At 45.8% G+C, this 142,799-nt stretch overlaps 4 protein-coding genes and 2 long non-coding RNA genes across 8 annotated transcripts; 2 read left to right on the top strand and 4 right to left on the bottom strand.

Moving 5' to 3' along the window:
* Window positions 1-3,753: 3,753 nt before the first annotated feature.
* Window positions 3,754-11,666, top strand: VSIG8 (V-set and immunoglobulin domain containing 8). Its single transcript, XM_084797048.1, has 7 exons — window positions 3,754-3,944; window positions 7,542-7,717; window positions 8,150-8,351; window positions 8,480-8,701; window positions 9,464-9,583; window positions 9,858-10,056; window positions 10,935-11,666. Exons 1-7 carry the CDS (start codon window positions 3,896-3,898, stop codon window positions 11,218-11,220), a joined length of 1,254 nt encoding a protein of 417 aa, XP_084653174.1. The 5' UTR covers window positions 3,754-3,895; the 3' UTR covers window positions 11,221-11,666.
* Window positions 11,667-26,308: 14,642 nt separating this feature from the next.
* Window positions 26,309-37,601, bottom strand: SLAMF8 (SLAM family member 8). 2 transcript variants are annotated; one of them, XM_084792483.1, is made up of 5 exons: window positions 37,038-37,601; window positions 33,807-34,133; window positions 30,425-30,735; window positions 30,233-30,340; window positions 26,309-28,469 (listed from the first exon to the last, which is right to left on the bottom strand). In XM_084792483.1, exons 1-5 carry the CDS (start codon window positions 37,069-37,071, stop codon window positions 28,365-28,367), a joined length of 885 nt encoding a protein of 294 aa, XP_084648609.1. In that variant the 5' UTR covers window positions 37,072-37,601; the 3' UTR covers window positions 26,309-28,364. The 2 variants fall into 2 exon arrangements, with proteins under 2 accessions (XP_084648609.1, XP_084648610.1); XM_084792484.1 differs by having other exon boundaries at window positions 30,421-30,735; window positions 37,038-37,598.
* Window positions 37,602-47,875: 10,274 nt separating this feature from the next.
* On the bottom strand, window positions 47,876-52,617 carry LOC311591887. Its single transcript, XR_014777244.1, has 3 exons — window positions 52,116-52,617; window positions 51,614-51,744; window positions 47,876-48,245 (listed from the first exon to the last, which is right to left on the bottom strand). It is a non-coding gene; the product is annotated as an uncharacterized lncRNA (long non-coding RNA).
* A 27,721-nt stretch (window positions 52,618-80,338) lies between these two features.
* On the bottom strand, window positions 80,339-81,734 carry DUSP23 (dual specificity phosphatase 23). The gene is made up of 2 exons (XM_084787975.1): window positions 81,364-81,734; window positions 80,339-80,550 (listed from the first exon to the last, which is right to left on the bottom strand). Exons 1-2 carry the CDS (start codon window positions 81,628-81,630, stop codon window positions 80,365-80,367), a joined length of 453 nt encoding a protein of 150 aa, XP_084644101.1. The 5' UTR covers window positions 81,631-81,734; the 3' UTR covers window positions 80,339-80,364.
* A 17,374-nt stretch (window positions 81,735-99,108) lies between these two features.
* Window positions 99,109-141,141, top strand: LOC311597270. Of its 2 annotated transcripts, XR_014779161.1 has the most exons (4): window positions 99,109-99,168; window positions 135,163-135,428; window positions 137,049-137,334; window positions 140,180-141,141. It is a non-coding gene; the product is annotated as an uncharacterized lncRNA (long non-coding RNA). The 2 variants fall into 2 exon arrangements; XR_014779162.1 differs by lacking the exon at window positions 140,180-141,141 and having other exon boundaries at window positions 137,049-138,735.
* Window positions 128,454-128,934, bottom strand: LOC311593227 (large ribosomal subunit protein P1-like). Its single transcript, XM_084774422.1, has one exon. The coding sequence runs from the start codon at window positions 128,861-128,863 to the stop codon at window positions 128,501-128,503; it is 363 nt and encodes a 120-aa protein (XP_084630548.1). The 5' UTR covers window positions 128,864-128,934; the 3' UTR covers window positions 128,454-128,500.
* Window positions 141,142-142,799: the final 1,658 nt, after the last annotated feature.

The following is a 142,799-nucleotide window of genomic DNA, read 5'->3' as shown; positions in this document are numbered from 1 at the left end:
TGGAGAATCATAGGGTCACCTGTGTTTCAAGCTATTGCTTGCAGCCCTGATTTGAGTTTCAATACCCAGCCGCATGCACCGCACCCCCGCCTCCACCCCCCCCCCCGCACCCCTCCCCCCCCGCACCCCCCCCCCCCCCCCCGTCCTCCCCGCCGCCATCTTCAAACTTAAGCACTCACAAAGCTCTCGCTGCTTTTCTGGCATTTGCCTCTAATTCTTCCTGTCAGAACTTAGAGTGGTCCCCTCATGGCACCGTCACATGTTCTGAGCTTCTGTCCCTGGCCTCACTGGCAGCCTCCATCCTATTACCTTCACTGAGATCCGCAGGAAATCAGCCGCTGCATTAACATCCAGAATCCAGCTTCTCGGCGACCATCTTGTTTTGAAACCTGCGGCCTTCTCTACTGGTAGTTGCTCACTCCTGCTCTCCAATTCCTCTGAGACTTTTCTCTGCCTGGTAACTCTTCCCTGGATGTTCTGCGGGATAAGCTCTAGGTCTACACTGGGATGAGGAAGAGGGGGCAGAGGGGCTGGCTGGGAGAGAAGGAGGTCTAAAGGAGGGGGGGGGAATCAAGCTGTAATGCTGAGTCAGTCTTGAGCCTGTAGGGAGCCGGTGAGGGGGCGGGTCAAGTCGGGTAGCAAGAGTAGAGCTGGGGGTTTGTGTATAACTTCTGAAAAGGTGCTTTGAAGGATGGGGAGGCTGCCTGTCCTCCACAGGGGCTGGACCACATCTCCGAAGCTGGCTCTGGCTTCTCTGAGTCCTGTCTTGCCTCCTCCATTCCTCATGGTCTTTGTTCATTCTCTTCTAGGTCTTTGATTATTTATTTGTTTGTTTGTTTGTTTGTTTATTTCCTGTCCTGGAAGAGAAGCAAGTGTTATTACCCTTCTCTCCTGGACCAAAAGTCCAAGATTTTCTGAGAGCAGCCTGGACCTTTATGGGATCTGAAAGGGAAGTGTGTGTGTGTGTGTGTGTGTGTGTGTGTGTGTGTGTGTGTGTGTAGGAGGAGGAGGAGGAGGAAGAGGAGGAGGTTGGGAAGTTTAGGGTGGAAGCAGATGGTGAGGAAGGGCAAGGGAGGAATTAGGGTGCCTCTCAGGAGTGGGGGACCCTCTTCCTTGCTTGAAGATGAGGCCCAGAAAACCACTGGGCTGCAGGCTAGCCTCAGAAGGTGGGAACACAAGGCTGGAACTATGCCTGGCACCCTCACCCCACCACCCTTCCCCCAGGCCCCTGTGGCATAGGGTAGGGAAGGCGGACAGCTTCTTTTATAGGCTCCAAATTGCAAGCAGGTGACAATTAGCCTTCAGTAGGTCAAGGGGCACCAGAGATGATGCTCTGCCTTTTCTAGCTTTGAGAAACCCTTCATGACCCCCTCAAAAGTGTTTATCTAATGAATAGGTCCTTCTTTGTCAATTCTTCAAGCTCTGAAACTCCACAGTCGGGTCCCTTCTCCAGTAAAGCCCCCCCCCCCCCATGGGCCTCATGTTTTGGTGACAGAACCCCATGGGTTAGTCACAGCTTCCTGCATCTGTGAGCAGGACTTCAGAAGTTACATGTGTCATGGGATTAAGTTGCTCCATCCCCCTTTCATATGGGCTCCTGCACTTCTGAGTACCTCGCTCAGACACTGGGCACATCAGTATGTACCACCGGCATGCTTCCGGAGCTGAGCCAAGCCTGGATTTAGCAGGTGGGCGCTGGTATCTTTCTAAATCATAAAAAGTCAGCGTAGATTACTTTGAACCTGTTTGATCATATGTTTCCACTTGTGTTTTAACTTTCCTGACTTAAACCCTGAACTTAATTCAAGCCCATTTGTAACAAACCCTTGATTTACCCCAACCTGTGTTCCTAAGCATATCTGCAAATGACACTGCAAATGGATTAAAAAAAAAAAAATCATAGCACAAAGCCCAGCCTTAACTCCTAGCTGCACTTCTAGCTCCAACTCTTACCTTAATAGTGATCTTAAATTTAATTCCAACATCAAATCTGACCGCAACCTAATTCATAATTTCAGCTAACCTCAAATTTAACCCCAGGGGCAGCCATCACAGCACAGTAGCCCAAATCCAGAGCACAGATGAATCCCTCCAAGTCGGCTCTATCCCTTTCTATCCAGTCTCCCTCATGCTGGTCCTGCCTGCTTTCCCCTCCGTACCCCACTGACCTTCCACGCTTTCCTCTGATATGTAGTAGTCCATATGGCTACCAAGCCCTCTTATGTCCGGCTCTCCCAGCCAGTAGCTGCGACAGAACTGGGTCTTGTTTCTCTGTCTCCCAAACCTGTAGAATGGGGATAATGACCTCTGTTTTCCTGAAGGCTCAGGACAACTCCATAAACCTCAAAATACATAAGGAAATAAGGATAGGCACTGTGTACATCTGGTGGGCCCGAAGCAACCTATCATTGTTGGTAGCTTGTGTAAAGGATTTGTAACACAGAGCCGCTTGGACTCTTCTGCTTCCTTATTGTTCTGTCTTATTCTTCCAAGAGGGTGAGTCCTGGCAGCATTCCTGAGCCCCATAACTCTCCTCAAGGCTCTTCCCCCTCTGCCCTTCCTGAGCCCCAGGTCCTAGTGGAATCCAGAGAAGGTTAAGGAACTGTTCTGAACCCACTGGGCCAACCAACGGTGTGGCTGGCCCTCCCGCTCCTGCTGGATAAGACTCTCCCACCCCAGCTTCAATACACCTGCCCAGAGCCGTGCTGGCTTAGTCACTGTGATGACTGGCTGCCCAGCGGACAGTCCAGGCTTCCAGGGTCTTTGTTCTTAGGGGATTCAAAGCCCTGTTAACACCAGGCCTGCATCAAAACTTCCAGGGCCTGGCTAGGATACCAAGAAATCCCCGAAGAAGGCATACAGAGGGGCTCAGCCCTTCTCCTACCTGCATACCTGTGAGAGGTGGACACACTCACATGCCCTCTTGCCCTGCCCACCTCAAGCATCCACTCACGCTGCACAGTCCCTCACTCTCTCCCTTCCTCAGGCCTCAGTGGAGTGATTTAGATTTGTGTGGGAGGTAGGGATCTCGGCCCATCATAGTACCTCCTGATCTCTAAGATCCTGGAACTTGGGGGTGACCTTTTGTGCCAGCAAGGATGGAGAGACAGTAGCAGTGGAAGACCCACCCCTTCTCGTTTCCCTCTTCATCCCAGGAGGCCCCGTTCTCTTTGAAGGGTCAGAGAGAAGCTCCATTCCTTTATCTCACATTCCCTGGGATTTCCTTCCCTTCCCACGTCCCTGCATGGCACAAGGGTTCCTTCTCTGGTGCACTGCCTTTTAGACATGACCTGGACGGCAAGGGTTGCTGGAAAGGCTTGGGATCTGGGAATCTGGGTCTGCAATGGGAGGGTGGGTCAGATTCCAGGATATCTTTGGCCAGTGTTAACTCTTCAGATGCTGGCCGTCCTTCCTCCCCAAATCCGGCTTCTCCTTCCTCTTTACCACTTCCCCCAGGGAAGGAGGCAACAAATGAGTGGTGAGGGGAGCTCTGTGGACGCTGTAAAAAAATGGGGCAACTGTTGTCACCCCGAGGACTTGGCCAGGAGGAAGTGGAGGTTTTAACAGGTGCCTAATTACAAGTCCCCGCTGGTCACCCTGCACCACTCTTGGGACAGGGAAGAGCTTGGGTGAGGGCTGGGTAATGCCTGGGTAGGCCATCCTGTCACCCTGCTAATTAGGGCTACTTGGGCTCCTCCCCAAGGCGGGGACCAGGCCCCCTCCCTCCTATAGAAATAACTCCGGCTGCTCCTCAGCCTGGCACTTATTGCACCTTCCTGCCACCCCGGGCAGTGTCTGGGCCCTCTGCTCCCCCTCCCTTCACCTGCCCCTTCCACCCACCACCACCAGCCCACTGGAGCCTGGCTGAGGCAGAGGAAAGACCAAGCCTAGAGACATGGGAGTTCGAGGAGCATTCCATCTACTACTCGTGTGCCTGAGCCCAGGTATGGGGCTGGGCAGGGGCAGGGATGCCCAGTATCGTGACAGAAGGTCAGGGATGAGTGAGGGCTCACAGAGGAGCCTCACAGATGGTCCAAGAGGCCCTGGTGGGACTGTCTACCTTCACTTCGCTGATACCTATTTGGATGGTGCCAAGGGGGCTCCTCCCCAGGAGAGCCCCTACCCACACAGGCTTGTGGCATTGCCTGTGTACAAAGGCTTTGGAATAGCTCTTCATGGTAATTGATAGCCCGTGTAGCCGACATATGTGTGCAGGTTCCCTCTGTGCTTTTTCTCACTCTGGGAGCTGGAGCTGGGGCTTGCTTGGAGATCTGGAGTTAGTTGTGGGAACCGCAGGTGGGGTAGGAGTCAGGTGAGCAACAGCTCTGGGTGGGGGCTGAGGAGGAGCCTGTCAATGATCCGTTTCCTTTAGACAGGCCCTGTGCTCTTCCTTGTGGAAGGGCCAGCTCTCCCAAGTGAGAACATTGGGCAGGAAAGCTGTTTGTTGTGAAATGGCTCCACATGGGGGTGGGGGTTTGCTTCCATCAGAGCCAGTAAGAACCGAGGATTGGGAGCTCTGTCTGGGCCCCATATATTACAAGAGTCCACAGGTGATGCCACAGGTGATGCTGAGAGGACATGTACAGGTTGGACGGCAAACTCACAGAGCCCCTTAACCTTTCTGGGGGGCACTGCAGGGCTCAGGTTTGGAGAGTATGGCTGCCTGCCCAGGAGTGGGCAAGTCCCAGCAAGAGACATTCTGTTGAGTATTGCTGAAAATAGCGCGGAGCCCCTGCTGGGGTCTAGATGTAGGATAAAGGATATGAAGAAGGGGACTGGGAGGGAGACTGATTCATCCTGTTTCTGTGTATGTGAAGATGTGTGATTTTGTGTGTGTGCGCGCGCGAGCACACCTGCGTATGTGTGATGGCTACGTTTCTGGCAAGATGCCTGCTGGGCCATTCATCTGCTGAGAGTCTCCCAGGCAGTGCCCACTTAGGAAGCCCTGACTGTGCCAGGAGAACTGGGGCACCTCCGTGGGTGCTGTGCTGTGTGCGTGAGGGTGTGTGGGCCAGAGGCTTGCTGTGTAGAGAGCCATGAGCCAAAACTTTCTCCGAGCTGCCTCTTTCCTTCTCTTTTTTTCCCCATCTAGTCTGAAATTAGCTGGCAAATTCAGAATAGATTTCTTAACTGAGACCAGACATTCCCCACAGAGGCTTAGCCAGCCCTGCTGATTTTACAAGGGACAAATCATCAGTTCCTTGGAGAAGCTCTTTGACTTCCCAGTTCCCTCTCTCTCTCTCTCTCCATGTCTTCTTACATAGGACTGTTTTCTATACGGGCTTTCACCCCACTCTTCCCTCCACACACGCCTCCTTCTTTTACATTCCCTGGAAATCCTTCCCCAGTGTCACAGCAAGATAAACCAGAGAGATATGCCAATAGTTTCCCAAGGGGTGGGAGGAGGTACGAAAAGGCTGGGAGCCTTGGGAGGAGGCTGAGGAGCCAGGGTGAGGCTCCTTGGCCAGAGACAATTGAAGCAATACAGGCAAGTACAGGGTGGAGGCATTCTTCTCCAGCTTGTCCCTGGAAAGTCCCCCAAGCCCCTTTCCCTGAATACTTACCCTCTGCCTGGTTGGCCTCCTTGGTGTGGGGAAAGGGAATCCTCTCTGTTGTCAGCTGTTTCCAGCGGCTCATCCTCAGGGTGGAGCCTCTGCTCTCAGCAGAATACTGGCTCATCCCTGGCTCACCTCTTGACGCCCCAGGATCTGGCAGATGGCATCAGGATCCTTATCTTAGGGATGAGCTGGTATTCTCTTGGCCTAAGGCTGAAGGAGGCATCTCCAGGTCCCGTTAGAGTCCCAGAAGCTAGGCTGCCTGTTCCAGGTCAAGTCGGAGTCTATCAGGTTATGGCATTTGTGTGGGCAAGCAATGGTTTCCGAAGGGCAGGTCCGGTGACGCTTGGGATGTTGGGGGGAAATGTGAGGCCCTTGCTAGCTTCTTCAGAGCCAGGCTGCACCTGGAACTCAAAGGCTTCTGCAGATATGTCTGGTCTTGAATGGACGCGCAGGAAGCCACAAGAGCGTGCAAGGGGTGTGTCTTGGATTAATGTGTATTCTGTCTGTAAATGTGTCTGTGTATAGATCTGATAGTGTTTGTGTGTAAGAAAGAGGAGACTGCATGGGCATATAGTCACATTTTGAGGGCTTGAAAGAACATGCCTGTCTCTATTTGTTTCACCCAGGACAGTGTGTACCTCTGAGTGTGTGTGTGTGTGTGTGTGTGTGTGTGTGTGTGTGTGTGTGGCGGAGGAGTGGGGAGAGGTTCCCTGAGATTTGGGCCTGGGACCCCAAAGAGCATGTTTACCCAAAAAGGCCACCATAGAGAAGCTTGGTGAGGGGTTTGTAGAAAGAGTGTTGCAGAGACTGGGAGCTAGGGAGCTGGGTGTGTAGGGCGGAGCTCTGGGTTCACGCTCCCCCCCTTATTCTTCTTTAGGTCTAACCGGTTGGGGCCAGAGCTTGCCCTAGGCTTCAGGGGAGGGAGGGAGAGGAGCTCAGTCCTAAGCTTCCTGATCCTAGCTCCAAACCCTAGGCTCCTGCTCTGACTCAGTGGCAGGAGGGGCCTCAAAGGGAACAAGCAAACGGGAGAGCTACACTGGAGTCACACAAGGAGGATGACACACATGTAGCCCTGCAAGGCTCATTCTACATATGTAAGCTGCCATAGACAAACACGTGCACATGACCATGGCCAGGCTCTAGGCTATAGCCGCCCAGTGTCAGGCAAAGACACATATTGTCACGTAGAACACTTATAAAGTCAGCATACATTATCATACAGCACACACACACACACACACACACACACACACACACCCCACACCACGCCAATATGCACAGATATACTTAGCCTTATGCTTTTCAGGATGCAAAGGGACCTCAGCAGTCACTGTATTCACTTTCCTGTTTCTGGCTGAGTGCTTCACCTGACTCAGGTAGGGCCCAAACCCAGCCCATACAGGTGGCTTTTAAACAGCCTGTTTCTTCTAATAGAACATCTAACAATGCTGGGTGTTTCATGCACACACACACACACACACACACACACACACACACACACACAAATGCCCACCTACACCATCATGTAAATATGAAGGTAGACATTCTATATGGTCATATGCAAGAACATCTTTGCAGCTACAAAGACTCATAAACATATAATTCACATTTGTGTGTATATATACACATATATATTTGTACATGCAAATGCATAGTTATGTATACACATAAATATAACACAAGAGCTCCCTGTATGTAAACAATGTTCAAATGCACATCTACACAAGTCTAGAATATATATACAAGTTCACAAGGATACCTAGAGACTGCCATATGAATAAACAAACAATATAAATGTTGCTTATGCCAGCGCTCCTGCGCAACACACACACATGCAGACGCGCACGCGTGAAGACACATACACAGCCCCTCATGCCAATGGAAGCCCCCTGAGGTCTCATTGACAGGCAGCAGTGTGGTGGTGACTGACTATTCAAGCATTGTCTCTGTTCTCTCCTTCTCACCTGCTTTACCTTTCACCAGCACTGTTGTCTGCTGTAAGGATCAACGGGGATGGCCAGGAGGTCATGTACCTGGCAGAAGGTGACAATGTGAGGCTAGGCTGCCCCTATCTCCTGGATCCTGAAGACCTTGGCTCCAATGGTCTAGACATTGAGTGGATGCAAGTCAACTCAGAACCCTCGCATAGGGAGAATGTGGTAAGTGCTCGGCACAGGGTTCCCCGTACTCTGTGATGTCAGCCTGAAGGGAAGCCAACATCCTGAGGGATAAGGAAGGCAAATGAAGAAACCAAGGCCTTGAACTTCCTCCAAGAGCTCCGCAGATGCCACAGGGATACTGGGAATCAAGCCAGCCAGTCATTCTGCGTCCTCCTGCCCCATATCAAGGCAGTGGCGGCAGCGGGTGCGGTGGGTGGGTGGGTGGGGATTGTGGCCCCTGCCTTTAGAAATTCCAAGCCTGACCTTATATATTTTTTCCAGAATATCTAATCTCATTCTGTAAGGGGTCAGGGGGCCTGACACCATCATTCCCATTTTTCAGTTGACAAAACCGAGTCTTAGAGAAGGTCAGTGAAACGACCCTCCCCCTCTCAACTTGTCTCAGCAGCTGTTTTCATCTCTACTTCACAGTTTCTTACTTACCAAGACAAGAGGATAAGTCACGGTAACCTCCCTCATCTGCAGCAGAGGGTCCGCTTTGCAGCCTCAGACCCCAGCCAGTACGATGCCTCCATCAACCTCATGAACCTGCAGGTATCAGATACAGCCACCTATGAGTGCCGGGTGAAGAAGACCACCATGGCCACCAGGAGGGTCATTGTCACTGTCCAAGGTATGACCAGATTCTTCTGGGCTCCCCTTCCCCAGGCGTCAGAGCCGAGGGCGGATTGGCTACCGTGAGCCTGGCTCCGTCTGGCTTTTTGGCTGGATCTGGGCTTAGAATTGTCTGCTTTGTTACAGCACGCCCTGCGGTGCCCATGTGCTGGGCTGAAGGCCACATGTCAAAGGGCAATGACTTGGTACTGAAGTGCTTTGCCAACGGAGGCTCTCAGCCCCTTTCCTACAAGTGGGCCAGGATCAGTGGGCACAGTCACCCCTACCGAGCTGGGTCCTACCACTCTCAGCACAGCTTCCACTCCGAGCTTTCTTACCAAGAGTCGTTCCACAGCTCCATCAATCAAGGTGAGGGAGCCCAGACAAGGGAGAGTGTAGACAAGTAGGGCACTGGGAACTGGGGGGGGGGGGGCTTGCTGGGACTTCCAGGGTTTGTCAGTGGTATCCCTGTGAGACTGGTCCTTTGGGCATGTCCCGGCAGCTGGTATTGAGGGAAGGGGAGAGGGTGTGGCAAGGAGATGTCAGTCAAAAGCAGTATGATGAATTTGGAGAGAACATGGTCCGAGGAAGAGCTGGGCTTGAACCCTGGCTAGGATGCCGATTGGAGGTAAGCCTCAGGCAAGTGGCTTTAACACCTCTGTGACAGATGAAACCCAGGAATACTTCACTGGCATGTGGGGACTCGATGGGAGGGGCTTAGAGAAGCTGAATAATTTCCACAGTCAAAGAATAACAGAGCTAGGGGGTACCCCAGAGTTGCTCTGGTCTAACCTGGTCTTCCTTGTTCAAATGAGGAGACCAGTGTTGAGTCGCAATGTATTTCCCTAAGGTCACAGAGAACTAATGGCGACTCTTGTCTTCCTTCTGAGAGAGGCGCTCTTCCTTGTGTTTCTGTCTCAGCAAGGGGAGTATAGGACAGCTTTAGGGTGCAGTGGACCTGTGAATGCTTGGATACACCGTTCCTTGTTTTTTGTTTTTTTGTTTTTGTTTTTGTTTTTTTTTTTAAGTGTGGCATTCCATCCTCCATCCACAGGGGCTGGGGCAGGGTAGGCGCTCTCAGAGACCAGTTCTCTCTGTCTCAGTATCCCTCTGATGCTCCTCCGCTTTCAGGCCTGGGCAACGGAGACCTGCTGTTGAAAAGTATCAACGCAAATGACGATGGGCTCTATCAGTGCACAGTGGCCAACCACGTGGGCTACAGCGTCTGTGTGGTAGAGGTAAAAGTCTCAGGTAGGTACAACAGCCCTGAGGCTCCCCTGTTTGCTGTGGGATCGGGGTGGGGGGTTGGATTGGAGGTACCTATTTTGGAGCCTCAGCTGGTGGTCTCTCCACTATCAGGCTAGGCCTACGTCTGAAGCAGCTGAAGCCACCTGCAGATTCGCTTAACCTTCACCCTACACATCTTACTGGGCTTCCTGGGGGCCCTGTTTCCCCCACCCCCACCCCCAGACATCTGCCCTGGCGTGTCAGAAGCTTGACTTGCTGCTTCTTTTTCTCTCCACAGACTCCCAACGTGTGGGCATGATCGTCGGCTCAGTGCTGGGCTCTTTGCTCATGCTGGCCTGCCTGGCAATAGGCATCTGGGGGCTCATCTGCTGCTGCTGCGGAGGCGGCGGGGCTGGTGGCTCCCGCGGTGCCTTCGGCTACGGGGTCGGCGGCGGGGTCGGCGGAGGGGCCTGCGGCGACTTGGCTAGTGAGATCAGGTAAAACCTGATGCATGCTGCATGCTGCTGCACGGCGGGGGACCGGCGCCCTGTCCTCTTCACCCCTACCTGCCATCGGCCGGCTGGGAACCCCATTCCAAACCTGCCCGCCATCGCCATGGAGTGCTGGGACTTCAGCATGTCGACCTGCCCACTTGCCGCATGGCTTTTCTGTCTTTCCCCTTCCCGCTTCCAGTCTTCACCTCTGCTCCTTGCTTTCCCTTTCCTTCTTGTGGTCTATGCATGCCCCGGCCAGTCTGGCCTAGACTGTAAGCTCCTGGAGGGCAGGGACCGTGTGTTTCACCTCTCCTTTGTATTGCGCCGGCAGGAACCTCAACATGCTTATTTAAGAACAGTTAACACCAGTAGCGCTAACAACTTACATTAGAAGCAAACTAGAAATAAAAATAGAACAAGACTAGCAGTGCTAATGATTGCAATGCCTTGGGGACAGAGGGAAAGAAAGAAGAGTGAGGGACGGGAGGTGAGGAGAGCTTGCCAGAGCACAGGGTGAGGGGCTAGTCAAGAAAAGGAGGGACACAGTTTCCAGATCACTAAGGCTTCCTTCCAGGCAAACACTAGAAAGAGACCTAGGGCGCCTGACTGGGACTGCCCGCCGTGAGCTGGGACACTCGAGGACAAATCAATTCTGAAGGATGGGGATGGTGGCATTGAAGGCGCGGCAGGGTTGCTGGCCCAGGAATGTGCAGAGAAGATAGTAGATTGAGGTCCAGAGAAGGAGAGAAAGGGAAAGGTGAGGGGCAGATGGAGGGGGGCGCGGGAGATGATAGGTTGCCAAGAGCCCCCAGCTCTGCCAAGGCCGTGCCAACGCCGCGCCGTGGAGGAGCCAGCTCACGCGCCCGCCTGTTGTTTTCCAGAGTGGACGCCGAGGCGCCCGGGTGCAAGGCCAGCGGGCGCGGCAGCCGCGTCACCCACCTCCTGGGGTACCCGACGCAGAACGTCAGCCGCTCCCTGCGCCGCAAGTACGCGCCTCCGCCCTGCGGCAGCCCGGAGGACGTGGCCCTAGTGCCCCGCACCGCCTCCGCCGCCTGCGAAGCGGGCCCTTCCCCCGTCTACGTCAAGGTCAAGAGCGCGGAGTCGGCCAAGGGCGCTGACTGTGCGCAGGTCGAGCAGCGGTCGTGCAAGGACGGCCTTTTAGTGTGAGCGCGCAGCACCCGGCTGCGCCCCGGCTGGGAGGCGGTTCGGGGCTCTCCGCCCGCAGCTGGGGGACAGATTCAGGCTGGCAGACCTGGCTCTCACCGGCCGCCTAGCGGCGGAGAGTTCAGGGGCAATTTCCCTCAGAGATGCCTAGGAGGGCAATGCCTCCTCATCTGAAGTGGGAGCCAGGCTTGGGGGTGGGGATGGCGGGGGACAGAGGAAGACAGTTCACAACCCCACCCCACCCCACCCCACCCTGGCCCGGGGCTTCAGGGAGAGGAAGGGAGGAAAGCAGTCGTATCCCAGAAACGCAGAGGTACAAGCCAGGTGTCCCCAGCCAAGGCAGAGGGCCCCTAGCCGTGGGTAGGTGGGGGTCAGGTCTGTATTGTTCTCTGTGTGAGATCTGAGCTCCGAGGCAACAGTGTTAGCACAATAAAGAAGCTTAAAGACGACACTGAGGTGGCTGTCCGGTTCCGTGGCGGGCTGGCCATGGGATGGCCTGACAGGTTGCTCCTTGCCTCCTAGTCGAATCCTCTGCTTCCCCTTCCTATAGGGAAAGAGCCACAGCTGGAAGGCATGGATCATCTAGCCCTATTCCTTCACAGTACGAATGAGGAAGCTGAGGTCCTTCAGAACGGACTTTAAAATTCCCAACTCATCTTTCCCTTTTTAGTCTAGAAGAAGATACAAGCGGGAGTGGGTGGGCGTTAGAGCTGACACCTACATGATCCCTTACCATCTCGGCATCCTGTTTTCTCCTCCCATCTACTTAATCCGAACTTCTTCATCTCTCCCAGGTCTATGCCTCCCTTTCTAGCAGCCAGGAAGGGATCTAAACTCATTCAGACTCCGGAGTAGGAAGATCCGAGGACACTAGCTCAGTCCTCTCTTTGATGGAGAGATTTATTAGACACTTGCCAAGTGCCAGGTGCTTTCAAATATTTTATTTTACTCATCTCTTAACGTGAGTCCTGTGAGGTTGTGCGTCGTTCACATTTTACACAAAAGAAACTGAGTTTCAGGGGGTGAAGTATCTCAATAAAGGCGGGGGGGCGAGGGGAGTCAGTAATATGGGATTTGGTCTGGGGGACAGTTGACTCCAGGACACCAGGCTGTTCTCCGAAAGCTGAACTCCATCTACAACATTGCCAACGAGGGCTATCTCAGCCTCCTGCTGGCAGCTCGCTGCCTCCCAAAGCAGGAGACTTTGGTTGTCAGGATCTCATGGAATATTTCTTCAACCGACAGTATGCACCTTTTATTCCTTAGTCCAAGGACTACTTGTGTGGAGCGCAGAGCGCCGTATTTCAACTTAGCTGTCTCTAGTGGACCAATGGTTGTATTTCACACAGGATGCCTGTCTGCTGTTAGTGGGTTAAGGGATCTTCAGAAGTTCATAGTACTTTAAGGTCACTTACTTCTGCCTGCCTTTCTGCAGCTACCTGCTTGTTGAGAGTCTGGACTCTACATTTGTTTCTCTTCTTCTCGAAGGAAACTGATCACCCTAATCTTCCTTCTCCTGTCCTAGGGCAACATAAAGTAGGTATGCATAAGGCTTAGAGTATCCTGTCTGGTGGGAAATAGCCTGGAAACCTCTGAGATGGCGTAGGGTTTGCCAAGGGGTGGTTAAGAGAGTTGTTTTTTTTTTTTTTAATTTTATTTTTCCTATTCTGCCTTGACAGTGCTTGGCAAGATAGATGAGAGAAAAGGAATGCTGGGGCAAAGGAGATCAAAGACTGCTTACCTAGGAGTTGGGGGATGGGAGTTGGGGGTGACTTGGGAGGAGGAAGAGAGCTAAGTAGGGAGGGAGTAGAGACTCCACTGGTTCGCCTGCTCATGTTTGTGGGTGCCTTTCAAATGACTTATTCATAGATAGACTTAGCTCTTTAGCAGGGCACTGTGCCCCGCACACTTTTGCCCTAAGGCAGGTGACTGATGTAGCTGACATGAGGAAAAGGTGTTCCCACTCTGAGGAACTGGCAGCCCAGCCTCCTGCCAGGTGGTGAGGGGCTGAGGCAGCCATGTAGTTTACAGGGCGGTGTTGAACGAGGAGTCCATCTCTCCATTCTGAGAGTGGAGGAGTCATGCTGACTGGGACTCTGCTTTCATCTGCGTGGTGGAGATTGTGAGGCTCTGGCAAGAAAAGCCCCTTAAGAAGTCGCAAGGAGGTGTTTCATTCAGTGAGGCTGACTCTGGCAACAACTTCTGTTAGGGGAGAGCCACCTGGAAAGTGAGGGAAGTTTCTAAGTGTGCAGGAAAGGAAGCTTACTTTTCCAGCCACTAAGTTTACTTCAAGAACACCTGGGACTTTCCCCTCATTTCTTCTGCGTGCAAGCTCTTTGGTGTGGGAAGATGACAGGTATAAACACGTTGAACAATGGATTTGAGAGTGGGCTGTGGGGAAGGGGTGTCACAGAGGATTTGATTTGTAGCATTCATCTTCTGTGACAGAAATACTCCCACAGTCCAATACCCAAGCTGCCAACGTGATGTTAGTGGCCTGGGGTTGGGAGAAGTGTTCCAGATGGTACACGATTGTACCATTCCACAACTTACAAACAGTAGTAGAAAAATTTAAAACAAACAAACAAAAAAGACTGATGGTTTTAGTACTTAGTATCCTTATTTTTGATATAACTCATTTAATTGTACATTTCTGGGACTGACTTTCAATCAGTGACCCTACTGGACAACTGGCTTGCAAAATTTAGGTGGGCCATATCACCGTGTGTCTTAGTCAGCTTTGATTCAGTATGACAAAGCTCTTGAGATAATGACTTTTGAAAGAGGAAATGCTGATTTTTGACTCCCAGTTTTAAAGATTTCAGTCCATGGCTGCTAGGCTTCCTTGCCTGTAAGCCTTCGATGAGACAGCACAGAGTTGTGAAAACACAGTAGAGGGAGAGACACTCACTCCTCAGAGCTGGAAAACAAAGAGAAAAAACAAGAGGAAGAAGACTTGGGCATGGCCCAGATGTCTTAACTTCCTTCCACTAGCCTCACCCAATAGTAGCAGGGACTGAAATCAAGCTCGTGACACCCACGACTTCAGTGGTCACTAGTCCAATCAGCAGAGCCAGGTAAACAGCTGGCTAGGCGCAGACACCTCCTCTGAGGGGCGATCCTAAGACAGTTCTGACTTACTGCTGTCTGTCCAGAGACACAAACAGCACAAAGTCGCCTATTTCCGTTCCTCCTTCCAGTTCTATCTTTTGTACCCCCTCCTAGTCTTGCCCGGATCAAATTCTAGTTCTTCGAGTCACTGAAGAGTTATGTAGATGACTGACATCTCCTTGGTAACACACACCACTCTCCTGATAGCCACTGGAAACTCAATTTGGCATCCACAAGAGTTTCATGAATTTTGCCTTCCAGTACATCTAATGCATCTGATGGTCAGGCATCTCTGCTAGAAATGAGTCAGGGTCTTCACTCACCCAACCCCTCTGATTTCCTCCCCTAGCTCTTAGAAAGGCATAGAGTCAATTCTCAACCCGTGGGTGGGTGGGATCCTCCAATCCATTCCTCCAAGAGTAGCAGGCTAACCATTGCTTTTTTTTTTTTTTTTTTGAGACAGGGTTTCTCTGTGTGTAGCCCTGCCTGTCCTGGACTTGCTTTGTAGACTAGGCTTGCCAAGAAACTCATAGTGATCTGCCTGCCTCTGCCTCCCAAGTGCTGGGATAAAAGGCATGCACCACCAAGCCCAGCGACCATTGCATTTTTATTGCCCTAGGTCAAGTCTAGGTCTAAGCCAAATTCTCTCTCTTTCTCCCTCTTTCTCCTCCTCTCTCTTTCCCCTTTCCCCTCTCCCCGTTCCCTCTTCCTCTCTCCCCCTCCCCCCATCTCTCTGTGTGTCCCCCCTTCCCCACTTACTTAACTATTACGGGATTAGGTTGTGGCCTGTCAGGAAGCAGATGAAGATCAATACTTTAGATCTGTCTCCTAAGCTTCCTGGGCCTTCCTCCTGACTTGATGGGAGCCTAGGAAAACCTGCTGTCTGTTTCCCCATCTGAAACAATAATTTCATTCATTCCTGGTATGATGAAACTAAATTAATTCTATTCAGTTCCTTGTTCTTATTTGTTAAGTTAACTTGTGTACAATTGTCTCTGTTTATGTAAAGCTGTTTAAGTCAAACAGAAAAGGATTACAGGGTATCTCAGGTCACCAGTTTTTATAATGTGACCCAAATCTCAGGGTTGGCAAGTACACTTTGAGGGTCAAATGGGGCCCATGACCTGATTTTATATATAAATCCTCATCAGCATCTTCTTGTTCCTAGTAAGAATGCGCTGAAGGCAGTGAGGTGGTGGCAACTTTGGGAAAGCTGGCAAGCTTTGGATTTGGTCACACCTGCTGGTGAGCAGAAGACAGGATGGCTTGCTGGGCCTCTGTGTCCTTAGCGGCCTTTTTGTCTGGGACACTGAGCAGTAGGGACACTGACAGGAATGTTGGACGAAGGCAAGAAATTGAGCAAAGGAGGTCTGGGGTCAAATTTTTGTAAAGGCTGAGTAGGGTGATGACGGCTCCTGTGTGGGCTCGGGGCGGGGTAGGAGAGAAAGAGGCGGTTGTAACAGAGATTTGTGACTTTTCCATGTTCGCATATGCAAAAGGAGCCGGTGGCATTTTCAGCCAGACAGAACTTGATCCACAGCTGTTGACTAGGTTCTCAAAGTGTCAGCTCCTTCATTTGTGAAACGGAACAGGGAGAAGGTTATCTTGATGTAATGTGCATATGACGCACACAGCTACGTAGTAGGGACGCAGCAAGCGCTTGCTCGCTCCGTATCTAGTCTGTAATCTCATCTTCCACAAAAGGGCAGGCCTGGAAGCCTGGGCCTAAGCTCACAGGGGTTGGGATGGAGGCTGAGGTGGTGGGAGGGCTGTAGAACCCGGCACGTTTGGGAATGGATTTAGAGACGCCCTAAATCCCACTATCTGGAGGGACAGGACAAGGAGTTCCGGATGCAGCCAGAGCAGAGGAAGTAGGCCTAGGCTTAGCCTGTGAGGCTTCAGTCCCCCGCGCAGGCACTAATATCGACTGGCAATCCTCGTTAGTAACAGCGACACTAATAATTACAGGAAGCACCTGAAACACAAGCTCAGCAGGGGCCTGGACCAGCTTCTGGGGACCAGGGTGTGTCTTCCTGGCATTCAGGCCCACACCTGCTGCCCTCTGAGGGTGCTCACTGTAGCTCTGAGCATGACAGCCTTACCCAGGTGGCCCTTTCCTCTTGAGGGTCCTTCACACACACAGGGTGGAGGCAGATTAGCCGCTGCTGCTTAACGTCTCTCGTCCTTTCCCCCCTCCCCGCCTCCCCATGCCCACATGCCCATCCCCGCCCCCGCCCCCGCCCCCTTCGACCTCCCCTCCCCAGAAATTCAAGTCAGTTCAGCACCTGGGCTCCTCTGGTCACCACTCAGCAGCTCACCCTGCCCTCCTTCTCGGCTCGGTTCTCTCAGTGTTGTCTGGCTTGCCCCTGCCTTTCTCCTTCCAAGATGTCTACTGTCTTAGACCCTCATCTCCAAAAGGTTCCCGTGCCTCCTCTCTAGCCCCAACCCCGAGCTTGCCTCAGCCCTTGGGGCAAGGCAGTTTTCCTTGCTTGTAAAATTTCCAGGCCTTTTTTTCCCCTGACCCTTCTCAGCCGGCTTCACAGGAAGCCGACTGGACTAGCCCCGCCCCCTTCACACAGCCTCTCTTTTGCCGCTGGACCAGCAGAAAGGGTGTTTACTCAATTATCTTTTTTTTTTTTTCTCTTCTGTTTGGGGAGTGTCCGGAGGGTGGTGGCTGGTCTCCTCTTTCTCAACATTTACTCCCTTGGGAGCTCAGGAGCTCTGCTAATGGGTGAAAATTAGTGATGGATAGTTTGTTCTAGCAACTCCTCTCCCGATTTGGCAACGACAATAGTCAAGATTATTTCAGAGAGGCTGGGGTAGAAGAGGCGGCATATGTCTTCGCAAATCCTACTTGAGATACCTGTGGAACTTAACCCTCCCCCGAGAGACGGGGGATGAACAGAGTAGGGCATCAGTGGGCAAACTGTTGCCAGTGCTATGGGTTTCCAAGGCAAGGACCAAGGGCTGTATCTATCTACCAGCTCGGTCATGGTGCCCTTGTTGCTCTAACCAGCAGACCGTCAAAGCTGTTCCTTGTGCAACATGGAGGCTTCTCATTTACAGCTTGTGAAGGACTTGAGGAAATGTCATGTCTGTGATTACTGCTATAAAAAAAATTGAGCAATGGATCCTTGTCCAGCGCCTAACCTGCTATTATAACGTTGCTCCTGTGGGAAATCTGATTCCTTTCCTCAGTAAGCATTAAGCCTTTCCAGGAATGGAGCATACAGTCTGTAAAGGGACGTAAAGAAAGCAGTTGTTCTCTCCTTCGGTGTCTTCCACCTCCCTACTCAGTCACAGAAGATCTGCATACCAACAAGGCATATGTTTATGCACCAGGCCAGACTTCTTTCCTAAATTCCACAGTCCTCTCTGTATGTTTAAGACAGTTCAGTGTTAGCATGCCCCCAAAGGCTGCCTACAATCATCCTGAAAGCTGTCCTGCTCCCTTCCTCTTCCAGCAGATGACAACTCCGTCTGTCAATTTCTTTCTTTTCTTATCTGTCTCCCCGCCCCCCCCATCCCCCACTCCCCCCAGGGTCAGGAAATCCTGGTTCTGGCTTCAGCGTGAGTCTAGAAGTAGGTCATTCTTTCCTGTTGCCCTGTAGACCTTGGACGCTCTCATGTCTTGCCTGGCTTATGTCAGTGGGACTCTTGGGTGGTCACCCTGCTGCCTTCCTGTTCACCGCAGCTTCATATCTACAGAGGAGCCAGACTGATACAGTTCGAGCGTTCTTCTGCTCCAACTTCTGAACTGGCTTTGCAGAGTCAGAGGTCTTAGCAGGTCCCACGCCTTTGCTGGACCGGCTGCGACGTCAGCCTTACTCCCCCACCTCTCTCCACTCCAGCCAGCCACACTGAATCCCCTTAGGGTTTTTACCCTGCCTCTTCCAGATTACCCAAAGCAAGTTTTCACTTCTTCCAATCTCTCTCAACAGTGTCCTCTTGAGGGAAATCCACCATGGCTACCTTGTTAAGGAGTGTGCCTTCTGCCTATGCTGATCATCCTTAATGTTCACCTGTTTCTTTAATCTGCAGACTGTTGGCAGTCTTTGTGGCATGCTGCCTCACCATACCGTTTTATTCACTGGTGATTGTTCATAATTGTCTTACCCCGTGTTGTCCCCCTATGAGGAGGAAGTGCAAGACAGGGCCTCTTATCCACTTTATTCACGAATGTGCTTAAACTCTAAAACCAGCCAGGGTTGGACTCAGCCAGTAAAGGTGCCCGCTGAACAAGCCTAATGACCCGAGTTCAAGCCCCAGGACCCACATACGGATGGAAGGAGAGAACCAACTCCACAAAGTTGTCCTCTAACCTGTATACCTGTGCCTCAGCACACGTACATCTCCATCGTGCATACATATGCATAAACACACAATAATAAACAAATAAATAAATGCCAGGCGTATAGAGGATACTCAATAAATATTGTTCCTAGGGAAAAAAAAAAGAGACAAGGGTACCGGACAGATTGCTTGCAGCCAGAGGAGTTGACCCTTGGTCTCAGCTCCTGGAGGAGGTGGGCAGTTAGGGAAGAAACAGTCTTCTCCAGACTGTAGACTCTCCTCAGGACTTTGAGAGGATTGAGCCCAGACTATTGGCTGTGCTGTCTGGGGGGGAGGGAGCATGGGAGAGACAGAGTAGTAGCCTTTCCCGACCTGAGACTCTTAGGGGAGAGATTATACGGCGATGGCCATGTATTGTCTACCTGTCTGCCGCTGGCTCCTCACATTAACCTCTTACGCTGAGGGGGCGTGAGCATGGATGAGCTTAGTGTGTGCGCGCGCGACAGGACTGGAATACGAGACCTGATCCTTCCAGGAGCAGCCAGCCTCCCGAGGGAGCCTATTAAGCTCATTTGGAAAAATTATAGGATAATGCCTGTAGCTGTTGATTCAGCTTCCTGTGAGCTGAGACAGTGGAAGCTGTGAGATCACTTGAGGAAAGACTTCTACAAGCAGGAGTGCCCCGGGCTGGGCCTTTGAATCACTTGCTTGGAAGGCAAGATGGATAAAGGAGTTCGTGTCAGGCTGGGAGTTAGGAAGGAGTGCCTGGATTAAGGGATAGAGTGCGTGAATGTGTCAGAATTCTCGCACAGATAAGGGCCGTCCTTGGGCTGGAGGTGTGATTGGCCGCTTCCCCCTCCCCGTCCCCTCTAGGGCTGGGGAAGGTTTGTCCATGTCAGCTGCTATACATCCTCCAAGCTGGGCACCTTTCTTCCTTTTACTGCAAATTGTTCATTGCAGCCATGTCCCTCTAGGGTAAAGGGATTCTGGCTTCCTCTGCATTTTCTTTAGATTTTTCCGAACACAGACAGTATAAGGGGAGCTGGCTTTAGTGTTTAAACCCAGCTGACTCAGGAATGAGACCTATCTCTGATGACAGTACCTAGGCTGTGCTGGCACTCAGAGGTGAGGGGACAAGTTGGTCATGGGATGTTGTGTGTGCCTCCAAAAGGAAGCTGTGTGGTGAGGGGGTAAGCTAGCCACTGGTCTAGTGATGGCTGAACGGCTGTCGGGTCAAGGAACAGGATGCAGTAGACCGCAGTATCCTCCACCGTCCCAAGGTCCAGACTGGGGATGCTCTTGAATCTCTGCCTTTCCCCAGACAGAATTTTCTAGGACACCTCCAGCCCAGAGTGACTGAGCCTCTAGTGACCTTCCTACTTTGACCTTGCTGTATGCAGCCAGCTGCTGGCCAGCTGCCAGCCATCAGCCATCAGCAGGCAGGCACTGGGCACTAGCCGGCAGTGAGCTCTCAACTCTCCTGCAAGGACATTTTGAATCCTTCCTTCCCAGTTTCCTGGCCCGAATTCTTGATGTCTTCCCCACAAAAGGATGCTGTAGTGCCTTTGTCCTGGCCCGTGTGACACCTCTGAGGGACAAACACAGCAGGTAACTGACACCCATCCCTCCTTTCTGGGTCTGACTTTGCTTGACCATGTATGTCACTACCGTCACTTAGAAAAGCTTCTCTCAGAAAAGGGGCACCAGCGGTACTCAGAGGAAGGATAGCAAGTTACCAAGAAGAGACTCGATATTCTAAGAGCATATATAGGGGGAGGAGGTCTCCCTCAATCACAGACATAGGGGAGGGGAGAAGGGGGGAAGTGGGAGGGAGGGAGGAATGGGAGGAAACAGGGGAAGGGCTAACAATTGAGATGTAATATGAATAAATTAATAAAAAAATTTAAAAAATAAATAAATAAAGAAAGAAAGAAAGAAAGAAAGAAAAGAAAAGAAAAGCTTCTCTCAGGGACTCCATCTAGATGTTCCATGTGGGATCCCAAATGCTGAAGGAGTCTCTGTGGGTAGTCAGGAGTCACAGGAAGTTGGGGTCCAGGATGGTTCCTCATGGTTTCTGAGGCAGCTCTGGTCATCTCCATCATTAAGAGCTCAGGTCCCTGATTGTTCTTGGTTGTTCTGAGAATGCAAAGGCCAGATCCGGGCCAGGAGAAAGGATACTGCATGAGTTTGTGACTAAAGGCTCTCTGGGAGATGCTTTTGTATTAAAGTTATCTTATAAACCTCAGTTCTCAAGTTCACATTCAAGGAACCTGGCAGAGCTGCAGTGTAAAAATGTACCTGATTATAGGCATATCCCTATGATCCTGGGTGGGTGTAGAAGCAGAGGAAAGGAGAGGTTTATCTCCCTTAGGCAGACTTACATTCAAATTACTAGGTTGAATTCTATGAAACCATCTGTATTGCTTGTGCCTATGACAATTTTTATGTGATCCAATCCAATATATTTTTCATCCTTCTCGTATCTTTTTTTTTTAAATTTTTTTGTTAGATCCTGTCCCCTGATAATTAAGGGTGAGTGAATTCTCCTACAACGTGCTCGGCTCTCAGTATTAGCAGTTTTGATGAATGACATCTCTATCTACCCATCATGCCTACTCAGGCCAGATACCCCTGTGGTGTCTTTGGCCTTCCTTCAACCAAGGACACAATGCCCTGTCTATTCTAGGTCCTGGGTGGTTATTGGATGCACTTGCTTTTCTCACCGCTGCTCCACCTCCACTGCAGGCTGCAGTCACTTTCTGACTAGATCACTGCGACCGCTTCTTCTTAACCTCCCCCTTCCCCGCCCCCCCCCCCCCCCCCGTTCCCTCCCCTTGCTCCATTCTTCTTACAGTGCCAGCCAGGTTTTTTAAAAAATGTAAGCCCGATCTTGTCATTTCCTCCCTTAAAGCTCTCCAGTGTCCTTCTGTTAGGTTTATCATTAAACTTTAAATCTGACCATGTCTTACCAGACCCGGCCTGACCTGACCTCTGCAACTGGATCCTTCCGAGGCCCCCTCTTGCTCACTGCCCGCTGGCTGCAGGGCCCTTCCTTTAGAGTCTAAAGTTGAGATGTTCACACACATCAAAATCTTTCCAGAAGGCTTCCCATACTTACCAATGTTTGAACTCGCAGGCCCTCGTGTCTCTGCGTTGTTACACTCCTCTCTTTCTGCTGGCTGCGGCTTAAACATCCCTTCCTCAGAGAGGCACTTTGCTCCTTGCCTTCTGCAAGTTATATTTTGCTCCCCCACTTTTTTTTCCTTGGCGTTCTCAGTTCTTTGCTTCTGAAGAATCTTAGTACACCATTTTAATTACCCATTAGCGCTTATTCGTCCTGGGTCTGTCTCGGCTTGGTAGACTGTTTCCTAGGTGCAGTGAGAGGCGGAGGCAGGGGCAGGTTTGTCTCCTCGGCAGAGGCCTTCCTAGCGTCCCTTGCTTGTAGTAGGCACTTCTTAAAAGCGTGCTGAGAGAATGAGTCCCGAAGATAGACAGCCCTAGGTGGCTGGAGCTGTTGTGCCAGCTTCAAATTCGTACCCTTCTGTTGTGTATCTTTTAGGGGCTCTAGACCAAGCTGCAGGTTTGCCTTTAGGTACGGAGAGTGTCTAAGAATTATGACAGGGAAAAGGCCCAAGAGGAGTTGCCCCCGTATTTAAGCTCATTCTTAACATTTGTAACTGTAAATCATCATGAAGGGGGATCAGGAAGATTGTAAGAGCCAGAGGTAGGGGGTGTCTACAGTGAAATAGTGCTTGCTGGACAAGACAGCACCATTGCACATGAACTCACAGTGGCTGTGTCTGCACGTACAGTTCCCGCGCAGATCAAGGAGGGCCTGTCAAGCCCTATTCCCGGCTGAGGAGCTATTGGCAGTTGGTAGCTGGGAAGGAGAGTCAGTTTTCTACAGAGAGGTGGCCTCTGAGAGAGTATGTATCCTCCAATAGATGGTCCTCCACTCACACACGCATGGGCAGCCCTAAATGGACTCAGGGGACTTTTAACAAAACAAGCACATGAAATTGGGAGGAAAAAGTGGTAGGGAGGACGTGGGAGGATTTGAGGAGAAGGGAATGTGGGCAAGTCTAATCAAAACATATTATGTGCATGTGAAAAATTCTTAGACAATAAAAAAAATTTACTTGAATTTGTTATGTTTTTCTTTCAGGATGACCCAGGAGGTCACGTTTGGACTGAGCAGCTTTGGGGTTTCATATCAAAGCATCGTAGTAAAGAAAAAAACAAAAACAAAAACAAAAAAACTTGTTCCTTGATCTGGGCCTGAGGCTGGACCCTTTATTTTCTTACCTGTAACGACATCCTACACTGCAGAGGACCTAGCGCAGCCCTTACAAGGAAGTGCAATAAGGCCACGTGATGGGCTGGTGGGCGTTAAGACAGGCCAGAGTGTGACAGCATCTTAGTGCAAGAATCCCAGGTCACAAGAACTGTTGTGCTTGGAGGGGAAGCCAGAGGTCACTGATCAGCTTGGGATATCTCCGTGTTCTGGAACACAGCTAGCTGCTGAACAGAACCCCTTGCTTTGGAAAGACCTGCCCAGGAAATGGCTATGCTATCCAGTCTTCCATGCCCTGTTGTCCTTTCTTCCAGGGACTGGACTGGCCCTCACAGAGGCCTCACAGATCAGGAGGTGGCTTTGAACTCACTGTAGTGGCTGTGAGGCTATTACTGGTAGCTCTGTTGATGAGGATGAGATCAGGAGCCCTTTGAGGGCAGAGCTGTGGTGTGCTTTACAAACTGATGAATCTCTACAGCTTTGCTGTGAGACAGATGCCCAGGAAAGCTTAGTGAATGAACAGATGGATGCACTTCCTGCTATACAGATCCTGTTCAAGCTTAAAAACACAAACAAAAAACTCTTTATTAAATTAACTATTGCTTCTGACAAGATGTCTTGTACTCTTCCGTGTCCCAGAAGGAAAGTCCTTGGATTTAGCTAAGTTGATTTAACACCACTGACTTTGATTTTTTTTTTTTTAGTGAGCAAATGGGGTACAGAAAGTATGACAGAATAATTCCACAGAAAATTCAAGTGTGGTCAGCAATTTTTGGGGGGAGTCGGGGTGGGGGTTAGGGAGAAAGCTCTGAGAAACCCATAGCTTTAGGATAAATTCCTCATTTGCTTTAGTTAAAGCCAGAGAGGTTTGTTTTTGTTTTTGTGTTTCTGCTGTTGTTGCTGTTGCTTTTGCTTTTGCATAGGCCCAAAGGACCTTGATTGATGCCAGTGTTTCTCTCTTATTCTTAGACATTCTAAAAACACGGCGGTTTCAATGACCGTGCGTTATTCACTTGTTTGTATGACTGCTGGTTTGTGTTTCCTGGTAATGGTCTAACTACTTCCCATCACTTTCCCCTTCACAGTGCTGATATTTCCCCCAAGCAACGTGCTGAGAAAAAAAATGGCAGAAGAAGGAAAGCTAGATAAATCTTCCTCCACAAAGCACAGCTGCTTTCCAACTCCTAGTGGAACCCATCCACTGGCCTCTTTCATCTCATTGCTTAGTCATTCACTCTTGCCTTACCTTGTAATGAGTTCTCACTATTGGAAGGATGCTGTAGATTGTTTGGGGGCAAGAGGAACAAATAGTTTTTTTAATCCAGAAATCAACTTTGATTGGGAGGGGTAACGCCAACAGTGCATCTAGATTCAGTGGGAAAAGTGTGTTAACATCTATTAGCCAGGGTCTGACATGGCCCTGGAAGACAGAAATTTGTGTGTGTGTGTGCATGAGTGTGTGTATGGAATGCATTTGTCATTCCTGGTACAACTTCCTAATATGAACAATCTCCAGCCTATGATCCTGCTCTGGAACAGTTTCTGCTTACTCATATTTGTTGAAATAGCTTGTTTCATAACTGTACTTCGTCATCAGTTAGGAAGGTCTTTCCTGGTGATGTAGCTCAGCGTGAGGGGCCAGACTGATTTAGAAAAATCTAGAATTTATTTTGACTTTGCACTGACCAAGTGTGTCTTCGTGGCTTCACCTTTCTACCTAAGGGGCTGGACTGAGTAACGACAACCTCCCAGCTGTGATTTCCTGTTAACTCACATGGGTCACTATCTGCGTGTTGGTGACGTGCTCCATTGGTCCTGGTTACACAGTCTGGGCTTATGTTACAGCCCTTCAGTGTTTGTATATCTGTGTCCATCTGAGTTTGTTTTGTTTCTAACTAAACACCACCAGTTTCCTTTAGTCATTTCTCACAGCAAAGGGGTTCCAGAGTTCTCACCATTCTGACCATCCTCTTTTGGGTCCTTGGAGTTTATTGTGCCTCTCTAAAAGTATGACTCCTGGAACAGGAGCTGGTTTGCCATGCAGTGGATTATCTGCACTACCTGCTCAGCCTGCCACTCCTGGCAAGTGACTGTCACCAACATACAGCCCAAAGGAGAGACAGCCACTGAAGCCTTCACAGACCTGGGGAGGTTGTATTCTGGCATTTTACAGACTCTTCTTTCAGGCTGCATGCAGAATGGATACAGGCAGCCAATGGGGTAAGTCTGCAAAGGGACAGTTGTTTCCCTGAGAGATCAGTAAAACAGCTAAGAGCTAAGAGTGGGCATTATATTATAGCCGTGGGAAGAAAGGCTTCCTGGAGGTGCCATTGATAATTGCACAGGCTTCTCCCTCGTCCTCATCTTGAAAGGACTGAGCACACTTAGATCCAGAAAGGGAACGAAGCTCTCTCCAAATGACTCCTGTGCTTTGCTCTCCCCTGTTCTCTCATGCTAGTTTTGAGATACAGGATCCCACTCTGTAGCCCTTCATTAGGTAGCTTAGGCTGGCCTTAAAGTCACAGCAATTCTCCTGCTTCGGCCTCTTGAGTGCTAGGATTTCAGGTGTAATCTACCATGCTCAGCTACAGACTAACATTCTGCCACGTGACTTCCAACCTATCACCAAAGATAGAGAAAACGAGAAAAAGGAAGAGAAGGAGCAGTCTAGGGAGTCGATCATGTGCCTACTGAACTGTCCCCCAAACAGACTGACGCCTTGACTCACTGGGGCCCCCTTTGCCACCCAAACTCCAAGGAAAGGAAGCTTTTACTCTGTAGACCATGAGGTCCGACATGGGGCGGCCCCAGGCCGTGTCTCTGGATCCTCCCTTTCCTCTTGTTTCTTCTTTGTTTGGAGCCAGCCACCTGGTTTCTATTGGCTGTGAACTCTGCTCCCACTTAGGGCTCTGCATGTTCTACTCTGCACTGATGAGGTATTCTCTGCCAGTGCATGACAACATGTTATTTAAGAGGAGTCCTTCCCAATACGCCAGTCCTCCCACGTCAGTCCCTAGGCTTTTACCCACCCTTTCTTCCTTCTCCCTCCCTCCCTCCTTCTCTCCCTCCCTCCCTCCCTCCCATCTCTTCTTTTCCCATTCCTTCCTCCACCCCTTCCCTCCCTCCTTCCTTTCTTTTTGTGTGGCTTTAGGGATTGAACCTACAGCCTTGTTTGTGACAGGAAGTGCTCTACCACGGAGCTATATTCCCCAACACATCTTTTCCCATTTTTGTCTTGTGACAAGTTTCTGACTAAGCCAGCCAGGCTAGCCTTGAACTTCTGTAGTCCACGCAGGCCTTGAATTACCATCCTCCCACCTCAGCTTCCCAAGTAGCTGACTTTCTAAGCTTGTACCACAGAGCTAGACTGCCTTATCTTTGAACCAGAACCTGTCAGCATCTTATCAGTTTATTTTTATGCCATCGAACACGGACTCCACGGAGGCAGAGGCTTCGCTTCATTCGAAACTGATCCCCTCCGTGCTCCATGCCTCAAGAAGTTCCCAGCCTCTGCCAAGCCCTGGGTTCATTCTTGGGATGGTGTAACTTTTAGAGCATCTTTCCCAATGGCTCTTAGAAGAAGATTGGTCTCCCAGACATTCTTTGTGTTCTCCAGAGCAAGGCTAATAAGTCTACTAGTTGACAAGTGAGTCACCAGGGATGTTCGCTTGAGCAGCGCAGGGCCTGTTCCAAGAGGCTGTGGTACAGCTCACTGCAAAACCACTGTCTACACAAGGCCCTTAAGAGTCGCCTCATGAAGAGGAGCATTGTGTGCGCTAGTCTGAGGTGAGGCTGTGGGGATAAAGGGAGGAAGGTGGTGGTGGGGGGCAGCATGTGTTTTATCAGCCCAGAACCAGCATAGCTCATCACTGGATCTTGTTCACACCATTTTTAGGGTCAGGCTGGTTTGCTGTGATTTGGTGAGAAAATGCCTATAGGGGTCAGGGGAGGTCAGCAGGAGCAGCAGGTAGAGTTAGGAGTGTGTGCTCTGCGGGAGGCTGCTGGAGGGAAGGGGGACCTCAGACAAAAGCCAGCCAGAGGGAATCTGGAGTAAGTGGACAGGAGGTGTGTAATGTGAACACACAAGCCAGTGGAGTGTGCTGTCCTCTGTCCCGGGTGAGGTGACTGCCTTGTCTTGGCTCTGGGTAGAAGAGGAAAGGTGCCAGGGCAAGACTGACTTCCTGGGTGGAGAGACTGAGCCACCTAGGAAATATATTCAAAGTGACCTTGCTTCTTCAGGACCTCCTTTCCCTCAATTACAAAGGCCTGGGTGGGGCCACAGGATCAGACCTATTACATCTGGATGGGAGTAAGCATGAACCTTCAAAGCTACTACTCCCTGAGGATAAATTTAACTCATTAAGTCTTTTGTTTTTCCAAGTAGCAACACATAGCCTAGACTCTCTCAGGATGGAATCATTCAGTGGCTGGATACATTTTCCAAAGACGTCCATGACTACATCTTCTGTGGCATATGCCAAAGCGACCTTGACAATCCTGCAATTGAGTGGTAGGGACTTTGCCTCTCCCCTGGAACTTAAGTGGCACTTCCACCCTTGCATCTGAAAATGAATGTGGCAGACTCTAAAATGTCCCCGTACCCTTCCCCACCACAGCTTTCCTCCTGTGTAGCTTCTCATGGCCCGCCATTTCTCCCAGTTTCAGGAAGAAAGACTTATCCTGAGCTTAGCTGCGTCTCCTGAAGTTCTGGAGGAGTTTCCTGTTGGCTAAGTCAAACTCTCTGCAACTGTGGAGAATCTGTGGGGAAAGCCTCAAACACCACCCCAAGATCATTCAGGAGACACGAGAATCAATGGCAAAAAAGACGGCTGTTGGTAGGGTGCTACCAGAGAAATGGCTTCCATCCCAACATGGCATGCTAGCTCTTCTCTGCCATCTATAACCTCAACTTAGCTTTGAGAGCCCTTGAACTGATATGATCTGAAAGTCCTTCAAGTCAGAAAGAGAAAGCCCCGCCCCCACCTTTAACTATTCTGTGATTTTTATGATAACATCTTGAACACAAAAACCTCAGTTTCCAGGTGCTAGTAGTGGAGTTGGCAGTGGTTAGCTTAATTTCCCTGTTACTTCAAACATCTGATATCTCTTAGGGCCCAGGGCCTGGCTTGGAGACAGTCCCTTGGTCGTTGGGGAATACCTTATGTACAGTCGTAGAAGAATGAATGCTTTGGATAAGCAACGTCCCTGTGGATCCTAAAGAACGTCCAGTGTTTCCTAGGAAAACATTATGAGTCCACCTTGCCCAAAGAAAGTCCAGTATATGCAAGAAGGAAGGAGGAGGGAGGAAGTGTGGGCCCAGGTGATGGCCTTCCAGGATGGTGGCTTCCTCAACTGTTCACTAGAGGGCAGACAGGAGACTTGTGGAAGTGATGAGGCTCCCGGGAGGTTTCCTGGTGTGAAGCACCATGTGGCTAGGCAGGGCATCTCATCAGGATCCAAGTACCAGTGTAAGGTGTCTCTCATGACATACCCTACACGAGGGGATTCTCCGTCTCTGGAGCCACTCTGTCAGTGCAGGCATCCTTTCTCTTCCCTGGTGAGGAGATCAGAGAGTTACCCCTCCAGTGGTTGGAGTCTTGGCATATTTGGCCTGGCCTCAGGCCTCTGGACACTAAATGTTCTGAACCCATTCACCTCTTATTTCTTGAAACCCTGGAAAATGTTTGTTAAGAACAGGTTATTCTTAATGCGTGCACTTCATCTGCACCCTTCCTATGAGTCAGGGCCATGATGTTCCTGGTCAAATGCAAGAAGTCGTGCGGCAGAGCTAGGACGAGCCTCTGGACACACTATCTCATTCTAGGTGGCCACAGCTTTTTATTTTTTTTTTATTTTTAGAACAGAGTTTCACTTGTAGTCCTGGATCTCAGATCTGTAGACCAGGTTGGCCTTGAACTCACAGAGTTCCATCTACCTCTGCCTTCTGAGTGCTGGGATTAAATGCATGCATCACCACTGCCTGGCCCACAGTAGTTCTTCTATGAGCCTTTAAAATGTTAGGGTAAATGAAAGGAGCCCATCACAAGGAACCACACTGTGGGATTCCACTCATGTGAAGTATCCAGAATAGACAAAGAAGGTAAATACGTGGTTGCCTAGGGCTGGGGGAAGCCCAGGGGAGTGGGGGAGTGTTGACGAAGTGGTTATAGTTTTCTTCCGGTGGGGAAAGTGATAGAAGTGTTCTAAAATTGGTTGTGGGTTGGAGGTTAAGCTCTGGATCAACTTAAAGCCATTAAATCACACACATCAACTAGGTGAATTGTACAACATATGATTTCTATCTCAATAAAACGGTTTTTAAAAGCTGCTCTTTTCTTGCCTTCTACTTTCTTACTACAAATTTTTGGGGAGCAAAGGATCTGGGACAGGCCCTCTTCCTAGCAGATAGGATCCCTAAGTGGAGTGTACTCTCAGCTTTCCACCCCTGCCTTGACTTTTCTGTCCCTTGAGAACAACACACAGGTGACTGTCACTTCTGGACCCAATGCCTAGTCACAGAACGAGACCCAGGACATGACCAGGAAGCCCAACATGAAGACGGCCAGGAAGCCTATGTCCTCTGACCTGTTCCTTCAGGAACAAGTATGGGGCATCCTGTGTGTATAGCCTAGAGATCTGACTCACCAGATTTCCCTCACCATTCTCCTGTGGAAGTTGGTGTTATCAGCCACTGGCCAGGGGTCGGGGTGGGGCTTCTCTCAGGGAGTCCCTTTCTCAAGAGTGGTTGGCAGGAAGTGAGTAGGGTTCATCTATACCTTTCCTCAATAACTGTTCACCAAGGCCTTTCCTGTTCCCGGAGCCAAGATGCTCAAGAACCTGTTGGGTGTGCCCCAAGCCTTTTGAAAGTCTCAGAAGTCAGCAGGAGCAAACAGGGGATTAGCCCTTGGGATGGAGTAGTCAAAGGTGACTAAAGGAAGGCCATTGAAATCAGACTGGAGGTAGAAATGGAGATGTGGGTGGGGGTGGGGGGAGCTTATGGAAGACTTCCAGGAACACTCTTACCTTGAAGACTCAGCAAGAGGGGTTCTAAATGGAAAGGGGGGGGGGAAATCAGACAGAGTGTTCTAGGCACAGAGAATACAATGTGTGTGAGGGAGAAGCTCATCTGAAGAACTGTGGAAGAAAATTCAACTTGCTCAGTCTGGTTGGAGACCAAAGTGTGAGGAGAGGGCCAAGGCATGAGACAGGAAGTGCAAAGAGGCAGGCCCGTGAAGCTAAGTGGGAGGAGATCCAGCCCACTCCTTCCCAGCATTCCCACCTGCCCACCCCCTCTCATCCCACGGATAAGACCTCTACCTGAGCAGGGGCCATGGTGCCATGCCCCGAAGAGACCAGCCAGAATGAGGAAGAGTGACACTGGCACCACCACCAGGAGCACATCCTTGTAGAAGGCCTTCCCGGAGGCTACAACACGGAGGGCAGAGTCAGAGACTGGGCTCATGCACCAGAATCCCTCAACCATTGCCTACTGGTCCTAGGCATACCTGCCTCAGGATGGCAGCTCTCCCAGGGAGTGACCGTGGCCATATCCCAGCTCACGGGGTTGGAGACAATGCAGGTATAGGCCACGTCCTCGTCTCCCAGTCCCAGCGAGACGCTTAACAGCTGTCCACTTGAGAAAAGGTTCTGCTCTTGTTCCCCATCGAAGTCCACTGTCCCCTCCCGTCGCCAGCTGTAGGTTATGTCGCTGATGTTGGGGGCCCAACAGGACAAGAAGACCCGGCAGGTATTGACCGGTTGAGCCTCCCCGGTTGCGGTTGCGGCAGTGAATACTTGAACCTCGGGCTTGGGTACTGCATCTGTGTGAGAATAGCAGAGTGTTTAACAGGTTACAGGGCTGCTGGGGAGAGTTCAGAGCCCTGTCTGTGGTCTATGCAAGCTTAGATGCCTCCCTTGTTGTCCACTCTGCTTTCTCTTCCCACTGCTGATTTTTAAAGCTTGGTATCCAAAGCCTTTTACGGCAACCGATCTGTGTCAACCTCTTGGGTTAATGCTCTTTGCTGGTCTTCCTTGCCTGGTCCCACTGGTTTGCAGTTCTCCCAAATATGAGGTGCTGTTTTACCCATTTCAGATTTCTGTGTGGCTCATCTGAGTGTATAAGTGCTCTCTGCCTCAAGAGAAAAGGTCTCAGTCTGTATTTTGGGGTGTCCTCATACCCGGAACTCTCCTGCTTCCACTTTCAGAATGCCGCGACGGCAGGGCTGTGCCACCACCACACCTGCTTCTATTCTTCCCATTCTTGCCCACCTAGATGCGTCCTACGCTCCCCTCCCCCGCCCTGACACACCGCTCTCTGCCCTGACTGTGACAACTTCCCTGATAGCTCAGGTATGACTCAGAACTCTCCAGGCACTCTGCTCATGACTTTCTGCAGCACCCCTTTCACAGTATGACAGTCACTCAAGAAAGGCATGACAAGCATTTATTAGTTCAGGCAAGAACACACATTCCCGCACGTTGGGAGCTTACAGTTTGGTGAGGGAGACAGACGCTGCCACGTGATGATGAGTAAGAAAATAACCGTGAGAGCACAAAATTCTGTGAACGAGGAGCCTGGAGGGAGGGGCTCTGTCTTGTTATCGCCATACCCTTAGCTCTCTAGTGCTGGCGAATTGGTGCTTGATACCTGGGCTGCTGAACAAATTAGTACCCTGGCATCCTAAGCGCTGGCTCTTCATTCCTATATAGATTGATGAGTAAATCCCCGAGTGTCTAGCAATGGGGCCAGTGGGAGAGCATTATAGTGACAACAGGAGGGCCGAGTCGCTGACAGCATTCCAAAGTCAAGCAGAGTAAAACCTCATAAATGCCAGCTCAATCTGGTGGGATTTGTGATATGAAAAAAAAAAAGAAAGAAAGAAAGAAATGATTTGCTGGGCATACTAATGGTATAAACAGAGATTACAGGGGGGATATTTACACCACTTAAGAGGACAAGCTGCCTCCAAACACGACCAGGCGCAGTAGAAACACCCATCGACGTTTCTGGTAACCGATCCGCTAATTCAAATCATTCTTATCTATTGTCAGAGCCGAGCTCCTAAGGAAGGCTGCTTGGCAGCTTCCTGCAATTAGTTCTAATCACGCTATGTATTTGGAAGCAATAAAACAGCAATTTCCTTAAAATCTGTAATTCAGATACTGAGAACAAGGCATTTTAGGGCTTAGTGGTGTGGGTGCTGCATGCATTACCGCACTCAGTGTCCTCGGTTCACATGTGCAGCAGCTGAGACTTAGGGTAGCGGAGAGGCTGCAGGGCCCGAGTGGCGATGGAGGTTAGTCACACTGCACAAGGGCACTGGGATAGGGGGCTAAATAGTGCTGGAAAGCAGTCAGCAGTCCGACTGCTAAGATTTACAGCTTGCTCCAGGCCTTCGTGACTCTGGAAGCTGGCCCTCTAACTGTACATAAGCATCCTGAATGGCTCACCCAAGGGCAGGTGCGATAGCTGTCTCGGGGGGGGGGGGGGGCTTTGAGACTCCTCCCCAGTTTGTCTATGGCCCCACTCTGTCCTGCTTCCTCTTTCTAGCCGCTATCCTCACTTCTCCTTCCTGAATTTGGACTCTCTGCAACCTTCCACGTTTTTTGGGCTTTTACTGAAGTACTGGTGTGGGGCCACTCACATTTGTGTCTCAAGTAGAGGAGATGAATGAATTTAAAAGGCCTGGAGCAGAAATGGATGGAGATGGTGGAGGAAAGAGGGTGGGGGGGGGGGAAGTGGGGAGAGAGAGAGAGAGAGAGAGAGAGAGAGAGGGGGGGGGGGAGGGAGCTCTCATCCTATCTTGGCCAACTCAGCCACTCCAGCTGCAGAAATAAATGCAGCTGCACAAGTGATGCTGGCATGGTGGAGCAAAGCTCACCCCACAGACCCTAAGGAATAAAAATGGTGACTATTTTTAGCTCGTAGGTAATGTAGCTCAGGTTGGCCTTGAACCCACAGGAATCCTCCTGCCTCAGATTCCCAGGTGCTAGGCTTACAGGCATGTGTCACCACATCTGAGTAAAAGATCTTTTAAGAAAAAGAAGGGGGGAGGCGGCTGTTTATAGACTTCGGGTAGAATTGTTCCTAGTATGTACAAGGCCCTGACTTGAGTCTTTAGCACTGACTTTAGACCAACAGAAATAAAAAACGACAAAGACCAAAACCCAAAAACCAGAAATATAGGACAAAAATTCTATAATTAACTATAATTTAAGTTGAATTTAACTAATATGTCACGAGCCACATTTTTTTCTTTTTTCTTTTATTTTGGTGAATAAAAATTAGTATCACAGCCAGGCATGGTGGCAGCCTGGCTGCCATGAGTGATCCCAGCACTCGGGAGGCAGAGGCAGGTACATTGCTGGTGAGTTTGAGGCCAGCCTGGTCTACAAAGCAAGTCCAGGACAGCCAAGGCTACAATGAGAAACCCTGTTTGGAAACAACAACAAAATTAGTATCATTTGTAATCTATAATGACACTTTAGAATGAATAGACAGGCCACACTCAGTCCTATATTTCACAGTGCCTCATTTTTATGAGTACTGATATGGTACTTATGGTTAGGCTCACTGTACACTTGTGGGGACAGGTGAAGGTTGGAGGCTAGGCATCATTTCCCCTCCTGCTGAGGCAGGGGGAGAGCGAATGGCGTACAAGGAAGGCTGAGGCGCTGGTGAAGCCGGCTGATTTGAGAGGTGCTCATCTGGGAAGTGTGTGGGAAGCTGTTTTAGATGTGACTTCTGGGGAGCAGCATACCCTGACTTAGCAATGTGGTCAAAGGCCAGGTCTTTCTGGAACCTTGTCCTCCTCAGCTCCCATGGCTTCAGAGGCTTGCCTGGTAGTTTGCAGGGGAGGAGAGTCAGGGAACCAGTGGTGGGCACACTTACCATACACCTTGAGATGCAGGGTCTGGGTCCAGGTTTGACCCTCGGTATTTACCATCAGCACCGAGAAGTTGCCGCTGTCTCCTGTTTTCAGGGGCCCAAGCTCCAGGCTAAGGTTGCCATGTAACTGGACTCGGCCCAGGAAACGGGAGTGGTACAGAGTCTCCAAGGAACCCCGGAGAAATGTGGCCAGGAGCTCCTCTGATGGCCAGAGAGATCGCCAGATGGCCTCACGAACTTGGAACCGCGGAGGACACTCTGCCACCAGCAGCACCGAGTCCCCCACCTTGCTTGGCAGTTGGACTGTGATGGCCGCCGTGGGAAGGAGAGCTGTAAGAACAGAAACCCTAGTGAATCCGCCTGTGTAGGCGGCTGGTCCTGCTCCTGGCAAACAGCTGAGAGGCTCAGAATTGAATCAGGGCCTGCCACCACCCAGCAGCTGCGCTGAGTTGAGGATGTAGTGGAGTCGGCCATGGACGGGGAACAAAACAGGAAGAGAGGCTGGTCTCTGTTCATGGAGAAAGCCGACCGCAAGCCAGCCTCTAAAATAAATTAAGTATCATGATGAGAAAAAGTGGCCAAACACAAGTAGGTTAACAGGGGTCCTCACCCAGCCTGGATTGGCCTCAGAGAAGGAAGAACCTGAAGAAGGAATAGGAATCAGCCGACCAAGCGGTGGCTACCGAGGCAGGCAAGGAGAAGTGCTGCAGGCTGCGGGAAGAGCACCAGGACCGGCTGGAGGGAGAGAGCAGGGGGAAGTGAAAGTGGCTCTGTGAAGGGGAAGAAGGTAGGACATGACACGAAGAGTTGGTGGGATCTCCTTGTACCAGGAAGCTACATTAGAGTCTGTGCTTTTTTATCCTTAGAACAAGTGTGAAAATAAATAAATAAAAAATTTTTAAAAAGAACAAGTGTATGTGTGGTGTGTGTAGTATGTGTGTGTGTGGTGTGGTATGATATGTGTGTATTGTGTGTTGTGTTGTGTTGTGTGTGTGTGTGATGTATGGTATGTGTGTATGTGTGGTATGTGTGTGGTGGTGGTAGTAGTGTGTGTGGTATGGTGTGGTGTGTGTGGTGTGTGTATGTGGTGGTAGTGGTGTGTATGGTGTGGTATGTGTAGTGTGTGTGTGTGTGGTATAGTATGGGTGTGTGTGTCTAAGTGTGGTGTGTGGTGTGTGTGGTGGGATCTGTGTATGTGTGGTGTGTATGTGTGGTGTGTGTATAGTGTGTATATAGTGTATGTGTGGTGTGGTATGTGTAGTGTGTGTGTGTATGTGTGGTATAGTATGGGGTGTGTGTGTCTAAGTGTGGTGTGTAGTGTGGTGTGTGTGGTGGGATGTGTGTATAGTATGTGTATAGTGTATGTGTGGTGGTGGTAGTGGTGTGAGTGTGTGTGTATGTGTGGTATGGTGTGGTATGTGTATACTGTGTGTTGTGTTGTGTGTGTGTCGTGTGTCGTGTGTGTGGCGTGTGTTGTGTGTGTGTGTGGTGTTGCATGTAGTTTTAAGTAATAAAATGACGTGTCGAAATGCATGCCTAAGACGCTCATGGCAGGCGGCGCAGGGAATGCGTTGGAGGTGAGAGAAGGTAAGGCTGTTTATACTAATGCAGGATAAAGGTGACAGAAACTTGAACAGAGGCAGGGGACCATGAGGATGGGGAGAATTGAGAGATTAATAGTGTAATTAGCAAACTCTGGCATTAGATTAGGTCTGGAGAGTTCTCAGACAGTGCTCGCAGGTCTTTGCCATCCACGGGATCTCATATCTGTGGTCTGAAACAGGCAGGAGGCAAGCTAGCAAAGGGGCTGAATTTTTTTTGAGGACTGTTTCAAGTTTGAAGTGCGAGGGAGACAGTCCTGTGTGAACTGCCCTCTTGACTCCTTTCTGCCTTATTTGTGCTCATTCTGGAAGCATCACTGCCACCTCTGACCTCGCCCACCTCACACTGCAAGGATACAGTCTTTCTGTGTTCCCACAGTGACCGGGGAGCAGCACCCCTGTCCTGTTAGTGTCTGTTTCTGAATCAGCATCTCCCACCAGGCCAGGAACTCTTTCAGGTCTAGAGCAAATGTCTTCATCCTCGTATTTGCAATGTTCCTCTTTCGCCCACCGTAATACCAGGCAGCAGGAGCTCAGGAAATTGCACTGAGTTTGCTGAGGACTGACCCTGAGCCTGTACAGAAGGAAGCTTCGGGATGCAGGGCAGAGTAAGGGCTAATATGTGATGCAGGCAAGTGCTGGATGTTCAGGATGGCCACCCTGTTCTGGCCAGGACTGTAGTCCTCTTCCCCATCCTTGACCTCTCTGGGCCTAGCCAACTCCATCCTGAAGGACACAGATTGAGTGTTAACACTGGATGTCCCTTGAGGTTCTGTCAGATCCTGGCTCTGCCACAAATCCGCTGTGTGACCTTCAGGATCTCATCTTTCTCCTCCAAGTAAGACAAGGAGGCAGTGTCAGCTCTACTCTATCCTCCTCGTTTGCTAGTGAGAACCCCTTTAAAAATAAGTTACGGTCTGACAATGTATTGAGTTATTAGGAGTCTCAAGTACACGAAAGTGTCTTGTGTGTCTGTGGGTGTGTGGGTGTCTGTGTACTCCATTCCTGGCCCTGCAGGGGCTGATCTTGTCATGGTGGCTACTTGTTGATCGACGAGCAGAACTCAGCCATCAGAGTGATGGAGGGGGTCACCTAGTGTTTGATGACCAAACACCAACATCAGCTTGTTATCAGCCATTTTCAAGCCCACAGGGACCATATTTAACCTGCTGTCACCTCACTTCTCTATGCCATGTCATCTCCTGTTGTACAGGATACAGAGAGGGACCTTAGCATTCCTACAGGCCGCTGAAACAGTCCTCAGACCATAGGAAACCCTGCTCTGTCTTACACTCCTCACTTTCCCCTGAACTGTAGATCCCCATGCATCAGCCCTGTCAGACACCTATCTTTCCTGAACGCAACTTTCCCTCAAAACTGCCATCATTTCAAGTTGGGACCCCAGAACAGATGGTGACTTCTGAATGCAGATGCCACCAGTGCTGCCACCCCATTTCATCCAAGACCGCACTTTAAGCTGCCCCAGAGCTTGCTTCACTCCTCTTCACTTCTCCTTAGCTCCTTGGTTCTCACTTGGTTTTGAGAGGCAAGCTGCCTTAGAGGTCTGATATAGGCAGCTGAGGAGGGGCTGGTCCAGCTCCCCGAGGATGGGCTGGCCACCTGCTTCACTTACCTTCGCAGAGAAGAAGGCTCCAGAAGGACCACATGGCCGACGTCCTCCTCCTGAGGGTTCCCCTCAACAAACCGGGATATCTATCCTAGGCCAAGCGAGCGCACGGAAGGAACTGTGGTCCTGATGGAAAGTCCCATGTCCAGAAGGAGGAATCTTGACTCAAAACGAGATGTCTTGAAAGCGAAAGCATCCCTGGTAAAGTGGAAGTTGGCTTCGGGCTCAGCTGGGCCTAGTTGGGCTTTCGGAAGTGGATTCTTGTAAGTCAGCCTCCTTTCTGAGCACATCGCTGGCCAAAACATGGTGACAAGCACACCCACACAGCCATGGGTGCGTTCCTAGCACATCATCACCAGGCCTCTCTGCATCCAACCCTGCCCATGGCTCTGTCTAATCACCATCAGTGCCACAAAGATCCCTCTGAGCTGCAATTCCGACCCAGTCACTTCCCCTCTGCTTAAAATTCTTTGAAAGCCTTCTGCCGCCCTCTGGATAAGAACTAAACACAGAGCTTAGCATGTGTGGCTCCCCAGCTTCTCCATACTGGCAGCCACATCCCCTCTTCTCTCTGGCCCTCGCAGCCAGACTACCTCTTTTTAAAACCACCCGTTTGACATTAGCATGCACTGTATTGGCTTCTTTAGCAGGCATGCTCTTCCAGCTGTCTTCCCAGACCCGGGCTAGCTCTGCACCCAGCCAGGTTGCCCTTCAAGGCTTCTTGCCTACAAGCAGCCTTTTGCACTCATGTGCACTTAACTCTCCCCTTATGCCATTGCTGGCCATAGCTTCATAGTTTCTGTAGGCTGCCTAACAGCAACATTTGCATTTGTTTCTGCACTGGAGACACGTGCTGGTTAATAAATAACTGCTAAGTGAGTGAAAGGCTGTTAGACATGGTTCCACCTTTTGCTTTTATGTAAGGCTGAGGACCATTCTCAGAGCTGACCTCTCCTTGTAGCTCTCTTGGAAGTATTAGGGGTGGAAGAATAAAAAGGGGATGAGCCGGGCCTGGTGGCACACACCTGTAATCCCAGCACGCTGGGAGGCAGATGCAAGCCGATCTCTTGTGAGTTCAAGGCCAGCCTGGTCTACAAAGTGAGTCCAGGACAGCCAGGGCTACACAGAGAAACCCTGTCTCTAAAAATAAAGCAAAACAAACAGATAAAAGACAAGGTGATGCTAGGCAGCTAGTTTGGGGTAACAGGGGTCACAAAGGGGCAGAGCATGGGTCCTGTTCTGTCACAGCCGACCCCGCCTCACTCTCATTCTCTGCTTTTAGGTATTAGCTTCCTCTTTTGTTTTTTGCCTCTTCCCGCAGTCCTAGGCATAGAATGGAAGGCATCTGGAATGTTCTACCACTGAGTAGCCCTATCCCCAACAAAAAAGTCATTTCAAGACACTGCCCGTGAGAAAGATTCCTAAAATGTACGTAGAGGGGATCACTGCGCGTTGTCCTGCATAGTCTCTAGCTTGCCAGTCAAATGGGTGTCATGGTAACCTTGAATCACGAATTAGACATATAGGATGGGAGCTGGTGAGCAGGAGGGGTTGGGGAGAGAGTCCCTGCCTGTAGAAACAGACATGCCAGGAAAAGTGAAGGCTGCTGCCACACTGGCATTTCTCTGGACAAAAGAACCACACATGTAGTCAGCACTGTACTATGCAGTTTGCATTGCAGGAGGCAGTCGGCACTGCACCAGGCAGTCAGCATCCCACCAGGCAGTCGGCACTGCACCAGGCATGAGGAGAAGGTGTCTCTGGATCTGGGCACGGATTGTTCCCTGAGTATGTGGACTTTGACCATGATTTAGATAGGAAGAGAGAAAAAGGAGGCTGGAGGTTCTGATGGGCCTTGAACACAAGGAGAGAGGAGAGTGTGTGAAGAGTCTGTGGTGGGAAAGTACCAAGTAGGCTCCGGGAACCATGAGGTATGGTCAAGGAGTCATCTTTTGAAGCCAAAGAGGCAAGGTGAAAGGGGAGATTGGAATCTGATTCTGCAGGTTGAATACTGGCTTTAGCTATTCTGGAGAGCAGAGGCTCTCCTTGTTAAACCCTTGAGTTCCCCGGGGTTTTGGCTGAGTGGGTGGAGATGGGCCCAGGAATCTCAGTTCTAACGAGCACTGTTTCAGGTCAGCATGCCGCTGCTGGCATGAAGGAATGCCATAAGAAGCACTGCTTGAAGGCAGGGGGGCTGCTTTGTGCAGAGCAGCCTGGGAGAGGGAGGAGAAAGGGGTTCTGAGGAAAGGAGGAGCCTGAAGCAGGAGGCGAATGTCCGAAGGAGAATAAAAGGCTCTGCTGAGCAGAAGTCCCAGCAGACCTTGGCAGCTTCTGGCTGAAGGACAGAGGACCCAAGGGAGAGTACTCATTAATGGCATTCTTGTCAATTCTGTCATCTAGTCGTCAAGCATTTATTAAGCATCTATTTAGGTGCCAGGTGCTGGGGACACAGAGATGAAAGGCTTAAGCCCTTGTCCTTAAGGAATTCAAAGTTTAGGGAGGAGATGGGAGGTGTAACCCAGTAATTAAACAATCAATGTAGCAAGAACAATGCCAGAAGTGTGCACAGGATGCTATGGGAGCCAGAGGGTAAAGGCCTGTCCTAGCCTGGGTGGGTGGAAGGCTGGGAGGCCTTAGTTGAGGGGTGGGTGTTTGAGTGGGGCCTTAGAGTATAAAACAGATGGGGGTAGTGGCTTTGCAGTTTGTTCTCCCCTTGGGGAGGTAGGACACTTTCTAGGCCGTACCCAGTCTCCCTCTTCTCTCTGTCAGCTTCACATGGGGAGAAATGTTAGGGGACCACTAGGGGCAACAAACTGTCCTCCAGAGGAATTAAGAGTCTGGCTCGCTTTGCCCAATCCTTGCCTCCCACAAGCCAAGCTAATCTTGTGCCCTCCAGAATCATCCCGTGCAATCTGACAGACGGATGGGGGCGGTGGTTTTGAACGCGATCTCCAGAGTAGGACTTGGACCCACATTTGGACGTGAAGCCATGAGAAAAGTAACCTCTGGCTTTGGTGCCCTCACCTGAGGGATGGGATCAATAACTGCATCTCTCGCTTGCTGCGGACACCAGCCAGGGGTCACGGGTCTGGTCCACAGCAAGCCTTAAATGTTACCCGTGTCTGCAAGAGACAGGAAAGAGAAGGCCACAGAGATGAGGATAGAGGCGTGTTTGGTGTTGAACAGGACCCCCCCCCCCCCCCCCCCGGCTCTGAATCTCATCTCAACTGGAAACTCCATGATTGCACAGCCCAGGTCTCTTTCACTTTTACATCTTGTGTGCTGCCAAAGGCAGGCCGTCTGTGGGGTGCTGTTCTGGAAGCGACTGTCAGTCAGATTGCATGGGATGGCTCTGGAGGGTAGAAGACAGCTCGGGCTTGTGGGATGCAAGAGTGAGGCAAAGTGGGCCGGACCCTTCTTCATTCCTTTGGAGGACACAGTTGGGGGTCCTCTAAACTTTCCCCCCCAGTGAAGCTGACTGGGGGAGAAGGGAAGAGACTGGGCAAGGCTTGGGAAATAGCCTACCTCCCCAAAGGAGAAATATTTCCCTCCAGCTCCGTGACAGCTGGAGAAAGGCTGACTGAAGGAGATGTTTCATCCCAGGGAAGGGTTAAGCCTCGAGGCAGGCAGGCTCTCTCCAGAACTCCTAATCACTGGTTCACACCACATTAATTACCCAGCCACAGGGGGGAGTGTGCTAGAGTAAATTAGCAGGTAAGTTCAAAGGGGCCACTCCCCGCATTCCTTAATTAAGCGAGCAGCTGGCAGCTAGGGCTGCTACTCTTGTCTCCCTGGGGCCCTTCTGGGAGGCTGGAGTCAGAAGTCTGCGCATGCTGAAGTCGGGGAAACCTGGCGTGTGGGACGGTCTGGGCCTCACCATTAGCCCACTTCTACCATTGGCTACAGGAAGGGCTAGTTTGTGGCCAAGCAACGTGCCTGGACAGAACAAGCAACCCAGAGCCACTTGGTGCACACATTCAGGCACAGGGGAAGTGGGTGAGGGTGAGCCTAGCTGTGTTTGAAATACCCTGTCTGCAAAGGCATCATGGGAGAAGTGAGAAGGGGAGAGAGGGCAGGAGGGGTGGGTGAAATCGGGAGAGAGGAGAGCCAGGCAGGCAAAGAGGCTAAGCTAGGGTGGCTGTGGAGGAAGGGGCATTCAGTTGGCTCCTGGAAAACCAAGAGTAAAGGGGAAAGACCAGGGTATTACTGCAGAATGGGTCGCCTCTAGGCGTAGCTCAGAGGGGAAAGGTACAACTGGCCTGAAGAGGACTGGCAGAACTCTACTGCTCAGTCAAACCTGAAGGAGGCTGTTGTGGATGGAGATCCTGACCAGACCAAACCAGGAGTTACTACTGGCGAGTTTCTGAAAAACTAGTAATTAGCTGGAAGGAGAAGCTGGGTATGGTGGAGCACACCTTTAATCCCAGCACTCAGGAGGCAGAGGCAGGTGAGTTCAAGGCCAGCCTGGTCTACAAAGGGAGTCCAGGATAGCCAAGGCTACACAGAGAAACCCTGTCTCAAAAAAAACAAAACAAAACAAAAAAACAAAAAACAAAAACAAGCAAACAAACAAACATCATCATCATCAACAACAACAAGCCCTAAAGGAGGCTGGAGAGATGGCTCAGAGGTTAAGAGCACTAACTGCTCATCCAGAGGTTCTGAGTTTAATTCCCCAAAGCCACCTGGTGGCTCACAACCGTCTATAATGTGATCTGATGCCCTCTTCTGGCCTGCAGGAGTACAAGCAGGCAGAACACTATATACATAATAAATAAATAAATAAATCAGAGAGAGAGAGAGAGAGAGAGAGAGAGAGAGAGAGAGAGAGAGAGAGAGAGAGAGAGAGAGGAGATAGGGAGGAAATATACCCCTGAATGAAGTCAGGGATGGGAACGAGGCCACGGCATCATTAGTCTACTTCCTGCTGATCAGGGCCATTGAGCTCCTTGGGGACAAGTATGATCTTTGCTGTCTGGATATCTATTTTTTTTTTCTTTTTGTTTCTTCTTTGCGCGTGACTACTTAACAAACCACACCCAACAACCCACCGTTGGGGCTCTAGCGTTTCCATACCTTCTGAAAACGCCCCAGAATTCCAAATGTGACACAATCACAGAAACTGCATTTGGCAAAAAATCAGAACCCTGCCAGAGCACAAGAGAAATCATAGTCAGCTGCTTCGAAGCAGCTTCACCTGAGATTAGAACGAAAACATATTCTCTTATATTATTTCTCTCCCCCCCCCCCATGTGTGTTTAAAAGAAACTAAAGTTACAAAATTCTCACTACCAGGGTCTCAGGTTAGGCTCGCCTTGAACTCACTGATAATGAGGATGACCTTGAACTTCTGACCCTCTTGGCTCCACCCCCTGAATGACGAGATTACAGGCATGCCCCACCACTTCCAGTTTCTGGCACGAGGGTATTAAGCCATAGGTTTCATGCATGCTAGGCAAATACTCCACCACTTGAGTTATGGCTCCAGCACAATTTCAGTCCTATCAGGACTACAACTTTGAAATGTCTGATTGGCTGCCCCCCCCCCCCACCTCGCTTGTATCTGCCTCCTCTACACCTCTCTGTCCACAAAAGCCCCAGCTCTCCTCAGCTCACCAGGCACCTTTACTAATCTTGTAGGTGGGTTGTTGCTCTGTAAATTACTAGTAGATTATTTAACCACATTTGAAGTTTTCTTTCTCAATACCTTGTAAGCCACACCTGCGTGTGATCTGTCAGCAGATGCCTTGCTGCTGGGCCTCAGAGGTCCCCTCCCTAAGCCAGCCTTCTTGGGCTTGACTGTGGTGTGGCAGGAAGACTGGGCCTGAGGCAGAACACCTAGAGGGACACTGTGTTTCAGCCACTTCCTAGAAATAGCCACTGCCACTGTTTCTGCATGCGCGCATGCACGCATTTGCCACACCTTCCTGGTAGCCCCAGAGATGGCACTGGCATGGATGCCTCCTCTAATTTTATCACAGCCTCTCCCATCTCACCCCGGCTCTAGCCTGTTGCAAAGAAGGAGAAGGTCTCACCCTGACTTCAGTGAGCCAGGGGCCATGATGTACAGAGTGGGAGGGAAGGAAGAACAAGCCGGACCGGGTACCTGAAGGAGAGCATTTGGGGCGGATGTCCATCTTACGACCGCTCTGCTTTTGACGCAATGCGGTGCCTTTCCAGAGATGTTAGGGAAGGCTGCTTGAAAGGAAACAACCAACCATGGAGTTTTATTGGGGGAACTGGAAGCTCATTTATTCATTCACCTTCACCAAACACTTGGCTTCTCAGCTCCTGCACACCAACGCATCAAATGAACGTTTATAGAGCATCCAGTATGCGTAATCCCCATGAGGTCAGAGCTCACAAACTGGGTGGCAGCAATCCCGTGCTGATGATGAAAGTGAACATCTCTATGGATGTGCTCCCACGTGGAAAAGAGTCCAGAAATCTAGCAGAGCAGGACTTGTGGAGGAATGCCTTGAGTGGATGGAGCAGCTGTCAATAAAGTGCTGTTGGCCAATCAGCTGGGCAGAAGGACGGGAAGTGGGCGGTGGAGCTTCTGAGAGAAGGTAGAAGAGTGAGTGGGTAGCTGGATAGCTGAGAGCTGGGGAAGAAGCCGCCCCAAGAGTCGTCAGATTGGCAAGTTATTGGTATATACGTAGGTTTTGAGGCCATAGAATTAGAGTAGTTTTGAATCTGCTCTGTGTAGTGGTTGCAGCTTTAAAATGCACTATTGTGCCGGTTATTGGCTCCTTAGGCCATACTGATAAGTTAATTGCAACGAGGACTACTTTCTGAAGTGAGTCTCCTCCGCTGAGGCCCTGTGAGCAGTGTGATAGGCGGAGGCAGACTTGCTGAGGGCTCTACGTTCTGAGAACTGCTGTTGCTTCCAGCAGTACAGAAGGATCTGGGACCACAAAGGACACAGAGCTGCTCATTTAAATAAAAACGTAGACCTTATGTCTTAGCTAAATCTAAACCAGCCTGGAATTGAAAGGAATCCCAAGGCATGCAACCCCTCTTGATTCCATTTGTCTTGCGTCTAAACTGTATAGCCATGCACAAAAAATGGCCAGGTTTCTCTCTCTCTGTCTGTCTGTCTGTCTGTCTGTCTGTCTGTCTGTCTGTCTGTCTGTCTGTCTCTCTCTCTCTCTCTCTCTCTCTCTCTCTCTCTCTCTCTCTTACACAAACACATACACACACACACGCACCCTACACACACATACCCTACACACACACTTTTTAGAGTCCCATATAGCCTGGGCTGTTCTGGAAACTTGCTATGTAGCCAAAGATGGCATTGACCTTCTGATCCTCCTGTCTCTACCTCAGGTACCCACCACCACATTGGATTCCTGAGGTGCCTTCCTGGACTTTCTGCATGCCTAGTAAGTACTCTACCAATTGAGCTGCACTCCCAGTCAGTCCCCAGAGTTTAAGATGTAGTTTTCCTGTGAATGGATCAGCTAGCTGGGTGTAGGCAGCGCATAAATTCTTGAGGACCAGAGAAGGCCAGCAGAGGGCAGCCACGGGGCTCCCACCTGTGTTTTTTTTTTTCCTCTCCTTCCCTTAACAGGCAAGTCTAGGGTGCTGCACTCACTACCCTCAACCCAGACACTCAGTTCTTTCCTGCACCTTTATCCTTTAGTTAGTATGAGCCTATCTAGCCCAGGTCCTAGAAAAGGCACAGTCAACACATTCATCCAGATACATAACTGTTTGCACTTAGTTCTGACTTGGAGAGAAAAAGATGTCACAGGCTGCAGGTGGGCACGCCTGTGACTAGTGCCATCAAGTACCTATGGTGGGCAGCAGCTGCCAGATCTCCCTGGAGCCCTTCCTCAGTGTCAGCTGAGTCTGTCCTTGAGAACTGACGGTATCCCTCTTTCCCTGTGAGATGCCTCCCCCCACCCTCCAGGACTGGATTTGGGGCTTTGGGCTTGATGCTAATATTCCACAAACCAAGGAGACTATAGCACTACTGTCTGTGCTGTGTGTGTGTGTGTGTGTGTGTGTGTGTGTGTGTAGGTGGGGGCTTCTTTTTTTTCTTCCAATTTTCTTAGTAATGATTTGTTTTTGAAAAAAATTGCAGCTTATTCTTTTCTAACCTGAGAGAAAAAATATGTTTTCAGCTGTGAACATAGATCTGTGTAGACATACCAGTGAGAGAGCGAAGTTCCTACGCAGCCAGGAGTGTGTGTGTGTGTGTGTGTGTGTGGTTTTTCAGTCATCTGAACCAAACAACCTGTTTTTCCTTTTTTATTTCCAATCCATTGTGGGCCTGTACTTTTGTAGACTATAATAAAAGCAAATTACTAGAAAAACGAAAAAAAAAAAAAAGGCATACCTACAAAAGACAAGCTCTAATTTTTTATGATTGTATTAAACAAACATAAAATTACTGTCAGGTTGCTATAAAAGTTTCTAAATATTTGCTGATTTTTGTGCTTATCAAAGATTACTTAAAAGCAATTCACCGACTGGCACTAGTCTGGGCTGCTGATGTAGGCGTGGGAAGTGGGACAATTCAGGAAGGAGGTGGTCTACGGTTCTGGAGAAGGTCTGGAGGCTTCCTGGGCCTTATCAACAGTGTTTTCCTTCATGAGCTGACATGTCTGTGTTTTGATCTTTATTAAAGGGAGCAGGGTTTCTATTGGGAGGGGTTAGCAATGGCTTGGGGTCTGTAAGCACACTTTGGCTGACCTATGGGGGTCCTCTGCACATAGATTGTCTGGCTTGAGTTGCTCAGTCTTCTCAGGATGCTCAGTCTTCCCTGCTAGTATCTGCCTCCTCTGGACCTTTCTGGTCAGTGGGAGAGACGTGGGGGGTTGGGGGGTGGGGGGGTGGGGTGGGGAGAGTGTTGATGTTTCCTGGACGTGGACTGGATGGGTGATAGAGTGAGGGTGAGAAGGGTCTAGGGTGGGAGAAGTGGAGGAGGAAAAAGAAGTAGAAGTGAACAAGTAAGCGATAGCGTGGGCGGTCTTTCCAGTTCTTCCATCTTCAGGGCAGAACCATAGGCAATTAAGGGGACGGATGCGTTTCCCTGATGTGCCTCGTAAACATATTAGCCCATTTGAAAGTACTCGCAAATTGCCTGGGGGATCTTATTGAAATGCGGATTCTGATCCAGCAGGTCTGGGCTTGGGTCTGAACAGCTGCATATCTATAAGCATCCGGGTAACAGCAACAGGGTTGATAGGGGAGAGCCTGGGGAGTGCTGTTGGCAGGTCTGTGGTGCTGGAAGAGAACGCTGAATCTCCTTCACAGGCAAGGCAGGGGTCTGGTGCAGTGCCTTTCTGTAAGTCAGACTCTGCGGTCTGTAGCTCCAGAACAGGATTCAGTAACGCTGGGCCAGGGCCTAAGCGGGGCATATGTCAGCACCCTTTAATGAGTGTGGGCACTTCAAACCAAACCAAACTGCCAGGTGCTGTAAATGCCTGTACGAGTGATACAAAACAAATGGGCATACTTCTTTTAATAAGCTAGATTTTACAGCCAAAATTTTTTTTTTTTAAGACAAGAAACCAATGGCAGACTTCTCTGTTACACCGCAATCTAGAGCTTTAGGAGAGGTGAGCTCTGTCTCTGAGCCGAGCATGCTCAGAACTACAGGTGAAGGCAGAGTCCTGGTTGCCCTTAGGGCTCTGACCCCTTGTCAAGATGCCATGATATTGTCTGGGCAACCCATTTGCTGGCTGACCTTGGTCTCGCTGAACTTCTGAGAGACCTTTTAGTCCTATACTCACAGCTTTATGCTTTCCTTTCAGGATAAAGGCAAGTATATTCTCTTTCTGTATAAAATATATTTATCTATCTGTCCATTTATCCACATATATCTATCTGTACTTAGTTATCTATTACCTTATTTGTCTGTCATGTTCTCTCTCTCTCTCTCTCTCTCTCTCTCTCTGTCATCTACCTATTATCTATCTATCGGTATCTATTACCTATCTATCAATCTATCTATCATCTATTGGTATCTGTTATCTATCTATCTATCTATCTATCTATCTATCTATCTATCTATCTATCATCTATCTATCTATGTTAGTTGGGAAAGTGGCAGTTTTTTTCTTTAGTCTGGTTAGCTCAGTCTGTAGAGCATAAGACCCTTAATCTCAGGGTTGGGTGTTTGTGCCCCACTTAGGCCCCATTTGTTAGTTCACATTTAAAACTGGCAGTTTTTTCTCTAATCTGGATTGTTCCCAAATAATTGAGACAGAGACTATTTGATTTATTCGACAAACTTTAAAGCACACTCATTGAGCAGATAGTAATCTATTCTAATCCTTTAAGATAATTTGGCTACTTCCCAACCAAAATCCACCAAATACTTGCACTTTAGTGTGGATCTGGCCCTCTCTGCTCCATGTGTGCTCTCATGGTGGCTCCTGGACCCTCACCTTGTGGTCAAAATCCTCTTTTTTCCCCTCTCTCTACCCATCCCCTCGCTGGGATTTGAAGTCCAGCCCTATTCCTTCCTCTATTCAGCTTTTTATTGACCAATCAGAGAATAATCGGGGAGCAATGTTTACACCACATGGAGACAGGAGATTCTTAGAATAAGTGCTATAATGAGATGTTCAGATTGCAATCAGGTACGGGGGTCTAGAAATCAGCATTTGAAGAACAGAAGCAAAACTCTTTTCCATTTGTATTGAAAGAAGATATCTGTGGCTCTGTTACTTTTGAAAATTTCTTCTCCCCCCCCCTCCGCACACCCTGTGTGTGTGTGTGTGTGTGTGTGTGTGTGTGTGTGTGTAGACAGAAATTCTTTATTTCCACACAATTGCCTGGTTTCCCACTCAGGAAAGAACCCACAGCTTAAGAGCTCCTGGCCAGAAACAGGGTGTAGGGGCTCCATCACTGTTGGGCTCAGGAACTGGGTGGGTGACACACACAGTAAGAGCTTGGAGCCACTGCAGAGCGCTGAAGGCTGGAGTCTCGGAGCTGGAGATGGTATATGTTGGAGGGAGGCATTGCACTGATGGAGAGCATCATCCTAGACACCAAGAGGATGTCGGTAGGTCCTGCTGTTTGCATCCAGGTCGCTGGTAGGACCATCATCCAGTTCAGCTTTTATTCAACTCTGAATAGATAGGAAGGTCCTGCCGAAAGTTAGGTCAGTGCAGGGCAGCAGGTATAAGACAAAGGGTGAGAAAAGGACAAGGATGTCTCTTAGTTGTTTTCCTGTGGTGAGCTCCTCAGGTCTGTCTATGGAAGGAGAAACATTCAGGTCAAAGTGTCTCCTTTTATTTCCTCCACCGTTTGGCTGGTGCCCTCCCCAAGAGAATACAGAGCTTTTACTTCAGTTTAACTTGGAAATAGGAAGAATTAAGGATTGGAGACTTAGATTCTAGACCCAGTTCCGCTACCACCATATGTGTAACCTTATTATATCTGAGAAGTCCTTAGCCCTCCCACACATGGAAAGGGTGATGCTATTAACTTCCTCAGAAGGAAGATAGGAAGACTCAAGAGAGATATAAAAGCTGAGTTAAAAGTAACCGCCACAAAGTGTAATAACATACGTATTTGAAAATGCCACAGTGAAACCCATAATGTTACATGCTAACTTCAAAGATATATATGAAAATAAAACAACTGCTACATTAGAACCCTGCTGTATACTGGACATTGTTTTACGTTGGGGTCTGCGCAGGAGGAACAGCAAAACAGCTCCAGATAGAACTCATGGAACTCACCCGCTAGCATACACATGATGGGTGTGTCTTGGCATGAGAACCATGTGTCCTGAGGCCTTCATTCTGTTATGGCGCACAGCTGTGCTGGTTATCCTTGCGGTCCTCATAATCCCCATTAATATATGAATTGTATGAGTACACTGAACTATAGCATTGACATACACAGCAATAATGCTTGATTTCTTTCAGACATTGCTGCTGGAGCAGATTAATGATTCAACCACCACCCTTGTAGAGTGCTAACAATGACCCTTAGAAAGAATTTGGAAAAATAGATGGTTTAGCCAAGTTAGGTAAAGATGTTTTTATTGGCTCTGATGCCGAAAAATTTTAAGGAACAATTTGAAGTTTAAAAAAAGTGCACTCTTAATACTAAAGCTAGGGACTTTTTGATGTTGGTGAGAAAAGACAATACCCCAATTAGCACTAGCTGACGTGACTCTCTCACTGAAGCTGGCCTTCAAGGTGACTAATTTCCTATACTTACTTTTGCCCTCAGCTTCCTGATATAATTTAATAGAAATTATTAATGAGTAGATGAGCATTTTTAGGATTTAAAGTAGAAATGGCTGATTCTTTTTATATAGAAGTTTAGACTTGTGATTCTTTTAAGATCTTTATAAGATTATTTTTTTAAGATAATTGATTGTTTTTCCTCATAACTGCAAATTACAGCCTGCCAGTAAAGAAGTTGCTTAGTTACAAATGTATATGGATTCTTGGAAATAACTTTCTTCATGTTTGTCATCCATAATATGTAAAACATTTGATCATGTGAAGGTATTGAGGATAATGTTTTTCTTACATAGACTCATTGTAATAATTCACTTAAAGAAAATAGATGCTTTGAGTTCAAGGCCAGCCTGGTTTAGAAAGTTAGTCCAGGATAGCCATGGCTACACAGAGAAACCCTGCCTCAGAAAAAAGAAAGAAAGAAAGAAAGAAAGAAAGAAAGAAAGAAAGAAAGAAAGAAAATAGAATGTAAACACATTCTGATTTTTGTACTGCTTGAAAGATCTTTCTGGGATATATAAGCTGGTGGGAGAAATAATAAGGTTTTGGGGATCAATTTTTCTATCTACAAAGATGTGTGTATGAATATATGTATGTGTGTAAGGTTGTTGGAACTTGCTCTTTTGAGTTTGTTCCTTCCACCAAAGTGTATATGCATATGTACAATAGCTGGTTGGGTTGAAATTTGCTCTTTGGAGTTTGTTCCATGTATGTATGTATGTATGTATGTATGTGAATGTATGAAGTAGGAGAAACTTGAAAGAAGAAGCTTGTTGAAACCTATCTGCTGAAGTCTGTCTTACTTCATCATCAAGTCAAGTGTGTTTGTGTGTGTGTATATGTGTGTGTGTTTCTTTTCTCTCCTTCTTTCCTTTTCTTTTTTTATATGCTTGCCATCATTAGTGGCACAAGGAGACATCAGCCATAGCCCCAGCTTGCCACCATCAGTGGAAGCCATTGCTGGTACCAATCAGTTCTGGCCTGGGAGGGTGCCCCTCAGAGAAAGTCTGCAGGGTCAACAACCAGCCTCGGGATCTATGCCCTGCCTCAGTTTCCCTGGTTGATACTTTTAGGTGTGACCACTCTATTTCTTACATCTGATCTTGGATTCATGGGAGTGGTCCTCCTTGATGATTAAGTTCAGTGAGCTTCTGGAAAGTCCATCAAAATTTTTCTCAATGGAAGGAGCTACCAACCGGAATGAACAAGTCTTGCCTCAGGAGCCTTTTAAAGCAATCTTTTTTTTTTTTTTTTGCCCTAGACTAAATAGAAAGTAAGAACATTGTCCCCATGGAGGAGGCGGTAGGATTGATTTGAACATCTGTAGGTAGATTTAAAGACCTAGGAACAAACCGGAACTAGACAGCTTTGAAACTGATTGTTCCTTTAAGTGTGGCTTGGAGTAGAGGCGGCTTCAAGATTGAATAACCGTGAAGCAGTCCAAAACAAATGATGTTGGAAGCCAGCGTTTGTACATAAATAGCATCGCCAAAAGAGGGAAAAGAGTCCGAGGGTTCAAATGTTACAGAAAAACCGCACAGACCTCAGGCATCTGATTGTTTTTACTTCTTCTCTAAAGAATTTTCTAATCAGAATTTTAGCTAAACTTTTTAGAACTTGCTGCTGGCTCTGCTTGTCTCAGAATGAGGCCTTGTCAGACTCATGTGCCACCTAGAGCCTATTACTTGTAGCTGTATTTTATCTCATTAATTTAAAGCCTTACACTATTCCTGGGAGGGAGTTATTTGATGACTCTTAGAAAACAGTGGTTCAAGCTACAGAGTGGCAGGGTTGGGGGTTGGCCATTGATCTCTCCTCTCTGTCACACTTCCTGCCTGATGTGCCCTAGTCCACTGAACACTCACCCTGGGCACTGCGTTGTCCAAGGTAAGCGTGTGCGTATGTACCTAAGCATCCTAGCTTTTACTTATTATTTCTCTCTTAACAGACTTGAGGGCAGCTGAACTTGGTGAGAGAGGTTTAAAGATCTTTGGCTTTTATCCCTCAGTCATATTCAGGGACAGAGGCTATTTTTCTAATGTGAAGGACACCGGTGTGCATTATATTTACCTTGTGAGAATTTCCTGGTTCGTGCCTCTTTTCATGTCTCAGTGTGCAGTGGTGTGTTTGTATCTCTATGTCTGAGACTGTGTGAGATTCGGCGTCTCTGTGTATATACTGAAAACTCTTTTAAGTGTTCTTCTGAGTGTTCTTTTGTGGGACTTGGGAAGAAAAATCTCTCTTCTCACATGGCGACTCACGTGAAGAGAAATGACCATGTTATTTAGGCTGTGACTGACGTCTCAAAAGCTGGGAAATGCCAGGGATTTAGCAAGCAAGAAATCTGAAAAAAAGTTAACTAACCTTCTCTTTTCTGGGATCTGAAGAAATAAATTAGAAACACAGCGGGACAATGACCATCGCACCAAGCAGGCTTACAGGTAGCCAGACAATTAACCTGTTGCTGTTGGTCCAGGCAGACGAGCCGTGAGAACCTAAGAATGGGGACGTAACTATTCAGAAATGCATCCCAAACTGGCGCAGGAGACATAGTGGACAGCTTTGGGGAAAACAGAAAACATGTGGCTTGGAGCAGCCTTGTAAGTTTGTAAGTGGAAATGAAAGATGGCTCCGAAGGTTCTAGCATGACTAGTCATGTTATGGATGGCCATGTAACCCCTCCCCCCCGTGTGACCCGCACCATCTGCCAGCTCAGAAGATAGACAGTCCGATCAGGGTTTGTGATCAGCCATGCAGGGCCTGCTTTAAGTCATTACTGTGCTAGGTATGGTGAGAAGTTAGAAGGGAGGGAGATCTGGCTTCTGCCAGTTACTGGGGCTCAGAGCTTATGTGGGACAAGACTTACCAACCAAGGGGAACTCCTTGGTCTCACTCCTCTCTGTGGAGATTTTGTTTTTAGCTTCACAGGAATAGTTCTTAGCACTCCATTCTTGGTTCACTGAGATGGGGAAGGAGGCAGTTCTGTCAAAGAGAGCCAGGGCTTTCCCTATGACCTTCCCATCAAGGTAGAAGGAGTACAAGATTGGAAGGGAGCCCCTCTGGGTCTCACAGAGAAATGTCACCATGTCTCCTACGGCAGGGCTGGTGGCTTCATGTTGCAGAGTGAGCACAGGATGGGATACAGGCACTGGAGGAGGGTACATAGAATGGGAGAGTCAGCCTGATTGTCCAGGATCCTTTCAGGAGCATCGTTCTTCTCTCATCCACTTACTCTGTATTGGGATGCTCAGATAGTTACTTTCTCTCTTGATTCTCCCATCCTCAGTGGCCACCATACACTGGTAAAACCCCTAGTCTTCCTCCTTAGCTTCTGCAATGTGTAATAACTGGCTACGACCCCTGTTCAGAATGGCACGGTTGTTCTTATAGAAAGAATAAAAGAGCTGCAAATCTGGCTTCTCGGGATGCACTTCTGCCTTACACTTCAGGATCAGATCTTTGGAGTCTGGAGAGGAAACGCGGCTCAGCACAGGAGTCTGCAGCAACTCTAGGGAGACACAAGCCCAGGGGTCAGAAAATCCCAGACAGTGAAGTCCAGGCTGATCTTCCACACATACATTGGGCTATAAATATGAGGCCCAAAAGAGAGCTGGTTTCATCCCTAGAGCTTGTTCATTGCCCTCGTGCAAGGAATCTGAAATGACTCCTACAAAGCTAGGTCCCATGAGAGCCCCAGAAAGTCAGAGCCAGATGACTCCTTAGTGGTTGTGGTTCTCAGAGGGAAAAAAGTGGGTATCTGGGCTGGTCCAGGGCTCCTCGGAATTTCTTGCATCCTTTGGCTCCATGCTGGACATTATTTTGCGTAGCTCGGGGCCCAATGAATTGGCTTACCATCATCTGCAGAGAGGGGTCCTGCCCAGAGAGCCACTGACCTCCAGGATCCATGAACAATACTTTACTGTCCCACCAGACCCCTCCAACTCATGACTCACCTTGGGATTCAATCATGGAAACTGCAAGAGATCAAAGTGATAAAATTAAATCAAGTAGCAGGAAAAACCATTCGCACGAACCACCGGTAGTTATATCATTTTGAGCTACCAACCGCCCAGCCCCAAAGCCAGTCAACCATCTACCACCCAACCACCGAATCACTAAGCCACTCAATCACTTCCTCTAACCATTAACCAGCAAACATTTATAGTGGACACATTCCCCACAGTCCTCCACACTACCTCTGGTCAAGCTTTGCCTTTCTAGACAGGCCTTCCCTAGGACCCCAATCAGAATTCTCCCCAGTCACAGAATCCTATTACTCTCTACAGTAGTAGTACTCTGCAGTACTATTACTAGTACTCTCCCCAGTAGTAGCACTCTGCAGTACTATTACTAGTACTCTCCACAGTAGTAGTACTCTGCAGTACTCTTACTAGTACTCTCCACAGTAGTAGTACTCTGCAGTACTCTTACTAGTACTCTCCACAGTAGCAGTACTCTGTTCCTGCTTCAGGCTCCTGGGTGCTAAGATGACGAGCTGAGCCACCACATATGGTTTGAATTTGCCTTATTTATTAAGTTGCCAAACCCATTATTGCTTACCTTCCTTATATTTCCACAGGGTCAAAGGTCCTGCACCCTGGCTAGCCAACCACCTGTCAAGCCTGCCTTTCCTCTTCTGCCTGTTTGTCTCTCTCTGTAGGGAACATGGTGAGCTTTGTGGTCCAGCTGGTCCTTGGGGCTGCCTTAAGGAGTCAGTAATCCAGGGCTCTCTCCTCTCCATTTCTCCAGCCACATTGGCCAGTCATGTGGTGACTGCTCCACCAGTGAAAGCTCACAGTAGAGGGTCTCTGATCCCTAAACTCAGCTAGGAGCACTGTGTTACATTCCAAAGTTGTGACTTGTAAATATGTGTGTGTGTGGGTGTGTATACATATATATGTGTGTGTATTATACTTTATAATATATTTATAATATATAAAATATATTTAATACACTATATTTAGTACAATATATATTTAAATTAAAATTATATTTAGTACAATATATATTTAAATTAAAATTAGATTAAAAATAATATATATATTTTTTTCTTTGCTGGTTGACTTTTCAGGTACAGGAGAAAGAAAAAAAAATCTTATTTTCCAATGGCCTATTTGCTTGTTTGTGTCTTTATTGTTTGTTTGTTTGATTGATTGACTTCATGGAACAGAAAAACAAAATTATTCCTAACTATGACCTCTTCCTGGACAGAATTTGTGACATTTGGAGCCCGTGGGGAAAGTGCCTGCTCTGCTCTGTGCTCCTCTTTCTGCGTCATAACGCCACTCCATGCTCTAGGCACGGCCATCTTGGCAAGTGGCAATGCCTGACACTCACACTACCACAGGGGCAGGACGGCCTGTGCTGACTATGCCTTAGTAGGAGGTTCCCTGGGTAAACGTGGAGGTCTATGATCTCATGGAAGGACAGCCCTTGGCACTTGTCTTGATAAAGTCCAGGACATCTCAGTTTTGAAGCCAGGATCTAGACACTGAGCTACAAAGCTGGGCAGAGGGAGCTGGGGGCCAGCTTTCTGCCATTCAGTATAGTGGAGAACGAGACACAAGCAGGACCACCCGTGATGCCTGGGGACCGCAGAAAAACAGCCTCTTTCCTTCCTTCTCCCCATTCTTGTCACCTATGAGTCTGATGTTGTAAAAGGCAAGGCAAGACTTGGCAGCAGATGACCTTGACTAGACTCAACGAACCCGCCTCTTGCTGTGAGCTTGGACAAACCGCCCCCAATCCCTCCTTTTGTCATATCATATGATTGGGAATGATAATAGTAATTTTTAAAATAGGTGGTTGTGAAGGTTATATCGACCCACTGCCTGGAAAACTGGTTCCTACACTAACTGGAAGTGGAAAGAAGGTCCAGTCCCAGAGTAGACAAGAATCTGTTCTGGAGTTATGTTCCCCCTACCTTTCTTTCTCACTGGACAACCATTCTGCAGTTACAAAATGTACTCTGAACCGAGTTGAGAGTTTGGAAGCTTAGAGCAAAAGAGAGGGCATCTAGACAGCGAAGCCACTGAAGTGAACTCACGTCTCCAAGTCCCGATGACTTGCTGCTCCGTTGCATAGCAGGACGTTGGAGCTGTGAGTGTGAAATAGGCCTCTGTAGTCAAGGTGGCAGCCAACTGGGATTAGACTGAGTGGGTGACGTTTGTCTAGAGAAGTTTCTCTGAAGAGGACCCAGGGACCACAGTTAGATGTAGGCCGAAGTTGACAATTTGACAAGGTACGGAAGAGCGATTGCCACACTAAGTTGCATTATAGAACCCCAAACAGCAGTAGCAGTAGCTGGGAGCCTCTTGCTTCACAGTGGGAGGGAGAAGAGAGCTCAGCTCCCAGCATACCAAAAGATCATATCAAAGGCAGGTTAGGCTGAGGAGCAGGGTCTGGAAACCGCCTCCTACTGGAATGCTGAGGAACTGGGAGATTTTTATCTGGCAAGGCTTAGCAGAGCACAGACAAAATAGTGGCCTTTAACTGTTCTGTGGAAGAGAAGGAAAGGACTTATTGTGAGTTACTTTATAGGACAGAAAAGCGACTAATTATTGAAAAGTAGATGATCGAGGGAGGCAGACTTAGCTCAACATGAACTACCTCACAGTGGGTCTCTACCTCACAGTGGGTCTCTTCTATGGAGGGACATGCTACTTTGTCAAGCCATGGCTGCCATGCTGCTGGGAAGAGGGTGTGAAGCCGAGTGACACCCGCCATGGAAGCTGTGTGAGCATGTAGTGTTGAGATAACTCCCCTCCCCCTCCACACACACACACACACACACACACACACACATATTGTATCAACTGGCTATGAAGGTGCATTCGTTCCTGAATTCTCAATCGTTAATTGCTGTGCAGGCAGCACCAGGCTAACAGGATGTATAAATGTTTGTCACTTCCTCTCCTGCCCAAAAAAGAAAAGGCAAGCTGCTGTGGGGAAGGTCACGTAGCCCTTCTCCTGTTAGGTTTTTGTATTAGGTTTTGAAGTGTGGCATTTGCAGAATTAAAGTGCTGGCTCCAAATCTGGCTGAAGGACCAGGCTGGAGGACAGAGGCAGGAGACAGGAGACAGGAGAGCAAGGAAGTAAAGAGAGAGCCACCTGGTGGGGATGCAGTGGCGGGGAAGTTGGGTTAAGTTGGAGGGCTAGCTGAGAGACGGCCCCAGCAAAAAGGCCAACAGCCTTATACTATACATGTCTCTGTGTCTTTACTATTAAACCCCAAGCGCGACCACCCAAAAGCCCCCACAGATAACGGGGGTGGGGGTGGGGTGGGGCTACACTAGGAAATGGAACTTGTCTAATTCTTGCTTCAGAAGGAAGCTGAGGGCCATCCCTTAATCTTTCCATATTTAGTGCTGAGGCATATCTCATCATGTTTGATGCTAGGACCTCTAGCCTTCTAGATACCTGATAACTGATAATTAGTAATTGTTGCACATTATCGTGTCCACACACCTCATGTTATTTAAAATGAATTACTATTTTCTAGTTTTACCAATTAGGGCCCATCTATGTCTGAGTAAGTAGGAGGAACGGAGGAAACATAGGACTCAACCTCTGATGGATAGGTGCTGTCATTTCTGTTTTGTCATTTCTTGTTATTTAGGTAACTGCAGGAAGGCTTCTTAGAGCCTTGGTTTCCCCTACTGTTTAATAGGGATTAAAAAAAATAACTGCTCTAGAAAGTTCTAATGGCTAGGTGAGATGAACATACTACAAAGACGAACATACTTGGTGCTTTTTTTTTTCTTCCCTGTTTTTCCTTTGCCCACACCCAAGAGGAAATAGCAGATGTGTACTTACTTCAACGGCTACCAGATGCCCACCCCTGGGGTATGTGCTTTTAGGCTGTTTTTCTGGGATCCCCAGGCATCATGTGTGGTCTGTTTGTGTCTCTTTCTCCACTATACTGAATGGCAGAAAGCTGGTCACTACACTAGCTCCATCTCCCCAGTTTTGATCCTGGGTTCAAAACTGAGATATCTTGGAATAATTTTGCTTTTCTGTTCCATGAAATCAATCAATCAATCAAATAAACAACAAAGATGCAAACAAGCAAATAGACCGGAAAACAGGATTTTTTCCTTTCTCCTGTCCCTGAAAGGTCAACTAACAAAGAAAACTGTATATATGTTTACAATATATATTATATTAAATATATCATATTATATATATTTAGATGTTATATATTACAATATATTTATAAGTCACAACGTTGGAGTGTAACACAGTGCGCCTAGCTGAGTTTAGGGATCAGAGACCCTCTACTGTGAGCTTTCACTGGTGGAGCAGTCACAACATGACTGGCCAATGTGGCTGGAGAAATGGAGAGGAGAGAGCCCTGGATTACTGACTCCTTAAGGCAGCCCCAAGGACCAGTTGGACCACAAAGTTCACCATGCTCCCTACAGAGAGAGACAACACAGGCAGAAGAGGAAAGGCAGGCTTGGGACGTGGTTGGATAGCCAGTGTGCAGGACCTTTGACTGAGTGAGATGTCTGGTAAGGGGACGCCTTTCCTTCTGTGGCTGTTCCCTTTTGGGATAGCGATAGCCTCAAGAATTATTTATTTCATAGGGAAAAAGTGGCGATGGGAAACAACAGGATCCCAGAGTCTGCTTCTCTAGTTTGTTTCTGATTCACCCAGGGCCTGTTTTGTCAGGAACCTTGGCAACAGAGATAGGAATGCTTCCACCCGGTCCCAGCTTCCCTCGGCTTGTCGGTGTGTACACATTTTTTCTCAAGATTCAGGTGCTAATTCACTGTGAATCCAGAAAAGGAAAGGCTAGGAATTATGTTTCAGACACTACTTGGAGGAAGGGACACCAGAGCCCAGGAACTCACCGGGGAGCAGTAGAACCATCCAGAACAGCATGGTGCCTTTCCTGAAGCAGAGCAGACCAGACAGCAGGCAGAGCTGAGGCTGGGGAGAGAGCAACTAGTGGTGCTGAGCAGGGCTGAGTGGGCGGCCCTTCTCACTGGCTTGAGGAAGTTAGAGCATTCAGAGGATTCTGCTGGCCTGCCCTTAGGGACCTAGCATCTTCTTAAGTCGAGGCCTGTCACCACTGCTCCAGGTGCTTAGCTGTTTATGTAGGATCTGCTGTAGCTGCCAGGTGTGCGTTGCGATGAGAAGACCCCCACCACCCCCAGATACCCCTTTTCAGTTCCCCCTCTCTCTCTCCTCCTCTCCCCATCTCTCTGTCTCTGTCTCTCTGTCTCTCTGTCTCTCTGTCTCTCTGTCTATCTGTCTATCCCTCCCTCCCTCCCTCCCCCCTCCCTCCCTCCCCCCCTTCTCTCTCCTCTCCCAGCATTTCCTCTCTCTGTTCTCTGTGCATGCTGCCCCTCCTCCCTGTCCTCAGGGCTCTCTTGCTGCTTCTACCCTGACTCCTCTCCCGTCCTCCAATAAACCCCCTTTAAGCCAGCCAGATCTGTGGCATGGCATAATTTCTCAGGGGTGCACTTTGGTTTGGGCCTGCCAAAGGTACCCTGGTGCTTCATTATATTTTATAACAGGAAATGGGGAAGAAATTTGATATGCTCACATTGACATTTCCTGTTTGGTTTTATACACACACACACACACACACACACACACACACACACACCCCGCCCAAATGTATAATACTTAATAAATACATAAATAATTTACATTAATTAAATATTAAAATAAATTTAATAGGCATACAAATAGATACATATTTATATATAAAATAACATGTATCATTTTATTCAACACAAAGCATGAAAGAGGCAGGTAAGTCACTAAATAAGCACTTTCTCTGGTTTCAGAAAGGTCAGGCCAGGTAACCAGGATGGATTATAGCCATGGAGTATCTATCCCCTTTGGAAAGCTTTAGAGACTGTTTGAATTTCCATTCCTCCAGTACTCTGATGAAGCCCTTTCTTGCTATCAGTCTGGCTCTAGAATATTCTTCCCAAACCCACATATTAAAGGTTTGGCCTTGGGTCTGTCTTAAGAGGCTGCGCTTAAGTGAGAGGTTGCAGGGATGAAGGGTGTGTCCTCAAAGGGGTTGTGGGACCCGGGATCTTCCTGTCTTTCTTTGCTTCCCAGCAGCTATGGGGTAACAGGCACCACATGTGCTCCCTGCTACGATTTGCTGCTGAGCCAATAGGCTTGCTGTACCCAGATCACAAGACCTGAAAAAAAAAACCCACCAAGACTTGATACTGATGCAATATACATGATGCCCTTTAATCGACTCAGAGCCGGGCTCTGACCGGACACCAACACAGTGATATCCAGAAAGAGCCCTGATCTCTGGGCTGAGGGTAAATTTATAGATTCCTATCCCTCCCAGCGCCCCAAAGCAGGGGAGTTCCAACCTGGCAAGCAGCTATTGGATGAGTAACATAAAGAGATCTAATGTCTAAAGTGACAGGTTACAGAAAAAGGATCCAAGATCACCCATGGCTTAGCTTTCTTTGTTCTCTTTGTTTACTACCTTGTCCAGGGAAGTGTCTGGTGTCTTATTAACCCTATCTCTGGTGGGCAGGAAGGAATGTGGCCATAAAACAGGGTCTCTTATTAACTCTATCTCTGGTTGGGACCCTGTGAGTCAGTCACTAGGCAACACTATCTCTAGTGGGGCTGCTCTTTGCAGCTGGCCAGATTATCTCCTGTAGGCCTGTTTCTTAACCTTTGCCCCAATAACCTGAAATTCAATTTTAGTTCTTCTGGTATCTCAGGCTCAGGAAAGGAGTCAACCACTTTGGGAATAAGCCTGGCAGGATTTACTAAGAGTAAATGTGCATACATGGTGGTCCAGCATCTTCCTGAGTACACACATGTACAGGTATCAGAGACATGCAAAGTGTGTTTATTCAAGTCTTATTTGTAATAGACAAAAACTGAAAGGACTCAAAGGTCCCTCACAGAAATGTTCATCATCTCCAAGGACAGAGCAGAACACATGACTTTTAGATAAAACATGGAGAAGTCGGGGGACTGGAGAGATGGTTACGAGCACTGTCTGCTCTTCCAGAGGTCCTGAGTTCAAGTCCCAGCAGCCACATAGTGGGTAACAACCATCTATAATGTGATCCGATGCCCTATTCTGGCATGTAGGTATACATGCAAATAGAATGCTTATATACATAAAATAATAAATCTTTTTTTTTTTAAAAAGATGGAAGAGTCTGGTAAAATAGCACAAGGGATTTTCTGGCAATAAGGCTTTCCGAGGAAGTCTAAATGAGAAGTTCTTTGTGGTTGGAAAAAAAAATATCCATGTGCTTAATGCTGAAGGCAAGAACAGAGGGAGTGAGCTTCCTCTGTTCTTGCCAAAGGTTCTCTGACTCAGTGGAAATGGGAAACCCATTGGCGCTGGCAGGTAGCATTCTGGTGGCCAGAGTGCTTTAGAATTCAAGTAGTGGGGAGGTAAGAAAGAGGGCAGCGTCTTGCCCACTCACCCGGAGAACTTAGCACCTGCGCTTTCCTTACCCTTTCTTTGCCTGCAGACTCCTGCTTTTTCTTCAGCTCTGTTCAGCAGTGGGTCTAGTGGGTGGGGCAGGTCAGTACAGGGGAAGGAAGCATTGGTGATGGGTGACCGCAGATGGCCTCACACGCAAAGCATCTGTGATGGTGAGAGCACAGAACGGTCAAAGCATCTCTCTGGCATCATCTTACTGTCATTATGACCCAGCAGTTGTGGGTGTGAAGTGAAGCCCCCCTGCAGAGGCTGTACCTTCAGGGGTGACGGTGACTCTAGAGAGTAGCAGTAAGGTCACAAATCTGCCCAGGTCACAAATCTTCTAGGACCCGGAGTATACTGAATGGAGACTAGGGTTAGTGTAAGGCTCCAACCCTATCACAGTTTCTGTGCTTCCTGCTTTCTTTTTATTTTCTCCTTCTCCTCCTCCTCCTCCTCCTCCTCTTTCTTCTAAAAAAGATTTATTATGTATTCAGTGTTCTGCTTGCCTGTAACACCAGCAGGCCAGAAGAGGGCACCAGATCTCAATATAGATGATTGTGAGCCACCATGTGGTTGCTGGGAATTGAACGCAGGACCTTTTGAAGAGCAGCCAATGCCCTTAAGCTAAGAGCCATCTCTCCAGCCCCTATCACACTGTTTTTGCATTGCAACATGACATTGTCACCAACAAAGTCGGCTTGGAAACCATACAATCGAGTTATAAAAATAAAGCAGCAAAGGTTCCGTCTAGGCTTATAATTTTGCGTCGGGCTGCGTTCATATTGTTGGCTGCAGGTTAGATGCACCTGCAGGGGATTGGACAGAAAGGTGGGAGGATTCTTTTCCAAAGAGGCTGGAATCCCAGCAGCTGTGAGAGTCAGTGGTTGGTGAGGACTGGGAAGTGTCAGTTTAGGAGCCAGGAAGTCAGAGGAGAGCGGGTCACTAGGGACGGCTCTGGGTGTGGGGGCAGCAGGCTAGGTGTGGCGCCAATTGGCCACCCAAACTTGAATCCTTGCTTTGATTCTTAATCTGCTGAGAGGCCTTGGGCTAAGTTTTATAACCTTTTGGGTCCCAGAGTCATTATCTCTAAGGTGAATAAATGATTATACTTCATCCTAGGAGTGTAAGGAAGGCTACAGGAGGTGCTTAGATGGTGGCATCTCGTGGAGCCCTCTGGCATGCTGAAAATGTCCCCTGGACGTTTCCTCTGGTAGCTCCTCGTTGTACTGTAGCTATCAAATATTTGAAATTGGTTGGCAAGGCTGAGGAACTCCAATTGAACTTTGCTTTTGTTTTGGTAAATTTAACGTTTGAGGTTACATGTGGCTGCTGGCTGCCTTCTGGATGACGACAGGATTAGAGCCATGTCACATAAGGAGGAAGTACTTGTGAAGGCTAGCATTGTTAGAAGGCAGAGTGAGCCTGGCAGCCTGGCACTGCTAGACTTCCTCCCAAATGTCACTTTGTGGGAGGTCCAAAAGATGGAGCGACTTGAGTGGAGGTACTCAGTTGTCCGGCTTGCGACTGGGAACACATGGTTTGCTGGGAGCAGAGGTCCAAGAAAGACCCCACACCATTTCCGAGTTAGGGTCTAAAGATAGGACAAATTGGAGATGTGTGTCAAATGCTTAAAACTTAGGATAGGAGCTGAGAGATGACGAGCAAGGTAGCAGAAGGCGCTGGATTGGAACTAAACTCTGGGCCTGGCCTCCAAGGGCCGGGATCTCTAGGAGATGTCTCAGCAGCTCCCTTCATCCCCTCCTGGTGTCTCAGGTGTCCCCCCCCCCGCACCCCCTGCAGCCCCCCAACAGCCCCCCTGCAGCCTCCCCCCTCTGCCCCTCCCCCCCCCACATTCCCCCCTTCCTTCCAGAGACAGCTAGGCAGAACCTGGAAGGGCCAATGGGAAACTGTGTTTGAGTCAGGTCTGCAGCGACTCCTTGTGGCTACAGGGACAACAGTTGCTTTAAGAAAGTTTTTTTTTTTTTAATTAATGCACAAATGTCATTTATCTCTTCACCCACTCACCCACCGTCCATTCCACCTGCGTTTTCGACAATCCTTACAGCCAACAAACTTTCTAAAAGCGCCTCTCTATTTCCAGTCTATCTTTGTCTCCTTGAGCTCAGAAAAAGACAGGCATACGTTATTAGAACATAGTTCTTGTGTTTCTTAAGGCATTTCCCCCCGTTATTCTGTTTAATCACATGGTATTGCATCTGTTTTATCATCTTCCTCTATTTCGTGTTCAGGTTCTTCAAAGTCAACTGTGGAACCCCATCCATCTTTGCATCTTTCGGTCCTAGCACAGCTTGCGAGGCTCAAGATACATCAGCGTGTAGTTCCTGGAGCGCTGGAGACAGAAAGATACATTTTAACAACTCCTGCTTACGCTGTTTGCTGGGTTGGGTACCTGAGATAGTGGCTTAACGGTACTGAAGGTCAGATTTAAAGTTTTTATCATGGGCCGGGACTCGGCGGCCCACGCCTTTAATCTCAGGAAGATCTCTGTGAGTTTGAGGCCAGCCTCATCTCCATCCAAAATGAGTTCCAGAATAGCCAGGGCTGTTACACAGAGAAACCCTGTTTCAAAAAACCAAACCCAAATCAAACAATAACAACAACAACAACAAATCAAGGTAATAACAACACTGACGTTTTAGTATTGTGCAGAGAACTAGTCTTCACATACAGAGTATCTTGTGTTGTCCCTGTCCCCTCCCTGCTCTGCCTCCTGCCATTGGATTCTTGTATGGCTTTTTAGGAACTTCGCACTGCAGAGGATATTCTTCTACCATTTACCTCCCGTGAATTCAGCTCTGCCATTTCAACTTGGTCTTTTCACTGGATGCTTCTGAAAGATGCTCACGTTTTCGTCACCTTAAAAGCTACTCTAAAGAAGCCAGCAGCTCTTCCTTTGTTGTTGTACTTGTGACACCGCATTTGTCATTATGTATCAGGATGCCACAAACAGCTTTAGGTGTTAGAAGATACTGATCCTTTCAGTCCTTAGAGCATTTAGGTAAGGCCACGTTTCTATCTTGGATCAGCTTTCCTGTTTTTAAAATTTTTTTTCCTCTCCCTCCTTTCCTGTCTCCCTCCTTCATTGTTTTTTTTTTTAAATTAAAGTTTATTTATTTATTATTATGTACACAGTGCTCTGTCTGTTGATGCACCTGCAGGCCAGAAGAGGGCATCAGATCACATTATAGATGGTTGTGAGCCACCATGTGGTTGCTGGGACTTGAACTCAGGACCTCTGGAAGAGTAGTCAGTGCTCCTAACTGCTGAGCCATCTCTCCAGCCCCCAGCTTTACTGTTATTAAATGTCACATTTAAATATAATCTTGGGGCTGGAGAGATGGATGGCTCAGTGGTTGCTACGAGCCCTGGCTGCCCTTCCAGAGGGCCTCAGTTCTATTCCCAGCACCTACATGGCAGCTCAAAACTGTCTGCAACTCCAGTTTCAGAGGATCCAATGCCCTTTTCTGGCCTCCGTGGGTACTGCGTGCATGTGGTGCACAGACATAGATGCAGGCAAAACACCCACACAAATAAAATTAAGAAAAAAAGGAAAAAAAAAACACTTAAAAAAGATAATCATTTTAAAGATAGTACCACAGAGTAAGAATGCTTGGGAAACACTTAGGTGTGCTTGCTGCCCTGCCACTCTACTCAACCCAGCCTGTCTGTCTCCAGCCCCCATCGCATCTCTAGGAAGCAGGAGTCATCTCATGTTGAGTGAATGCCAACATTATTCCTGTTGATTATTGTTGGAGGTTGGCCTGATGTATTTTGATGCTAAGTATTGCTTTCTGTCTCTGTGCCCCACCTTGTACCTTGCCTAGGAGCCTAACTTGTTTGACTAATAAAAGACCATCAAGCTGGATGGTGGTGGTACACACCTTTAATCCCAGCACTTGAGAGGCAGAGGCAGGCAGATCGCTGTGAGTTAGAGGCCAGCCTGGTCTACAAAGTCAGTCCAGGACAGCCAAAGCTACACAGAGAAACCTTGTCTCGAAAAACCAACCAACCAACCAACCAAAGCCCCCAGCCTCTCCTCCCCCCCAAACCCCCACCACCAAAACAAAACACAAAAACAACAACAATAATAAAACAAACAAAAGGTTATCACACCTGGGCAGGTCAAATGAGATGGGCGTGGCTAAGGTTCCCAGGCTTTGGGAGACAGAGAGGATCTTGGGAGGAGAAGAGACAGGAGGAGAGGGGAGGAGAAGAAGGCTGGGCCATAGGTTAGGTGGAGGAGAAGCACATGGCTGGCGTGGATGGAGATTCGGCCCAGATGATGATAATTAGCAAGTGTTTGGGATTATGGATGGGAGGTAGCTTGATAGAAATCATTAGAAGCAGATGGCATGGGGTTGGGGCAGGTAGAGGATTAATATCTGCCCTGCTTCAGGTTAACTAAGGCTATTTTAAAATATAACAGGTGTCTGTGTCTTGATTGATTGCTAGCGGGTTAGAAAATACCGCCGTAATAATAATTATAGGCCTGATAATAAACATTATTAGGCCTACTGATAAACTAACCACAACAGATTATTGCCCCTCTTCTTTAAAACCAAGTCACACTCTCTCCCCCCACTGGTCTCCTCATCTTTATGTGGAACTTTCCCATTATCCTCTGCAGGCGCAGCCTCCCTAAGAGGTTTTGAAGGAGGAGCTGTGCAGACCATGGTCACAGGCCCATTTCCCTTGCAGCCTGTGTTCTGCCACGGTTAAATTACTATCTGTGATTCAGTGAGTCCCCAGTATGTCTTCCTGGTCCAAGGTCTAACCAAGCATCAGATTCCAGTGCCCGGCTGCTTCTGCAGGCATCCGGCTCCTCTGAGACCCCTCCCTTTCTGTGCTGGCTGGTCCTCACTTTCAACTGGACTGGACTTAGAATCACCATGGAAATACACCTCGGGGTGTGTCTCCAGGGATGTTCCCTGAAAGGGATGTTAACTGAGGAAGGACCCGTACTGAAAGCTGACAGCACCATCTCAGTGCCTTGGGTCCAGGCTGAGGGAGCGAGTGGAGCATCAGCTCGCAACTACGTGTTCCTCGATGGCCCACAGGTGTGGCCAGCTGCCTCAGCCCCCACAGCCATGTTTTCCCTGTCACAGTAAACTGCATCCTTCAGGCAAGAGCCCAAACAAACCCTCCCTCCCTTTAGCCACTTTTGGGATGTGTGTTATCACAACAATGAGAAAAGTAATATATGCTCTAATCTGGCCCTCTCCGGGTGTTTTCAATGTGCGCTAACATGGCCACTCCAGTGTGCAAGTTCAGAAATGGAGTGTCTTGATTTTGATTATAATCAAAGTGCAAACCAGACAGCAACTATGTTGTCGCTAGTGCACCCTACAGGACAATCTAATAAAGTCCCTCTGTAATGCACATTCCTTTTATTTATTCTGTTCCTCTTAAGAAACCTGTTCAACACAGCCCTCTTTCTGTCCTGACCACTGCCTGCACTGGGTGCACGTACGTCTGCTGTTACCACTGCCTCTTGCATTCTTTCTCCCGCGGGGGCTAGGACCAGGTTTGTCCTGTTCCTCCACTGCACTTTGATGTCTGGCAGAGTGTGTTCAACCGCAAGACAGAACAAACAGAGCAAAAGGGAACCAACCAGGGGAAGAACTGGTACCATAGAGTCCTCCTACCCCGCTCTCTGTAGCCTGGCCTCTGCACAGGAACAGATGTTCCTGTAGATGGATGCCAAATAGCCAGGGGCTGTGGGAGCGACACTGCTGTCACTAAAGGTGACTGGTTGGCGTTGAGTCGGCCCAGTGTCCATGCACGTCAGCGCTCTTACACTTTCCTTAGTAGATGTGGGAGCCACCTGTTTGGAGCTACTTCAGCCTCATCTATCTGCGCAGTTCCTTCAACTCACGACTCCATGTTCCATCTCTGGCTCCTCACTTTTCACTTATGCACCCTTTACCCGCCTCCTCACATGCGCCTCCACAGGTAGCATGTTAAACATTGCCTGTGTGCTTCAGATAGGGCGTCTGTCACTGAGAGCACGCGGTTACTAAGAGCAGCATTAATAATTTGGGAATGGCTTCATAGAAGGGGCTGGAACTGCTGGAGGCTTATTCTTCCCTGGAGATTGAAGAAGAAAAGCATGTATAATTAAAGTGATAAATTGGATTTTTTTTGCCTCTCTGTTTACCACTGTCAAACATAATCTATTTCATGCATTTATACAGAATGCATAAAATAGGTCAGAATTAATTTTCTTCAGTTTGCTTATTTTCCCCTCCAGTTCCCTGGGTAGATGCACAACCTAGATAGAGAGGGGAAGACTGCAGGACTTGTGTATTCAGAGGAGATGGCAGTGGACGATTTAGTGTACCGAACCCTGGGAGCGGCTGACACCTATGAGCAAGCAAACAATAAGGAGAGGTAATGAGCGGCTGGGGAGCAGCTTGGGACTCGGATCAGACTGAAGGGAGTTAGCGTCCCAGCTCAGTCTAGTGGGTTTTGGGGCTTGGACTACAATTGCCTTTCTTCTCTTCAGCATTCCCTTCTGCATTCTCTCTCTCTCTCTCTCTCTCTCTCTCTCTCTCTCTCTCTCTCTCTTCTCTTCTCTCTCTCTCCTCTTCTCTCTCTCCTCTCTCTTCTCTTCTCTCTCTCTCCTCTTCTCTCTCTCCCCCCTCCCCCTTTCTCATCTGTGTTCTTCTCTGCAGTTGGATGCGAATAAACATCCCAAATAACCCTCTCCTTTATGTCCTTGTCCCCAGTGTTCACCGCATTGTTTTCCGTTCCTCAGAGCAATGACCCACCCATACACAAATCTTCTACAGTCCCCTTCCTTGTCAACCATGGGCCATCTGGCCACAGCCCCTGCAGAGTCCCCACTGCTGAACTGCTTTTTGTTAAAGCCACACAGACTCCTTGTACTGTCAGCTCCGAGGGGAGGAGGGGCGGTTTTCTGCCCATGTTCTGTTTAGTTGGTTACGCAGCAACATTTTTAACAGTTGAACACGGCTTCTAGCTTGAAACACCTTTCTGGCATCTCTCATGCCCCACAACAGTGCCCCCGCCCCCTCCGACCCAATCTTCTACCTCGTTAAGTCTATATGCTGGGTTCTTTTTTTTTTTTCCTCCCTTATCATTAAATGGAGGGGTGCTTGGAGTTTGGTTCCAGCCTTCTTCTTCTTCTTCTTCTTCTTCTTCTTCTTCTTCTTCTTCTTCTTCTTCTTCTTCTTCTTCTTCTTTATTTACACCATCTGCCTAATTGTATGGCTTTGAAGAATACTCCAGTGACACCTAAATTTATACCTCTTGACCCTACTCAACCTTTCCCATGGATTTCTGAGCCCAGCGCACAGTTGTCAGCTCTGCCCCTCCACTTGTGTGGTTGACACACAACGAAATGAAATTCTTCATTCTCTCCTTGCTAGGAACCACCCACAGATCCGCCCTTTTTACTGCCCCTCATCTCAGTACTCCATGCCACACCCCGCTGCTGAAATAAAATCTCAGACATGCTTCACGTGGAATCTCTGGCCAAGGTCCATCTATTCCTCTTCGAAATACATCACAGAAATAATTTCAAGGCACCACGGACCGCCTGTTCCCGCTGTATCCCCACCTAACGTCCCCTTCACTTCCTCCCACTTTAAACAGAGGAGAGAGACCCACTCTAGCACGAACAGTCCAATACAAGAGCTTCTCTGCTTAAAACCCCGAGGTCTCTCCACTGCACTGAGAATAACCCACCCCGGGGTCTACAACATCCTACACCATTGCTTGGCTTCTCCCCCAAGGCCACACCCCTCTCCTGTGTGTTTTGTCTCTCAGTTCCATTAAGCCAAGGGACACCGAACACTTCCTCTAGCTTTTCTTTCCACAGATCTTCCCCCAGCCTCGTCTGTCATCTCCTTCTCCACAAACAAATCAAATACAACAAGCAATAAATTAAAAAAAAAATTAGAGGCTTTAAAAAAGATAGAAGAATATAAGAAGTGCCTAGGCACCCAGCACCCAGCCCTATTTAATTATAAATTTTGGTCACACTTATTTGGGTTATTCTTTCTTCTCTTTCTTCACTTTCCTCCCTTCTGTCTTGACCTTCTGCAGTGTAGCCCAGGCTGGTGCCAGTTTCCCAGGCATCTTCTCTGCCTCCTGAGTTTTGGGTTTACAGGAGGAGTGTGAGCCTGTTTTGGATTTCTCTTAAAGAAGTAAGGCACCGCGATTCAGCCAAGGGCCCATGTGGTTCCCACTCCTGCACCTGGCATTTATTCTTCTCACATCTGTTTTTGCAGTCATTACATGCGTGCGTGTGCCCACCCACGATGCCTGGTGCTTGGTTTACCTGCACTTTTCTGTAAATGGCACTTTAGAGAGGGAAGGCGCCAAGGCTCCCCCTTTTTGTCAGCATGGGTTGTGATGTGTGAGATGTGACTGACACGTGTGGTGTTCCGTTGTCATTTACTGTGGTAGAATATTTCATTGGTCGCGGATGTCTAACGCATCTGCTTTCTTAATGGAGGATAACGGTGCCCTTTTCAGTTTTTGGCCATGGTGGACCACGCTGCAAGGACATTTGCACACATTTCCTTGAGCTCATGTTTGAAGTTCTCTAGGATGAACCTTAAAAGCAGCATTTCTGAATAATAAACAGAACACGCCTCCTCCACTGTGCTAGATAATGGCAGAGCTGACTTTAAAAAGTAGAGTTCCCAGGCCTACCCTCTTCTGCCCCTACAGAACTGCCGATCTAGTCTGTGCCACCAGGGGGCATCAGGCACCTCCCCGGAACTGATTTTGCTCTCCTGAAGTCAGGCTGTGGAACAGGGTAGGCTTCAGTTTGTGATGCCTAATCAAACACAACAATACAATAAAATAAAAATAATAAAAGCAATAGTAATGATAAAATAAAAAAAGTAACCGGCTTGAAGGAAAAAGGACCCACTCACACTACTAAAATAAACATCTATGTGTTTTAAGATGCAACACACACAGGGCTAACTTTTCACGTATCTATTGGTTGTAGATATTCAAGAAATAAATGAACTTAGCTGATCCTCTCTCTCATTTTCTCTGTTCAGCTAAGAGTCTGAGTTTGGTGAGCCTCCAAATGACTTATTTTTATATGTGTTTCCATAAACAATTTACAGGACTATTTTTACTTTGTATCTAATAGCGCACACATTTCCTTCTGGACCACCCAGCATGGATTCCAGAGCACATCTTTGTTGGTGCTGCACTGTGCCCAGGTTGTGGCTTTTCTAGTCTCCTAAGAGTGTCTTTTAGGTTGTTCGCAGTTCGGGGCTATTTAAACAATGGTGGGTATATACTTTGCCAAGATGGATATTTTTGGGTTTTGCTAATGCTCGATTTCTAAGTTCCTGGAATTGTGTCTAGCTTATCACAAGTGTCCAGCAAATATTTATTGAACAAATGAATAAATGAACAACCTCATATGTGTCTCTAAGTTCCTCAAATGCAGTTTATCTATAAATACATATGTAGTAGCTGGGTATGTGTATGCATATATGTATATTTCTGCTGGGGTCTGGGCTGAACTCACTCTCAAAGGAGGCCGTATGAAATGAGACATCATCAGGACCTTGAGACTTTGAGCTTCCTCCAGCTTTGCCAGACTTAGTTTGAGATTGAGTATAATATGTCTGACACTGCTGTTAAAAAAAAAATCATATCATTATTACTTTAATTTGTGTCTTATTAAGTGCTTTCTGATAACCTCATCTGTGGTTTTCCAGCTTATCAGAGGAACAGGAGAGGGCTGGAGTGGGGTGAGGGTTTACTCCCAAGGCTGGCGTCCGTCCCCTCCGTGGAATTGCAGGCCTCTATGCATACATGGTCTCTTCTTGTCCCTGGAGGGTCTTGAGCACATGTGCCAGGATAGGCTTAGCATTCCGTAGGCCTGAGGAACTCAGCATTGGGAACCTGGGCCACCCACCCACTTGTCCAGTTGTGCCTTGAACTCTGAAGGTCCTCATAAGGGTGGAGAGAGGGCTCCACAGGGGCGCGCGCTCCCATTTCTAGTTTTTCAGCTGAAGTGTGTCAAGCTCTGGATTCAGGTGTTCTGGCCTTTGTAGCTACTTGGAGTACTCTATAGACAGACCTGGCATATTCCAAAGAGGGGAGGTTGTCTTTGGAGTCCTTAGGATGCTTCATCCACCTCTAGGAAAATATGTCTGGCTGGCTCCCCAAACTGACGGATTGACCATTATTTGGAGGAGAAAACAGACTTGAATTAAGGGTCCAACATAACAGCAGACAGGCTGGGGAACATGGAGTACAATTGAGGCCGATGGATGGAACGTTCAGGAATCCTCTTGGCCTGGGAGCCAACAGGGAGAAATACCAGCATGTGGGATGGAGCGAAGCATCAGCCTGCTGCCCCTGGGAACAGGGGAAATGTGTCAACTGGAATATGGCAGCAGCCTGACTTAAAAATGTGACTGCAGAGAACGAGGCAGAGCAGTGTGCACGCAGAAGCCGGAGCCAGCTGCCACAGGGAAGGCGGCATCTTTGCAGCACAAAAGGATGACACTCACTTGAGATCTTTCCCTACTTGAAAGCAGTGAAAAATCATAACCTGTGAGCCCAGAGGGTGAGCACTCTGACTTAACAACCCGTTCCCTTCCCTTTGCAAAGCAGCCCAGTCATTAACTTCCAGCAAGAGGAGAGAGCAGGTCCTTGCTTAACTCCTATCTTCTGAGTCAAGTCTTCTGAAGTCTTGGAAACCAGCAGCGGCGAGGCTTTGCCTGCCTCCTTTTGACAATGTTAAATCATAAAGCGCTGTGCTGCTGCTCAGTCATGGGGCCATTCTGTCAGAATACAACTTAAGAAAAAAAAATGGAGCCTAGTGACATGTCCTCTGATCTAAACCCTGTGGCGAGTCCACACTGTGGATCAGATGTAGACCTTTCTGGTGGCAAGAATTTCTGCGCTTTTTTTTTTTTTAACTATCTTAACCCAATCATGAATCTTCTCTACCTCCCACTGGATGGGGATTTTATTTCATCCAAGCCTTTTGATGCCTTTATTTTTCCTTCCCCTGAGGACACACAACATCCGGCCCATCATCATCTAAGCCTCTCTGAATGGACTCGGACTCAATATAAAAACCTTAGAACGTTTAGTAATATTCAACACTTGTATGTCCCTTTAGGTTATCTACCCACATCTCTTTGAAAAGTTTAATTAAAATAATTTTTTTTAGCAGACTCACTCTTCTTATATTTTTAATAGCTATAGCATTGCTTATGTATTTATGCAGTACATATTTCCATTTTTTTTGTGTTTATACTTAAGAGTGCTTGTGCCATGAGTTCCTTCACTAAACTGTCCCTTGATTAATTCTTTTTTTTTTCTTTCTTTCTATTTTTCACTAATGGGACAGCATATTAGTTAGTCAGTTACTCTACGTTCATTGTACAGCTATATGACGAGCATGATGCTGCCAGGTTTTATAAGTGAGGGCAAATCCTTAGTCTCCAGTAGAGACAGGAAAGGGGGGAGGAGAGAGAGAGAGAGAGAGACAGAGAGAGAGAGACAGAGAGAGAGAGACAGAGAGAGAGAGAGAGACAGAGAGAGAGAGACAGAGAGAGAGAGAGAGAGAGAGAGAGAGAGAGACAGAGACAGAGACAGAGACAGAGAGACAGAAAGAGAGAGAGACAGAGAGAGACAGAGAGAGAGAGAGAGAGAGAGAGAGAGAGAGAGAGAGAGAGAGAGAGAGAGAGAAGGTAGGAAGCTACTGAAAGCATCAGCGTAGGCAAATAAGGGCAGCTGCTTTGGGAGTGTGGACACGGGTGCTGGAACCCTTTCTCTGAGGAGTGATGTGTAGACACAGACTGCCAGGGGTTAGGAAGAGCTGAGAGCTAAGCAAAAAGCAGAGGAGCGAAGCCCAGTGCCAGCTGCCCAGGTTATCACATGGAGAGAACACCGAGTGCAGTGCTTTGACAGAAAAATGTCCCCCAGAGGTTCATGTGCTAGAATGCTCGACCTCCAGCTGGACGTACTGCTTTGGGAAGGTTATGGAACCTTTAGACGCTACAGCCTTGCTGCAGGAAGTACATGTCTGGGGTTGGGCTTTGATGGTTTGGAGCCTAGCTTTACTTTTGTCTGTTTTCGGGTGTGTGGATGACTGTGATTAGCATCTTCCTGTGGCGGTGGCTGCCATGCCGTCAGCTTCTTGATGGCCTCTGCTCCTCTATAACTGCAAGCCAAGATAAACCTATCCCGTAAGCTGCTTTAGGTCATGATATTCCTTACGGAAACAGAAAATTAACTAACATAGTAAGCATCTGGTGATGTGAAGTTAAGGTTAACCCAGTAGGTCCGGGATGACTAGTTTACACATTCTAAGGCCTTCAGACTCTCCCTTGCTTAGCACCTGTGAGATGGACACTGAACCTTTGTCATAGTCTGCATGATAAGAATATTTCTGTATACCTGAGACCTCAGGTCGACCAGATGGTTCATGCCAACAATGTGATTTATGGTGAACACCTGTTTTCTTATAGCTAAGTTGCTCTGGACCATGCTGCTTCAGTTTGACCTCTGCTGGGGCTGGGGACTGAGTGGCTAAGGTCAGTCATGTACATGCTGCGTGCCTTTGTGACTGACCCCCAATAAACTCTGCTCACCAAAGCTCAGGGGAACATCTGCAGTTGGCAATACTTTGTATGTTTTCCCACTCATTGTTGCTAGGAGAATTGTGCCTATGTGAATCCCCTGGGAGGGGACAACTGAAATGTGTGTCTGGTTTCTCTCAGGCTGTGTCACAGTAGCCTTTCCCTACTGTCAGATTTTAATCTGTATTCTTTGACTTCTATAAAGAGTGGGATGTTTTAGATCTTTATAAATACGATTAGGAATGACAGGGTTCTACCTGTGGGCTGGATCCCAGTATAGTTTTACCCAGCCCTTAGCCCTATCTAGAAATCATGATGGTATGAGACCTACAGAAAACATGTCAATCAATGAATTTTCTTGGGATGGGGGTAAGGGAGACCAAAGAGAGCAGCAGTGTTACCTGGGAGATGTCTGTAGCCATTGTCATTTCCCATGGGCCACCTTGGACTCAGAACAGTCACTACTCAGTGAATATTAGTAATGAAGATAAGTGTGGTCATTATACAAGCTGGAGGGAAAAAAAATCGCAGAGCTGTTTGCTTTATATTCAGTGCTGCACATTGAAAATTCAGAGGTGGTATTGCTAATTTGTTCCATGATCACATATCCATGGTGGGAGAATAAGTCAAGGGAGAAATCGGGCGACGGGGTGGTTGCAGCAATTTAAGCAATTTATTGGCACAAAGAACTCAGTTATCAAGGCTGCAAATAAGGCATCAGTTTCAGGCATGGGTGTGCACCAAAGTGTTTCTCAAATTTTTGTTTGCTTGGACAAGCATGCTGCCTTCTTAAAAGTGTGGCTTGAATCTGTAATAGCTAGAAAATGTTGGCTATCATGGGGGATGTGCTTATGTAAATACATTTTCAATCAATGGGGGACTTCAGTTTTGATGCTTTTTGGAGGCTTGAGACAGAAGTCTGTTAGAGATGACAATGGGGCAGTGTAGACAATAGTTGGACAAGAATGTCCCTGAAGCCCTGTGACCAGAGGGCTCCACAGATGGCTCCAGGAGACCCAATGCCACAATTCTGGGCAGGGTATTTTTATTTTCTAATGACAAGTCTCCCTTCTGTAATCTATGAAAAGGGAAGGTGGTTACTTGCTAACTCCAGGCTTCAATCTTGTTCTACTGGGTGACTTGAGGCACAGTACTTAAACCCTCTGGGCGTCAGTGTACTCACTGTGTACTGGTTGTTGTGGTAGCACTCTGTCCGTGGGATTTTATACAATTATTTTTTGAAGAGTGAATGAGATAATGTCTGGAAAGTACTGGGCACAGTGCCTGGCATACATTAAGGGGTCAAACAACGAAACCATAAAGAGTAGCAGGATTTTCAATAAATTATCAAACATGTAAAGGCATTTTTGAGGGCTCCATGCCAGCCACATAAGCCCCAGGATTGTCATCCTGGGAGAAGACATCTACATGCTCTGAGCTGGGGACTAACAGATGTGACAGAACCACTTTGATGGTACTTGGCCCAGTGCTTAGGCTGCATTTGATTTTTAATTTATAATTACATTTAAATATTTATTTATTTGTGTGTGTGTGTGTGTGTGTGTGTGTGTGTGTGTGTGTATGTGTGTAGGTCAGAGGACAGCAGGTAGGAGCAGGTTCTCTCCTTTCACTATGTGGGCCCAGGGAATCGAACCCAGGTAGTGAGCCTTGGCAGCAGGCACCTACAGCCACTGAGAAATCCGGCTGGCCCCAGGCCATATTGTAAAGTGTAACACATAATTTAGGTGTAATTGACTTGTGTTTAGGTGCAGGATTATTCTCCGGTCACCTAGGAGGAAGAAATGAGTCCTTGGGGGGCATTGGGATATGACAATCAGTAGGGCTGAGCTCTGTAGTGCAGACAGACCCTATGGTGTCTCTGGACTCACAGAAAGTCTTCTGAGGTGGATATTTGGTGAAAGAAACATGAGCTCTGGACTTTGGAGTTTATATCCCAGCTGCACCTCTCACACCCTGTGCTCACATATAAGCTCATGTGTTTGAACGTTTGGTCTCCGGTTGGTAGAGCTGCTTTGGAAGGTTGTAGAACCTTTAGGAGCCGGGGCCTAACTGGAGGAAGTGAGTCCACAGAGGTGGGGCTTGAGGTTTAACAGAACAGCGCCACGTGACGTTCTCTCTCAGCTTCCAGACAGTTTGTATTCTTCCGGTCACGGCTGCTCGCACCATGATGGACTGTATCCGTTTGAACCGTAAGCCAAAGCAGACCCTTCCTCCCTTGACTTGCTTCTGGCCAGGCAAGTAGTGACAATAATGAGAAAAGTAACTAATACAAGTGTGATCTTTGGTACACTATTCACCCTTTTTTCTACCTCGTTTCCTTCTATAGGAAGAAGAAATCACTTGACTTGCAGGGTTGTAATGATAAAATGACATAAGGCAAGGTATGTAAACCACCAGCTACATGGTAAGTGCTTCATAAATGACGGCAATTATGCTTATATAAGCAAGCAGAGTATGGGTATGACAAACTGTGAAACGCATTAGTGGTAACTGTCATTGTTTTGTGACAAAAAATTCCTGTGAGACCAAATTAGTTTCCCTCTCAGAAAGAATAAGGCAGAGATAGGAGGGGCTTTGATTGGATGCTTGTCAAATGGGTGCGGATCATTCTGAGGAAGGATGTAGGGGTTTAGATTAGCTCTCTGTTCCGAGAAATATGCTCATCATTACCCCGAGGGAAACTGACTTTGGGGACAATGCTGGGTAGGTGGGGGTGTGTGTGCAGTGGGGCAGACCTCCTCAGACAGGGGAAGATCAACAGTAAGGTATTGCTACGTATTAAGAGTAGGCTGAAAGGGACAGACTGCACGGGGATGGACTGAGTTTAACGCTACAGGGTATGTGAAAAGGCTCACGGGCATGCATATGTAGGCCCATGACCTTACTGCAGCTCCTTCTGCAGCATCAGATTGAGATACGTGGCCTTTCATGCGGCCTCGGGACTCAGAACTCAGAAGTCCCAGTGGTCACGTGAGCACCACAACCAGGGTTTCTCACCCTTAGCACTCCTGACATCTTGATCTCGGACTGATGGTGTGGGGTGTAGGTTTGCCCTGTGCTCTATCTTGGGCATGTCACAAGGACAATGAAGGCAGAAAGAATCTTCTCAAATAAGCTTGTTGTCGGTTCCTTCCTGCCTTGACCCACGCTGTTCTTGCAGCTGAACAATTTTCCCAGGAAAAGGTCCAAGTGGTCAGCATGGAGCCAAGACTGTATGGAACAAAGGTTTCCATGCAGAAAATCCTCTATTCAGCAGAATCTGTCATATAGTGGGGAAGAAACATGGACGAACTTTACAAACACAGGGACTACGCTGGTTACAGTTTGTCAACTTGGGAAGAATGAGCCCCAGTTGAGGACTCGCCTCCATCAGATTGGCCAGTGGGCATGTCTGTGAGGACATTTTCTTGATTGCCGATCAAGGTGGGAGAGCCCAGCTCAATGTGGGCAGTGTCATCCCTGGGCAGGTGGTCCTGGGTTGTATAAGGACGCAGCCTGAGAAAGCCAGAGAGGGCAGTCTTCTGTCGTGGTCTCTGCTTCAGTTCCTGCCTCCAGTTCCAGCCTTGGCTTGACCCAATGATGGACTGTCACTTGGAAGTATAAGATGAAACAGATGCCTTTCTTCCCAAGTTGCATTTGGTTACGGTGGTGGTCTGAGTGAAAATAGCCTTCACAGGCCCATAGGGAGGGGCACTATTAGGAGGTGTGGCTTTGTTGGAGTAGGTGTGGCCTTGTTGGGAGAAGTGTGGTGGGGTGCGGGGGGGGGGGGGGCTCTGAGGTTTCAGGAGCTCAAGTCAGGCCCAGTGTCTGCTCTCTCTCTTCCTGTTGTCTTCAGATCAAGACGTAGAACACGCAGCTCCGTCTCCAGCACCATGTCTGCCTGCATGCCGCCATGCTTGTCTTCATGATGATAATGGACTAAAACCTCTGAACTGTTAGCCAGGCCCTAATGAGATCTTTTCCTTTATAAGAGTTGCTGGGGTCATGGTGTCTCTTCATAGCAACAAAATCCTAAGACGGTCATGTTTATCACGGCAGCAGAAAGCAAAGCAGAATGCGGGTGGAAGCTGCCCTAGGGAACAGAGTCCTTCTGAGTGTAGAAAGTCAGTGCTGCTTGGGACCTTGCTGGGAAACAAGGCTGGGAAGAGTTGAGAAGCTGGGAATAACTAGATTTCCAGACACTGGTTGGAAAGGTGGCAGTATGTGACTTGGTCCTTGTTCCCCTATTATGACATATTGTATATGAAAGGCCCAAAATTTATTCCTCTACTTCTAGAGAGAATGAAACCTGTATGCTGGTCTGGTGCAGTGGCTCTTACTGGGGTAGACTTTGTTCCCATTGGGAATGTGTGGCAGTGTCTGGAGACATCATTGGTTGTCATAACTAGAGGGGTGTCATCCAGTGAGTACAAACCAGGGACACTGCTAAGCATCCTACAGTATGGATCGCCCCTCCCCCCCCAATTATCCAGCCCCAGTTCAAAATGTCAGCAGTGCTAAAGATGAGAAAGCCTGGTCTGGTGCAAATGTAAATATGCTTCTCAGATGGATGAGGTGTGTCCCTGGCACCAGCGTAGGAGGTAATGGGGGATGAGCCACGGCTAATATGTGACCTTTCATTGGTAGCCAAATACAGAAGGAAGGGTGATGGGACGGCAACATTTCTGGGGCATAAATGAACACAAATGGAGCATCAGGCTAACCCCTCAAGGTAGATAGAAGGAGAAGGGCAGAGTTTTTTCTCATTTGAAGTCAACTCTTACTTATTTAAAAGCGATTTCCTTAAGCACATAATTACATGTTTATTTCCCTAAGGAACTCTTGAGGCAGAGGAGACCTGCTTAAATTATGGGGAGGGAACCGCACACAGGGCTTTAATGGGGTTAGAAAAATTTTCTGTCTCCTTCAAAGGAGCCTTGGGAGGAAGGTAAGAGCCAATTCTGCTCTGGCAGTGCAGAGAGGGCGGACGTGGGGAGGGACAGACAGCAGAAAGGGCGAGGACGGGTCACACAGCCCAGTTGATCGGTATTGCCTACTGGTGAGGAGACACAATGCTTGGGCACAGCTTCAAGCCTCCCACTTCCTCCTTGTATGGGTAAAGCTCTGACAGTGAAAGAAAAGAGCTGAGGAAATGCACCTTTTACTCTTCTGGGCTATGCCTGCCTCAGGGCAGTGTACACACAGACGTGCACACTCTCTTGGGAGATGGTTTAGTTTGCATCACGAGGCTGCGGTGGGAATGGCAGGGTGGGTGAAGCATTTGGTGAGAGGAATGTGAGGATTTCATGCAGCGTTTCCCCTCCTCTCTCCTCGGCTGCAGCCGGAATGCCTGGGACTTTTGAGGATCTTCTCTTTGGCTGATGTATTCCCCTAGGTGGGCTAGACAGGATCCAAGGAAATAGTTAAGGAATGGATTCCCCAGATTCAAGAGGGCAATGATTGTAAACGAGGGCATCTGACATTCCTTGTGTAAATGAGCCTTTTGTGTAAGAGTGGGCTGGGTAATGTTGAGTTAGGGCCAGCAGAGAATGCAGAAGAAAGTACAGAGGCCGGGATGCCATGGGCCCAGCTCTTCCTTTGATATGAAAGATGGAGGCTGTAGGGGGACTCTTGACTAGTCTGTCCTGTGCCCAGAATAGTAGACAGCCTTTAGTCTTTAGCCTTTAGGCGTGGATGGACAGCCATTACCCATCTTCTCCGGAAGGCTGGGCTCCTGAGACTAGGAAACATGGCTTATTTTGCTGAGTCAATCCCTCCTCTAACAGCACCTACTTCGCACAGGCACTCAGAGTACATTTCAGGCCCTTATTCAGCTCAGGTTATTATCGCAAAAGACAGGACATGAATTCAGGCTGACATTATGGAAACGAGTCCACTGGGCTCACGTATGACATTTATCGCATCTCTCAGAAAGTCTAAAGCATGGTGCTAATGGCAGGATGGAGTCACAACAGGGGAGAGGAGAAGAGAAGACCTGGGAAACATGGCCAAGATTCACAGTCCCAGAGCCATTTATTTATTTGGCTACTTAATAGCCACTCTGTATAACCATCAAGACTCAGGTCCTCAAATGCTTGGTTTGAGGCTGGGGACAACACAGGGGCTGGAGGTAAGAGATGAACTGAGTGAATTTGAGGGTGGTAGACAGCCCTGGAGACTGGAGAGAGAGAGAGAGAGAGAGAGAGAGAGAGAGAGAGAGAGAGAGAGAGAGAGAGAGAGAGAGAGAAAGGGAGGTAGATGGATAGATACAGAGAGAGACAAAGGGAGGGAGAGAGGGAGGGAAAGAGAAACAGAGACAGAGAGGGAGGGAGGGGGAGACACACACACACACACACACACACACACACACACACACACACACACACGGGGTGGATATATCTGTGAGCATGACACCCAGGTGTTCTGTACCCAGAGAGGAACAAAGGTGACTCAGGTGGAGCACTACTCAGGGGGGTGATATCAACCAGCGCACTCCTGCTGTGGGAGTGCAGAGCTTTGAGGCTGTGTGGCCAGAGCCATGGGTCTCTTTGTCTAACCAGTTCTCCAGAAACAACATCACATATGGTCGGAGAACAGCGCCTATAGTTTCAGCATCTTCATGGGGACAAAGGTGTATGTTGCAGTCTGGGCCTACCCTTCTGTTTTTCAGAACTGTGACTTTAGACTTTTCTGAGATCTAGCCACCTCAGCCAAAGGATAGAGATGGGTTTTGTCATTTCTACAGCCCAGGGCTACATGTAGCTGATGTATTGGGGGGCGCCGTGTAAATGCTAAGCTCTGAAAACGGGTTCTTACTACTTATTAACTCATTTTCATGGGCTCTCAGCCATCCAGTCAATCAAGTTATGGCTTTGGGGAAAGACTATACTTCTGTACAACAGGAGCCAAAGGGATCTGAAGGTTGTAGTACTTTTAGTCCACTTCCCTTCCTCCCTGGCGACTTTTTTCATACGCAGCAGGAGTGTGTCTGCCGGCCCCCCTCGCGCTCCCCCCTCCGCGCCTCCCCCCTACCCCCCAGTTGCTGCTATCCCTTATTTTGTTCTCTGGTAGAACTGGAAGACAGCTTTCTCTTGTTCATACGTCTCAATGGATCCTGGTCGCAGGCGCCGAATCTCAGCAATGGCATCTCCTGCAGCCAAGCTCCGCTCCTTCACCAGGTAGCAGGCCAGCATGGTGCCGGTGCGGCCAAAGCCCAGAGCACAGTGCACTCCGACGGCCTGTGAAGAGAAAACTGATGGAGTAGAGTCCACTGCCCTCCCCGCCACTCCCCTGTCCTCACTAAAAGGGACTGTTCTTCCCACAAGTCATAGGCCCTCCTAGGACAAGAAGTGACATCAAAGCAGTGGAGACTGTCATTGCTTCTGGCGACTAGGAAGCCTCTGAAGTGGCTGGTTCCAAGCCGGGCTCTCAACCTGCATCTTCCGACCTCTCTACCCGTGCTGTACTGTACAGAACACCTAGCCATGTGTGGTGGTATTTTTTTCCTGAAGCCTGTCAGTCCAAACTGAGACTGGATGTAAAATACTTACCAGGCTCTGAAGATGCAACATGAAAAAGACTGGAAATGCCTCATTAATAATTTGTCTCATATTGATTCTATGTTGAAATAATATTTTTGACTTATTGGATTAGTAGCAAAATTAACTTCACCAGCTCCTTTTTCATCTTTTTAAAAAAACGTAGCTGCCAGTAAAATTTAAAATTACAAGTGTGTCTCTATGACATATGGACCTCTAGAAAATGTGTTTTGAACAATTTCCATCTGGCTTCAGTGCTTCTCCCGCACCCCTCCGACTCCTGGAAGTATTTCATTGACAGAACTCCCTCTCCAGCCTACTTGGCATCACCTCCTCTCCAAGCAGCAACGTTGACTCTAGTCAGTGGGTGGGTCCGTTTAGCTCCAGCCCCACCCCACGTAGCCCCGCCCAGCCCCAGGCCTCGCCCACTCCTTTTCTACTCCACCCTCCCACCCAGGCCCCGCCCATTCATTTCACCCCGTCCCTCTCGCTTTGGCTCACGGAAGCGCTGACCTCTCCCCGAGCGTTGGCCTCGTCCACAATCTTCACAAATTGGTCGATCTGTTCGGGGGCAGGCGGGCAAAAGTCAGGGATGCGCAGTCGGTGCAGCGTGAGGCCGGGACAGCTGTCGCTGTGAGGGGGCCCGCGCTCCGTCAGGGACACCAGGTGCCGCACGCCCAGGTCCAGCAGGAACTGGTAGTGTGCGGGGAGCCGCGGCAGCGCCAGCCCGGCTAGCCGTCCCGGGAGCACCCAGGAGAAGTTGGGGGGCTGCACGCCCATCGCGGGGGCAGGGCACTCAGGGAGAGGCTGGCCTTTCCTACTCCGCCCAGCGACCTGGTCGTCCCCTGGGGCTGGCTTCCGTCGCCGCTCAGCACTTTGCCCAGCGGGCCACGTGGTCCCTTAGACCCGCCCCCTCGACGCTCCTTCCACCCAGGGTTGGCTGGACAGTGGGGGTGGGGCTGAGACGTCTCCTAGACCAGCGGAGAAGCCCATCGGTTCTAGGCGCAGGAGGCTCGTTGATAGGTTGGATAATACGTGCAATTATTGCAGCCTGGAGTGGATATACTAAGGAAACCTGGAACAAATTAGTTGCTCCTGTATATAAAACAGCCCAGGGCTAGGCTCTGCTGCTCCCTGGTGGTGTGTTGGAGTTACTGCATCGTGGGCCAGCAGCCCCTGCCTCCTAAGGGCCTGGTCTCTTGACAGTTTTTGTGGAAAGGGTTTAAATAGGTGACAAATCTACTTGCCCATGGGCATGTGGGTGTGGGTGGGTAATGTCTTCAATGACCAAGCAGTCGTTGGTGTCTTGTTGAATTCTAGTCAGAGCGATCTACGAGGTTCCAGGCAATAGAAAATTTCATTTTCCTATTGCTGGAAATGTTTAAAAGTGTGTGTGTGTGTGTGTGTGTGTGTGTGTGTGTGTGTGTGTGATGTGGCACCCTGAAATGGTACTCAGAATAATATAGTAATTGCAATCAATAGCACAAGAGAACAACAATTGAACATTTGCTTTGTGGTAGGTACTTGTGCAAGCACTTTTTGTGTGTTAATTAATGGTCACAAGATAGATGACCAAAGTAACCCCATTTTTGAGATGAGAAAACTGAGGCACCGAGGAAGCTAAGGAAGGCACTGTTCTCCAGAGTCTTTTAACAGCACAACACTTTGCTATAGTCAGGCAGGAAATGACATTCTTTTCACACAACCCTCTTCAAACATATCGTCTTCAAAGCCCTGGTTTATTTTCTTAATTTCATTTGCAGTTCAGAATCTCCTTATTCCAAGGTTCTGCTCCCCAAGTCACTCTAGCCTGGGCCAGACAGAGTTTATCAATGCTTAGCTTAGGGTGTGTGTTCAGACCTCTATCTTGAACAGTATCTCACCCCGGCTCTGAACAGTCTGTGTTGTCTTTTGAATGAGGTACCAGTGGATCTGGCTACCACTAATTGTGTGAATCATCATCGCTGTGCCAGGCCCTGTGCTGTATGTATGTTTGTGTTAACAGACTTGTTTTCAGGGAGCAATAAGCTTTAGTAACTCCTCCAACTTTAAGGAATTGATGACATACTTGGGGGGATTTGGACACAGATATAATTATTCCCAGAATATGTAATAAAGTACTAAACTGCTCATCAAAGAAATTGTCATTATCTTACAATCAGATAACATATAGTTAAAAGCTAATTGTGCAATAAAAATAACAAGCATGAAAGGAATCAGTGGGGGCTGGGGAGCAACACTTGGGTTGGAACAACCAGAAGTTTCTAAAGGCAGGCTCTTCCTTTTCCATTTTGTTCTCTGTCCATTCAGAAGCTCAATGGAACCATTTCAGCTCATCCTAACCCCCCTCCCCTTGTCGATAATAATCTTTTGACTTAGTGTGTGTGAGTGTGTGTGTGCGCGTTAGGCCTGCCTTAGTGACTTTTCTATTGCTATGCCAAGACATCATGACCAAGACAACTTATAAAACAAAACATTTAATTCAGTGGCTCCAGAGGGTCAGAGTTCATGGTGGGGAGCATGGCAACAGGCAGTGCACATGTAGGCATGACATTGGAGTAGAAGCTGAAAGCTTATATTTCACTCTATAAGCATGAGGCGCGCACGCGCGCGCGCGCGCGCACACACACACACACACACACACACACACACACACACACACACACACAGACTAGGAGAGAGATTGGGGATGGATGCCATGGGCTTTTCAGACCTTTTCAAAGCCTTCCATCAGTGACACAACATCCTCCGACAAGACCACACCCCCTAAACCCTTCCCCAACATTTCCACCAACTGGGGACTAAGTACACAAGCATGAGCAGGTCATTCTCATTGAAACCACCACAAGGCCCCAGTTTACTCACTGACAGGAGGTGAAGGTGGACACAGACACTTGCTTCCTCTAACTAGGTCCCTGTGTCCCATCAAAGCAGAGAGTCACTTGAGCAGTCTTTCTGTGTCTGCAGTGTCCTGAGTTTCCTATGTGTCAACAAACGTTTTTACCAGGACTCAAAGGTCTGGAACCTGAACCTAGGAAGAAGAGGCTATGTGGCAAGCAACCCCCAAGATGCCTATAGTGGGCATCTCATGTCTTGGGTAGCTCTTTTCTACAATGTTAGGGCCAGCTTTTTTTTTTTTTTGTAGCCCGTAGGCTTTGTTGAAATGGTATTATATAACTTCTTAGGTTTTGTCACAGAAACTTGGAGTTTTCCTTATTCTTCCTTGGGAAGGAGATTTGTCTTGGGGACTCTTGTGGGGAGGCCAGCTGCTGTGTTGTAAGGATGTGGGGAGATCTCTGTGAGGACCAGAAACCTCTGACTCTTACTCAGGCTGCAGAGTTGTCTAGTCAAGAAGTGGATCCCCACCCTCCCTCCGAGCCTCAGTGAAGATTTTAGGTGGCTTCTACAGCAACCTGATTATTATCCCAGACTACCTGGTAAGCACCAGCTAGTCATCCCTGCCCTGAATTCCTTATGCACAGAAGCTGAGTTAATTAATACTTATGGTGTAAGTAATCAAAAATTAGGGAATTTAGTGTGTAGCAACAAGTAACTACTATAGATGAAAGTTTTCTTTCAAGGAAGGAAGAAAATGAATTTCCAATAAATACAAGAATGAAAACAAAAACAGGAGAGAAACGTACACTAAAGGCAGTTGTGTTACAAGTCAGTGCAAAGTTCTCAGATCTGGGCAACTACATGTAGTAACCAACTAGAGTAGTTTGGGTAAAGTGTGTGTGTGTGTGTGTGTGTGTGTGTATGTGTGTGTGTGTGTGTGTGTGTGTGTGTGTGTGTGTGTGTGTGTGGTGCTGGAGGTATCAGTTTATACAGTATTTGGACAGCTAGGGATGACATGTAAATTCTTCTACCACTAGCCGCATACAGGAAGTGAACAATCACAACACATTGGCTCCTAACCAGACACATTCCCTATAAACTAATGGTGATGCTGCCCTGAAACCTACTGGGGGCTGTGTGCCGGCAGACGGTGTAGGGGTCTGAAATGGTGTGGGTGTGGCCAGCTCACCTTGGACATTTTAATACAGGTCTTTCCACCAGATGGCACTGATAGCTTTTCCTTGTTTCTCTCTCTTTTTGTCTTATTGAAAGTGTTGGACTTGTATGTTGTTGCAGAACGTTCCCTGGCTAAAATCTCACAATTTGCTAGCTGATTTCTTCTTGTATTTTTGCATTTAAGAGGCTTATAATTATATTTTCTTTTTTAGATCATTCCAAGAGCTTTGGGTTGGGGTGTGTGTGTGTGTGTGTGTGTGTGTGTGTGTGTGTGTGTGTGTAACCGCTGTAAATCAGATGCTATTGTGTGAGGGGGAGATAGGGGAGTAGGTGGGAGGGACAGGCTTTAATGTCTGTTAATGTCTGTAAAAAGCTATTGAAAAAGGCACGTGAGGGCAAGATCAAGGGGGGCCACCCAGGTAACAGCCACTTTTGTTACAAAAGCCATCTTGGTGGATTCTCTTCTACTTTCGAGGTGCTTAGGGCCCAGATGAAGAGCAACCCGATTGGCAGCCTGTTTGATGCCAGCCTGTTGAGATTCCAAGTGGACGATATAGCTAACTTGTGACGGGGCTTCTAATCTACAGAGCTGTGACATAATACAGACTTCTTTAGCCACCAAGTTTGTGGCACTTTGTTCTGCAATAGAAACCATCTAGCCACTCCTACTCATTTTCTGGTCTTTAATATGCTGCTACCACAGCGTTAGGAGATCCTAGATTGCTATCTTGTTTCTTGCCTCTTCACATTATTTTCAGCCTTCTCGTTTCCAAAGCTGTTGACCACACCGGTTCGTTACCTGCTGCAAATTCAACGACTACAGTCAATCTACAGGGCGCAGGCAGCCAACACCTGATATTCCTGGTGCTTCCCGAAGCTCTGCTCCTTAGCAGGCTTCCTTCCTATTAGTGCTTCTCCTTCTCATTAGAGCTTCTCCCTCCCATCAGTGCTTCTCCTCTTTAGTGCTTCTCCAGCTCTGACCCACAGCTGACATCACTGTGAGAAACTCCGACCCTCAGGCTCCACCTTTGACCTGCGGGAGCTTCATGAGTTTCAGAGTCACACCTCTTCACATTCACACACGGGGAACCCTGTTGATCAGTGGCTTCTCCCTTTCTACTTGATAATCATTAGGGGCACGAGAGCTAGGACTCAGGGCACAGCACTCGTCAGGTCTCAGTCTGTAGAGCTGAAAAACTACTGAGTAGGCCTGTGGGCAGAGGAGGCAAGCAGAGAGAGAGAGAGAGAGAGAGAGAGAGAGAGAGAGAGAGAGAGAGAGAGAGAGAGAGAGAGAGAGAAGTTGAGTCCAAGTGGCTTGGACGGAAGCCCAGGGCCAATTAGAAACACCTAACAGTGTGAGTTAGAACAATCTATTGGCTGTAGGTACAAGCTAGAAAGGGATCCAAGAAAAATATGCTTAAATGTACATGTGTTTTTCCTGTTTCTGTTCCAAGGAAGGGCTTGCTTCCTAGATTTCCTTTCTGGGGGAATTCTTGAGACATCATTCCCTGCCCTTTTCACTTTTTAACTACATTCCAGGCAGGGCAGAAACTACTCTAGTTGCAATCCAACTTGCAAGCTCCCTGCTTCCCCACAATTTGAAGGAAGGAGAGTGAGCCATGTGCTACGTAGCACACCATACCGTCTTTCCTGTTCCATGGCAGGTCTCCTCATCCAGATTCCATCTTTCCAGAACCTTTTTAGGACTCACTGTATCTGTCGGCCTCTGGACTGGCCTCCTCTTGTCCAGGTCTATAAATGTCTCCTTTAGGTAGCTCTGATGACTATATAGAATACAGATCTTGACATGCCCAGTACTCTGTAAGTGGTTATTGCCTTCCAGAGACCCCTCGATACACTTGTTGATTGACATATAAGCCCTGCAGGATGAGGTTCCTGGTTTTCTCTTCAGTGTCTTACAGCATTCCTTTGTAATGTTCCCATCACCCAGTGATGCATGGGCACTCAGAGGAGCAGTGTGCACTTTCCTGCCTTGTCCAACTGTGTCCTACAGTGGCTCCCCTTTCCTTTAGTTTGTTGCAGCATTGCATCTCTACCAATGTTCAGTCTGGAAGCAAACCAAGTGTTCTTTACCACTCAGGGCTTATATGCCTCTTCATTTAAAACATTTAAGATCTTTGATAACATACTATACAAAATAAGTATTGTACAATAATTAAAGTATATATATATATATATATATATATATATATATATATATATACACACACACACACACACACACATACATACATACATACATACATACATGGGACCAGAGCTATTCTGTATTGTCCAGGCATGAAGGGAAGCAATGTATGGAGTTTGATGTTTATATACCTGTTGGATGGACCGCTCAGCAAAGGTCACAGATGAGCTTGGCCTGTAAAACACAAGCAAGATGCTCTCAAAAGTCATTGCCTGCAGATGATCCCATTGTAAATTTCAAGGACTTCTGGGAAATTCCCATCAGTTATCTCAGTCTGCAATACTGATGTGGGGAGTCTCAAGAAATTGACTTGGATGCTGTGAACCTGTCATCTCTCTATTTGGTGATCTCTGGAAAATAATACTCACCTTCCTTTTCTTTTACAACTCAGATAAGCATCTCTAGGGAAGGAAGGGGACGTTTGGAAAAGGCCTTACTATCAACTCTATGATAGAGAGGACTTAGAAATAAATGGCATTGATTTTCTAGAGACTTGGTTGAATTTCTGAGAGACTTTGCCAAAGCACCACGTGCTTGGTGGCCACCTTTCTCCTGCCCTTTGTATATGGTACACATATAAAGCTCTTTCCTTACTGTGCTCGCTCTGCCTGCAATTCTGCATACATTTCTCTCTCTGGCTCCTTGAAGGTTTAATGAGCTTGCTTCTCCACTTTTTCAAGCAAGGATTCCAAGCACTGGTTTGATGACACCCTGGAGTGTCTTCATTTATCTCAGGGGGTGCCTTGAAATTCACAAAACAAGATTAATTTAAATTCATTTTCGTTTAAAAAAGTAAACAGACATTATATAGTAATTACAGGTACAAGTGTGTGTGTTGAAATCAAACTAATAAATGCTTGCCTTAGAGAGAAATCAAGAGGATGGGGGTGGGGCTGCGAGAGATTATAAAGGTGGCTTAGTCTGAGCGTTTTCTAAAACATCCCTTCCTTCTTATTTCCAGGTTGAACAAAATTAATCATGTTTCTAAGTTGGAAGTCAAGAATGGTAGGATAAAACTCCTAGGACACAGGTCTGTTTTCTGTGCCTGCTATAGGCCCTGGCGTAAGTAAGTCCTCAGGAAGCACATTTTGATTGGCCATGTTGGGTTGGGATATAGCATGGTGGGTAGAGAAGGTGCATGGCACGCGATGGACCCAACTCTGAGGGAATGACAGCCATCTGCAATGTCATGGGGGAGGTGGGGACGTACATTGTTACAAAGGAATGCTGTAAGATGTAGCGGAGGAGAAAAAGCCGAGAACTTCATCCCCGAGAGCTTATGGATCAATCAGCAAATGTATTAGGGGGTCTCTCTGGAAGGCAATAATGAGTTACAGAGAAGTAGACGAGTTAAGATCTGAATTGTATGAGGCCACCAGGGTTACATGAAGAAGAAAGGCAGACAGCTGTAGAGGGAGTGGGTGGAGCAGCAATCCCTTTTGGGTCCTAGGAGAATACAGAGTCTAAGACAACTAAGGAGAGAATGGTCTGGCTGAGATGCTCTGGGTGTTAGGTGACTGGCCAGAGGCTTCAGTAATTGCCTACTAGCAATCTGTGCAAATCATCAAAAAGTAGGGTAAATTGCTGTCAAATTATATGAATGTTATTGCTTATTCCAGCAAGTAGGGTCACAGGAAGGTTGTAGACACAAGAAGGAACTAGGAATTCTGCACTAGCCTAGTGTCTTTGAATTAATAGAGCTGGTAATGGATTCAAATCTGGTTGCAGCATTAAAAACCATATTATCTGAAAAAATGACTTTATGCCTTTGTGCTTATCTGCATAAAGGGGAAATGGTCATAATATTCTGCCTCAACAGTTGTGAGGATTAAATAATTTAATCTACATAAAATTCTTGGAACAATGCTTGGTACCATGAGAACTCAATAAACACTGGCTCTCCTCTTCCTCCTCTTCTTCTTCCTTGTTATTATTGCCGCCGCCACCACCACCATCATCATCATCATCATCGCCAGTAGGCTCAACATTTTGGGAGGTCTAATGGATTAAAAATATAGAGTATATTAGTGACTCCCTCTAGTCCTGAAGAACAAGTTTAGGAACTCTTCCTGTTGTTTGCAAGATTGGAGTAAAAATGTCATTTGCTGGAACTGGAAGCCTAGGCAGAAGGTTAATTGCATAACAAGCAGGCAAACAAACAGAACAAAAAGCCAGTGTGTACAAATTGAGTTCTCAGAGAATCCCCTTGTTACACTGTGATGGAATATTCTGCTGCATGGGGGAAAATGCAAAACACACTAGTTATTAAAATCATACGTGGTAGGAAGAGGAGATTGCGTCTGTGGGCACAGAGTTTTATAGCTTTGAAAGCTAGATACCATTAATCAAATGTACTCGTCATTGCCCACTTCTACTGATAAAAAAAAAAAATCCCAACTTGTTCTGGACAGAATGATTGATAGGGAGGGAACTTTTGAGGCCATTAAGTAAAACACATTCCCGATTCTCTTTATTTTAATGAAAACTGAACATACCTATATCTTCACATGGCAAGACAAATCAAGGCTAAATCTGATCTTAGCTCAACTCAAATACTGATTTTGAAATTCCAATTCGCTTCAGTTCTTTCTTTTCAGCTCAAATGCTGAGGGATTGTCATTATATGATCATTTACATGTTCAAGCAGTGATTTAGGATGAGAAATTTGCAAATTCATACAGAATTTATTTTTTGAATTGCTGTGGCTGTAGCAGACACACTACAAATGAGTCAGAATTCTTTATTTGAAATTCTTGATACTGTAAATATCTTCAGTCATAAAAAGACATTTCACTTATAAGAATATGGGAAGATGGTAGTAAATGATTAGCATTGTTCTAAGTCTTTTGTTCTAAGACTGTTCATGGGAGCAGTCTTAGCCTTTCTGGTCATTGTGCTTTCTAATATCTATGTGTCTTCAATTCATTTAAACAAATATAGCAGATATGCACAGAAGAACAAGTCACTGGCTTATATGCTTGAGTGGGAATACAGGAAAAAGCATGAAGCTTAGATATTGGCACTATAGTGGCCTGTTACTGGAGTGACTCCAGTAGAATGTACCTTTCGTTATTCACATTCTTTTATACAATTCTACCACATACCACATCGGCACTGGGCTCATCCATGTGACCTACTTTGGCTAATGCGACATAGACAAATGAAATGGAAGCAGAGGTTGGGTAAACATGTGCACTCCAGGGCTCAGCATCCCAGGAATCTGCCCAGAACTAAAAACCACCTTGTAAGAGAGACCAGCTAAACTTAGTTTCCAGGGGCTTCCCAGATGGAAGCAGCTCCATTAGAAGTCCCAACAAGGCATGACCAGCAGGACAATGACTTAGCTCATAGAATCATGAGAAACGAGCAGTTGTTAAGTCACTAAGTCTGTTGGGAGTATTAAAAAAAAGTGTGTGTGTGTGTGTGTGTGTGTGTGTGTGTGTGTGTGTGTGTATGTGTGTGTGCATGTGCCATGTGCAAGTTGGTCCTCATAAAGGCCAAGAAGGGGTGATGAACTCTTGGATCTGATGTTAGAAGAGATTTTAAGGCACTTGATTTGAGTGCTGGGAACCCACTTAGGTCCTTGGCAAGAACAGCAAATACTCTTAACCCATCTCTCCATCTCATGTTGGGTATTTTTTTTTCTGACAAGGAAATATAAATCATAAAAAACAATGCCTGGAAGTAGTGTGTTGCTATAACAAAAATCAAAGTCACATAGCCTTGCATTTAGGACTGGGTCGGTGGCAGAGGCTTTCGGGCAGCAAGGGCATGTTCGTGGAGCCCGATGACATATGACAGGGAATCACTAGTGGAGGCTGATAAAGTGTAAGTCACATTATGTTGTGGAGGAAACAGTGGGAACACCGTCGCATGTAGGAATGGGAAAAACAGAACATGTGTTCCGTCAAGTGTGGATTTGGCTTTAAGGGGATTTCCGCCTGGAATGCTGTAGGGGTCAAATTACCTTTAGAAGGTAACATATAATAGGCTATAGGAAGACACAGATGAAGTCAGGAAAGAACCGGAAAACTTCTAGGTTCTTCTAGAAGTTTCTAGGAAACTTAAAGGCTAGATAATGGGTCCAGGATATGCTAGATTAGGAAATGAAACTTTTTAAATTTTCGTATCTTCAGTTGGCAACAGATTCTTTAAAGAAATGACCACGGGACATAAGTTGAAACCACAAGTATGACAACAAGGTTTAAGTCCCCAGAATCATTTAAAGTGATACCTAAGAGACTCAAGTCAATGGGAGGCCTCTAAGCATTTAAAGGGCATTTCCCTACAGCACACTGACATGTTGAAAAAGTAGAAGCCTGTCTCAAAAATAGTGGTGGGGATAACTTTCTTTGAATGTATTAGATTGTAACTTGAGATGTAGGAAGCCATACAATTTTTAAGAGAATCAGATCCAGTTAGATTAAAGAGCGCATGGGAGATTCAAAATTAGAAGAAACAATAACTTGGGAAAATCACCTAGCTACCAACACAGTGTGTTTTCATTTGTGGAAAAGCCATTTAGAGAGCTGACCCAATCACTTCCAAAGAGTAAAACCATACTCCTCTTTCCAGATTAGAAGGCCTTGCATGTGGGTATGATTGAATTTCAGAATTGCTGTGGACCAGCAATGGGTGTGTGGCTCCCTGTTGCGCCTTCACAGTTGTGTGACAAGTCTATATGAAACGGATACTCATAGCTTTAGGGCATATGTCATAGGTCGTAAGTCAGGGAGAGAGAGAGAGAGAGAGAGAGAGAGAGAGAGAGAGAGAGAGAGAGAGAGAGAGAGAGAGAGAGAGAGAGACTATGATCTCAATCTGTCTCACTTTAACTCTTTTTTCAAGCATCTTTGAAATTAGATGCACCTTTGAAAATGGGTCCATGTAGCTCTACTCACCCCTATATCACCAACATGACATTTGATTATATTCGTTGGCTTCTGCTGTGGCCCAGATGGTGTTAACTTTTTTCTCTTTTGAGTTCTGATTTTTCTCCTCCCAGAAACTGGTTTGGATGTACCCAAGCTTTAAATTTCTCAATAAAGAAAATAAAATTTCTATTAAAAAATGAGTCCATGCAAGGCCAATGGAAGAATGGCCCAAATGACTTACAGAATCATGAACTATAATAATGTGATAATAAAAAATTTTGGCCTTAAGCTACTAACTTTGGAGGATTTATTATGCAGTGACCTGCCACTGATACAGGAGTTCATTGTTAAGAATCAACTTATATCTAATAAACTGGATAAAGGAGGATGCCGTTGATTTACTTGAGTTAACTGAAATCCATGGATACTTTCTCTTGACAGCTTTGTTTAAAAGATGAAAGACAGATAGGGTACCAAGACAATGCATTGCAGACTTTCAGAGCTCTGTGTAAAGATGCTGAATAACAGGCCAGTCCTTGCCCAGTGTATGACAGAAAAGGACGACAATAAGCTATGAAACAAGCAGTCCTGGATTGAATTCTGATCCTCCAGGTTAATTCTGGGAAGTTACTCAACGTCTCAGAGTCTTGTAAAGAGGGGTCACTCACAGGGTTAACTAAGATAATGTACAAAAATGTGCTGTTCAAAACCTGGTACGTAGTAGCTGTTTTCTACTTGTTGATTCCTGATGTTGCTCCATCCCCATAATGTTTCACTGAGGGGCCGTTGGAGCAGCAATGCCAGGATCACTGTAACAGGGACCGTGGCCTCAGAGATCTGCCAACCAGCTCCTGGGACAGAGCAGAGGCTCCGAGTTGATTCATCTTTGTCATGTGTGCTTTCACCACAGCGTGCGCCGACTCTCTCCCTGCAATGCTCTCCTTCTCTCATTTGTCAAGATAATTTGTCATGGTCCCATTTCTTCGTGGTCTTGCTTAGGATTCTTCTTGTTCTTTAAGTGACTCATAAATATGAATTCTTTTCAGAGGCAGGATCAATGACATTGCCTGTTATACCACAAGACACAGAAGGGAACATGTCTCTTTTATAAGAAAATAGTCATTAAACTCTTGGTTCTGGAGGTGACCAACCAGGCAAAGGAGTGAATTGTCACTCAAATGGAAAGAGGTCCTCTTGGACTCCCTAACCTGGACATTTCTGGAGCCAAGTGTCAGAGGTACCATGGGCAGTTGGAAGAATACTCTGGCTGCTAATGAGGCACCTACATCAAGCCATACTAGCTCTGGCTTTACAGGCATTTTTGTGATAAAAGGACACAATCACTATGGAAGACTGAGGAAGTGTTAACTAATCTTGAGGCATACAGTGCTAGAAGAAGAAACATCAGAGCTCTTCCAGGACAGAATAAGATAATTCCCTTGGGTGACTATTTTTTAGAGAAGAGATCTAGGAAGGGAATTAATCATTATTTAAGTTCTTAAAATGTAGGTGACCCATGGGAGTCAAGGTATTTTACTAGACTATTCTCCATCACAGCCACTTGCTGTTTTTTTCTGGGTTATCTTGAGATAGAAGTATTTGGGTCCCACCTGTTGGGATTCCTTCTCCTCCTCCTCTTCCTCCTCCTCCTCCTCCTCTTCCTCCTCCTCCTCCTCCTCCTCCTCCTCCTCCTCCTCCTCCTCCTCCTCTTCTTCTTCTTCTTCTTCTTCTTCTTCTTCTTCTTCTTCTTCTTCTTCTTCTTCTTCTTGTTCTTCTTCTTCTTTAGTATATATAGTATTTTGTTTGCACCTACCTGCACACCAGAAAAGGGCCTCAGATCTCACTATAGATGGTTGTGAGCCTCCATGTGGCTTCTGGGAATTGAACTCAAGACCTTTGGAAGAACAGACAGTGATCTTAACCACTGAGCCATCTCTCCAGTCCTGGGATTATTCTTTTAAGTGATATATATTTATATGTTTATTTTTGTATTTTAATTTATGTCTGTCTGACTCTTCTTCCTCCCCTGTGTGTGTATATATGCGTGTGTGTGCACGTGCGTGTACACATATGTTTGTGGGTGCCTGAGGATGTCATAAAAGGCTGTCTGATCACTTGGGAACATCTCTTACAGTTGATTGTGAGACACTTGACATGGATGTAGGGAACTAACTTATACTCTCCTGCTCAAGCAGCAAGCATTCCTCACTGCTAACCCTTCTTTCCAGCCCCTCTTAGGTTTGCTTTTGAATTTCAGTTAGTTGATTATTTTAATGAACATGCATTTTTATACCCTACATCCACTACAACTCTACACTAGAAATACTGTGTCTCTTACTTTATAAGTGATTTTTGACTCAGAGATCTGGAAATAAGTCTGTCTGACTTCAAGGCTTTCATTCATCACAGCAATACAGTGGTCAGGAGCAGGGCAGCCCCAGAGCCTTTTAGTTCAAGAATAACTGAATTGACCTTTGGGCTAGGTAGTCTCTGTCTGTTGAGTGCTGGCATTACTTCTTCACAGAGTACTGTTGGTTACAAAGCACATTCGAAGGCTCCTCATTACCAGAACTGATTGAATTCTGTTCTAATTTAGGCTGTAGTTTTCTTAAAAAATATTATTTATTTTATCTGCTAAACCGTCTTTCCTCTGGCTTTCTTTCTTTCTTTCTTTCTTTCTTTCTCCCTTCCTTTCTTTTTTTGGTGCTTGCTATATAGTCCATGATGGCCTTGAATTCTTGCTTTTTTAAGAGGATCTGTTACTCTACCCAAACACAGTATTTTGGTGAACTTTGCATTGAAATGCTTTATATAAACAATGGTGCAGATTTTTCTGTGCTTAATAAATTTTAGGAGAAACACATTGGATCTAGGGACAGTATTACATCAGTGACCATGTTCTTTATAACGTGTTAAGTGTTTTAAGAGCTCTAAGGCTGTGCATAAATTTAATTGGTTATTTTTGATCTTCATGTGTAAAACTAGTAATGAATTGGTGTAAGCACCTGAGTTTGTCAGAAATCAATTTCTGATGCAAACTGCATAGTTTAGAACAATGTACAAAAGTACAGACAGGTTGGAGGGAAAAACCTCGAAGGGCTTTTAATAGCAGGGAGACACTGTGCCTCGCGGGCTGAATGATCAAAGGGAGCGAGGGATTAGCGGAATTCAGAGAGCATAACTATATTGAGAACACTGCCCGACATGAGCTATAGCCTTTAGTTAAGGAACGCAGCCAACCCATGGAGGCCTGGCAGGAAGGGAGCTGGAGGGACAGATACTCTAGGCTCCTGTGTTCCCATCCTCTAAGTCTCCCGCTGTTGCTTCCCCTTGGCAGAGCTCCTCTAGAAGGGAGAGGGCAAGGGAACCTGCAGACCCATCAGCCTCTGGAGGCACAGAATGATGGAAGGATGGTGGAGCGGGGGTGGGGTGGTGATGGAGTGCAACCTTCATTGCAGCTGCGATGCAAGATTACTATTCTTATATATACTGTTTGAGCTTAGGCCACAAGGGTTTCTGGGAATGGTCTGGCAATAGATCAGATAGCACTTCTAGTTATCTGTCTAGCCTTTGAGAAACTGAACTGTGTTCTGACACTGCTTCTTCCAGTTCTTTTGAAATTTGTACCTTACTAATTTGAAACAACTTGGACATGATCTAGCTGCACGCACTCCTATTATAAGAAGCATAAAAATAACTATCCTTTATGCTGCTGATATAATTTTATTGTCACTAACCAGAAATGGACCTTTTATCTTACTGGAAAATAGAACGGCTTGAATTCGAAATTTCTAAATTCAAAATCATCATTTTTGGCAGAATGCATTTACAGTTTAATTGGTTAATATCTAGTAATTTTATCTGGTGAGCTAATTCTTTCAGCTATGTCAGGGTACATTTTGTAACCATTTTTTTTCCCTCTAGTGTTTTTACAACAAAAGGATGCTACTCTTTTTTTATTTTTTGGTTGGATTATTGACATGTGTCTGTCTATTTCGGGGGCCTGAGGAGCCAGTGAAATCCATTTCACATTTTTACTTAGGCACAAAGTACACAGCACAAATTCCTGGTTGATAAATGTTGGTTGAGTGAAGCAGTGAGAGAATGTTCCACATGTCTTTGATTCTCTCTACTGTACAACAAGAACACTTGCCCAACTATGTTCATAGCAGCCTTATTTGTAATAGCCAGAATCTGGACACAATCTAGATGTTCCTCAACCAAAGAATGGATAAAGAAACTGGTACATTTACACAATGGAATACTACTCAGCTATTAAAAACAAGGGGAAATCTTGAAATCTGCAGGCAATTGGATGGAACTGGAAGTGATCATCCTCAGTGAGGTATCCCAGACCCAGAAAGACACACATGGCATATGCTCACTTATAAGTGGATATTAGTCCAACATAGATGTCCTCTGAGAGACTCCACCCAGTGGGGGATCGGGACAGATGCTGGGACTTGATGCTGAGCTCTGGGTGGAGCTTGGAGAGTGGTATGGAAGAATGGGGGGATGGAAGGACACAGAGGGTTCAGGAACCCCACAAGGAAATCATCAAGGCCAGCAGATCTTGCCTGGGGGGAGGGGGCTGCAAACTGTTGCACCAACCAAGGACAGTGCATGCAGTAAACCTAGACCCCTGTTCAGATCTAGCCAATGGACAGCTCATTCCTCACAGTTGTGTGTGTGTGGAGGGAACAGGGACTGCCTTTGACATGAACTCTGGTGCCTCTGATTTGATCACTTCCTCTTGATGGGGAGGCCCTGCAGGCCTCTGGTTGAGACCTGATAGGCTGTGGTCATATGGTTGGGGGGAGGAGGTCTCCCCTGTCAGAATTCTAGGGGAGGAGAGTACAGCAGAAGAGGGAGGGAGGGTGAGAAAGGGAAGATATAAGCAAGGGGATAACAATCAGAGGGGGTGTAATCCGAATAAGTTATAATAAAGTATAAAATATTAAAAATAAAAAATCCAATCTGTCCCATCAAAGAATTTAAAATATAGATAAATATAGAAATAATTAAAAAAATAAAGCAGATAGCTTTTAGGAAGCTGACCGAAGGCAAACCCTCATAGAAAACTTCCCCATGGAAGAGGGTTGGGCAGCTGTTGAGGACTTGTCAAGGAGACTGTTCTTCTTAAGGAAGGTCAGCCTACCACTTGCTTGGTTCATTCTTAAGAAGTGTGAACTCTGGCATCAACAGCATGGTTTATTCTTGCCCAGTGCTCAACGTTAGATGTCACTACTGCCTAGTACCTGCTGAGGCTTAGTTAGAGGAGAAAGCAATTCTGGTTGACATATTGTTGTTTCATCATTGTAAATCTGCATTGTCCAGAAGAGCTTTTCTGGTAATGGAAATGTTTCTTTTTTGTGGTACCCAACATGATGGCACCGAGTGTGGGTATCTATGAAGCAATTGAAATTGGCTGTTAAAACAGAATGGTATTTAGAATTTGTTATTTAAGGCATTTTAAATAAATTTAAATATAAGTTACAGTTAATTAATCCTAACCAGTTAACATTAATTAACTTAAAGTTAAATTACAATTAATTAAGTCCAATTTAAATTTAAATATCCAATTATGCAGCAGATACCATACTTGATAGCATAGCTCTAGATATTTTCTGTTTTATCCCTAGATTAGGTTAGACTTTCTCTTAATTTGGTCTTCAAAAGAATCGCATGTTGCTTTACAATTTAAATTCTCAGGTTTTAGTTTTATTGACACAAGCCTGGCTCTCTACTCTACTTCAGCCGCATTGTACCAGGATCATAGGCACGTGGGTGCCTTGGCTGTCAAGAATTAGCATCTATTGATTTGCCAATGCTTACTGTGCCATTTATGGTAGCTTTAAAACATGTTCTCACACTCTTAGATACTCCTCCATCGAGTGTCTGGAGAATATACTTTCTTTGAATATAAGCTGGCCTGAGTTGTCTTGTTTCTAGCAAGTAGACTATGACAGAGGTGATGGTGTGACTTGGGAAGTTAACTCAGGAGAGCTGCGAAGGCCGCCAGGGCACACGCCCTCTCAGCCTGAGCATCCTTTGCGAGAATTCTGGCTGTTCTGAGGTTACCAGGGCCAGGTTGTAGCCTCAGTATCCTCTGGGTATTTAACCCTTGTCAGGCCAGGCTTCTGGTTATTCTAGGCAGTAGGCATTCTCTGACTGTAGCTCTCCAACAGGCAGAGAGTGAGAACTGCTGAGCAGAGCCCAGCTCATCCCCAGGGAGGGATACGCAGTACCTATTCCATGCCGCTGTTTCGAGGCTGTTGTGAAGCAACAGTCAGACTGCTCCTGTATGAAAGTGTTGTGCAGGACACAGAGCTGTGACACCCCCCATGCCCCCACCATGTTCATTGCTGTTTGGTCTGCAGTCTTTACTTTTTTAGACACGGTCTCGCTATGTATTCTTGGCTGCCCTGGTACTCACTGAACAGCCCTTGCTGGTCTTGAATTTGAAGCAATTCTAATTTAGCTCTCCTGGGTGCTGGCTTTATAAGTCTATGCTGCCACTTCAGGCTTTTGTTGGGTGGCTTTGGGGGTCAGATGTCTCACACCAACTTATCTTGGACGTCAGGAAGTGCCAATCATCTTGTGGATGTTTTTTTTAAAAAAAATCTATTAAAATTTTTATTTTGGGGATCGTCTGGAAGTCCTGCATCTAGTGCCCCTCCCTCCTTAGCCTCCTTAGTGCTCACACATACGGTAGGTATACATCTGTGTTAATACCTTTTCCCAGTAACTGTTTGCAAGCCAAAAGCTGAATTAAGCAGCCATTTTTCTAAGAAAATAAAGTGAAAAAAAATCTGTGTGGTTACTCTTTCTTATCTTACTTCTCCTTCGGCATTCTTTAAAACAGAAGCCTTGCTGCCGTGGATAAGTGCTAAACCCCTCGAGGCGTGTAAGGGTCTTTATTAAGGCAGTATGTGGTGTGAGGTCATCTAGTGGGCTAGGTATGGTGCTGGGAGAGCTCTGGTATATGAACTCTCCGGTGGTCTTTTTCTGTAAGAGGAGATCTTCAAAGTGATTCTCCGGGTGAGCAGGTAGTGAGCATCCAGACCTCAGGCCTGGTGAAGTTCATGCCGAGGCTCTCACTGTGGTTCTTCGCTAGGGGGCAGCTCTGAGCCTAGTCCTTTGGGGTTGGGCTAGAAGAAGAAAGACTATTAAGGTCTAGCTGTGGGATGGATCTTCAGGGTAAAGCGGTACATCACAAAACAGGTACAAATTAAGCTTTGTGATTTTTTTTCCCCCTGGGAAAGAGAGGTGACTTAAATCATGAAAGCTTGGGGGCATGAGTGATACCCAGCTAAGCGCCGCGGGTAAGTAAGCTTATGTGGTGCAGACACTTGGAAAGAAGATGTGCCGACGGAAGGAGTTACTAGCAGCAGCGCGTTTAATACTGGGACTTTGCGGCACCATGACATTTGGTGGGGAAGATATTTTGGGCAGTGGCGCTTGTGAGGTGTCTCCAATTACACCGTATGAGTAGTTGCTTACTTCTCTGTTTACGGGTCCAGCCCTGGCTGTCTAGGGGGCACGTGATCTGCAGGTGTTGATAGGAAGGTCAGAGGGAGGAGGGAAGGGAGTAGGAGGGAGATGAAAGCTTTCGCAGGGCTGAGAAAACTTAACACCCGGAAGTAAGTCCTAACGTAACTGCTCAAAACCCTTTATTAATAAATAGCTTTTCAGCTCTGCTATGAAGGGGGAGACTCCGGAACCGTTTCCACAATACTGCACGAGCACTGTAGCGGGGCGTTTCAGGACATATATAAGAAACCCATTGGCATGCTCGGCTTCTTGTTGGGCAGCCTTTTCCTATATGGCTTCTTTAAGAACACAGAAAACTGAGGCTCCGTGGAACCGTAAGCCCAACCAAGCTTCAGAGTGGAGCTATGCTGCAGTCAGCCTATGGTTCTTTCCAGCAACTGATGGATCTGTTACCATTAGTACGAGGTGGTTCTCCAGAAATTCTGCAATTGCCTCTTGAAACAGGAAAACCTCAGGTCACATGGGGAAGGTATTGCTAATGGGGTGAAAACTTTTCCGGACCATTAAAACCAGTTCCTGTCACTTGCCTCTAAGTAAAAGTTTAAACAAACCTCCGTTCTCTGTTAGGAAAACCAGAATCAATATCCGATTACAGCAAAGTTCAATGTCATTCTGTCTCATTCCACCGACCTCCCAGAATCCACGGCGGGCAGGAGCTGAGACTGATGACTCTCAAGTGTCCGATGCAGAATGCAACTTCTTGGCCGGCTGTCCATAGGGTTTCAATGGCGTTAATCACCGGTAACCACAGGTGCTATACTAACATTGCACAATGCTGTAGAGCTCATAAATCCTTTCTTGTATACATATTGGCCAATCCTCATAAAAACCCAGGGAGGTGATCACTACGCCTGTGCTTTTACGGAGGAGAAAGCTGAGGCTTAAGATAACTTAAGCAGCAGATCTCGGGGGCTGTGGGTGCCAGCGGTGCGTTTATATCTGCTCTTACTGATCTAAGTCCGTTTGTGCTGTTGGGGCAGAGATCAGTGTCAGGATTCGGGGTGAGAGGTAGAGGGTGAAATGTTACAGTAGGCAGAGTCTGGTCGTCTAGGAATGGGCTGTCCTCAGCTAGGGACAACTTTTCTCTAGTCCTGTCTCCCAGCAAGGTAGTCAGCCAGCGCCAGATACCGCTGTATATAGAATTCTGTTCAACACCTTCGATTTTCAGATGAGGAAACCGCAGAGGTTTGCTGTTTATCAAAGGCAAACACGGCTGCCTGGTGATAAGACTGGGATTGTTGCCTAATTTTCTGCCCTTAAAATGGATTTTCGGCCACCCTACCTGGGTGCTTTTCCAGCCATGCAGTGTGCTCATTTGGCAAGGAAGCAATGTATTTACAGTGGAAGATGATGGGGCACGTTGCAGATAAGCGAGCTAATAATGACGCCTGCTATGATTCATCAAAGACTCGCGAAGTGCTTCGGCACACACTCCATGGGCACGCTCTGTAATTTTCACCGGAACTTTTGCAAAATCTGTATTATTACCCTGTGAAGATATGGGGGCCAAGGGTGAAGAGGACTAGCCAAGGTATTAGTGAGTTCATGATTTTTCCATTGTGCAGTGTAACCTCTGCAATAATTTCTCCCTTGCCCTACAAGACTGAGATGTCTGATTTTTTTTCACACAGTCAAGTATCAGATTGTAGAAATCATTAAAATTCAAATCATCTGTGTTTATTCCTAGACCTATATCCGTTTTAAAAGGGAGATAAGGGAGATGGTTCAGTTATTGCTGTTCAACAGAGAACTTAGAAAACTTGATTAATACATTTTTTTATTGTGAAGAAAAACCAACAATTAAAAAAAAAGAACTACAAATTAAAATCATAAGCTTAAGTAATTAGAAAAAAATTAGTTTTTTCAACTTGTGTTCCCATGGAATGTCATGGGCAGAGGACTGTCTGTGATTTCCCATTAATTTGTTTTTCCCTTCAGATGATACATATAGGAGAGCCAGGCATAGTCACCATCTTTATATTGGAGTTGCTCTGTAGTCACTATCTTTACGTTGGAGTTGCTCTAATACAATTCTTTACTCTCAGTGTCTCTGATATAGCTAAAAAAGATGCCCTCCACATCCCCACACAAACCATCCCCCCACCGCACACCACAGACACACACCACAGCACACCCACACACACATACCACACAATACCACACACACACCGCACACACACATACCATACACACACACCTCACACATACATACCACACACACACACACACATATCTCTACACAACCACCCTCCCACAGATACACACTCATTGTACACACACAGACACATATTACAGTACACACATACACCACATACACTTACCACACACATACACACAGACCACATACACATAACACACACACACACACGTCACACATGCATACCACGCACACACACACACACACACACACACACACACACACATGTATCCCCACACAATCACCCTCCCACAGATACACACTCATTGTACTCACACAGACGCATACCATAGCACACCCACACACCACATACACTTACCACACACATACACACAGACCACATACACATAACACACACACACACACACACACACACACACACACACACACACACACACACACCCTTTTTCACTTGGGGAAGTCTGAGTGCTGTACCATGCAGGAAGGAGCTGAAACTCAGATGGGCAGCATGGAATTCTTGGAGTTTGAGAAATAGCAGGGAACAGGTGCCAGGCATGGAAACCAGTACTGACTAAGAGGTGAGTGCTGTTACACAGTTGGCCAGTTTCCATGCATGTCCCCTCCCCTGACTCTTAGATGCTCTTCCTGCCTGGTGTGCTCTTCTCTGAGATGATATGGGTAGCTTCCAGCTCTGGCCTCTGTTAGGCAGTGTGTGGAAGCACTTGGCATAAATCCTCTGCATCTAGGTGGACAACCTGGAATGATCATGGTGAGTCTGTTCTTAGAGAAGTAGCAAGCGCTTTGGCTCAAGATCATGATGGTGCCTCGTCGTGGGGTGTTTTAACTTTTCATTTATTTGCTGACATGTTGACTACCAGTGATTTCTGGTCCCTGTTTCCTGCTTCCTGACTGCTGGGTTGGTTTTTTGTTTTTGTTTTTAAAGATTTATTTATTACGTATACAGTGTTGTGTCTACATGTACACCTGTATGCCAGAAGAGGGCACCAGATCTCATTATAGATGGTTGTGAGCCACCATGTGGTTGCTGGGAATTGAACTCAGGACCTTTGGAAGAGCAGCTCCTAACCAGTGCTCTTAACCTCTGAGCCAATTCTCCAGCCTCCAACTGGCTGCGTTCTTAACCTACAAACTTAATCTCCATTCCCACCTGCTCAGTGGGCTTCTGAGCCACAGGGACTCTCCCCGTTTTCAGGCCCCACCTGTAATTCCTAGGTGCCTGACCTCCCATCTTGCTCTGGGTTGCCTCATCAGCATCATCTCTGGTCCAAGATGGGGGTTCAATTTTATTGAGCGGTCAGGTGAACGACAGGGTGTCGGAAGGGTCCTCCCATCTCTATCTAGCGTCTGGCACAGTTCTCAGGATATCCCTGAGCACGAAGTTAATTTTGTAAGTAGTAAAGTCAACAAAGCTTTAACAGACATATTTTTATAATCAAGGAATGATAATTCTTTCCTGTTGTTGAGTTTGTTATGCTTTCAGAAATTATAATATAGTATTACAAAAGTTCTATTGAGTTCCTACAGTGTCCTGAAATTGGGGTCATTCAACTCTTCAAAGAATAACAGCCTTATTCCTGTGATGAAGAATATTTGATTTAGTATTCATGGATGATAATTTCTTAGGCTTCTTCTTTAAACTAAAAGTGAGCAGAAGTCAGTTTCCCTGCAGAGTCTACATTTTGGTTGTAATTTCATCAGTATGAACTCATAACTTATCTCAATAGGGTATTATGAAAGGAAGGTTTTTTCCCCCCACATCCAGGCTAATTGACCCAAATCAAGATCTTCAGTTGGAACAGCAAACTCAGTATCCAATACCAGCAAAACTGGTACTCTGTCCTGCACGTATGTTGAGAGCATCCAGCTGTGGGTAACTCTTGGCCAGCAAGCTCAAGATTAATTTCTTATCATCCCTCCAAAACATAGTGTTGTATCTGAAAAGTAAGAAATGGTGGGCTCTAGAGTAATAGTTCTTTCAGACCATTGCTCTTAGTGAGCAGGCAGGAGGCAGAGGCAGAGGCAGAGGCAGAGGCAGAGGCAGAGGCAGAGGCAGATGAGTCTCTGTGAGCCTGAGGACAGCCAGGCTAGCCAGGGCTACACAGTAAGACTCTGTTTTGAAAAACAAAATTCGCATTAAATTATTTGTGGAGCTATAGTTGATTGTGGCAGACAATTGGCCAGTCAGATGCTGTCCTGTCAACACCATTTCTAACCCTAATTAAGCAGTTTCAGATGGGCCTCCTAAAGTAGTTGTTTTCCACAAAGCCACACTTGGCACTACAGTGGCACACTCCATAGTGCACCTCTAGCTGCCCTTTGAGCTGCAGGATTTCATGGACTTGGGTACAACTGGTCTCAGAAAGGATCTGGGACAGTGCTTGGCAGTGACATGACCCATCATGATTTCCTGTTATTAGCGTGGTATGGGTGGGGTCATCAGCAGAGCCTCATTCCAAGTGTGTATTGACCTTTTCTGTGGTCCTTTGGAGTGATTATGATTTCCTCCCTTTGTGCAACTCAAGTCTGAGGAAGCAACATGTCTGCTACTCCGTGTCTGGAGATCTCTCTCACAGAGAGACCACCTAGAGATGCTTGAGGGACAGCTAGCTTGGATGCTGCTATAGGGGCCACCAGCTAAGTCTGTGTGATCATAAAACACACCCTCTAGGAACAGAGGCAGAGATAAGTAAATCGAAGAGGGATAGAGCAACAACTCAGAGATGTATCAGTCAGACAGCCAAGGTCACGGTGAGCAGAATGGAACACCAAGAAAATAGTCCCCGATAAACCAATGCGGTAATTGGAAGTGTTTGTGGTGATAGGAAAGAGGACTCTGGAGGCCTTCAGGGTGAGATAAGGCGAGCAATCAACGAGTTGTGGTAATTTGTTAGCTGCCGTGGCTTAGGGTCGGGGTGTATAAACCTGCCTAGTGTGATGTATGAAGCCTGCTACCCCTAGGAAAGTTGGCCATAGAAGGGCAACAGCAAAGTGGAGCCTGCTGGGAGCTGACAAAGGAGTCACTTGCACCTACGGATGTGACATCTTCTCCAATGAAGGTAGACTGTTGACCTATAAACCTCCCACGTCAAGACTTAGTGAGCACAGAAATGTATTTCATCCCTTTCCCTGATCTTAATGACTAGTTGAGGTGAACTGATGTTTTTTTTTTTTAAACTGCAAAGTAAGTATAAATATTATTCATCTGTATAGGCCGAAAGGTGTTGACCATCCAAACCCATGAGTCTACACAACAGTCATGTCACAGACAGGATGCTAACTATGTGCACTTGTCTGTGACGCGGAGATGACTTATGCCCAGTACGGACCACCTGTACATCATCCACTTCATCCCATTGCACTGCCACAGATTGCACCCCCACCCACCCCACCGCTAACTTTACACCTGACTTAGGCAACTCTTTTCGTACTAGGGTCACACCAATAGAACCTTCACCATTGCAGGGATTTTACACCACTGAACTCGCTGAGACCTCCTGGACCACCTTACCAACTTCATATGGCTAAATATATTGCTGTGGCAACACCTGATCTTTGCTCATTCGACATCTACTTTTCCATTATTTCTAGAAACAAACTCTGATTTTATTTAATAGTATGATGTATACAACTAAGAGGGTGCTATTCCTGTCCTCCTTTACAGTTAAGATTTGATTATGTGATGAAGTTCTGGGGAATAAGAGTTAAGCAGAAGTTGTTGGTTAAAGACTTGTGGGGAGTCTCCTGGAGGGGGAACAGAGTCCTGTGGCTTAGTCTCATGCCTGCTTCCCAGTTTGAAAACACACAAGATAGCCAGATCTTACATTTATCCTGACTTTGAGAATAGAAATCTCCTAATAAGAGTGGCTGGTTCATGAATTAGAGGGTTCTGGGCCCTTTGTAATTAGGTGGAGCTTCAAAATCACTCTCTCTCTCTCTCTCTCTCTCTCTCTCTCTCTCTCTCTCTCTCTCTCTCTCTCTCTCTCTCTCCTCACTCTCCCCTCACAAGATTTGACCTCCCCAGGATGTGTTTAAAGGACTCCCTTTGTGAGACCTTCTAACTCAAGGTCATCTTGGAATTGGAGTTACAGGTGAGTCACTTGAGTGTGTCATAGCAACACCTTGGTGTCTTTCTTTGTGGATTTCCCTTAATTGGCTTTCCCACAGTTAATTATTTTCCTCATAACCAACCCATGTTAGCTTTTTTAAAAAGCATGACTTTAGTATGTGGTCAGGTGGACATCCAACCCATGATCCTCCTGCATCAGCCCCCAAGGGCTAGGATTACAGGCAAGCCCCACCTGGCCTGGCTAATGTCAGTTTCTCAGTGATGGATTCCGGACCTCTTTCCACTTCTGTGGCTTGATTTTTGCCTACCCTGCCTGTTGCAGTCCAGACATGACGTTCTTCCCTTGTTATCGTAGTAAGGAAGCGTTGTTGCAAGTCTCTGTTCTTTCTTATCTGCCTCATGCTGTTCTCAGGTGTTAGGGATGGATAACTTAGCTCGCTGGAGCTCCAGTTTCTTTATCTGTAAAATAAAGACAACGCCACACCCCAATGCCAGCAACTCAGTACAGTTCCAAATTGGAGAGTGGTAGTGCCCAGGCCTGAACCTTAAAAGCTCCTGCCTGCTCCCAACCCCTCTTTATACCTATACCTCACAGCTTGTTGTGAGAATCAGATTAGGTAATGCGCTAAGAGGCATTTTTACACTTGGAAAAGTGGCACGAAGATCTTTGTGATCATTGCTGGGATTTATGCTACCTAACAGTCTGAGTGACAGAGTGAGGCCTCGGCTCTTAGAGAAAATTACTTGCCTTCACCGTTTCATTTTCCCCACAATCCTCAGGGGAGTGCCTCTTAGGCTTTGTAAAGAGTCAACTGATACTTATGAGGTTTTACACTAAGCGGAGGAAGCTTCTGTTGGCCTTTCTTGTGTCTGAGTTTTCCCCCTGTCTCACGGTGAGCTGGAGCTGGTTTTCCTTTGCCACCAGAGACCACAGTAATACACAGTAATATCATTCTCTTTACGTCTCTCTCTCTCTCTCTCTCTCTCTCTCTTTCCCTCCCTCCTTCCCCCTCCCTCCCCCTCTCTCTGTCTCTCTCTCCCTCCCTCTCCCTTCCCCTCTCTCTGTCTCTCTCTGTCTTTCCCTCCCTCCCTCTCTCCTTTCCTCCTCCTCTCTCTCTCTCTCTCTCTCTCTCCCTCCTCTCTCTGTCTGTCTCTTTCTTTCTCTCACATTTTATACTCAGGTGGCTTCAAAGCCACCCCCACCCTCACCCCCAGTTTGTTTCTCTCTCTGTGTGTGTGCTGATGTGTGTGCATATGTGGGGAGGCCAGAAGTCAGCCTTATGTGTCATCCCTCAGGAACTACACACTTTTCCAATAAAATGAGTGCGGCTTAGAGGTCAAGAGCACCAACTCCTTTCCCAAAGGACCTGGGTTTGATTCCCAGCATCCACATTGGTGGCTTACAGACCAGTGATAACTCTAGGCCCAGGGCACCCAATGCCTTTTTCTGTCCTCCACGAACACCAGGCAGGAAGGTGATATACATGCAGACAAAACACCTGCATAAATAAATACATAAATGAATAAATAAAATATACCTTAAAATCAAAATTTAAAAGGTGTGTGCATGTATGTACAGTGCCATTGGAGGCTGGAGAGGATTTAAATCTCCTGGAACTGGAGTTACAGGTGGTTGTGAGATGTCCAATGTGGGTACTGGAAACTGAACTTGGGCTTCTGTAAGATCAGTATGAACTGTTAACCCATCATAACCTCCTCCTCCTCTTCCTCCTCTTCTTCCTCCTCTTTCTCCTCCTCCTCCTCCTGCTCTTTTTTGAGACAAGGCCTCTCATAGATGTCTCAGGCTCCCTGTTAGGCCAGGTTAGCTGGCCACCAAGCTCCAGGATTCTCCTATCTTTACGTCCCCAGGGAATGGGGCTATAATTATGTACTGTCATGCCAGGCTCTGTTTTATTTTATTTTATGTAGAGTGCTAGGACTTGAACTCAGCTCCTCATGGTTGTGTCGACTGAGCTGTACCTGCAGCCTAGAAACAATTGCTTTCTGATGGCTGAAAGCGCCTCAGTGAGGAAGTTCTTAAAGAGACACGCCAGAACCCATCCGGAAGTAGGATTAGGATTTTATCTGTGGGGACTTTGTAAAGAGCCAGTTTTGGGAAGGAAGAAAAGAAAATGGAAACAGACGTCGCCTCAGGGGCCATGGATACTGTCTGTGGGAGGGTCTGTCATTCGTCATGCTCTAGACTGATGGACCCTGATGAAATGTTTCTTAAGGAGCCACGTGATACTGAGGGTGTGCAGCCTACGGGAGATCCTGCTGGTCTCAGGCCTTGGTGCTATGCCGTGACTGTCCACACGGAGGCGCTGACTCTCGCACTTGTCTTTCTTTTTAACCTAATTCAGAGGACTTGGCCACCAGAAATAATAGAACTGTAGGTTGTTATTGTTGTTGTTGTTTTAAACTAGAGAAGCTCTCAAAAGTTCTTATTTGATAGATGTAACTGAGGCCTGGAGAGGTTAAGTGATCGGTTCAAATCTTGCAGTAAAATACTTGCTAGGATGATAATGTGTGTGTGTGTGTTTAAAAAATTCTAATTAAATGTTCTTTCTATGGAATCTTTTTGCAATCAAGAAGTCAGGCTATTTGATGAATAGCGATTGGAGGGTGGAACAGATTCGCGAATTACCTGATTTATTTCCCAGCAGCAGTAGCCGCTCTAAAAGAAAATGGCTCTGAAATAGTTTTCAAAGGAGACCAGGGTCGCAAAAATAGACATATAAATTGTAACATCTCTGTCTTCCTCCCCAATGCTCTTCATTTCCTCCCCTGTTTATGATCGCACCTTCTGGGGTATTTGGTCTCATAAACTGTAGGAGACTCCATTGCACGTACACATTGACCTTTCTAGCTTTTTTCTTTTGTTCACCAATGGGAGTTCTGATTACAACCTAGAAAGGAAGATAATAGCAAGGGCACATTTCCTTCATCTTGATCTCTGCTGACTGATTTCCTTTGTGGCCGGGAATGTGGGCCTGGGCTTACTTCCAAGGTTATGTGTAACGGAGAACTGGAAATGGAAAACTTAGCAAGCGTTCAACTGTTTTCTTTTGCCCCAACATTCTCGTGTAGTTTCTTGTGCTCCAGGCTAGCCTTGACTGGCTGCATATCTAAAGATTGCCTCAAATTTCTGGTCCTTCTGCCTCTACTGCAAGAGTGCTGGAATTACGCTGTAGTGTTCCGTTGGGAGTTGAACTCAGGGCGTTGAGCATCCTAGCTGTTCTTCTAGAACATTCCCAGATCTTCTCCCCTTTTTCTTTTAAAATAAAATTTATTGAAAATAGAACTTAAAAAAATTCAGCCGGTATATACACAATGATAAAATGAAAAGCACATTTCTACCTAGTGGTGTGCTGGAGACAGCCAGCAATTGGCTTCTAAGAATGGATGGTTCTTAGAAGTTATGACTGTTTTAAGCCATGGGTAGCTTGACATAAGACATAGTGGTGTGGAGCATGCACAGCACGACACTTAGGACATCCTATGAGGTAAGGCTTTCTTTCCCCTTGATAGCCAGCTTCCTAGGTCGGTAGTGTCTTTGGAGAATTATACTTTATGAAATTTCTTGAGATCTTTCTGTATCAGTGTAGACAGATGGCGCTTATTATGTAGAGTGCTGCTATGTGACTGCACTGTAGTTTATATAACTGATGACTAAATGGTGGGTATCCTTGCTTGAATTTCTTCAGAAAAGACCCTGAGGTATGGAATTGGGTGCAGACAGTACTTTTTAAAAAATACAAGCAGATGAACCCAGAATACACAAGGAGCCAAGGAAGATTGCTTTTTAGAGCCAGGATCCAGACAAAACCTTTACTTTATTTATTTATTCACTCATTCATTCATTCATTCACTCATTCATTCATATTACAGCTCAATTGTTATCCCATCCTTTCTATCCTCCCATTCCTCCCTCCCTCCCATTTTCCCCTTACTCCCCTCCCCTATGACTGTAACTGAGGGGAGCCTCCTTCCTTGTGTATGATCATAGGGTATCAAGTCTCTTCTTGGTAGCCTGCTATCCTTCCCCTGAGTGCCACCAGGCCTCTCCATCAATGGACATGGTCAAATATGGGGCACCAGAATTCATGTGAAAGTCAATCCCCTCTCTTCACTCATCTGTGGAGAATGTCCTGACCATTGGCTAGATCTGGGTCGGGGTTCAATGTTTACTGCACGTATTGTCCTTGGTTGCTGCCATAGTTTGAGCAAGACCCCTGGGCCCAGATCTGCCCATCATAATGTTCTTCTTGTAGAAAACCTTTATGTTTGATGAGCTTCTACATGTCAGTATTTCAGTTTACTTCCATTTGCCACCTTTTCCTTGCAAGTTTGTTGAGGAAATCAGGTCATTTTCCTACTGACTGTGAATTCCCATCATATTGCTTAACACGCTCTTTGTGACTGTAACATGCTGTACAGAAGTCTCTTATCTGTGGTTTAACTTTCCGGGTTTTGTTGCTATTGGCAACTGCACTTTGAAAGTATTAAATGGAAAATTCGAGAAATAAACAATTCAGAAGTTTTAAATTGGATGCCGTTCTGAGAAATGTGATGGAATCTCACTGCATCCTATTCCACTCTCTCCCAAATCTGCACCATCCCTTTGTGGAGTGTATCCAACCTGTGCGTGCTTGTTAGTAGTTAGCCACATCATCAGCTAGACCATCAGGATAGCACAGTGTTTACATTCAACTAACCCTTATTTTATTTAGTAATTGTCTCAAAATGATGTTGACAATTGAGGCATACCAGAGAAAGTCATAAAATGCTTGACTTAATGAGATGTGTACACATAGGAAATAGAGACCCAATATTGGGCTTGGCTCTCTCTTTGGTTTCAGGCTTCTATTTTGACCTTATCAGCCTCTGGGCAAGGGGGCACTACTATAATTCATGTAAATTATTCTTAGGTTTAAAGGTAGACATTTATTTTACTTTAACAATGGCAAATACTGATAGATACTTTTTACTAAGATTGATATGTTGTTATATCATAATTTTATGATAAATTCTATATAATATTACAAAAATTTTAAACAATATATTTTGATCATTTTTCTCCTCCACTAAGTCTTCCCAGATCATCCTCAGCTTCCTACACACTCATGCCATTTTTCTCTTTCTTGAAGCAAACAAACAAACATGCAAACAAATAACCAAAACCTCCCCAAAACCCACCAATACACAACCTTCTCCCAAAACAAAAATGTGGAGATAAAAACAAGCAAAAGTAAAATAAGACAACCCCCCCAAACCAACCAACCACCACCACCACTGCCACCACCACCACCACCAAAACCCAAAATGCCCAAACAAAGCAAACTGAGACAAAAACTCTAGAAAAATAGCATCGAGTTTGTTTTGTGTCAGCCAACCACTCCTGGGCATGGGGCTGTCCTAGAGTCTGGTCATGCACCCAGTGAGACTCCATTGGAGAAAACTGACTTTTCCTTTGCCAATGGATATCAATTGCAGGTAGCTTCTTGGTTAGGGGTGGGAGCCTGCATCTGCTTTCCCTCTCAGTGGTGGGACCCTGCCTGGCTGGAACCTGTGCAGTTCTTCATGTGTGCGGCCACAGTCTCTGTGAGTTCATATGTGCATCAGTACCTTTTTGTCTGTTTCCTCATCCATCACCTCAGCTCTTACAGTCTCTCCACATACTCTTTTACATAAATCCCTGAGCCCTGAGGGAGGGGTTTGATGAAGACATCCCATTTAGGACTGACACTTCAAAGTCTCTCACTCTCTGCACATTTTCAATTTACATTTTAAGAGATATTGAGTAGATATTACAGAGAGCTTCCTATGCTGGCTCCATCACTCCTACTGATAATTTCCCCTACTATAAACATTTTATTGTATTGTGGTAAATCTGTCATAATTGATGAGCTGATAACAAATTGATACACCATCAAAGACTTAGTTTATCAAATTTTCTTAGTTTTCCCTAAATAAATTTTCACTGTGGTCGGATCATATTATGGCACTAAGCTGCCTTAATATATTTAGTCCTTGAGTCTCCTTAGGCTCCCGTTGGCTGTTTCTCTGACCTTGCTTTCTTTTGTTGACCTTGACATTTGGGAGCATGGGTTAGAGCTATCACCAGATGCTCTTCCCCTGGAGTCTGTCTGGTGTTTTTCTCTTGGTTTTTCATGGGAAAATCTTTGAGTTAAAACACCGCTTCATCATTGTACATAAAGGGTGTAGATTATCAGTGTGATTTGTTACTGCTGAGTTTGACCCTGATCACTGGGCAAGGGAGTCTTTCTCATGCTTCTCTGCTCAGGTTATTCTGCCCTCCCCATTTCTCCACACTTGCACATTCTTTGCATGGAAGCCCCCGTCCTTACAAACACCCTCTTCTTGAGGGTTACTATGCTTGGAAGTCATTTGGAATATTGTGCAAAAAATTTTTATCTTTCCTCCCATTTAGTTACTCAGCTATGTATTTATACTGATATGGACCATGGATATTTACACTTTGGATTATGATTCAATACTATTTTTGCTACTTAGCTTTGGCTAGTGGGAGAATTTCCAGTCGACCGGGTGCTCTTTTGATATTCCTTGTCAAGTTATTGGCATTTTTCTATTTTATTTTTTTATGAGAAGTTGTTTAATTTTTGGCATCCATTGATCTTTAGGGATAGAGATTTATCCCATTTACCCCAAGTAATTGGGAGGGAGGGATTAAATTTTATGATGAGGTGTATAAAACCCAGTTCTTCTGTGATAGGTTGCGTTGTTGGACTCCTCACAGCACTCGGCCAACACACTCTGTTTGCTCCCTTCCTTTGCAAAGTTTTCCCTCAACTACTATTTCTTGAGACCTCTAGTTTTTGGCTTTGACTAATTTTTACCAACCAAGCTAAATTTAAGAAAATGTATGACACACTTTTTTGTTTCTATAACTTTTAGTGAGGATGTGAGGCTCTCTCTCTCTCTCTCTCTCTCTCTCTCTCTCTCTCTCTCTCCCTCCTTCCCTCCCTTCCCCCTCTCTCTATGTCTCTGTCTCTGTCTCTCTCTCCCTCACTCCCTCTTTGTCTCTGTCTCTCTCTGTGTGTATGTGTGTGTAGGAACTGGATTTTTTGCTATCTGCACAAGGCCTTGCTGCCTAGACTTTGCCAGGTAGGAGAGCCACATGCACTTACTACCTTTCTCCTCAGCTTTCCCACTCTCTTTTATCTGATCTCTTAGGGATTTTCTTTTTCCTTTTTGTACTTTAGCCATGCACTTAAAAGTATATTTTCACATTTTCCCCTAGAATTTCTAAATATTTTATATTTTACAGTTTTAGTCTTACATTGCCAAACATAAAAGTCCTGGTCTTCACTTTTGTAATCCACTGTTTTATTTTGGGAAATTAAAAAAAAATCCCTGCAAAACATTATTTCAAACATATACCGTCTTCTGCCCAGAATTGGCTATCTCTAATTTAGTCAATGAATATTTACACGCCTATATACTGTTATAAAAATTTGAGATTAAATCAGCTAAGAAAATAAAAGCCCTGCTCTCCCATGGCGCTCACATTCCCGTGGGAGATGCAGACAATGAAAAGTCAACATAAGATGCAATTATATAACTCTGTATATAGAATGGGATGAGTGTGCTGGGAAGTGAGAGCAGCAATTAGGAATCAAGGGTGTGGTCATGCACACTTTTAATCCCAGCACTCAGGAGGCAGAGGGAGGAGGGGCCTCTGTGAGTTTGAGGCCAGCTTGCTCTACATGGCATTCCAGGCCATTTAGGGCTACATAGAGAGATTTTGTTGCAAAGAACAAAAGAAGAAAAACAGAGCAAGATAAAAGAATATTAAGGGAAGAAGATTGGCTTGTTCCCTTTTAAAATACACTAGCTCTCATCATTAAAAGAATTACTAACAGGTTTTAACAGAATACCACAGACTGGGTCATTTATAACACAAATGAATAAATAAATACTTATTTATTTATTTTGCACACAGTTCTGAAAGCTGAGAAGTTCCGCCTTGAAAGAGCTGCATTTGGTGGATGCGTTTGTCCTGCATGGTAACATGGTAGAGGGTGTCACATGGTGATAGAACACACAGAGAGGGTAGAGCTAAGGGGACAGAGGGACAGAAGTCGTTCTGAGGAGCAGAGTTAGTCCATACAAGAAGATGAACTCATGATCTGTCCCCTTCTGTTCTTCTCTTCCCCCAAATGTATCAAATTCGTGGCACTGTCTTTGGTCACTTAACAGATGGGAGAGCGGTCAAGCTTCTCCACTATACGACTCCTCATCATCTCTTTGGAGTTAATACTTTAAGATTATACAAATATCCTTTCCCTCACATTTTCACTGGCTGGTTCCACTCTTTCTCAGTTAGTCTGTATGTCCGTAAATGAATATTCCTCAGGGCAAGAATAAGTTGGAACCAGTATCAGTTCCTTTTCCATTGCTTCTCTTTTAAAATGTAGTTTCTGAGAAACTGTATTCATGAAAATAAATAGAAAGGATCAGACAAAAAAATTTTTTTTTCTTAAAAGCACTGCACCACTGAGTTATATTCCCAGACAGAAAAAGTTTTATACAAACACATTTGCTTGATTCTTTTCAAGTTATTTGCCTCTTATCACAAATTCTCCATCATAGGTGTTATAAATAACATTCTTCAAGCTGACTCGGCTCTTCTTTTATTTGGTGAAAACAAATAGCTTTAACTTTTTTTGAGTTATGCAAAAATATTTTGTTAAGACCCACTCAGGGGCTGGAGAGATGGCTCAGTGCTTAAGAGCGCTCATTGTCTGCTCTTCCGGAAGTCCTGAGTTCAATTCCCAGCAACCACATGGTGGCTCAGAGCCATCTATGATGTGATCTGATGCCCTCTTCTAGCCTGCAGGTGTACATGCAGACAGGGTACTCAAATGTAAAATAAATAAATCTTTTAAAATAAGACCTAACCCTGTGTTTTGTGATTGATTGTCTGTTAAGAGGTACTTGTTTGGCCTGATATACTTAGGAATGATTAGGAACCTTCAAATCACTTTTCTTAATAATGAGATTTTTGGTAACACACCTTTATTATGCACACTTAGGTTGAAGTTAAAATCCTCTAGCTATTTAAACTCAATGTATGGAAGCCATCCACGACATAACTTAATGATAATGGGCTACTAATTATGCCAGGACAACTGCCCTGGGCAAGTGAAGGCATATGTTTATCTTGTAATGAGCAAAGGCACTATTCATTGTCAACCCAGTCAGCCAAATCAACTTTTTTATTTTTTATTTTTGTCAGAAAAAGTCTGACTCTGACTTCACATTCAATCTAAATAAACATGCTATTGTGCATCCCCATGACAACCATCTCATTTCTGGATGCAAGCAGCTATCTGAGGATTAAATGATTCCATTTCCTTACATGTCGGTGTAAAAAGATGCCAGTTTAAGCCCCTGATTTTTACAATAGCTACAGTTTAAATGACAACATCCAACATGCCCTGCAAGTCAAATACTACATTTTTCAACAAAAATTCATATATTAATAAAATCATTTCCTCCAGCATGAGTTTGAAAGTATGGATAAGAAATAAGATTTCATTTGGCCAATGGACAGGACATTCGCCACCGCTGAGTGGAGAGGGAGGTCTGACTTTCATACAAACTCTGGTGCCCCACTTTTGACCATGTCCCCTTGATGGGGAGGCCTGGTGGCACTCAGAGGAAGGATAACAGGTCACCAAGAAGAGACTCAATACTCTATGAGCATATACAGAGGGAGGAGGTCCCCCTCAGTCACAGACATAGGGGAGGTGAGTAGGGGGGAAGTGGGAGGGAGGGAGAATACAAGGGATGGGCTAACAATTGAGATGTAATATGAATAAATTAATAAAATATTAAAAAAGAAATAAAAACAAATATGTCATATCAGCAGGCAGTAAAAATGAAGAGGTCATGAAACAAACAAAACAAAACAAAACAAAACCCTTCATTTGGGTACAGTCATTGTAACAATCAAGACTGATTACATAACTTTTGAAATTCATAGCAAAATGAAAACATGGGGCTTCTTTTATTAAAAAAACATAGTTTTCTAAGAACAGGGCTCTCTGCGTGACTGTCTAGGTTGCTTGCCAGTGAAGTTGTTCTGGCAACAATTTTAACTGTAGAGAACTGTATCTTGTACCTAATACAAGATAGATCAATGATAATTAAAACAGTCCTTCCAAACCAAAGAAATAACACCGTCCATGTATTTTTGTATGCATTTTCTTTTTTTGCCCACGTGGATATAACTTATTAGCTGGAAATGATGACCAATATCTGTGGACCTTTCTAACTATAATGCATCCTCATCTGGCATAAGTTTTTCTATAAGCTGCTGGTCAACAGTCTCTCAGTACCTCCCTTTCCTCCTCTGCAAAGAGTGGGGAATGCTATTTAGTGATTGGATATTTGTTATTGGACAATAATGATTAATTGGTTTACTAAGAGACTGCACCTAGAATTAGCACTTATTAAACACCACTGAACTATTTGCTATTATTATCATCATTATTATCTTGGTTATTTTATTCACCATATTAATTAAAATACTGTTAGGCCTGGGAGAACACTTAATTGCCATGAAGACTTGGCAGGTAAGGTTTTTATTTGTTTACCTATCAACAGTGCACCAGGTAAAACACTTTAATATTTGTATAACGATTTCTATTTTTGTCAGAAAAATTTGAAACTAGTCATACTAATTGTTATGAGGCTCTCCAGTCAATCCTGATAATTGAGTTTAAACGCTAAGCTTACTGATAATTTTACTAGTGCTCTTAGTTTTCCTCAAAAGGAATTAATTGATTTAATTTTAGAGTCTAAATGTTCTGTAAATAAATCACTACACACTGCATGAGAGGTTCTTCCCATGTTATTGTTTGATTGTGTTTTGTGAAGAGCGCGAAGTGGAACAGAACGGTTGCTAGTGGAAAGGAAAGCGAGCTCTCTGTAAGACTCATGTTTTGCACTGACGGTTTTCTTTTTTTCTTCCAAATTCTACTTTGGTAGACCTTGGAGCGTTGATTAAAAAAAAAAACTTTCATTATTTTTTTTTTATCAATGCTTGGCTCGATGTAAACTCACCTTCCCCTGAGACTGCGGCCTTACTTTGTCTGAAGGAATTCTCCTGTGGACTTCCTTCAGCATCATTGATCTGCATTGGACCCTCAGACGCAGGCTGGCGAATGTGAAAAATGGTGCAAATGCCACACACAGTTCACTCCTTTTACTCGAAAGTGACACTAACCTTGCAACTGATATACAATTTGTACAAAACACAGCTGAATTATTTGATGAGGTTGAGAAACTGAGTGTTGAAAACCAGCTGCTTGTGCCAACGGACATGGTCGGCCTGGGCACTGCGTTCTGAAGTCAAGGTTTCTACAGTGCTGTGCCCCTTTCGAACCTGTAGGAGAATCTTCCCTTGCCTCACCCTAGCCTTTGGTGGCTTGCTGGCAGTCTTTGGCATTTGATAGCTTGAAGTGACATCACTCTAATCAGTGCCTTTGTGGCCTCAGGTGTTATCACATAGGGTTTGCATACCTGTCTTCTACAAAGATAGATGGCTGACTTGGGGCCACCATGCCATAGTACAGTTGCATCTTAGATACATCTGCACAAACTTTGTTTCCAAATAAGTTCAGAATCTAGAACTGGCAATAGGATATATGCATATATGTATATGCAGTTATGCTCATATATATTAAATATATGAGTGTAATTCACCGCATCAAAACATTCAAGTTAAAAATTATATTTCAAAATGTGAAATTTTACTACCTATATTAAATAGTATTAAATTATTCAGATATTGGAAACATTTGTACCGCAAAAATTTTCATTACAACTAAGTAAACATAAGAATTTTGTTGATGAATAATTAATTTTATGTATTCAAGGGGCATATCTTACTACTTAAATTTGTACTTCCAAAGACAATTACAAAAACCACTAAAAAGTAATTCATGGGAAGAAACTTGTGATATAGATGACTAAAATCAACAATGTCCAAATTCAAATGATGTAGATGAAGATGATTACTACTTTCTATAGGAAATTATAAAAATCAGATAATATATAAACCATGTTCTTGATTTTATAAAAGAAGTGCCATAAAAAACATGGTATTCCTTTTTAAAATGTCTGGCGTACAGAACTCAGAATCATGTATTATTATTAAGAACTGGATGAGGCTGGGTGTGGTGGCGCAGGCCTTTAATCCCAGCACTTGGGAGGCAGAGGCAGGCAGATCGCTGTGAGTTCGAGGCCAGCCTGGTCTACAGAGTGAGGTCAGGACAGCCAGGGTGACCTGGCTCAGAAACAAAACAAAACAAAACAAAACCAAAAATCAAAAACAAATAAACAAACAAAAGAACTGTGTGAGGTGGTGCAAATCTGTAATCCCAGCACTGGGGCGCCAAAGCAGGAGGATCACAAATTCAAGGTTATCTTGGGGTCTGTGGTGGGATCCTATCTTAAAAAAGGAAAATAAAAAATCATGGATTACTGTAAGAAGTCATTGTGGGAACTCACTAGACATTACGATTGCATTTTACCCATTTGAAGAGGAAGCTGTATTTTCTAAACGCTGCCGTCTGAAAGTAACACAGGAGTATGCTTTTCTCATGTAGAAAGGAGAGAGGACGATTCTGAAATAAGAGGCAAGGAGAAACAGCTTCTGAAATGGCTCACGAGCAAGTATGTGCTTAGAAGCCCCGTGGAACGCGAGGCTCTAGATAGAGGTCACCTTGGAAGTTCGTGAGTGTTGCCGGTTGACTGATCCCAAATCAATGTCTAGCCTTAGTGTTACCTACCCTTCAGCTGCGAATGAGTCCTCTTGCTATATGGGCCACCTGCTCGGACTTGCTTGGTTAGAGGCAGGGAGATGCCTGGGTGGAAATAGTGGGTGGGCCGGGGAACACGCTTTGAGGGCAGGTCTCCGGCGGCTTTCCTTTTCCCTTGGCGTTTCACAGTAGCCAGTGGTGGCAGCAGGCAGCTAGGGGCCTTGGGTGGGGTCGCATTCTTCAGCCCTTGAGTACGGCTGGTGGTGTAGTTTCCCGCCTGGCTTAGGTAGGGGACTCCTTCGGCACTTGACGTCAGCCTGTGTCACAGCTCTTGGCCGCGGCTCTGACTCCATTAGCTCTAAGGACTGGTCAGCCTCGATAACGCCTCTCTTCCCCTGACCAGACCCTGAAGGCTCCTACAGCCTTTGATCCTTCAGCTCCAGCCCTTCTTTCTCTTCTTGTATCTCCTTTTTTTAAAACTACCCTTCCTCTTCCTACTCTGGACGCTCCCCAGGTGTTGAGGTGTTCCGTTTTGAGGTAGCCGGCCATTTTGCTGCATTCCTAGGTCCCTCTGGGTGCTCTGCTTCATTGACACCATCACGACTCTGCTTTCTCTGTTTTCCAAGTTGCTAGCTCAGCCCACAAGAAGAGAGAAGTTTTTTTGTTTTTGTTTTTTTTAACTGGATCTGGTGTTGCAAAGTGAGGGGGCGGGGCGGGGTGGTGGCATATGAGAATTTCCTAGCCAACCGAACAAGCAAACCTAAGCAGACTTAAAAGAGGAATGCTTGGAGCAGTCACAGCCTTTTGTTTTAGACCAGTCATAGCCATTTACAGCATTGCTCCTCAGGACCAGTCCCAGCCACTGTAGTTTGTGTTGTGTGCCAATCACAGGCTTACTTCCTTAGCTAAGCAAGTCCCAGCAATCTCTCTTCTAAGCCGCCAAGGGAAATGCATCTTCCCGGCCCATGGGGGAAGCAACTGCAAGGTCATTTAGAAGATGTAATAGCAAAAAGCCTGGAGCAAATGATTTCAAACAACCCCAGCTGATGGTGCTTTCAGGAGCCAGGGAAAAAACAGCTGTAATCTTTGCATCATTTTCTCAAGGCATCCACAGAGTTCAAAATGGCCGACGCTGGCATAAAGGCCTTTTGCTCAAGGCAGCCAGGGAATCAAGAGAATTGTCCAACAGATGCTAAATAGCAAGTCCAGTTGTCCATCCTTCAATGTCTGTGCTTTTTTTTTTTTAAATAGGAAAAGAAACATTAGAAGGAGTGCTCCTAGCAAGAACTTAAAGAATGTATCATTAGCATTAATAGTTATTTTTTGCAGGTTTTAACAGTGCTTACTTAGCACTGGCTCAGGGCCCCAGGGAGAAGTGGGTCCTTATCTTTCTCGTTAGGTTCCAAAGATCTGGGTAATTGCAGTTCTTAAGCTTATCCACTATGATAGAGTAGGAAGTCAAAGCAGAAGGGAACGTAGACCTTAAATGCATTGAGGACTTTCACAGAAACAAGTAGTCGAGTTGCTCTGTACTTCACACTCAGCAAACCCAACATAAGTATGTTATGCATGTCGTGTGTGTGTGTGTGTGTGTGTGTGTGTGTGTGTGTGTGTGATGCTATCTGATATTTATCAGCATGTTTCATGAATCTCCTGGACATTAGAATAGCTGGACCATCTATATTAGTCATAGCCAACAGAGAAGATAGTAAGATGCTCTTTCTAACTAGAGATGATGATGTTCAGGACAAACACATAGACATTTAGGGAAGGACACATGGACACCCCTTTCTTGGAAGGCACTCTCAAACTTCACCTAAGGTGTCATGTTAGTTATTTTTGTTTCCTTATGTCTAGTTCATTAAAGTCCTTTAAAAAAAAAAAAAGTACAACGTAGAAATAAAAATTAATCTGGGTGTGAAAAAGCTTATGAACTCACTCAGAAAAAGGACAGGAAATAAGTGGAGTGGTGCTGATGAAATTCTTTCACCCAGCAGTTAATGAAGTGAAGAATCCAGGGACTGAATAGGTCTTTGACGATGAGAGAGCCTGAGTGCAGTCTATGAGGACTAAGCTCCTATGCAGGAGCTTCTGCACCCTTTGGTCCTGGTATAAAATAGGCCGAGGGTTGCAAAGTGAGGACACTTTCAGGCCTATTTGCTAGTGAGTATTTTAGAGAAGACAGCTCCAGATCTTATTCCTGTAAGATCTCATCCTGATTCCAATGTGTGTGTTTTCTAAGTCTCACCAGCCCCTTTCCTCTGTTAACAGCTCTATGCTCTATCCTATGATGAATTCTGGAAGCTAAGTTGCTATTTCACACCTTTTAAAAAAAAGATTTATTTCTTTATTATGTATACATCATTTTGCCTGCATGCACACCTGCATGCCAGAAGATCTCATTATAGATGGTTGTGATCCACTATGTGGTTGCTGGGAATTGAACTCAGTACCTTTGGAAGAGCAGCCAGTGCTCTTAACCTCAAAGCTATCTCTCTACCATGGCCATGGTTAAGTGCAGAAATGGTAATCTGGCCTACTCTGCATTTTGTGGGTTATTCTTCTATTTCTTTGGGTTGAAGGTCCTTCAGTTTGAGAAGGGCTGAAAGTTTGGGAGAACTGTTTTGATTCTTGGTTCAAATTCTTCATATGCAACATTATTTCAGATTTATGCTATATTGTGTTGAGAAAATATTAACTGAAAGTCTCTCTCTCTCATGGCACTCTGCAATTCTGTTACTCAAGTTAGCAGGTTTTAGACAAAGAGCTGCTTGTTATAGAATTTTAGGAGCCTTTCAGGGATCAGTTTCTATGTCAGAATCTAGCTTACGTTTTTTTTAGAACAGGGCACTCACTATGCAGGCTGCTGGGGAGAAAAGATATCAGCGGTATTGGGCCCTGCATGGTACAATATTAACATCCAAGATAAGATGTGCCCTCTGGTGCAGCAGTGGCGTGGCTGGTAAGGGATAACCAGCTACTTTCTGATTGAATATGAGGCCTGCTTCTTAGGAGGGACTTCTTGCCTGGTAACACAGACTTGGTCAAAGGCCCATGGCTGGTGGGGGTCACAGGCCCTGGGTTAGGTCATGCTGTTGTTTTGCTATATGGTCATGTTGTCACACTTCCTTCTCAATAGTTCTATATGCAGAGTTCTGTGCTGCTCTTAATCTGGGTTAGAGAAACTTTTTGTTGCAGTGGGCAGTGGTTAAGCCAGAGACTTATAACTTGTCAAAATGTTAAACAAGTGACCATGAGTGTTCAGAACCAAATAGGACAGATATATCACCCCCAAAAGGATCATAAAATTGTATAAGGGGGAGACAGAAATATTATAGAAGCCAGAGGATTGATAATAGAGATGTGCAATGTTGTCTTCTGGACATGAAATGATTTTTGCATTCATAAACCTGCAGAAGCTGTGGTTGCCTGCGTAAGGCCTGCATAAGGCTCATCCAATCAAATTGCCAGTATGGATCGGGAAGGGGTTAATGAGACCCCATCTTTATCTAAGGGACTATTGGCTGTTGATAATTTCTAGGGGATGGATAATAATTTTTGGGATGTGTGTGGCCACTGATAGGTTAACTATATTGCAGTGAATGGCCCCACACCTCAAACTCATGTGTATACATGAGAATACTGGTAGTATTAATTGGACTCAGTGTCGTATCTATATCTATGTATGTGTATCTATGCATGAGTGTGTGTACATATGTGTGTATGAGTGTGTTTATACAGATGACATAAAGTTAAAAGAGGAACATTTTTGGAGGAAGTTAAGGTGGAGTTGGAGGGGAGAAGTGGGGGGTGGATATGATAAAAATATATTGTATAATGTGGAAAATGAAAAGTGCCATAAGAGATAGAAAATCTCATATAAATGATCATATTGGATTTGAAATCTTTCTATGAAAACGTCTCAATGCCAAATTTTCTACATAGCATCACTTGTCATGAGATAATCTCCATTTCTTCAAAAGCATGCAAAACATGAAAGGCATTATGGGAAAAGTATGATTTAGGGCATACCACTCAAAATTTATGCGGCTTCAAAATAACTAGGTATCATATTATAAAAATTATGAATAAACTAAGTCACAACACACCAAAGACTGGATTTTTATCTTTTAAAAAACCCTCTTTGGTATAAAGTTGTAAGACTGAATGACGGACATAAGACAAGTGCATCAGTGTGAGGGGGAAACAGAGACTTGGGGTGTATCTCGGTGGTAGAGTGCTTGAGCCTAGAACAAACAACACCCCAGGGCCTGAGTACCACTAAAGCAAAGCAAACCAAAGACACAAGAAGATGACAAATGACACCACCATACATCTTTCTAAGATGAAGTTCGCAGTTGGGACAAGAGGAAGAAATATCAGGTATTAATTCCTACAATGTGTTGGGTTTCTCTTTGTTGTGTACTCTGTGGTAACTGCTGGTGGTTGGTGGCAGACTGTATCCTAAGTGGCAAAGAGGAGCGAGGATGTAGTTTCTGTATTATCCTAGTTTCAGGAGCAAGTGCTGTATCGGAACTGACTCTATTAATGAACAATAGTGGTGCTAGAATTTTTGTGCCAAGTGGATATTCTGCTAGGAGCTTGACTATTGATGCCACGTATGAATAGTAAAGGCATTTCATTTGTTTATTTTGATTTAAACCGAATCATCCTTTCTGAAGCAGGTCCTGGCTTTGTCAGTTACGTTAAGACAACGACGCGGCAGAAGGCAATGTTGCTCAAAGGTGACCTGAATCATTTGGAAGCTGATGAGGTGATTTCTCAGCTGATGTATTTGGCCACACAGGGCTAAGCTGAAGATGGATCAACAGCAGATTCAATTCAGAAATCTGCTTAGGGTGATTATCAAGATGAAACAATCGTGAGAGTCTGAAAGGGACATTTCCCAGGCATGTTTCCCTGGCCTGAACAATTTTTCAGTAGAGGGCTGCAGCAGCAGCCTCTGGGTCCAGAACCAATCAGCCATGCTATAAATGTACCACCTAGACTGTGTCACTAGATGAGAGACCTCAGGGGTGTCAGAAACAAAGGCTCAAAGAGACAGATGGAGATCACGAGCTTTTGATTATGCAGAAAGGAGAAGAAAGACACATCAGGTAAGAAAGGGAGATGGTGACAAGTGGCAACATGGCAGATTTCTAAACCATTTGGCAGGTGACAATATCCCTCGTGTTGTTCACAAAGGATGCCTGGGCAGATTCTCCTCGCACAGGATAAATGCGTGGGCTTAATGCCTTAGGAGATTACATTAATCTCTCAAGAGATTTGTCCAGGATGAGATTATAAACCTAGGGCGGCTAATACCAATTCCCTAGCATCTTGCAAAGACAAACCCAAGATTTTCCTCAGCTGCTATTAGTCTCTCCGACACTATGGCATTTCTGTTATTGCCTGTGGCAACATGGAGGCCTGAGTTTTGGAGAAATGACTTTGTGTGAAAGATTTCATTTAGTTGCTGTGGCACTGGTTTGCTCTCTGTAGTTTTGTAGGTGCAGAATGAATGAAGTGACAATCTTATGTGTTCCATTAAATTCTTGGAACTCTTAAAAGGCAGGGCTTGGTCAACCCCATTAGATTTGAAGGGGCCACACCTCCCTTTGTGGACGAGGCCAAGCTTCAGATGCTGAAGTGGCCTGTCTTTACCACTTCAACAACTCCCTGGTTGAGACATGTAAAATAGGAAGTGAAGGGGGATGGATTTAGAGTCCTTTTTATTTTTCCTTACAAGGGCAAGGACATCTGACTTTAAACTTTAGTTCATTTGGATTTTACTTACAAAGGAATTCAATGTTTGGACTTCAATCTCATTTTAGAAATTCAATAATGAAGAGATTTAGTATTTAGAGTTGGGGCATCTATATGTTGTCAACATTGGCTGTTGATATTGTTTGATTTCAGTGCAGAACTTTGATGGGGCTACATCAGGTGGATTTGGATTGAGACTATAATAGAGAATGAATTTCAGATTTAGTTGTGGCATAGTCTTATAGTTGATTGATCTATTGGGACAAGATCTGCATTGACTTCTAACATTCATGGAATGCCGTGGACCTTCTCAGTTGGGTATAGGTCCTCGGGGTTGGGAGTTCTCGAAGCGTCGGTGGGTAAGAGATAGGAAAGTGACAAACAGAGACAAACTCAGGGAGGTTTGAGTCTGAGTGTCACTCATGTATCTCTTGCCCACTGACGCTTTGAGAACTCCCGACCCCGAGGACCTATACCCGACTGAGATGGTCCATGACAATGGAGGATTTATAGACATTGAAAGCTTGTTTGGAGGATCTAATAGGGGATTTAAGCTTCTCATAGACCCCTGAGTGAAGAATGGTCCTTTCTATTGGAGAAGTACATCTTTTTTGACTGAGAGTAGCTCACCTTGTGTAGGGGAAATGCACTAGGAGCAACGAGGAAGGAAGAAGATGCTGGCCTAGCCAGCCAGATCTACGGAATCAGCCTGGGTGATGGGTGGGGTGACAGGTGTAGCTAGATCATCATCATCATCATATCTGTTGTTGGAGGATTTATTTTCCAAATTGTACTGCCATATCTTGGATGATTCTAGGATTATTGATCAGAAATGATAGTTCAAAAGAACAAAAAATAGAGCTGTTTTAGGGGAAATACTTACATCCTATTCCTTTATGGAAGAAGTCTGAGTGAAAGATACGTTCCTGGCCATGCCTTGCTACAAGAGTTCTTCCTTTCAGGGTGGCCACCTCTTCTTAACTCTGGTACAAGATTGGTACCTTAAAATGTGCTTCAGTGGAAATATTTACAGTGTAGAAAACAGCAAGTGCTGCACATCATGGTTTCAGCATCCCCTTCTCTCATTCTCTCTTTGTTTAGTGTGTGTGTGTGTGTGTGTGTGTGTGTGTGTGTGTGTGTGTGTGTTGAGAATCTTGCTCTAGCCTGCTGATCATACGTTTGGGTCTGCTCTTGGCCACATGATGATGACCTTGAAAGTGAATACTCCGTACCTGTGACAGGGCACCTGACTGGTGCAGCAGCATGACCTGGGGTGGTTGATTAAATCTGTCTGTATGTAGGGATCAGTGCTAAGCCATTTTCACCAAGCCAGCCTCTTTCAGCTTTAAAGTCAGTACTTTCAACTCCATGGTTCTGCTTTTTCTTACTGGTTCAAAACTTAAAAGACAAGGAGAAAAGTATTCTGGAAAGCCTGGCAAACTCCAACATTCATATTTTTCCCCTCAAGTATCTGAGCAGTCATATGAACTTACAGTTTTCTAACACTATTTTTAAAATATTACTACTTAAATTTTTTTATTTTGAAAAATAGTCTTTTCAAAAGTTGGAAATTTATAGCATAATAATAGGTGTATTTAAAAACAACACACATAACTCAAAGAAAGTTTTATCTGCTGTCCAACATATAAGCATGATAATGAAATTCCACTGCATTTCTTACATAGGGGGGTATAACATCTTTTATTAATATTTTTGGAATACATTTATAGATTTATAGAAATGTTGAAAACCCAATACAGAGAGTTCCCGTATGCGCTTCATACAGTATTAACATCTCATGTGGTCATGGTGCATTTGTTAAAGCTACAAAACAGCACTGACGGCTTACTAGTAACTAACTTCAGTCTCCCCTTGGATCTCTACAGGTTTTGTACCAATGTTCCTCTCCTATTTAAGGATTCAACCCAGGACACTACAGCACAGTTAGTCATTGTGTCTTTTTAGTCTCCTTTGGTCTGTGACAGCGTCTCAATCTTTCCTTGTTGTTCATGACCTTGACGATATTGAGAAGTCCTCGTTGGCTATTTCATAGAAAACTGTTCACTTTGGATTTGTCTGATATTTTTCTTCTTAGAAGACTGATGTTATGGGTGTTGGAGATGAATTATTCATTGTTTTTAATACTTAAAAAACACAACAGATAAATATAGTTGCTTATACTATATAATATTGTTTTGAATTTTAAAAGTATGAAATACTATTTTACCAGCATTTTGAGAACTTGCTTTTTATCTTCAAGATTGTTTTTGAGCTCTGTCTTAAAAAAAAAAAAAAAACAACACATTTCTTTTGCTATAGTGTAACATATGCATTCCTGAAAAAAAATCTTCATGTTCTGCATGATTTGTGCACTAAAAATAACAGGGATTGTGAGATAATTAGGCCCATAGATAATTAGAGGCAGACCATTCAAAACCTATGCAGTAACACACCAGAGGACCAACATGAACAGTAACAATCTAATGACATTATTAGCACAGCAAAGGCTTCTCAGACATGTCCACTAGCCTCACAATTAGTCCTGATTTTATGGCCCTCATTGCAGGGGCCCCATGACCTTTGAGATGATTTTCTTTGAGGGCTATCATTTTTAACAGGGGCTGGGATCATGGAAACTTAAAATCTCATTGTGAGCGTAGCTTCTCCAGTCATCGATAAAATTTTGTGTTAACACAGAAATTCTTGGCAGTGTCTTCATCAGCGCTTGCAGCATCACAATATAGTTTAATACTGTGGACTGCATAGCAATGTTTGAAGCAGCTATAAAACATCTCCTGCATGTACTAACAGTGGTGAGACAGAATTCTTAGCACCTTCATTAAGGTCTTCACACTTTACAAAGAGTTTTCTTTGCTTGCAAGAAAATGTGGTCTTTATCGGTTCACCATTAACCTGCTGGGGAAGATGACATACGAATGAATACAACCCCTATGTTATATTGACACTACTCTTAATTTATGCAAAGCTTCAATTTACATATTGAAATGAGGGATGACCTAATTTGCATCCAGCCACTTGATTTGTGGCTGAACAGGATGTGTACATATCCTCCTTATGCCTTTTAGCTGAGGTAAACAATTCCTTCATATAAAAAAAGCACTTCTCAGATGGGAAGCTTGGGATTCCTTAAATATTTACCCCCTGGAAAACAAACAATGCTGCAAAGAATTTTTTTGTATATGTCATTGACGGGATTTTTTAGAGGTTATGTTGATAGAGGCAAGACTGTTGGACTATTGGTTATGAGCATCTTTAATGCCACATAGGCATCAACTTGGGGAGCAGTAGCACCATCATGATACTAAGGCATCCAGTGGATGTGGTTACATCTCCATGTACTCATTTCTATGTCCTTTACTGTCTTGTGGTTTAAGTAAAAATGTTTCCCTTTTTCGGTTTGGCCTCTTTCTAGGTGCTCTCTAGGTTTTAGAAATACTATGGCTAGCATATTAATTGTAATATATTCTAACGGGTTACTTCTAGGGGAAAATAATATTTTAAGTCTGTTTTATGGTTATTTTATATCAACAAAGATATTAAACTCCAACTAATTCTAAAAGGTGTATGTGTATATGTCTAGGATTTTAGTTTAGGCAATCATATGCAGAACTTGTACACTTCTACTCTTTTTCTGATCATTGGATCATTTATTTCTTGTCTTACTATACTGAATTGCGCAATCTACATAACAAACATCTTGTTCCTCCAAAGGGGTAGTTCTAAAATTTCATTGTGTATGGTGTGGTGTGGAGTGGAGTGGAGTGGTGTGTGTGTGTGTGTGTGTGTGTGTGTGTGTGTGTGTGTGTGTGCGCGCCCATGTACATTTCAAGGCCAGAGAAAGATGTTGGGTGTTCTCTCTCTCTCTCTCTCTCTCTCTCTCTCTCTCTCTCTCTCTCTCTCTCTCTCTCTGCTTTATTCCCTTGAGTAGTCAGGGTCTCTAACTGGACACAAGGCTGGCTAGTTTTCTCAAGGGATGCTGGCCAGAGATCTTCAAGGATTCATACATGCAGGGCCATGCCCAATATTGTACATGGGTGATAAGGATTCAAACTCAGATCCTTATGCTTGCCTAGCAATTGTTCTCACAGAACCATCTCCAAGCCCTCAATTTTTTTTTTCAGGTTCAGCTTTTTATTGAGCAGGTTAACAAGAGGTTTAGTCAAAAAGACCAAGGCCCATGTCATCATCAGACTCCTCAGATTCTTCCTTCTTTGCTTCCACTTTCTTCTCCTCAGCTGGGGCAGCGGCGGCGGCTGGCGCAGGGCCTCCAGCTGGTGCAGCTCCGGCTGCTGGAGCTGGCCCACCAGCCCCTACATTGCAGATGAGGCTCCCAATGTTAACATTGGCCAGGGCCTTTGCGAACAGGCCAGGCCAGAAAGGTTCAACGTTGACACCGGCTGCTTTAATGAGGGCATTGATCTTATCCTCCGTGACCGTCACTTCGTTGTCGTGAAGAATGAGGGCAGAGTAGATGCAGGCGAGCTCGGAGACGGAGGCCATGTTGTGCACTGCCGGCATGGTGCTAGTCGCTGGATGAAGTGAGGGCCTCACCCCAACGCGGCCTTAGCTTCCTCGGAAGAACTGAGCACCTTGGCTTTTTTTAATAGAGTTTTAGTTGAAACTTTTATTTTTAATTTAATAAGAATAGACAAACATGAATTTTTAAACTCTAAGACATTTTAAACAGATGATTTTAAAATGATTCCTTTGAATGATGTTTTGATGTTGCTCTCTAAGTCAATCAAGGTGGTATACATTACATTGATAGATTTCTCCAATTTTCTGAGGAAAGCCTTTGACAGGTAAATGCTAATCATTTTACCTTGTCCAACATAACTCACTGTAGCTGGCTACCTAGAACAAATTCTGACTTATTGCAGAAACCCATGGGAATTACTCAGGCAATCAATCCGGTTGCATGGCATGGACAGCTACCCCTCAGTCACGTCAGTGGACAGCTGGCCTCACTCCTACTGTGAATGCTTACATGCCTTGTCTTGCCAAAGCTTGCTGAGTTGTTTAGCTTTCACTGCAAAGCTTGAAGTTAAGCTTCTCACTCTACTAGGGAATTGCTGCCATAAATGCTGAGTTGTCATGTCTTATTGCTGATGTGTCATGGACGCCAGCCACACTGGGGGGGGGGGGGAAGCCTTGTAAGCTCATAGCTGTAGAGTAGGCATCTCTCTAACAAAGCTTGATGTTCAGTCCTATGAGTGACCTCAGCAAATGTTGGCCAAACCAAGTGTATAGGTTCTGCAGACCCATTTGCTTTTGTTTGTTCCGGTCATACTTAGAAATGAGTCTTGATTTTTTATGTGTAGTTTGGTTATATCATATTTTATTTCTGTTTTTTTCATAGACAAAACTCATAGGTGACCAAGAAGAGACTTGATACCCTAGGATCATATACAGGGGGAGGAGGTCCCCCTCAGTCACAGTCATAGGGGAGGAGAGTAAAGGGAAAATGGGAGGGAGGGAGGAATGGTAGGATAGAAGAGATGGGATAATAATTGAGATGTAATATGAATAAATTAATAAAATATATTTTAAAAAACTCATAGGTGAGATAGAGTTTAAATTCTCTAGTGTTATTTTATTTGGATTCTGAATTAACTTATTATGATATTCTTAAGATAAGCCATTTTATTTCTTCTTGGCAATTTTCTAACATCCATGTTTGTCTTATTTTAATTGTCAAAGAACAGTTGCATATGTTTTAGAGTGCAAAGATACTTTTAGATACACCTTATAGAATGACCAAACCAGGCTAATCTCACACCCATCACTTACAATGTCTACTATTCCTTATGGCATTCTTTTTCATTATTTTAACTTCTAACACACACACACACACACACACACACACACACACACACACACACACACACACAAACTGACGATCTCTAATTTTACATCTTGTCCTGATTAGCAAGCTTCTTGTCATGGATTAGGCATGGAGTTTTTTTCTACACATCGTTCCTATTTTTTTAAAAAAAATCTGTCTACTGTTGTCACCCATAAAGTTTTCTATTACTTCTTTGATTATTTCCTTACCCATAATATAAATATATTTTCTTCAAAATAATTGCTTTTTCAGTCTGAAGATATGACTTGGCAGTTAAGAGCATTGGTTGCTTTTCCAGAGGACTCATGTTCAGTTTCCAACATCTACATAGTAGTTCACTACTGTCTTCAGAGATTCCCGCTTCTTACCTTCACAGGTATCAGGGATGCACATGGTGCACATGGGCGCGCGCGCGCGCATACACACACACACACACACACACACACACACACACACACACACATTACATGTATATACATATATGTATATATATCTATTGTATCATAAATAAAATATATATTACATGTAATAAGCTTTAAAATTTGAAACATTTTATTATTTGCTTCTCCAAGCTGCATATAACCAAAGTGTCTTAATTAAACACTTCTTCTTTCTCATGTAGCTCAGGCTAGCTTAGAACTTACAATCTCGTGGGAAAAGACTCTAAACCCTTGACCCTCCTGCCTCTATTTCCTCAGTGCTGGCATTACAGGCATGCCTCACCATTACAAGCTTTCCCCATTTGCTCTTAAATTCCTAAGACAGGCATATCAGTATTTGTTAAATGAGCTGCTTCCTGTTCATGTGGATGCTCTTACTGTTTCTCTAGCAACAGTGAGAAAGGAGCAGGAAATACTGGCAGGGCATGTCAGTAATTTATCATCATGGCTAGAAACCTGGGTATCTACAAACTCTTGGGGTAATATCCTACTTGTTGGGCTAAAGGAATCTTCCTGCTTCAGTCTGTGAACAGAGGACTCTGGGCTTAGAGCTTGGATGAGGGAGTGAGGAGTGAGGAGTGAGGTCCGGTCCCAGAGACCCCCAGTTAACTCTGCTGCCTCATGCTGTACCACAGATTTCCATTATCCTTCACTTTAGGGTGCACCAGCGCAGTTTTGCAGCAGCCCTTCCCTGCACATGTTTTGGGTTATGATATATTCTACTGATGTATGTTTCCTGGCTTCTGGATTTCAGAGCATTTGTTTTCCTTTCTGCTGATAAAACTCTCTCCCCCCCCCCACCCCAGGCACCATATTGATCTACTTTTTAGAAATATGTTTTCCAACATTTGTAGGGATTTAAGTGGGAAGAAGATATTGGCATCTGTGCTTAGTCCATTACTCCTTAAATTTGTCTCTAAATTTTTTTTCTGTGATTTCTTTCTTCAGTTATGACTTCATTTATTCACTCTACAACTCTGGTCCAAGATTTGTATCAGTTGTCTTTCAGGGATATAGTACTGTTACTCACAAGTAAAAGGGTGAGAATTTTTCTTATTTTTCATAACATACATGCTCCTTCTTATTTGTAGCACTTTTTTTTTAACCTTAGAGGCCCAACCTGTGTTAGAGACTAATCACCAAATAAGTGAAAGTCACTGATGTAGGTGTAAACACTCACATAGTGCTTGATGTAAAAGATACTTAGATACTTTGATACCTTCATATGCTGCTCTCTGATGACTCCAAATTTGGTCAGGTTTCCACCCTCATCAATGGTACTGGTGTGTCTCTCATGACTGTCTCCTCTGAGTCCTTGCTGCTCTGCCTAGCTCTGACATGTGTCACATTTACCATAATTTGTCTGGCTAATTGCTTCAGAGTCTGATCTTTAGCAGAAATTCCTAACATTTGTCATGGTGAAATTGATGCAAAATTCATTAGGTCTGTGCATTTATAATTTCTCTTACTTTAATAAACCCTTATACTTCTTCCATTAAAAATTATAAAAACACTTATTTGAGCATATCATTTCCTTATTTATAAACCTGCAAAGTCTCTCAATTGCTTAAAGTAAAATGGCCTTAGGAGTAATATTTTTATAGATAATTTTATTAAGCGGTTTATATAAGTAGTTGAAATAGTATAATAATATATTATTGGTACAAACGCAATAATTTTGCTGGTAAAATAGAATGATAGTTCTAATGGTGACTAGGAAGTGGAAAATATGAAATAAATTCTATATCAATGACTTGATTCAGTAAGATGGAGTGAGTAAGAGAATGAGTTGGTACAATCCATAGAATTTTGCTTGCCAGTCAGTGACATTTTGGACTATAAATACGTTGATTCACTAAAACGGACTATTGTGACCAGAGGAGGTCAAACAAGGTTTTGAAGTTTGTGTATAGAAATAAAATTTGGAGGTTGGTGACTATGATATTATTCCATGGTAGTTAGTTTTAATTGTTGACTTAGTACAATCCAGAATCACCTGGGAAGAGAGTCTCAATAAAGAATTGTCTTGATCAGGTTCGTCTGTGAGGGTTTGACTGAGGTGGGAAGACTGCCCACTGTGAGTGGCACAATTCCCTGGGCAGGGGAGACTGAACTACGTGAGAATGGAGAAGGTGAGCTGGGAACAAGCACGTGTGCATCTGTGGCTGTGTACCTGGCTACGGTTGTGTCCGCCATGGCTCTGTTCCTGGCTACGGTTGTGTCCGCCATGGCTCTGTTCCTGGCTACGGTTGTGTCCGCCATGGCTCTGTTCCTGGCTACGGTTGTGTCCGCCATGGCTCTGTTCCTGGCTACGGTTGTGATAACGACCAACTCCCTTGAGCTCCTGCCAATGTTTCTTTTCTGTCACGATGAACTGTAACCCAGAACTCTGAACTAAAACAAACCCTTTCTCTCTCAGGTTGCTTTTTTCAGGGTATTATTTTTTTTAATCATAGCAACAGGAAAGGAAAATAAGACGCTCTTGAGCCTCTCACTTCAGTCTTTGCGGCTCAGTTTAAGTGCTGTTTCTACATAAGGTCCTATGCCTTTTCTGGCAGGTTTCCTATGTAAGAACACAAGGATGGTTTTTGGCAAGTGATGATCCATCTGTAACCCAGGTCTTAGGTCCAGGGCATTGCTACAAAGGTATTTCTATTTTCCCAAGCTCTTTGAGATATAAATATGATATGCCAACTTAAATGTGTACATTAAGGAAAAGGGATTTGTATATAACCCACTTTTGAAGCTCCGAGTCTGGGAAGAACGCTGGTGACTGATGAGTTCAGAGACTCACTGTGATTGTCTCTCATAATTGGGAGTCAAAATCGCAGTGGTGGGACCAAACATCACTTCTGAGGCCTTCAAATTTGTTCACTTTTAAAAAACAGTGTGCAAGTATTCAAGAAAGAGTTAGGAACTGTGTTGAATGTTGGCAGGCATTGCATAAGATTAGAAAACCCCAGAAAAACCTGTTATTAAATGTAATTAGAGAGAGATGCTTATGTTGTCTCCCTGTCAACTGATGGAGGCCAGACTCTGAAATCTTTGGGTTAAGGAGGAAGAGATGAAACACCGAAGGTTGTGGTTACAAATAACCTTTCTACCTTCTTCCTTTACCCCCTGTCTTTACCTTCTTTCTCTAAGATGCAATGTTTATTATAGTTTTGGTGTTTGGGGAAGAGATAGAGTGAAGATGAAAGTAATGATGTGTAAGGGAGAAAGAAACACACATGGGAAAATTCATTAGATGATGGACCACCTGGACCTGTTGCAAAGCTGTGAGATTGACCTTAGAGGTCTTCAGCAATGGTTTAGATCTTATGGGGAGGCAGAAAGGCTGATGGATTTTTACAGTGGAAAGATACAGAGTGGTGTCAGCCAAGCTTCAATGTGAGAAAGACAAAACTCATAGTGATTTAATCTAAACGTAAGACTGAGAATCCTTTAAGCAAATATTCAGGTAGATAATAGCCAAGGGCTGACACAATGGCTTCATAATAAGATGTACAGGTTCAACCCATTTTTATTGCTTTGCCAGCCTCCACATGCATCTTGGCCATTGTCAGGTAAAGTTGACTGCTCTGCCTCCAGTCAGCATGTATGAATGCTAGCCAGAAGGGTAAAGTAGGGGTTTGAGAGAGAAGCCACGTGTCTTCATTGTAAAGGGCTCAATCTGGAGGATGTCTCTATTCTGTACAAATCTCATTCCAACCTGCAGCTGAGGTTAAGACATCTAGTGTTTGGTAGGAAGAGAGTGCACCGGACCAAAAGTGCTATTACTGACTGAATGCTCCTCTGCTTCAGGGGATACAGTGTTTTTCTCTAGTTCCTCAATGAGAGGGTGACTCATGAATGGAATGAAGGAATGGATGAGACTGTGAAGGTTGCAGGAGCAAGGTGAAGGAGCACAGTGTTCAACTAGAAGATGGAGCTAAGTAGAGAACTGCTTAACTACTTACCTGTTGCTAGGCAGTGTGGAAGGACCACTTAGGCTCCGTGAACAAAGAAGCAAATGTCGACCATCCTGACTCCTCCCTGAAGCTTCCACATTAAAAACAACAAAACAAAATGAAACCAACCAACCAAACAAACAAACAACCCCCCTCAAAACAAAACAAAAAACCCAACTCAACCCAAAAGCAACCCAGTCTGTTTCATGAGATTGACCACAATGGTAAATTTGGGATAGGTCACGTGTTCCATTCAGTCAAAGGTCCCTGGTAAGTCTATGCAGTTGGGCAAGAAAAGTTTGTTCTTGGTGATGGGAACACAATGCTTGTTTTCTAAATTTCCCAGTATGTAAAAGAGCAGCTTCTGGAAGAGGTTGGCAGATGCTGGAGATGCAACCACCGTATGCACACACAGGAACACACTCAGCCGTTAAGCTAAAATTTTCCATTATTTTCTCTGGATAGATAGGCAAAGCGGAGCCCTGGGAAGCTTCCTCATTTTTCCTGTCACAAAGAAACTGGTGATTCAGGGGTCACAGGAGTTTGTAATAAATAACCCACATTGATTTCTCTGTTTTCCAGAATGATGTTTGCTTCCCTGCCTCCCAGTGGTCTGACGTTTACCCCAAGAGGCAGTGTTAGGAAATCATTTACAAAGTGGTACAGCCTCTCCGTCTGCTATAGTTATAAATCTAAGGATGAGCTTGGCCAAGGATCCAGGACTTCTCGTCCTTGATCTTTCAGACAAAACTGTGTCCTGGGAAACCCAGCAGCACTGACAGCCGTGGAGAAGCTACTGTGGTGCTTCCTGGTCATGACCAGCTTCCCTCAGGCTTCTGGCCTTGAAGGTAGGAGCTATTATAAAGATTTAACCTGGGGGGATAAGGCTGGGAGCCTCATACTTTACATACAGAACTAAGGAGCAGCATCAGCTGTAGAGATGTATTTGTGTAACCTGGGAAAGGGCCAGATGTCTCTTGATCCCAAACTCGGGCTTGTAAGTAGGGGGTAAATCTGTTATCTGAGAAACCGCTCACTTGCTAGGTTTTCTGTCTCACAGACATGTCTAAAAAGTCCTTTGTGTTTCTTGAAAAGTCAGATGCTTCCTATGTATCCCTGGAAGCACAGTGCAAGAAGCCAATGAGCGTCTTCACTGTCTGTGTCCATAGCTACACTGGTCTGAACACAGATTGCAGCTTCAGCATCTTCGTGTATGCCACCAAGAACTCTAACGGCATTCTCATACTTTGGACTAACAATAAAGGCTACACTGTTAGAGTGGGTGGGTCTGAAGTACTATTCAAAGTTTCTGAGATTCCTGAAGCTCTAACACACATCTGTGCCAGCTGGGGGTCTGCTACAGGGATTGTAGACTTCTGGGTTGATGGTAAACCCAAGGTCTGGAAGAATCTGCCAAAGAGCTAACTGTGGGGACAAGTGCAAGCATCATCCTGAGGCAGGGGCAGGATTCGTATGGTGGTGGCTTTGATGAAAACTAGTCTTTTGTGGGAGAGATTGGAGATGTGGATATGTGGAACCTTGTGCTAGCTACAGAACAGATGAACGTTGTATGTGTTAGTGGGATACCCACCCCTAATGCGTTGAACTGGCAGAGAGTGAGTTATAATGCACAGGGTGACGTGTATACCAAGGATCAGCTGTTGTGAGCTCCGAGGCACCTCCCAGGATTACATCCTATCCCTTGTCTCTGGTTATGGACATTTTAGCCACAACAGACACTGTAGGTCTGTTCTGTGAATATTGGCCTTTCACTTCCCTGGTTGACCTTCCTTAGCACCAGAGCATGTAATTTAAGTGTACGGCTTAGCAGCATGTCCATCCCACTAGGAATCTTTATCAAGGAGAGTCAGAATTACACTAGTTTTTGTCTATACATATTTTAGTAGAAAGAGTTTTAGGCACAATCTCTCACCTTCACAGAGATGAGAAACAGACACTCAGAAAGGAGAGCTAAGTTTTTTACTTTTTTGTTTTTTGTTTTGGAATGTCATACATGAATGGTGAATTTACATTATTTCTATTCCTTCCTCTCCAAATCCTGGTCTGTCCACCACCACCCCAATTCCCTCTCAAACTCACGACATCTTATTATTAGCTTTATATGCACAAACATAAGACATGTAATATCATTTATGTATCTATGTATCTATTCATCTATCTTATCACCATCATCTATCTCTTTACTTATCTATCGTCTACCCATAAATCATCTAGCCTAATGATTCCACTTAGTGTGGTTTGTATGTTATTGAGGACTTGGGACTGGATAATCTATCAGGAGGCTCGTCCCTGATAGATCCCTGAAGAAAACTGATTCTTCTTTGCCCATCAGTCATTGATTACCTACAGCTCTTCATATAGCGGTGGGACCTTGTGAAAATTGCTCCATCCATGTTGCATGTCAACTGGTGTTATCATTATTCAGGTCTTTTTTTTTTTTTTTTTAGGCCACCCGGAGTGATGCAGCATGGGCTACACTGGGCTCAGAGTTAGTTCTGATCTGGAATAAAATCTATACTTGGACTTCTCAGGACTATGAGTCAATAAAGACACCTTTGGCTTGAGTGGGTTTGAGCAATTTCATGACTAACTTCATTATTGACCCTCTGGAATCAAGAGTCTAAGTTCAGGCTGACTGTCACTGCCTTGCAGGAGCACATTGGTGTTCCTCCACCCTCTGCTGCTGGAATCGTTTGTGAAGAGGCGCTTTGAGATAAACAGCCTGTTTTGGAGGTAGCTGATCATTCACGGGGTTCAGGTGTGAGGTTCTGATACTCTCACTTTTACGCTTCTAATTTGAGAACAAAAATCTAAAGATCTTTGGGATTCGTGACTCCATAATCAAGTCCAGTGATGGACTATGTTTGTTTCAGTCTATTTGGCTGCTCAATAGAAACAGACCCCTCAGCGTTGCTGGCTGGCACCAGAGGTATCCTTTCCCATGGTCTTTCAGAGATGGGTGAACAATGAAGGTATTCCATAAGACCTTATCCAGGGTTGCAGAAGGGGCTCATTAAATCATCATTTTAGGCAAGGCAAATGGCTCTAGGATCAGGCTCATGTCCTGGTTTTATAACTTACAATTATGTGACATCTTTGACTCAGTTTTCTTACCTATAAATTGGGAGAGATAATTTAGTCCACTTAAAGGGTCATTGTAAGAGCCAGATATGATTACACAAATAATACACTCTTGTCTATTACTTTTAGTCAGCATTGTACTATATGCCTAAACAGTGTACACCCTGAAAATACTGCTACTGGAATTTGTCTAGGTTGGCAGTAAGTGAGTTTCTGATTTGCTGTGAATTCAGTTCAGACCATTAGGAGGATGAACAGAGTGTCTTTAAAGAAATTATTTATGAATATCGATTTCCCTAATTGACCTTTGATAACCATTTAGAGGCACAAGAGTTAAGGAAATACATTCTTAGGCAAAACTGTGAGTGCAGATAATTCTCCATTGTCCAATTAGGGCAGATCCATACACCCTGACACTCAGCTAAGTGGGAGAGAGGGTTGATGCTCTTTTCTAGTTAACGAATCTAACCAGGAGATATGTCTTAATTATAAAAGGCTGCCCCAACTCCAGAGGGATGTGGGATGAGCTAATATGTTCTTCAGAATTCAATTATGGGTACCTTGCTACACACAGTCTAGTGGAGAGCCTCTGGCCCTGATGATTTTATCCAGGGAAATTTTAACATGTAGTATTTGCATTCAGTGTGGAATAAAAAAAATCTTAATAAGTATCTCTATAGTGCTTAGATTTAAGCAATTTACCTTTCTGGTGGATACTTTGATGTAATCATCTTAGAAAACGAATTCCTAGATCCCTGATGAATTGCCATAGAATATGAAGTTGTTAGATGTAATCTAATAATGATGTCTGCTGAGGATGATTTTGGCTTGGGACTGTTGGTGCTGTCACTTTTATTTATTTATTTATTTATTTATTTATTGTAAGTGGATAATACAGATCTTCCATGGTGACCACTTCTAGGTGATATTGGCAATGGTGTGCTATCGCATTGGTCTTCCCAGGGATCATGCATCAAGCTCACCCAGGAGCATGAAGGTGCAAGTTAAAAAGCCAGCCAGCCCCATTCTGTCAGAGGTCTAGAGGAAGAGAATAGGGCAAAAGAGGGAGGGAGGGTGGGAATGGGAAGATACAAGTGAGGGGATAACAACTGGCATGTAATCTGAATAAATAATAATAACAGTTAAAAAAAAAAGACTGAGAGCCTGCTTTACTTAAACTGTGATATTAAAACTAGGCTATGGTTAGAATGATGATTATGTTGGTAATGCACTTGTCTTGCAAGCCTGAGGACCTGAGTTCAGTCCCCAGAGCCTGCACAAAGTTTCCAGGAATGGTGGGACATGCTTGTAATCACAACACAGGGCATGTAGAAACAAGAGAATCGCTGAAACTCGCTGGCTAGCCAGTCTAATCTAATTGATAAGCCCCAGATTAATGGGAGGCTCTGCTTCAAAATAAGCAGATGGTATTCCTGATGATGACCCCTGGGATTGTTTTCTGGCTCCTTACACACATGTGTAAGCACATGCAAACACAACTGCACACACACACATACCTGCATATATATTAATATGGGCAAACATATATAGGTGCCCATAAAATAAAGGCAAAAATGATATGCGTCATTTACAAGAAAGTAAATTAAGTAGACTTCTTTGCTTTTTCCTACAGAAAATAGAGACTCCTAGTTCAGATTTTCAGACAAGACCTGGTGAGACATTGTAGTTCATTTACAGGCTAAATCCAGAAGACTGAGCAATAGCACAGGTCAGAGCACCTAAGGATGGCTGACTATTCAAAGATGTCTCTTTTGTAATTGAAAATTGCTGTTTGGTACAAAGGTTAGGACTAACTCTGGCAGCATCTAAGCACCAGATGTAACATGGCGCTGTACAGTTCAGGAGCCTGGCATATCCCTGTGTCAGGCAGAAATACAGTATCACTGGTCATTCAAGAGGCTTTGCATGTTCTCCAAGAAGAGGCCTCATGAAGATGTCATGGTCAAGCCTGGGATTTATAGTCATGCAGATGTGTGCCTGGGACCCAGCTCTTTGGTGAGATCTGGTCTGTCTAGGGCCTGGAAGAGGGAGTACAGATCTCCTCTAAGTTGGCAATAGAGTCTGACAGACATAGATTTGTAATGCAAGTTGAGAAAGTTAGTAGGACATTAAATTTATGAGGTTTTGCCCTGTGGTTTTTACTACTTCCAATCTTGGTTGTTCCAGTGAAGCAAAGCTTAGCAAAGAAAGCAAGTGACTCCAGATTATTAATCAGAAACAACAAAAATCCCCACTCAAACCAAGTTTTACTAACATGGTTTTGGTCCCGAGAATCCTCTGAAAAGAAGAGAAGTGATGCTTTGATTTCTAAGTAACTCCATCCCAAGACAACTTACTTTGCCTCTGATGGGCTGGCCTGGTAACCTGCCGGGATTGCTTTCCTTCAGTTTCCTGGCTCGATCTCATCTGAGGATATCTGTTCATTTTACCTGGACCAGAAAGTAAGCTAAGTGGGCTTATTTGTTTTTTCCTACAGAAAATGGAAACTCCTAGCTTAATTTCCCTGGATGCCTGGCCCAGTGATGCACTGTAGTCTACTACTACGGAAATCATTGCCTCTGGGATGTTGCTCAGGAGTGCAGGCTCACTGGCTTCAGAGCAGCTGGGAGTCAGAGTCGGAGAATGTAGAGCATCACATGACCGGTGTGCTTACAGAACTCCTCGTATCTGCCGGATGTTCTTAGCTCCCAATAAGCTTCAAGGCAGGTGGCTGTCTTTAAAGAAGGGTATAGAGCAGATAGACTTAGGAAATGTCCCTGGCCCAGCTGTGGTGCATTCTCCATGTCATGGGAAAACATATAAGTGAACTCATAATGTCCCATTAAGATTCTGAGGGTAAACTGGGCGGTGGTGGTGCATGCCTTTAATCCCAGCACTCAGGAGGCAGAGGCGAGTGGATCACTGTGAGTTCGAGGCTAGCCTGGTCTACTGATGGGGGCGCTTTCAGCAAATATGGCCATTTGGACCTCTTGTGTTCTACTTGACAAAAACCTCTCCTGCTGCCTCCCTTTCGGAGAACTCTCCAGAAGACCTCCTGTCTCCAGCTTCCTCAATAACCAGATAGAGATCTGTTTCACCTAGGTTAGCTCTGGTCCTACTGTCCTGTCTCCAGCTTCCTCAGTAACCAGATAGAGATCTGTTTCACCTAGGTTAGCTCCGGTCCTACTGTCCTGTCTTCAGCTTCCTCAATAACCAGATAGAGATCCGTTTCACCTAGGTTAGCTTTGGTCCTACTGTCCTATCTTCAGCTTCCTCAATAACCAGATACAGATCTGCTTCACCTAGGTTAACTCCAGTCCGTTTGCGCAGGGCTACCTGACCATGAAGGGAACATTGTGGTATGCAGCAGCAGGGGGCTGACCTCACTCTCATCCTAGTTCCTCTCTGCCCCCACCCCACATCCTGCCTTGTGCTTATAAGCAGCCTGAGGAAAATAAAATTTTGTCAGCTTGATCAGACTCTTTGACTTGCTGTCCGTTCCTTGCGTCTCATGTCCCCCCCCCATTCTCTCCCTAGGGGTCCGTGGGTCTCAGTGGACTGTCCGGCGGGTCTGGACAGTCTACAAAGCTAGTCCAGCACAGCCAAGGCGACACAGAGAAACCTTGTCTCAAAAACAAAGAAACAAAGAAACAAACAACCCCCCCAAAGATTCTGAGAGTGCCAACTGCCTAATCACAGGTAAGAGTCCTCATAACATTTAAAAGTACCCTATTTTTTCAAAAATGTATTTTACTTTGAAATTAAATATAATTATATCACTTCTTTACCTTTCTCTATCCAACCTTTTCCATACACCCCCTTGCTTGTTCTGAAATGTGTGGACTCTGTTTCTTTAATTATCATTTTACACATGCGCGCGCGCACACACACACACACACACACACACACACACACACACACACATCTATCTATCTATCTATCTATCTATCTATCTATCTATCTATCTATATCTTAAGGGCTGACCACTTGGTATTGGGTAACCAATTGGTGTGCTTTTTCCCAGGGAACACTATTTCCTCCCACCCGACCCCTGCTCTCAGCATTCCTCGGTTGCCTGTAGTTCTTTGTCTAGGGGTGAGGCCACACGGGATGTTCCCTTCCATGATAGCATGTCTATTGGTGTCGTCCTTCCTCAGGTCATGGTTAGGTAGCAGTGTTGATGAGACTTCATAATGGAAGAGGGGGCGGAAAGGTTGTAAGAGCTAGAGCAACAGGAAGCTTTCTGCGAGCTCATCTCCCAGAAATATGAGAGAAACTAAAAGTATTTTATTCTGACCTGAGCTTTTATCATATACCAGAACCAAGTCCTTTAAACTCACTTGTTTGAAAATTTTGTAAGTATTTATTTATAGTACTTAGCTTCTCTTATATTTATTTTTTTTCCTCTCATACATTACATTCCAACTGCAGTTTCCCCTCCCTCCATTCCTCCCAGTCCTTCTTCCATCCCTCACTAACCTCTCTCCCAGATCCAGTCCTCCTCCATTTCCCGTCAGAAAAGAGCAGGCCTTGTAGGGACATCAACTGAACATGTCATAAGAAATTACAGTAAGACTAGGCACAAATCCTCATGTCAAGGCTGTGTGAGGCAAACCAGTAGGAAGAAAAGGGTTCCAGAAACAGGCTAAGGAGTCAGAGGCATCCTGCACTCCCATTGTTAGGAGTCTCACAAAACCCTTGTGACAACCCATAATATATACACAGAGGACCTAGCTCAGACCCATGCAAGTGCCATGTTTATTGCTTCAGTCTCTGGGAGCCCCTAAGAGTGCTCTTAGATAATTCTGTGGGCCACATTCCCCTGGTGGAGTCAGAGCACCTACCTTTTTTTTTTTTTTTGAGACAGGGTCTCATTTAGCAGCCTTGGAACTCACAAAATATATTAGGCTGGCCTCAAACTCGTATCTTTCTGCCTTTGTCTTCTGAGCGCCATCATGCCCAGAGAGTTTTTGTTTTAACAAGAAGGGAAGGGAGGTCTGAAGAAGTTAGTCAACTTTCTTAGAGATGGGATTTGGATTGAAATCATCCAGCCTCTACGGCTTCTGCCTTATTACCCGCACTTCTGCCCCAGTGGAGGAAGAACAGTGATATGCGTG

Source organism: Acomys minous, assembly GCF_964271855.1.
Source record: "Acomys minous genome assembly, chromosome: 1".
NCBI lineage: Eukaryota > Metazoa > Chordata > Mammalia > Rodentia > Muridae > Acomys > Acomys minous.
The sequence above is the reverse complement of the archived record's forward strand: the minus strand, read 5'-3'. Positions and strand labels throughout refer to the sequence as shown.

Coding starts and splice junctions, on each gene's coding strand:
- SLAMF8 (XM_084792483.1), bottom strand. CDS start 37,071: ATGTGGTCCTTCTGGAGCCTTCTTCTCTGCGAAG. Junction 30,341..30,424: donor GGGAGAGCTGCCATCCTGAG/GCAGGTATGCCT, acceptor TCCGTGTTGTAG/CCTCCGGGAAGGCCTTCTAC. Junction 28,470..30,232: donor GCACCATGGCCCCTGCTCAG/GTAGAGGTCTTA, acceptor TCTCCTCACCAG/GGAAGAGAAAGGATGCCTGC.
- LOC311593227 (XM_084774422.1), bottom strand. CDS start 128,863: ATGCCGGCAGTGCACAACATGGCCTCCGTCTCCGAGCTCGCCTGCATC.
- DUSP23 (XM_084787975.1), bottom strand. CDS start 81,630: ATGGGCGTGCAGCCCCCCAACTTCTCCTGGGTGCTCCCGGGACGGCTA. Junction 80,551..81,363: donor AGGCCAACGCTCGGGGAGAG/GTCAGCGCTTCC, acceptor TTCTCTTCACAG/GCCGTCGGAGTGCACTGTGC.
- VSIG8 (XM_084797048.1), top strand. CDS start 3,896: ATGGGAGTTCGAGGAGCATTCCATCTACTACTCGTGTGCCTGAGCCCA. Junction 8,702..9,463: donor CCACAGCTCCATCAATCAAG/GTGAGGGAGCCC, acceptor CTCCGCTTTCAG/GCCTGGGCAACGGAGACCTG. Junction 10,057..10,934: donor GACTTGGCTAGTGAGATCAG/GTAAAACCTGAT, acceptor GTTGTTTTCCAG/AGTGGACGCCGAGGCGCCCG.